The sequence below is a fragment of the Cyprinus carpio genome, chromosome B19 (genome assembly GCF_018340385.1).
Source record: "Cyprinus carpio isolate SPL01 chromosome B19, ASM1834038v1, whole genome shotgun sequence".
Lineage (NCBI taxonomy): Eukaryota > Metazoa > Chordata > Actinopteri > Cypriniformes > Cyprinidae > Cyprinus > Cyprinus carpio.
Window position 1 is genome coordinate 24,209,883 of NC_056615.1, and position 140,526 is coordinate 24,350,408.

The 140,526-nt window shown below is 34.7% G+C and overlaps 2 protein-coding genes and 1 pseudogene across 4 annotated transcripts; all 3 read left to right on the forward strand.

Annotated features, from left to right (window-relative positions):
* Window positions 1–29,218: 29,218 nt before the first annotated feature.
* Window positions 29,219–94,884, forward strand: jupb (junction plakoglobin b). 2 transcript variants are annotated; one of them, XM_042744814.1, is made up of 15 exons: window positions 29,219–29,509; window positions 66,318–66,355; window positions 67,469–67,606; window positions 70,374–70,627; window positions 71,831–72,069; window positions 75,006–75,207; window positions 75,299–75,443; window positions 76,790–76,893; window positions 81,239–81,577; window positions 86,414–86,566; window positions 86,759–86,878; window positions 87,927–88,077; window positions 91,367–91,488; window positions 93,070–93,112; window positions 94,745–94,884. In XM_042744814.1, the coding sequence occupies exons 2-15, from the start codon at window positions 66,343–66,345 to the stop codon at window positions 94,867–94,869; spliced, it is 2,148 nt and encodes a 715-aa protein (XP_042600748.1). In that variant the 5' UTR covers window positions 29,219–29,509; window positions 66,318–66,342; the 3' UTR covers window positions 94,870–94,884. The 2 variants fall into 2 exon arrangements, with proteins under 2 accessions (XP_042600748.1, XP_042600747.1); XM_042744813.1 differs by having other exon boundaries at window positions 29,267–29,509; window positions 94,733–94,884.
* Window positions 94,885–99,103: 4,219 nt separating this feature from the next.
* Window positions 99,104–106,577, forward strand: wipf2b (WAS/WASL interacting protein family, member 2b). 2 transcript variants are annotated; one of them, XM_042744818.1, is made up of 8 exons: window positions 99,104–99,248; window positions 100,526–100,637; window positions 100,782–100,914; window positions 100,999–101,109; window positions 102,097–102,762; window positions 103,680–103,883; window positions 104,860–104,961; window positions 105,810–106,577. In XM_042744818.1, exons 2-8 carry the CDS (start codon window positions 100,593–100,595, stop codon window positions 105,848–105,850), a joined length of 1,302 nt encoding a protein of 433 aa, XP_042600752.1. In that variant the 5' UTR covers window positions 99,104–99,248; window positions 100,526–100,592; the 3' UTR covers window positions 105,851–106,577. The 2 variants fall into 2 exon arrangements, with proteins under 2 accessions (XP_042600752.1, XP_042600751.1); XM_042744817.1 differs by having other exon boundaries at window positions 100,782–101,109.
* A 2,913-nt stretch (window positions 106,578–109,490) lies between these two features.
* LOC122140757 lies at window positions 109,491–118,312 on the forward strand (annotated as a pseudogene).
* Window positions 118,313–140,526: the final 22,214 nt, after the last annotated feature.

Genomic DNA, 140,526 nt, shown 5'->3' on the forward strand with positions numbered 1-140,526 from the left:
GCTTGCTTTGGTTGCAGTGGCAGTCAATCACTGGAAATGTGAATTTTAATTAATGTGATTGTACTTAAAACGTTTTGTTCTTGCTTGTGGATAGCGGGTTTGGCAGAGTCATTTTTATCAATGCTTTACACCGACTTGAATCTTTTATTTAATTTTAGTTTAAATGTAATGGTTACATATTACAAGAAAACTTGTTGGCAAGTTGTGTACATTTTTGTATTTAGAACAAGCTCAGAAGTGCATAAGCCAGAAGACAAGTCATAACATGAAGAAGAAGTGAGACAACATGATCCAAGTTGAGGGTAAGCTGCTGAAAGATACATTTTAGGGCAGTATGAGAATGAATCACATTTTTAATATGAACAAAAGATTTGTTTATACAAGAAACTATGTAAATTTACATTGTGCCATTTTTGAGATTTGTTATCCTGTCCATTATTTACGTTTACGCTATAGAAGATGCTCTTGAGTAACCAGGAAACCATTTAATAATCAAAATGAATATGTATATTAAAAAAGACGCAAGATATTTTAATCTCTTACTCCAGTTCAAACAAAGTCTGGGATAGTTTTTTCAATGTGACTTTGAGAGGAATAGTTTGCTTTTATTTGAACAGTGAATTCTCTTTCTAAGTTCAGACCCCTTCAGTTTAGACCAATGTTAACGGCTAATCTTAGCGGATAACCGTGTTATTCACTCCCTCTACTAACAGATATAATGTGAAAATGCCATAACCACCATTTGTAAGCTGTTTAAAAGTCTGGCTGTTCTCTCTTTAGCACAGCAGAGGGCACAACAGTAGTAAATATTACTCTGATGACATTCAATTATTTTGAATTCACTTCTGTATCTTAAATTGTATAACAGGATGATACATTTCAAATATATGAATTTTGATTAATTTATATAAACATTTGCACCTCAGCATGGATTTAAAGGTTTAAAACAAGTAGGCTAAATACACTAAGTATATTTTTGTAGCTGGCTGTGTGTTCATCTATGACAGCAAGTAAAAAGTCATGCAAGTCTAAATATGAGTGAAACTAATAGTAATGTTCTATTTCTATAAGTAGATGACTAATAAACCAATCCTAAGGGAATCTCCGTCACACAAAGATCTCTCATCCATGCTGTCTTGATGGTGGTATTTAAATACCACATGTCTTTCTTGGCAGATTCAACTGGAGCACTCAGACTAATGACTAAGAGTTAACCGCATGTTACAACTGGAACACGAAGTAAATCACACTTAGACAGTAACCATAGATCAATCCGTCCATTTTCCAAACTGCTTGATGCTGGAGCCCAGTCTCTCTGGCCGAAGGCAGGGAAACACCCAGGATGGACAGCTAGTCCACCACAGTTTCCCATAGAATCAAATAATAAATACAGGTTAAGAATTAAGATGAACTTAGTATTGTGGAGTTGTGGAGCTCCAATAAAATTGGAGTGGTTAGTTATGCATAGTCAAGATATTAGGGTTAGTAATAGTAAGAGTATATTTATTTAACAGTTAATTTAAGGTCTTGAATAGACATCGTAAATCCCAGGTACAGTGATGGTACTAGTCTTTATTTATAGGGTTCTCCTAACTTCTTCAAGAAACATTGTGGTACACTATGGAACTTATGAGCTAAGGTGTCCTTATTTCAAGTCACAGGCCTAATATATAATCACTAACAAAATATTTTAATGTGTTGTGCACAGAAAGGTTTAGTAATCAAGGTTATTGATGGAAAAACAATAAGGATATTGACCTGGCGGCAAAATGCAATCAGCTAGTCCAGTCAATTGTGTGGTTTTAAGCTGTACTGCTATAAAAACTCACTGTAATAGAATCATTATAACCATTTTATTTAATTAAACGGCAAATAAGTCTATAATTAATTCTGTGTGTCTGGATGTAATCAAAAACATTTATGTATGCTTGCACTGTATTAAAAAATGTGCTAGCCTGAGGAATTGGACTCCCTCAGCGGAGTCTTGGTTCCTAATGTCTGCCATCAACGTAAACATCAGGGAGTTTTTCCTTGCCATTGTCGCCTTCGGCTTGATCAGTGGGAGTATATTGTATATTGTAAAGCTGCTTTGGATATGCACTGTGAAAACAATGAACTGGATTATTTGTTATTCACAACAATATATCCAGTTCAAGTGCAATTTTGCAAAGTAGAATGGATTTTAATGGACATTAAAAAGAAAAATTTTAACTCATAAGAATGGAAACTGGATAAAAAGTTTCCAGATTTCCAAACTATTTGGCCTCCACTGATCTACTGTCAGGTATAAATCATGTGGATGTCCTTAAATGTCGTTATAAGCACAGTGGAAACCTAGGACTTCTTACAACTTTAGAGCATCTAGAAGTATCAACTTATATTTATCGAGTGAAATGTTTCTCAATGGCCGTGTCTGATCTTTAGGAAAGGGAACGCAACTGATCGCTCATCCATGACACCGAATTCACGAAAAACAACGAAAACACAAGTTTATACTTGCGCCGTCTATCGTAAACAAAACTAAGTAAAAAAAATTGCATATGGCGTCGGAAGACTTCGGTAGCTATTCATGGTGAACTTGAAACATTTTATAATTGGATGAGCTCAGTCTCTAATTAAAGCTCAAAGGAACAGAAAAGTGGGGTGAGAAAGAAACTTGACTTGGATTGCAGATCTGTTCATGTAACGTTAGCGTATTGCAGAGCTCGTCTTGTCACGATGATGTTTACTTTAGTGGATTTTTTCTTAGCACGAGCTAAACTGAATTTACCTCATAATTGCAGGACAGAGTGGATCCTATTAGACTGAAGATATGTATTTATCGTTTTTGACCGACAGACAGTAGGCTAAATCTGTTTTTTGTGCGTTTGTTTGAAATGGGTAGCCTTAAAATTAAGGTAAAATTACAACACCATTTAAAAGTTGGAGACATTATGCTCAAGAAGTCCATATAAAAAATAAAAAATAAAAAACAGTAGGCCTATATACATTTTTGCTGAAATATTTATTTTATGTACATTATTCCAGTTTTCTGATCCTTTATAAACATTTGAAGTGGATCAAATCAACTTTGATGGACTTTTTTGATCCACGTAATGTTGAACACTGTAATTCTCTTTTGCTGATTTAGGGCTTAAGAACAATTTCATATTATTAGCGGTGTTGAAAACAGTTGTGCTGCTTCATATTTTTAACCATCTTTCTCACTATTTTTTTTTTTTTTTTTTTTAATGAGTAGAAAGTTCAAGAAAACGTAGGTAGGCCTATTTAAATTAGTTTTTTTTAGTTAGAATGTAAAATACTGAACTGTCACATTTGATCAAATGCACCCTTGCTGAATAAATTATTAAAAAATCAAAATGAAATCAATCAATAAATCAGTTTAAGAAGTTTCACACGCTTAATTGAAAAGATTTTAGAGACTAAACCTCAAAAATATTACATATTTTAACAGGAGAAAAAAAATACTGATTACGCATAATTATTTATTTTGCAGTGAAGTGACATTTCGTTAATTCTATTAAGCGATGCTCTTTCATTTGAAAACCGCAACATTATATCTGTTTGCAAAAACAAAAAAAAAACAAAAAAACAACAACAAAAAAAAAAACGTTTACCCCTCAGAGAATTGCCATAATCTGTAAATTGGTGAATACTGTGTATGGAAAATTACAGTTATATAGAGAGCTGCCTCTTGCTAGTGTGTGAATTTCTATGCTGGTGTACTCTTTTCAGGGATCATGATTACAGTATAATGACTGCTATCAACATGGTGCAATTAAACATTTTCTAATTCTGGGATCAAAGAGAGAAGCTTCTCTTGAAGTCTATCTGATTCCTTTCCGTTACACATGAAGAGATGAGACGGGCCTTTCATGTTCATATTGCCTAGTCTCTCAAAATTAAACGGATGTCACTGGAACAAAATGTCTCGAGTGTGGGAAACATCTTGAGTTAAATGTTTGTTGCTTTCAAGCAATGCCATGTTTAGGGCAACATCCAGGAAGCTTCTGTATAATTTTGTCATTGTTCTGAAACTCCCTCCCAGCCGGAGGGCTGGTGCTCGGCACAGATGTCGGATCCATTTTGAATGTTAAAACCACCAGAGGAAAGCCTCTTAGTACCATGGCGGCAAAACGTTGCTGGTTTTGAGATGCAGTGGGCTTTGTTACCGTGTAGATTCATTTTTTTTCTGCTGCATCATGTGGGTTTGCTCAGTAGTTTTAGAAGCTCACATGCAAGTTTGCTTAAATATCGGCATGACCTTTAGGAATAAATGTTGCTTGAAATGAGAAGGTATTGTGAATACAGCATTCAGTTCAAAAAGGTTTGCTAATGAATTTACTCAAATATAGATAGATATGCAGCTCAATAGATTCTTTTTACATGTGGCTGTTGATTATGTGTGCAAATGATGCACAGGATTGTTTTCTTTCAGATGCCTCTATACAGCCATATCTTATTTGACATCTTTATAAAGGAGAGACTTATTCCAGAATATACTGTATATTCCAGTAGTTTTGCATGGAGTTTCTTACGGTCTAATTTATTCCCTTGGGTAGTTATTAAAATATTTGTCTCCCAGCCTTGCAAACACAAGCATGCACAGTATGAGAACTAAAACTGTCATCCTTGACAGTTGGGGCCTCCAAAAGACAGTTCGAAGTACATTTCACAATAGCAATTTGATTTAAGCTATACGTTCTAGTACTGAATATGCAAACATTTCATGTAGAAGCAATAAACCTTAGATAACAGCAACTCTTGAAGTATATCTTGAATTGAGACCGTTTTATGGATAGGGTTAGCTGTCACTGCATCTTGCAGTTGGTAGAAGTAGTAAAAAAGTGGCTTTGAAAAGATTTGACTGTCAATGCATGAAGCTGTTTTTATGTGGAAAGAGTGAATTTGAAACGAGGAACCCCATGGGCTATAGTTGTCATATAAAATGTCTTTATTTCAGTAAATTGTGTGTGTGTGTGTGTGTGTGTGTGTGTGTGTATATACACACTGTCATTCAAAAGGTTGGGATCAGTAAGATTTTTAATAATTTTTACCGAAGTTTCTTGTGCTCATCAAGGCTGTATTTATTTGAACAAAAATACAGAGAAAACACTGTTATTTTGTGAAATATAATAACAATTTAAAATAACTATTTCTATTTTAATATACTTTAAAGTATAATTTATTTCTGTGATGCAAAGCTGAATTTTCAGCATCATTACTGCAGTCTTCAGAGTCACATAATCGTTCAGAAATCATTCTTATTTGCTAATTTATGATCAATGTTGGAAACAGTTAGAAAAAAATTACAATTTTAAATAAATGTTGTTCTTTTTAACTTTTTATTCATTTTAAGAATCCAGAAAAAATATAAGTTTCCCCAAAGAAAAAAAAACAAAAACAAAAAAACAAGCAGCACAACTGTTTCCAGCACTGATAATAAATCAGCATATTAGAATGATTTCTGGAGGATCATGTGACACTGAAGACTGCAGTAATGATGCTGAAAATTCAGCTTCGATCACTGAAAGAAATTACATTTAAAGTATATCAAAACCAATATTAGAAATTGAAATAATATGAAATAAAAGAATATCTCACAATATTAGTTTTCTGTATTTTTGATCAAATAAATACAGCCTTGATGAGCACAAGAGACTCCATTAAAAAAACATTAAAAATCTTACTGATTCCAAACTTTTGAACGGCAGTGTATATATATATACACACACACACACACACACACACACACACACACGCACACACACACACACAACCAACAAACACCACTCTCACACTCACACTCACACTCACACTCACACACACACACACACACACACACACACAGACACACCACTTGTGGTAGATTACTTGTTGTCTGTTAGTGATTACAAAATACATGTTCAAAATTGTAGTCAATAATATGATCAAGATTACTCATTGTAGCTAATGTATCCTATTACATTTGGATTGCGTTCAGATTACTTTTGACAGCTTTTGACAGTTTATAGATTTAAATCGGATTATTGTTATAAAAACTGAAATAAAATGACATCAGTGAACATGTGCATTTGTTAAATTAGACAATTACTAACAACTGGGAAAATCAATAAATTATGAATAATGTACTGCCATTATGTAAATAATTTGTAATAATGTAATCCATGAAAAAGTAACTGCAACCTGATTTTCAGCATTTTAAAACTTAATATATAATATAATCAAATTACAGGTAATACATTTTTGGAATCTGATTACATAATAAAGACTACATGTAATCAGTTACTATCCAGCACTATGTATTACATTTTTGCTGTATCATGAATTGCTCTATTTCATAATTTCCTCTATAAATTCTGTGGAATAGCCCATACTAGGTTGTTTAATGGCAGGTCATTGTGACAACTTAGCCCAGATATACTGGAGCATGTTCTCAAAACGTGTTAAATGAACTGTACTTTAGCTGGTTCAATTACGGAAATGTTCACTAGCCTTTTTTTTTTTTTTTTTTTTTTTTTTTTGCACCAAGACTGAAAAATATTCTGTGGAGTGAAAAGTGTCACAACTCTGAACATTAATGCTAGGAGTTGATGCATAGTTTCCATGCTGTGTACGTATGTGTTAGAGAGTGAAGGCAAGAAATCCATATAAAATGACATTTTATTTTCTCCCAAAGCAAGAGAGCCAAAGTACTTGTTTTCTGACAGCATCATTTGTCATAAACCTTCCCTCCTGCAGGGTTAGAAGAAGATCTCAAACATTTTGTAAAATGGTCCTTCATGCACACTCATTGCAGTCACATGAAAACCTCTCCAGAACAGCATTTGAATTAACAAACAGCATTCACATGCCTCCATAATATTCACATCACAGCATGACACACTGGGACTGCATTGTAAGTGTAGGTGAAATCTCCCCAGCTTCAAAGCATTTATAATTGCAGTGTCAGCCAATCACATATAAGCACCGCTAACAGAGCCAATTATAGCAAACAGAGTTTGAGTGTTCGCCAGAATTAATAGAGCGGTATGGTGCCATTAAGGGCAGAGACCTTTAGTACTTTGATCAGTGTCCTTTACTGTGTCCGTTCAGATAATTGCATGGCTGATATTAAAGTGTATAAGAAGGATGGATTTGACGTAAATTGTTAGTATGCAAAGTTTAGTTTTCTGTTAAAGAGTTAAAAAATAAAATGGACTTAAGTTGCAACCTGGCAGTGGTATTAGTTTACAGTAAATCTAAGTGCATACCCTGTTGGAAAATCCAGCTTAAATGACTAATTGTGACATAACTTCTAACATGTTTCTAACTGGTCTTTAGTTGGTCAGTTAGCTGGTACAAGTTGGTCATTATTATTATTATCAGTCATCATGTTCCAAAAACCATTTTAAAGGGGATTTCAATTTTTCCTTTTTTTTTTGGAGTGTTACAAGCTCTTGGTGCATAAAGAAGATCTGCAAAACTTGCAAAGACTAAAGTCTCAAATCCAAAGAGATATTCTTTATGAAAGTTAAGAGTCAACCACACCCCCCTAAAATGGCTCGTTCTAACACCCCCCACGTGTCTACATCACGATGTGGGAAGATTTGCATAACGCCGCCCAAATGTTCACGCAAAGAAAGAAGGCGTAACTTTTATTCTCGCTGTTGCCGCCGGCACCATGTTGTTGAGACGCGGTTTCATTGTGAAAGCGAAAATACTTTGTTTGGCCTTCCAAAAGAGGACACAACTAGAAATCAGAGGTTAAGTTGTATTTACAACACTGTTCCAGAACAGTTCAACCCAACTATTCAGATGTGTGCAGCGCATTTTGAGGAGAACAAGAACTGTGTCCTGTGAGAGTAGCCTACAATGCCAGTGTCTGTTTCTATAAAGTGGGGCAATTCCAACTTTGCAAGGACAGTCTGGCGCTTCTGACTCACAGCCTGTAAGTAAGTTTTCATATGTAAAGAATTTGCCACTGATGATTCAAACGTGAGTTTTGAACAGAGCAGAGTAGAGCTTGTTGTTTGTCGTTTCTCCGATCACAAATGGAGACATGGTTTTATGTTTATGCGGCGCGACCTTGCAACCATTGCCGTGTTTCTAAAGGGTTTTATTGGTTTTGTCTCATCGCACCGGGACACACGGCATCACATAAGTTAAAGGGGCATAACATTTCTGTCACACACTTGAGGCATTCAGCCAATCACAATGCACTGGATAGCTGACCAATCAGAGCACACCTCGCTTTTCAGAACGATGAGCTTTGTAAAAATTGACGCATTTCAGAAAGGTGGGGCATAGAGGAGTAACAATACAGTATGTGGAAAAAATGTGTTTTTTCAACCTTAACCACATAAACACATTGCATTACACCAAATACACAAAATAATGTTATTTTTAGCAACATCATATGACCCCTTTTAACAACTTAAAATGGTTTAAAGTGGTAGCTAGTCTGTTGCTACTAAATAGTCTACCAACTTTGCTCTATAGACCAGCTAGAAACCAGCAACCATGTTATTATGGATTGTCAGTGGTTGACCAACAGGTAGTTTCACATCAGACTCACATATGTTTTCCCAGTACTTTAAATCTGGATAGTAACAAGTACATAGTTAACAGAGAGTGAATAGGGTTAAAACAAATCTATTTTTGTTACTTTTAGTACACTTGAGGTGTTTGGCAAATATATAATTGTTTTCCTATAATTGGTCATTGGACTGGAAACTCTTAGCTGAACTATAGTGTAATGTACAAACCTCATGCAGCAAATGCTCAGGTGAAAGTGTTAACCTGGCATATACCTTTCTGTCAGCAGCTCTATCTTCTCCCAGAAAAGTGCCCGAGGCTCAGCGAGTGCAGCACTTCACCTGTCCTTATATCCATATCTGCACTGCACGATGGCAACTGAATAATTAAGGGTCTGGGGTGCTAATACTCAACCTGAAGGTTTGATCATATTTAGAGGTGAGCTGATGTCATCAAACTGTCCGCCTCCCATGCAATTTTGCTATATCATACTTTTATGGAAGTCTTAAGAGGCCATGGATTATAACAATATTTGTTTTCTTGTGATCACAACTTAATTTTCTCATGATTTTCTTGTTAGTTTTAATAAGTGTTAAACCGAACGCTATTGCAGTAGTGAAACTGTGATGAGTCATGCTTAAGAACGTAACAATAGATATACTTTCATGCAAAATAATCATATTGATTTAAGCATTTTATATGTTAGTTAATTGCCAGTAACAAACAAAATACTATTATTACTACTATTATTATAGCAATCGTGAAGAATTAAGGTCTTCACTGTCCCAAACACATGGAATATGAACTAACATAGTAAGGAGGATAATACACCATCAGTTTGTATTCAGTTCTGTACTGCCACCTAAACAAAAATTTTCTTGTTGTCATGACTTCATTTCTTTCATAATCTAAGAAATCATGACTTATGTCGAGATCACAAGAAAACAACTAATGTCGTTGAGATCATGAGAACAATGTCATGATAATGAGAAAACAACTTTTGTTATGTTGAGATCATGAGAAAAAATTAAGTTGCGATAAAACAACTTTTATGTCGAGATCACAAGAAAACTTTTTTTACGGGATCACAAGAAAATTAAGTCGTGATAATAAGAAAGCAACTCTTGTTGAGATCATAAAAAACCATAAGAAAAAGTCATGATGGCGAGAAAAGAATTAAAAAAAATAAAAATAAATAAATCTATGGCCTCTTTGGGCTTACGCTTCTAATTTTGACTAATTTTCAAGACACCACTTGATTATTCTGTTGTTTTTTAAACACATTTCAGACACTCCCCTCATCTTCCATTGGTTAGCAAACAGGTATGGGACATTTTTAACATTTTTAACACAATTTACATAATTTAATATATAAGCCAGCGAGAACGATTTTCAAACATTTTTTTATCGTAATCTATTGCCAAACAAACAATAGTAATATTTACAGTAGTGCTGCTTATGCTGCTTAATATTTTTGTGTGAAACTGTGACGGCTTGAAAGGTCATATTTATTTAGCAAACTATTGATCACAAATACTACTGCAGACAGACCGATGATCCCAGAATCTAATCGCAAAGCACAAAGGTTCACATGGGGCTTTTTCTTTAAAGCGGTTTGTTGTGCTCTTTGCGTTTACTCTCAGATTTCTGTCCATGGACTGAATGTTTCATCAAAACTGTGAAAAATAAATTTGCTCTGCCAAGGTTACTGTCTAAAGCCAACTTTTCTGTATAATGTTTTTTTTCTGTGGAAAAACAGCTTAATATAAGTTATGTAAACATTACAGGCTCCAAAGTCTGTTTGTAGACAGCTTGTATACGATCCACAAAGTACAAAGTGCAGTGTCCTTATGAGAGACATTTGCTTTAGTTTTCATTTTAATAGGCCTACATTAAGGGTTTCAAAATGTGAGATTCACCCAAACACTCACTACTGTTTGAGCCAGTGTTGTGGTTTTTTTCAACCCTTTAAACAAACAGACAATTATGTGCAGAATTTACACAGGCTGTTTTGTAGTGTTGCTGAAGAGTTTAGCTTGTTGTGGATAAGCAGATTATCGTTATGCAAGTATTTGTTTCTATAAGCTGTAACTGTAAATCGAGGTAATTTAACAACGCTTTGTCAGAGCAGAATTGGAGTTTATCTGTTGCTTTTCAGACCAGGAAATTGTCCTCACAAGTCTCTCCTCTGCCCAGAACAGGATCATACAAGCAACATTTCCCAGTCCAATCGTTTCATGCCCAACTACCTTCACAGTTGGTTAATTACCTTCTTTAGAGATCAATATTTAATTAGGAAATGTTTTTGCCCATGGGGCAGTTTTAGACAGTCACCAGTCTGAGAGGCCACTCTCTTCACATTAATAGAATCTAAATTCATTCATTAGCTGCGTTCGGCTCCTAATAAATTATGCTTTGATCGACAGAAAGGCCTTCTTTTTCTTGTTAGTTGGGTTTTATGTCCTTTAGGCCAGAAATGACGTATGTATATACATATTTCATGCTGGCATTATTGTTTCTGGTCTATATGAGGCTCTTGAGGATTTGTTTTACAGTAATAAGAGGGGTTTTTAGTGTGATGTTTGGCTTTTTTTCTTCAGGTTCTCTCATCTTTTCTGATTTTAGCTACAGTTGTGTTCCCATATTTTTGTGTGTCATATTTTATTTGCTGTAATGGTTGTCTTTGTCATATTACCCAACACAGTGGTGTTATTTTCAACACATTTGGCTTTGAAATGAAAGTGATAGTTCACCAAAAAATTACATTTGTTACCCATATATCATTCCGAAACCACAACACATCGTTCGTTCTTCTGTGGAGCACAAAAGCAGGTATTTTGAAGAATCACAAATGTCAGTGGGATCCAAAAGACATTGGATCATTTTTCAAAATATTTTCATTTCTGCAGAAGAAGGAACATCTTACAGGTTTGTAACGATGTGAGGACAAATACATTATTATAATTTTCATTTTTGGGTGAACTGTAGCTTTAAACCCTGTCGTTCATTTGCTTACTAGAAATGGATGTAAATAAGGTTCATAGGTTTTACAATAAAATATGATTTTTTTTATGAAGTTATAAATAGAACAGATATTACTGGAGTATGCTTTAGAAGAAATACTGTTTCAGTTTTTTTGCTTTAAAATGTCACATTTAATTGCCTTTTCTTTGTTAATGTTTGAACAGTGAGTGAACATTGCTTCTACACAATTTCTACACAAGTTTAAGGCAACCAGCTTCAGGACATTTCTGAGTTTTCTTAACTTCTTGTATTCAGATTCTACAAAAAAAAAAAAAAAAAAAAAAAAAATACCCTACAAAAACAAGTTGAGAAAACTCAAAAATCCCATGAAGCTGGTTGCCTCAAACTTTGAAGTTTTCTCAACTTTTGATTGATTTATTTATTATTTATTTTGATGGATTTTCATGATGGATTTTCATATTTTGCGAATGAACGTCTGGTGCTGAAATCTGTTAGTTTTAATAAAAAAAAACAACCCCTGGGACACGAAAGCGCTTGTAACTGAAGCTAAAACACTCAGTGACAGATTTGTCAAGTTGGTTTTTCCCTCTGAAACATGGCCATGTGTTTGAATCCTAGGGAAGAGACATGATAAATGATACCCCGAATCAAACGCAAATCTCATCAAAGCAAACCGAGAGCCTCAGACAAAACTAGTGGTCACATAAATTTAAATGCCTCTATGAGGGCACGCTGATATAGTGCCGTATTTTTGGCGTAGTGACAAATCATTTCTCCTGACATTCATTAAAGACTTCAAAGGAAGCCTTTCATCCCCTGAATGCTTCACATGTTCCAACTGGGAGACAAGGCTTCAGCTAAATCTGTGAAATTGCCCTGCTATCTCGGTTTCTGACAGCATGCTAATGTTCAATAATAGATGTGTGAGAACAAGACCCAAACTACATTTGAATGAATTATTCAGCTGCCCCCATTCGCCCCTCGTCTGCTGCTTTTCTCAGCCCCTCCTACCGCTTCCATTATGTCTCTTTTTTTTTTTTTTGTCAGTTATGCAATGGCGACGTAGGCACCGTCTTGCAGAAACCATCCAAATATAAGCTCTCTTATCCAGCTCCGCAGGGAGCTGTCATTATTTTTCCCTTGCCATCTCCTGCTTTCGCCTCCTGCACTTATCTGCGTCCCCACACACATCTAGTTGAAGCCCCCGACAGACTTCTGAAACTTCTCTTATTTCTGTTTTATGTTCCCTGTGTTATTTCTCTCTCCCACTTTTTCTGTCCTTTGTGACACGTGTTATTCATCTGTTCTCCTTCACTGGCAGAATGTACAACTGGCATTCACTTATGCGCTTACTCATGTTTGTCCCCTATAGAAGGCGAGAACACAATTGATAAAGAAGGCATATTTAGTGTATGAAGGTCAGTGGATTGTTTTCAGAAAGGTCATATAAAGTAGCATCTGTAGTGTAAAAACGTGCCATTCCAGACCTATATAAATCCCTTTTGATGAGCACAAAAGAAGATATTTTAAAGAGTGTTGGTAACCAAACAGCAGATGGTAGCCACTGACTTCCATAGTATGGGGGGAAAATACTATGAAGGTTAGTGGCTACCAGAAACTCTTTAAAATAGCATCTTTTATGTTCAGCAGAAGAAAGAAACTCATACAAGTTCGGAACAACTTGAGGGTGAGTAAATTATGACAGAATTTTCATCTTTGGGTGAAATGTAATCTTACAGTTTAGTAAATATACATTTTTCGTACTGCATATTATAATATCTAAATCAACTTTAAAGCATTTAAAACAAATGATTTGTAGTTTTTAGTGGTTTATTTGAAAATAAATAGTTAAGAATTTTAAAACTGTCCATTTATTGGTTAACAGCCATAACATGAAAATTACGTAATGTGTTAACAAACAGTGATTTTTCACTTTTTTTATTACAAATTTTTTTATTACTAGTTTTAATATTTATTCAGTTTCACTTAAATTTCACTTTAAAGTTTAGTCATTTTGTTTATAACAAAAAAAGTACTTTAGCTTTTTTTAGTTAAATTAAAACGTACTCAAACTTTTTTTCAGTTAGTTGCCATTTTTAAGGTTTTTATATAATGTTTATATTTTATTTCATCTTTCAGTTAACAAAAACAGTAACAACACTAGTAACACGATTTTGTTACTCCACTTATTCTACAGAGCAGTTCACACTCAGTGATTACATTTGCAGGTGTTGTTGTTCACTAGTTGTGCTAGACTAGGGGCAGCTGTGGCCTAATGGTTAGAGAAATGGTTAGAGAATTGGACTTGTAACCGGAAGGTTGCAGGTTCGAGTCTCGGTGCTGGCAGGAGTTGTTGGTGGAAGGGAGTGAATGAACAGCGCTCTCTTCCACCCTCAATACCCATGGCTGAAGTGCCCTTGAGCAAGGCACTGAACCCCCAGTTGCTCCCCGGGAGCTGGATATAGCTGCCCACTGCTCCGGGTGTGTGTTCACGGTGTGTTCACTTCTCACTGCTGTGTGTGTGCACTTGGATGAGTTAAATGCAGAGCACCAATTCTGAGTATGGGTTACCATACTTGGCAAAAGTCACGACTTTCACTATTATCTGGCAAGACACGGAGTTAAAGCAAGGTTTTGCAAAACTGACATTGGAACGTAGCCAAATGTTTGGACAGTTTTGATTACATGAAACACTTTTACGTATAGGCTTTTGTTGACCAATGGGAATTTCAGGCAGGTGCAACCAGTTATGCTTTTGGAAATTCTGTTTGATGTATTCCAGCTTCATTTCAGACAGACACCCTCAAATTGCAGCTTATACATCAAACCCTCCATCAGAGCTCTCTCTATGTATATCTGTACCACACATACAGTACAAATGCATGCATCCAGACTGCTACGTGTGAAGCCATACAAAGTGGATTATGATCCATGATAGAGGCCTGATCTGTGGCTAAATTCTCTCTTGGCTTTGTCCTAAGAGCACGTTTTTTTATATGCTCCATGGCCCATTGTTCATCATTGGTAGAACGGTTCTCTAAAAAGAGCAATCAGTATTGGTGGCAGCGATTTCTCCGAGCTCCTTTACCGGGGAAGCATGACATGCAGAGTGACATGTGAAAGACAGCCTCAGCAGGCATAATATCAGCTTAGTCTGCCCATGTCATCCAAATCCAGACTGCGTTTATCTGCACGGTTTTTCCACTGAGAGCCAGAGTTCGGATGAATGTGGGTTTCAGCCATTTGGAGGATCAAAGTAATCTCTAAATACGAGTGTGCGTAAATCACTTTAGTTTTTTATGGGCTTTTGGAAACTCATCTGCCCATTTGTCCTTGCCGGCACGAGAACGGTTATACATTTAGGTGTTGCACCGAGGCTGAAAAAGACCATTGGGAGAGAGAGAAAATGAGAGCTACTGTGTTAAAGTGTAATATCATTTAATTAAAAATGCAGCTAAGCTTCTTCCCCATTAGGCTTGAAGTAAGCTTAGCGTGTAGCAAAGAAACGCGCCTCGAGCTGATACGGGTTTTAGTACATACCGCAGTCTTAAAGCCACAATTATACTATTGAATATTTAAATTTTTAAGCTATGGTAGATGCTTTGGGGTAAAAATTAACAAAATTTAGTCATAGAGCAAATACATTATCAGTTTTACCTTGATTGACTAGGGTAAACCTGCAATATTGATTTATATTTTAAACATCACTCATCCATGCTTTAACTGGTGTTATAGATCAACAAACTAAACTTGCTATTTTTTGTCTCAGCCGCAGATGGCGAGAGAGAGAGAGAGATTTTCAACTGTAAATGCAATTACAATGTTTCGGGAATGATTTGTTGCCCAGATATTTATGCAATGTTTAATTCAAAGATAGGTTAATCTGGGATATTCCTATATGATATCGTAAAGTCTCATTGTAGCTGAATGCTGGATGATTCTATGCAAGCATTTGTTTTGCAGGTGTATGACTTTCATAGTCTTTGCAAACATTTGCTGACTTTTTGGACCTTTTAAAGGGATAGTTCACCCAAAAATGAAAATTCTGTCATTATTTACTCACCCACATGATGTTTGGAACATAAATTAAGATACTTTTTGTGCACAAAGAAAGCAAAAACAAGGACTTCATTCATCGATTTCTTCCTTTACGGGTTAGCCCGCCGCTATTAACGAGAGTTCTTTCTTTGTGCACAAAACACATTCTCGTAGCTTCATAAAATTACGGTTGAACCACTGATTTGACATGGACTATATTCACAATGTGATTACTTCCTTTCTGGGCCTTGAGCTTCTCTTGCTGTCTATGGAGGGTCAGAGAGCTCTTGGATTTCACCAAAAATATTTTTATTTGTGTTCCGAAGATGAATGATGGTCTTTCATCATTGGGTTTGGAATGACATTAACATGATTAATTAATGACAGAATTTTCATTTTGGGGTGAACTATCCCTTTAAATGCACATATGATAGTGTAACACTGTGATTTTACTAAAACCTGAAGATCTATCTGTCCATCCATCTATGTCTGTCTGTTGTTTTCAATGATTTAAATTCCAGATACTGTTTATTGTACAACCAAAATTCCATAGCCAGGGGAAAAAAGATTTTATGTACAACAACAAGGGACTTCTAATAATGACTTATAAACAAACCTGAAACACAGCAGGAGTCCTATTTTGATTTTTTCTTATTTTCTATCTATCTATCTATCTATCTATCTATCTATCTATCTATCTATCTATCTATCTATCTATCTATCTATCTATCTATCTATCTATCTATCTATCTATCTATCTATCTATCTATCTATCTATCCATTCGTCCTTCCGTCTGTCTGCCCATCCATCCATCTATCATAATTATGGATTTCTATAGTATAATAGTATTATCAAAAGGTATTAACCATGAAGGAACTGTTACAGTATTACTGCTTTAAAGTTGTGGCCTCTCTCTATATTCATAAAATGTTGACAGTTTCTCATATGTGAGAAGTTAAGCAGCTGTTAAGGAGGATATTGTATTACCGCTAAGAGTGCCATGAGTACTTTCATTATGTCTGAAGTCATTATCAATCTCTTTACCTTTCCTGTCAATCCGTCAACACTGAAAACTCCATTAGAGACTCGTGAAATGTTTGCTGTTCTGTAAATGTTGTCTATCCCAGAGGATATGAGCATCTCTGCTGTGTGTGCTTAAAGGAAAGAAACTCTCTAAGCCGTCAGCGCTGCTGCGGGAAAGAGCAAAATATGTTTTTCTTTATCATCTGTTGCCTTCCTTTCCTATGAATCCCTGCAGGTTTACTAATGGTGCTATGTTTAGCAAATGCAAATGTTAACTTCTGCATTACCGAAATTGTTTACGAGTTTCGTTTGCTTTGATGCCATTCAAAAATGTAGTCTATCAGGATCAGTACACTTATAAAAAGACCCAGAGGACCTTAGCAACCATATAGTAATGCTTGACAACCACCCACTAGGGCTGGCAATAAACAATATCATATCGAGATCGCATTCAAATTTATATTGCTATAACTATGAAAAACCCTGGACATTTTTACTCTGTATGGATTAATCAACAGCAGAAATAAACATGACAGCAGTCAGTCATTACTTGTTGTGAATAGGCTATGTCTATGTTCAGTGTGTCTCTGTGTGAATGAATGGCACGGTTTCGTCTGATGCGCAAACTCAAACACACATGGCACTGGCAGTGTTTTCAGCATCTGCATCTCAATATATGAGGACATGAACTTCATCTCCAGAGCTGCTCTGAGAGTCACTTCACAAAGCTTTTCACCATTTCATTTCAATAATAATAAAAAAGGACCACTGTCAAATACACACTGAAATTGAAAGTAATGACAACCTGTCAAAATAAAAGTCTTGTTTCACTTGAAAAAAGGATGACAGAAATATATTATTTTTGTATATTAAAATGTAATTCTCAAGTAGTAGTAGTAGTAGTAGTAGTAATAATTATAATATATAGAATAGCATACAATCATTAATTTATACAGTTATGAAGTGCTGTTGTGCAGCATTTTATTTGACAAAAAAATAAGAATGCAATACTTTGTTGTAAATTAATTCTTTATTAATTTTATTACATTTTAGAAGACTGATTAAATGGTTAAAGTTTTAGTAATTTAATATAATTAGCATTTTTTTTAATGATGAATGTGTATTAAATCATAAAACATAGAAACCAAAAAATAAATAAATAAAATCAAATGGCAAACAGAATTTCTGGAAAAATAAAACTGATTTCAATGGGCCCTAAATTAAAAGGAAGCTCTGAAGAGTTTAATTGTGAACAAACAAATTATTTTTACACTCATTCTCAAGATCTAACAAACATGTGGAAAGCATTTCCTTCCACATTAATGGTAAATCAATATTGTGACGAATATCGATATTGTATGATACGGAAAGAAATGTCATGATAGTATTTTTTGCCATATCGTCCAGCCCTACAACACCCTAACATCATGAGTTTTGCACAATTGTACACAACTCGCATATTCTTCAGAAAATGTTAGCATCTTTATTCTGTTATCTTTGAGGATTGTTATTAGAAACAATGCTTGCTTTAAAAGGTCAGAATGTACGCGACTCTGCATTCACGCAAATTACAATACAAACAAAAGCAAAATCCCTGTAGTTCCCACCCTTTATCTGCAGCTATTCTGAATGGGTCTCAAATGATAGTGCCGTATTTATTTTTGTTTCTCTGGTTCACAGTTTTCTCTAAATGCACCATCCATTATTGCCACAATTTGCAGAGAGTGAGCGGTGCGGGCAACAATGACAGAATGCTTTTGAACAATAGCAGCACGCTTGCAACTTCCATAATGGCTGCATGTTTTCAACTACAGAGGCATTTCACTGTGCTGTATGTGTGAATCCAACCTTTTGTGATATGTCATATTGCATTAGAGCCACAGACATACAGTAAGTCATTTCACTCACATTGGACCTGCTCTGATTTTTTCAGGCTCATTGATAGTTTTGAAATATAATGTTTATAAAATCTATTTAAATGTTTCAAAATCCTACTGAAGGAAATATGATTGGTGTTTGCAATGCAAAGCTTAACAACCAAGATGTTACAGTCTTTGCCAGGATGTTGCTATGTTTGCCAGGGTGTTGCTATGTGGTTGCTAAGGTATTTTGAATGGTTGCTAGGTGGTTGCCTACTGGTCCAAGTCTGTTTACATTTTCTGAAGAAAATACAAATGACTTTTGCCAATGGAAAACTTGACTGCCAAAAAGTTTGATGTTATGGGGCTGTTGTTATGTTGTTGCTAAGGTATATTGGGTTGTTGCTAGGTGGTTGCCTATTGGTCAAATTTTGTTTAAATTCTTTGAAGAAAGTGTAATTTGTGTTTGCAATGCAAAACTTGACTAACATGAAATTAGTCTTGTTGCTTTTGCCAGGGTGTTGCTATGTGGTTGCTAAGGTATTTTGGGTGGCTGTTAGGTGGTTGCCTACTGACCCAAGTCTGTTTAAAATATCTTAAGAAAATGTGAGTTGTTGCCATTACAAAACTTGACTCCTACAATGTTAAGTATTTAGGGCATGGTTTCTATGGGGTTGCTAAGGTATTTTGGGTTGTTACCAGGTGGTTGCCAGATGCTGCTTGCTTTCACAATTTCTGAAATAAAAAAACTTGACTGCAGAGATATTAGATTTTGTGGACTGTTGCCAGGGTGTTGCTATGGTATTTTGATGGCGGTTGCTAGGTGCTCGTTTGCTTGCCCAAGTTTGTTTACATTTTCTGACAAAAATGTGATGTGGGTTGTTGGCGGGGTGTTGCTATATGGTTGCCTAGGTATTTTGAATGGTTGCTAGGTGGTTGCCAAAATTAAGGCCCAAGTCTGTTTACATTTTTTGATGGTTATTTCTGCCATTGGAAAACTTGACTGCCTAGATGTTTGGTGATTTGGACTGTTCCTAGGGTGTTGCTATGTGGCAGCTAAGGTAATTTGGGTGGGTTCTTGTTCACCCAAGTTTGTTTAGATTTTCTAAAGAAAATGTGAGTGGTTCCCATCATTGCAATACCTGACTGCCCTGATACTAGGTGTTTTAAACTGTTGCCAGGGTGTTGGGGTCACTAAAATAATTACTTAGAGTTGTTATTCACGGGCTTAGGTCAAAAGAGCCCACCTTTATGATAGTGTATTCTCTAGATATGGCCCTGGTCCATTCTTCAGTGTAAGTCTATGGGACTTAAGCCTATTTTTTTCACCTGTTTAATGTCTGTTGCATAAAAAAATCTAAATATAAAGACAGTTATTTAAACAAACAACCCAAAAACATGCAAAACAATAACAGAAACTTTACACCTCAAAAACCACCAATAATTACAAAAAATTAGTCTTAAATATAATCATAAAACCTCTACTGATGATTTATTCATAATGCCAGTCCTCTGTGAGCTTGACGTCTTTTATGTTGCAAAGATTAGCCGTTTATTGCAAAAAGCACAGCTGAAATGAACTGAATCTGAATAGAAGTAAAACAGTGCAGATCTGCATTCACAATAGCATTAGGTAAGTCATAGAGCAAACCAGGCCAATCCTGCTGTGCTCTCTCTATTTACCCAGAAGCCCCAAGGCTGTAACAGGCCTGCATACTCCATAGCCAGTGCTGCTCTATGGCTACAGCAATCTCTCTCGCCACACCATCCTTTGTGCTTTTTTTTTTTTGCCTCTCTCGTTCTCCCTCCCCACCCCCTCACTGTCATTCTCTCTCACTCTTAACTGATTTCATACAACATGCATTTCCCCCTTTTTGTACACGCACACACATTCTCACTTGTATGCGTGCCACACTTTGCTGCTATACTGACCAAGTTTATTTAATCTTTTTCATGCCCATTCATTTCCGCTTTTCTCTCGTCTGTCTTTGTTTCGTTATCCCTGCCGGGCAGATGAGCCCAGCTGCCACTCTGCAAAGTGTGTGTGTTTGTGTTTACGGACATCCAGTTACCTTCCTTCAGCCATTGTCAGCGATGGCTTTTGAGCGAGAGCAGGCACAATGTACGGATGCATTTATCCCATAATGCCGTGTTCTCCTCTGTGAAGAGCACTCTCACATTCAACCTCATCAAAGCTCAGCTACACTCCACTCGGCTATATTTAAATGCTTTAAGCGTACCGGCGTGGGAAAAAAAATAGCATGGAGAATCAAATCAGGAGCATAATGGAAAAGTCAGAAAGTCCAAGTCCAAAGTCCAATTTTTAAAAGCTGCTTAAAAAGCTGTTTAAAGTTTCCTTACAATTACAACACAAATGCTTAATTGTATATTTATTTGCAGTTTTGCAAGTATGATTGTAGTCATGTTAATGTCATAAATTGGTGGTCGGTCAGTCTCTCTCTCTCTCTCTCTCTCTGTCATTTTATTTTTTTGAAATGTTACATTTTATTTAACATTTCATATTAACAAATTATATTAAATTATTTTTTATTTAATACATTTTATACATATTTATTTTGTCTTTGGTGTCAATAGATTTGTAATTATAAATTGATTTATACATTTTTTAAATAAACATTTATTTGATTTTTTTTATTTTTAAGCATATTTAATTTTGTGTTTTTAATATTACACTTTGTTCATCACTTTATATTAAACAATAAAAACATTAAAATATTATTGAATACATATTAAATAATATATCATTTTAATATAAATGTTTAGTTATTTTATCTTTGAAGTCAATTTATTTTTTTCTGTTTAATTAATTTATAATAATTTTATTTTAATATATTTTGTTGTCTTTTATTTTAGATGTTACATTTTGTTTAGGATTTTATATTAAGTAATATAAATTATTCAATATATTATTATTAAAATATTTATATATTATATATGATATTACAAAATATATAATATAATACTTTATTTTTATTTTATCTTTTCTGTCAATACATTTTTAATTAAAAATAAACAATGAAAAATAAAAATATTTTTTGAATTTTCAATTATAATAATGTTTAATATAATAATGAAAAATGTAACACAAGAAAAAAAAAGTATCTAATTTAACTTGATTTGGAATTGCAGTATTCAGGTTATATTTAATACATATGTCAGGTTCATTGTGTTTTGTTCGTACTGAGCGACGGCTGTTACATCAAGACCTACATTTTAAGCTTGTATTGTTTTATAGTTCCGGTAAGTTAAAAGAACAATGCTCTGTTTTATGTAACATATATAATTGACTTCTCTGTCTGTCTCCCCATTTAGCACTGAGCTCTCTGTGTCCGTGCGGGTAAGTGTTGAGCTGTGGGACATATTCTAGCAGCACTGGAAGCTGTTTTAAAGGGGGAAACTCTGTGAGGAACATTGTCTGACTCATCCGGTTTTACCCACAATCCATCCAAAACTGTCCCTGTCCTTTTGATGGGGGGACAAACAAGGTCTGTTCTGTCCTATCCGCAGTTGCACTGGGAATTTTGTCTCTAATGTTACTGTCATGTTTCTGTCTCCTTAGGATGAATCACTTGCTGCATTTCTCAATTTTGGGTCACTTTGGATAAAAGCATCTGCTAATGTAAATGAAGTGTCAGACAGTGTATTAAAGCTTTGAGACAAAGCCTTTTTTAGTTTATTCACAGCAGTTGAGCATGATAATATTTTGATAACAGAGAATAACATGGGTTTTTCTGTTAAAATTATGTAGTGTACAGTGCCATCCGAAAGTTTGCAACCGTTTCAAAATCATTACTATTTCTTTGTTTTAAATGTGTTGAAGACCAGCAATAATTGTTTTCTTTTCGATGGCATAATGTCAAAATATACACATCAGTGAGGCATATACAATGGAAGTGAATGGAGCCAAATTATAAGCATTAAAATAGTGTTTCAGTAGTATTGCCACAAGATGGAAACAATATTGTGTTAACATGATTTTAGTGTGAAAAATTGCTAACTTTTTCTGTGTAAAGTTATATCCAATTTTACAATAGGTTGACATGAGAACAGGATACTACAAGCCCCAAAACCATAAAACAATGGTAGAAGTGATGATTTAAACAGCTTTGCAGCTCAAATGATAGCCTACATTTTAACAGAAAAGTGCTTTTATAAAATTCTAAGTGTGACTTTAAATCTTTCAGAAAATTGGCCCTGTTTACTTTTTATAAATGTTCAAATTTTCTTTTAGGATGATTTAAAAAAAGAGTTTTTAGTATTAATTTTTTTATATTTTCTGAATTTAATTAAATATGTTTTCACAGTCTGTCTTTTCCTTATCAATGCAAAGTCATCTCAATTTGCTGATATTGTCAGAAAGTCCACGTTTCCTTGAATTTACATTGATTACAAAAAAACAGGTCAGATTTCTGTAATAGTACTAATAAACAATGTATTTTAAATGCACATTAACCAGGTTCAAATATTTATCGTGAATAAATTGTTTCAGTCTCATATATTTTAAATAAATGAATATTGCTTATTCCACCGCTAGCCATATATTAACCATGTTATTTTTTTTAACTGAATACATTGAATTGTTTTCACAGTGAACAGATTGATGCAATTTGAATAAATGCATTTTGAAAATAAGATTATTTAGATAAAATCAAATAGTTGCAAATATGGATAGACTGCCCCAAAATGAAACCTCTATCGTCATTTACTCATCCTCAAGTTGTTTTAAACCTGTATGAGTTTCTTTCAGTTGTTGAACACAAAAGAAGATATTGTTGGTAACTAAACAGTTGACGGGACCCATTGACTTCCATAGTGTGGGGGGAAAAATACCATGGAGGTCAATAGTTACCGTCAATTCAAGTTTGTTAACATAACTTAGTTACCAACATTCTTCAGAATATCTTCTTTTGTGTCCAACAGCTGAAAGAAACTCATACAGGTTTGGAACAAGTGTATGGTGAGTAAATGATGACAAAACTTTAATTTTTAGGTGAGCTGTCACTTTAAATGGATAGTTCACCTAAAATTCTCTCATTAATTACTCACCCTCATGCCGTTCCAAACCCGTAAGACCTTTGTTCATCTTCAGAACATAAATTAAGATAATTTGAATGAAATCCAAGAGCTTTCTGACCCTGCATAGACAGAAATGTAACTACCACGGTCAAGGCCCAGAAAGGTAGTAAGGACATCATTAAAATAGTCCATGTGACATCAGTGATTCAACCTCAATATGAAGCTACAAAAATACTTTTTGTGTGCAAAGAAAACAATTTCTTCTCTTCTGTGTCACTCTTTGATGTGCATGTAATTTTATGTGCAGTTACATTTACATAAATTGTGAATTTGCTGCACTACTGATGACGTCCCGTCCTGTAGACCACAAAGAAGCTCCTCGTTCCTCAGATACCCGAGCAATGTGTACTATATTTCCCATCTGTCTGAAGGCAGTGGATTGAGCAATCTATAACAGAGGCTGAATGCCAGTGTAATGATGAACAGGGTACTTGCTGAATGCTTGGGCTCTGAGGAGTGAATGCACATTTGTTATTTTGCCTGAGTGATGTTTTGGCAGCATTTTCTACAAATTGTTTGTATTATAAATCAAACGCCGGTCTCTGTGGGTCACACAGTAGAGCGGACAGTCGAAAAAAGTGACTAGCGGGTCACGTTATGTAAATATCCACAAATTATTGAATAAATTAGTGGGGGATGTAATAAATCTACTGCTTTGTCTTCTCTGGAAATGTAGAGATAAACAAATAAAGCACATATATGGAGACGCACACAGGCTTTTATGCTCAAATAGAGAGATAGCTGAATGCATGTGCTTTATTTATCCCTGAGGGGCAATATTCACGTCCACAGTCAGTCAGACGCATTTCCATTTCAACATATCACTCTCTTTCATCTACAATCAAACGTTCTCACATCCCCCTGGAAGCTAATTTCCTGAAACAAGGCTTCGCAATTTTCTTTCAAGCTGACATAACACAAGATGAAATGTCACTGCCTCACCTTGTGTTTGCCGCTAATGATCTTTTGCACTAAACACATCGTTTAGTAATTATAAAAGAGCATTACATGCTCCCAAACTGAAAGAGATGTGAACAGACAGCCAAAACAAAGTTGGTTTTTCTCCCGCTGGAATGCTGCTACATTATTTTGCGGATGAGGGAAGGTTCTCTGATATTTTCTATCTTGTTGTTTTTGTTAGTCATACTCGGCCACTGCAAAACTACTCTGCCCAGTATATATTTATCTATAAATATTCTGGTTAATTTGATATAGTTTCAGTTACTGATAAGAATGTAGTACTTTAAGTGCTATTAAACACACTTTACCATGTTGAAATCTATTCTGCAAAATTACTCTGCAAATTGAATTTTTATTTTCTTGGGGGGAAAAAGTCTTCAAATTTTGATCTAGGCTTGTATAATTTATTTTCAGCCTATAACTTCTGCTTGTAACTCATCCCACACAGTTTGTGTTGTTGCTGAACTTATGATTTTCACCTGGTATCTGGTATAATAACTTTGATTTAAAGAAAACATATCATATAGACTTGTTTATAATATCTGGTAATCAAAATACCATAAAATACACTGTTGAAATGTTTGGGTCAATTTTTTTTTAAAGAAACTGTTTAGTCAGCATTAACATGTTATTTAAGTGAAATTGATTACAAACTATAAATTAAGTATTAACTATTATTATAGTTGTTATTAATATTTTGAATACATTTTTACTTTATATTTTCAGCTTTTTTAGTTATTATTGTACCTAATTTTTTAGTAATTTCTATTTTATATATATATTTTTTAATTAAGTTCAAATTAAACTAAATAAAAATGAGAAATTAGTAAGTTTTATGTATTTTTTTTTATTTCCAATAGTGAAAATATTTCATTTTTCAAATGAAACATTTTTCAACATTGTTTCTTTTTTTTAATTTTTAGTTTTTAAATAATTTTTGTAATTTGATATTTTAATATATATTTTTTAAGAGTTTTATTTTTTAACAGTTTTCAACAAAAAATATTAACCCGCATAACATTTTTAACAACAACAACAACACCAATAATAAAAATAATGATAATAATAACAATGTTACTTCATCAAATTATTTTTGAACGATCATGTGACAAGACTGACGTAATGATGCTGAAAAATCAGCTTTACATCACAGGAATAAATTAAATTTTTAAAATGCATTAAAACAGAAAACAGTTATTTTAAATTGCAATAATATTTCACTATATACTGTCTTTTTTGACCAAATAATTAAACCTTGGCCATCATAGTCTTATGATGGAATAAAAATCTAAATCTTACCAGCCACAAAACTTTAAACAGTAGTGTAAAAGGTTTTTTTTTTTTTTTTTTTCAGATAATACACAATTCGCCACCTAGAAACGACCTTACCAACTGCCTAGCAACACCTTGACAACCACTTTCTTTATATAATAGTCTCCACTATATCCTTAATAGATCTTCTTGTGTAAATGCCTGACAACGTGAGACAAACAAAGAGCTACAATGTATATAAAACTGTCCATGTAATGGTACAATGCAGATTATCTCTGCGAGCCTGCTGAGATGAATGGGTTATGAAAGCAGCTCTGTGAATAGTGATGACAATTGTCTCAATAAGGGCAACTGGTAATTGGAGAAATGTATTAATCATGGAAAGCACCAGGGACGTTTGCAGCGCATGCAGCATGTGGAGGAAACTTCTCCTTGGCAACACGAGGCTATGTTTAGGCAGTGTGTGTCAGCGATTGTTCTGGTGATGGTCGATTGATTTGGGTCTCACTGGAAGGAGGCAAGACAACAGTTTTTGTCCAGAATATTGTTTATGATGGATCATTAAGTGCTTGTTTTGGTGTCTTTGGAGGATATACTGTATCAACTAGACTTCAAGACCACATAAATGAAATTCTTTCTCAGAACTCTTTTGGAAATTCTTACACTCTTAAAGGGATAGTTGCCCAAAAATTAAAATTTGCTGTTAATTTACTCCATCCGAGATGCAGGTGACCTTTCCATCAATAGAACATTAAAGAAGGTTTTCAGATGAAACTGTGATTCTTTGAGATTCATAAAATGCAAGTCAGCAGCTGCTGGTTTTTGAGAGTAAATAAAAGTATATCAAGGAACACATAATTAATACCTGTGGCTCGTGGTGAAATGTTTGTGGTCTTATGAAGTGAAACAATCGGTCTGCGCAAGAAACTGAACATTATTTTCAACAGGTTCTTTATTTATTGATGGTTCCATGAAGAACCTTTAACATACATAGAACCTTTACATTCCACAGAAGGTTCTTTATAATGGAAAAAGTGGTTCTTTTAAGCAATGTTCAATAGAGGTTCTTTGGGGAACCAAAAATGTTTGTCTTTTTCTTCTTCTATGGTGTTTCTGCAAAAACCCACTTGTGGGTCTTTATTTTTAATAGTTTAATTGATCTGCTGTCTGCATTAAAGTAAAAAAAAAATTTAAAAAAGGATAGAAACAGTACTAATGCAAAGATCTCTGGCAGAAACATACATCCACTTGTGCGAGGGAGAAAATTGAGTTGCAAAAAGTGCAATTACTGTAAGAATTCCAGCTGATTGGCTTCGGACCAAAATTTTGTAACTTTCAAGTGCAGGAAAGGGTTTTTAAAGCCTCCGATATCAAAAGTGGCAGGAATTATGGGTTTCACCATGGCAACAAAAGTGAAGAGCTTTCATTATGCCCCAGACAGCTGAGGGAGTTACTTAAAAAAGAGAAAATGTGCATTTGTCTCTCAGTAATCATGGAGAAAACGAAGCACCTCAAAACTGTGGCTGTGGGTTTCAAGCAGTGGTGATTAGAATAACCTTTAGCAGGCTCTCCGACAGAAACTCTTGATATAATGAGCTTTATTACTGTAATATCCTGGTGCTCTAAAGCCTGGATCTCAGATTCTCTTCGTCTTTTTAAGCAGCTGAAATCTTGATGCTCAATATGCTTTTTAATAACCTGTTTGTTTTTCTGTGTTGAAGTGATGATAACCACAGCTGCTGAGGGTTAAAAACAAGACATAAAGAAAATTCTTCCTCAGCAACAAAAACTCAAAGCCACAGAGCTGCTGGATTTTTGCTTCTTCCAAAATGTGGCATGTTGCTCAATCTTGTAATTGCATTGGTTTCAACTAAAGTGAAGCCGAGTGAAGAGACAACGTCTGTCTGATTTGGTAAACATGGGGTCTTGAGATGGGATGCGCTGAATCTGCTCATCCATCCATTTGCCCCCCAGTTCAGAGGAAGAGGTAAAAATAAATCGGGCTTTGATTTATTGGACGTCATTTATTCTGCTAAATGATTTCTTTCCTACTATTTTAATTATGTGGCAAAGGCGAGATATATCAGATGTCTTCCTCTGAGAACAGATCAGACACGTTTAACATAATTAGATATTAGATAAGAGTATTCATAAGGTCATCTTTCACTCCTGCAGTGATGTTTGTGCATAATTTAGACATTGAATATCTTTATAATTAATTGGAATATTTACCCTTATAGTAATAAATATGTATTATTTTAAAATGCAACCAAGCATTTTGTCATGTTCCCGTTGGATGTTAGTGCATATGAAACTAATAAAAATGTGCACGCAATCAGTTTTGTCCCTCGGTCTACATTGAACCCCGTTGTCTTTGACCATAAAAATTTGGGGTCCACCCTTATGAGACATCAGTAACCAGAAGTGACATCATTCAGCTGTTTAAACAATGAGGTGCAGAACCAGGCAAACAATATCATTATTTTATATTTTGCAATGTTTATTGGAACAGATGACTTTTGAGCTTGTAACAGCTGAACAATATATACATTAAAGTCCCTCTGCGGTGACTAATTTTATTCCAAAGACTCATCTATAATAATCAAAATGACATTTTTAGCTTTTATTTTTCTTGTAAAAATAATTTCCTAAGGCCTTAAACTTTTTAACTATTAAATGCTACACAGTGGCAAGTGGCAATAGGCTATTGGATTAATTCAGCCATGTGTTTGAACAAGAAATCAAAGAAGAAGAGGAAAAACAAGGTTGTATATATGTAGTGTGTGTGTGTGTGTGTGTGTGTGTGTGTGTGTGTGTGTGTGTGTGTGTGTGTATGTATGTATGTATGTATGTATATGTATATATATATATATATATATATATATATATATATATATATATATATATATATATATAAATTTTAGATGATGGCAGGCTGGAGGCAAAGAGCCTTGATATAAATTCAGACATCAGTGCAGGCTGGTGGCAAAGAGCCATGATATAAATTCAGACATCGGTGAAACAAATACATTAGTAAAGCCGTTCTTTTGTCAGTTTGCAAATATCTGACTTAAGTTTAAAATAAATGACAAAGACTTTTATGTATTTTTTGTTATGTAGGCAAATTAGGCTATGCAACGCGGACATAAGCAATAGATGGCTGTACATTTTAAACGTGTTCTTTTACATTTGTTAATAATAAGATTATGATTAAATATAAGCTAAATAAGCAAATAATAATTAAAAAAAACTATTATAGACTTTTAATGCATTAAGTGGAAAAAATGTGTTTTGTTGAAGGTAAATAGCCTATAGGCTATATGTTGTGGGGTATTCAGAAAATTCATTGAATTAATAAAAATATATATAGTTGAAATATTACCCAAAAAATCGTAGGCAACAAGAAAGCATAGTAACAGCAGCACGAGACATATGGCGGCAAGAACATGAACCTTAAATCGCACACGATTCTCGTGATGTGTCTATAAACGAGCATTTATGGCCATCGGTCGTAATAGATGCACCAGAATCCTCAAATAATTACCGCTGGTGTAGAAACTGAACCGCTAGAGGTCCCGCCCACTCGCTTGCTCGTGCAACCGGAGACTTCACGGAGGGTTCCGCATCTGTCAGACTCTATTGCTCAACGTTTGCCAGACTTGGATAAGAGTGGACAGAGGGACTTGGGGCCGGAGAAGGGATTCGCGAGCTGATTTTTGTGGAGACACTCGCCAGTGGATTGTGATCATTCTGTAAGGTAAATAAGTGTGCTGATGCATGAGCGCTCATTTAAATGATGACTTTGCCCCGGCGACCGTGGAAGACACCCTTCTCCCGTTAGATGAACCTTAACGTGCAGAACGCATGCACATTAAGCATCATTGGAGTTTGGTGTTGTCATGTAGGTTATCAGGGTGTGCAAGTGTGTATTGCTTTATTTGTTCTTTTCGTGCTCGCGTTCTATAACAGAGCACTTCTGTATCAAACATGACACGGGGACGCTGGTTTAAAGCCCACCGGAGTTCGTCACACTCGATAGATGCGAAACATCAGGCGATGTTGGGTCATTTCATTCCCCAAATTATTGCTTTTATTTGCAATGTAGTATTATATTGTATTGATAGGCAATACTGTTATCGATTTTTGCATGTTCAGCCTCTGACTGAGGAATCTAAACTTTAAGCTCACATTAGTTTAGTGCGGATACACATGTCGAGCATAAGATCATTCCGTTTGCATGACCAAATTCCGAGTTTATCCAATATGAATCGTGTCTGGCGAAACCGGTTTTATGCGCGCATGATCGTGAACTCTATTGGATGCCCGTAGAAATATTGCGTGAAATCGTAATCGCGTTTGAAATGTGTGTGAGGTCTTCGGGTCTTGATTAACTAACAAATCTGCTCAACTAATGGCAGATATTAAAAACCTCAAGTGACTTCTTCGCATGTAATGCGCAGCTTGACATTCAATTTCTACGATTAATTGTCAATTTTTTTATATAGCTATAGTTTTAGTAAATAGAGGCTAATAATTGTAAAATTGCAATCTGGGTTTGTATATATTTATTGTTTGATTCTATTTTAATTAGTAAATATACTTTATTCATTAACGTAACTCAAAGGCAGTGATTAAGTCGATTTCTGTGGGAGCAAAGATGAAAATCTCCGATACAGCTCTCGATTTTTTCGCGTATACCGAAAATCGCTAATGAAAGTAGCCTAGTTTCTGATTTTTCTTATAATTAAACTAAACTAAACCAAATGCCTCCTCATGCAACGTTTTAAAAATTATTAATAATTTCGAGCTACCACACTTAACAAAGACTTACTGAAATTGTGAATGTAGCCTAGATGTTGTGAGTGAGGTAGGCTACTGTTTGTGTTGTATGTGAATGTTGAAATGAAAGTTGTTTAAATTATGTCCAACTGAATTCAAGTTTCTTGTGTGCAACTGTATCCAACCAAATAGGTCGTTTTTATGAATAATTGTGACTGTTTAAAAAGTGTGTTCTATATAGTATGAATGTGTGAATAATTCTGATGCACTGTATTCGCCATGTTGTTGTCATGTGGCTACTCTTGTCATTCACATATTCTTTCCTGTGGTTTCATGGGATGGTAAAGTGTCCATTAAATGCACACTTCGTAATCTCTACGAAGGTCATCTGGTACTATTTTGCCTACTGTTTCATGAATACTGTGAATTTGTACAAAGCCAACAACTCCTTCACATACCGTTTTTCATCTACTATATAGTAGGGAAGTACACATATTCAGATGCTGCCAATGAAGTCTAAACTCTTTGCCACTTTGTTGCTCTAGTAACTGTAATGAGCATCGGTACTCTTAAAATGTAGTTACTTGTCAGATTGCATTGAGTTCAGGTCACTATGTTGCTGCAAGTCATTGATAGTGTAACCAGGATTTAGAGATCTGGTTTGTATCAAGACTATAACCTTTCAGTGCATGCTTTGGTAATGTGCAGTTATTTATTATCAGCAACGTTTGAACATGAATTTCTTTACGGCGCAGTTTCGAGCCAAGTTCACATAATTGATGGGTGGGTTTTATGGCATTTGGATTGACACAAAGCTTAATGGTATCTACTCGCTGCAAGTGAACAGACATCCCAGATGCCAGTATTGCTTTCCAAGCTTGGTTTTCTTTTTAGGGGGAACATTTGCCATAGGTATCCTTAGAAATTCAGACTGGTCGATTGATACTTCTGGCTAAGCTTGAGGTTAGATCCAACTTACTAGATGGCTTCTTCATATAAAATGGTATCAGCTTAATGTGTAAAAAAAACATTTTGTTTTTCTAGGTTTCCAACAGAGTGAATGCAGGAAATTAAGAAACGGCCAACAATTACAAATCACAATTTGGTTAATATCCAAAACAGCCAGTCAAGATGCTGATTAAATTTAAACATTGATGCAGTGGGCTGTATTTCTGATTACATGATGATTTACAATTATAGGGGTGAATGCAAATTTACAAAAATGGTCATTTAATCAGTGCTGTTTCATTAAATAGTTATGTAATGATGAGCCCGGATGACAAATGAATTTATGGATGGAGCAAAGATGGAGACAAAAAGTCAAACTTTGCATATAATCATGTTCATGCAGCATTAACCAGAAAACAACAGGACACTCTATCATGTCAATAATTCCAGTGCTTTGGGCCACATAGGCGACCCATCATTGATTTCTCACAGCAGTTGTTTTTGAGGCTGGCTATATCCCTCTTTCCATTGCTTCCAGACTGATGTTAAGGATTTTTGCATATTGAGATTGATGAACAGTTTCTTAAAGGAATAGTTCACCCAAATTGAAAATTTGCTGAAAATGTACTCACCCTCAGGCTATCAAAGATATAGATGAGTTTGTTTGTTCATGAGAGCAGATTTGAAGAAATTTAGCATCACATCACTTGCTCACCAATGGATCCTCTGCAGTGAATGGGTGCCATCAGAATGAGAATTCAAACAGCTGATAAAAACATCACAATAATCCACACCACTCCAGTCCATCAGTTAAAATCTGAAGAGAAAAGCTGTCTGTTCATAAGAAACATATACTGTATATCATTAAGACATTTTTAATTCTTTGCTTCCGACAAAAATACGAGTTCCCTCTCCATAATATTGATTTAGGAAGCATTATTATGCATTATCTTGGCAAGAAGTGATGGTTTAAAGTTAATCACCTTACTGATGGATTTGTTTCTTATACACACATGCAGCTTTTCACTTCACAAGATGTTAATTGATTTCGTGTGGATTATTGTGATGTTTTTATCACCAGTTTGGAATCACATGCTGACGGCACCCATTCACTGCAGAGGATACATTGGTGAGCAAGTGTCGTAATGCTAAATTTCTCCAAATCGAAATGTTTATCTACATCCAAGACATAAATTCTCAGCAGATATTTATTTTTAGGTAAACTATTCCTTTAATAGTAATACACGTAGTATTTTACATCTGCATTATCACTATGCATGCAAATCTCTCTAATCCAACAGGAAAACTAATGTAGGCTGCATACAGTTAGTTGGTTTATCATAGACATTTAAACCACAACGAATCCATTCTCAGAATCGTGTTAAACTGATCCATATTAATGATGAAAGGGTTATGTTGTGCTCTAATGAATGCATGCACAGAGAGCTGCAGACAGTGAGCTATATTATCACGTTGTTCGCCCTCTGAATTCACCTTTATGGCCTCCGTCATAGCTAACATCTGGCGTGATGGAAATATAGCAATGCCCCTTCAGCCCTCCACTGAGACACCTGCTGCTCTTTACAGCCGGAGCTTGACAGAGTCTTGTGCCGTGGCATCCCTTTGGCACTGGTGTCAGTGGAAACCTGCCCTGCTGCTCTGGTCCTGTGTGCATTCATTTTCTTTCCAAGACTCAGATGGCAGAAAATAGCAATTAGAATCATTCTCTGACAGAAAATAAACCTCTGAACTGTCCCTTTTCTGTCAAAGAATGCACTGTTTTCTCTTTTAAAAGAAACACAGCCTTTGTTTCACTTGTCTGTTGTTCTAGACAGCAAGAAACGGTTGTGAACGTCGCAACTTTGCAGTTACATAATCAAAAACAGAGTATTCAGTGGGAAGTAATGTAGAGTGGGACTTATTCCAACCCTCTACGTTGCGAGTAAATGTCTTTCTTTCTTTCTTTCTTTCTTTCTTTCTTTCTTTCTTTCTTTCTTTCTTTCTTTCTTTCTTTCTTTCAAATTTTTTTTTTTCTTCTTCTTTTCCCCATTCCCCCCCCCCCCCCCCGCCGTTTTTCCCCCCCCGTCCCCCCCCCTTTTCTTTTCTTTCTTTCTTTCTTTCTTTCTTTCTTTCTTTCTTTCTTTCTTTCTTTCTTTCTTTCTTTCAAATTCACATGATGAAATAGAAAGTGAGAGTTTTAATTTCTTATTTATTCCTGTCTAAATGATTTAATTCTTATTTAATTCTTAATTAACAAAAACTACAACCATGCAAATGTTCCATACAAAACAGAAATGTTAACAGAAATAACAGAAAATTATTATAAATTTTTTTTTTTTTTAATGTACACACACCAGATATTTGGCTGTGATATTAGGGAAATTTATTATGAAAATGAGTATAGCTCATTTTGAACAAAAACTGTAAGTCAACAGGACAGTGCACAATAGTGAATGTCCTGCTGTAGAATCATTTGGTTTACACATTTAAATTTATGCTTCCTATATCTGAAAGTGTCATTGAGAGTTGTAGTTTATTGTGTTTGAGCTGATAGGAGTGGAAGGAAAGAGAAGGTTGGCATGCTACATTAGACATAATGTCAGTGCTCAGAGATTGCTGCCTCTTTATTTAGTGCCCTTAGCTCCTCTTCTTATTCCATTGACCTCTTGTATTTATTGCATGAGTGCATGTGTATATAGCAGTTATAAGCATTGCACATTCATAGCTAATTCTATGTGTGTTCATCACACAACAGTCTAGCCTATGACATTTACTGATACTGTTTTCCCCTCTTTTCCATTTGATTTCTTGTCTCTCTGTGCTTTGCTATCAGGTGGAAATGTTTTCAGTATTAAGCACATCACACAGAGTGTACATTTGTTGCTCGCAAATGCTGTTATTTATTTGCTAAATTTGTGGTTTGTTTGTATTATGGACAACTGGCTGTTACTGTCCATCATAATCCAAGCACTGACACACTGATGAATATTTTGCTCTAGTTTTCTGGCAGACACCCAGCACCAGCAGAGAATCAGTCTGGCCCATAGAATCCACTCATTTCGGACATGTCTGTTCATATTCACATACTACCATACTGCTCAGACCATTTTGCAGTGTGCAGTATTATACAACCAGAGCATATTGCATATATGTTTATATATATGTATATAATGAATATAAATAAATAATACCCACCTCTCCTTTTTATGCATGCAAATGGGTTTGAATGAATATATAATGGTGTTCCTGGGAAGACTAATTAAAAAGAAAGTAAACAACTCACCCACATAGATATCATGCTTTATGTCATGTTAAAATCAAACCTGAAATGACTTGAAAACACAATCTCTGAGGGGTTTTTTTGTGAGCAATTGCAACACCTTGTTAAATTTAAGCTACACCTTCGTGTCTTCAACCATCAGGACATGCAGTGTTTACTGAGCTTTGATTATTATTATAAAAACAGCTAAACATCAGTTCACAAAGTAAATATAGACGTAATTTAAAATATACTTGGTTTTATGAAATGGTACATTACGTTGTTAATGTAAAAATACAAAATAAAATAATTGTCTTTTTTTATTTTTTGTTAGTAAGGTTTAACCTGGAAAATGTCAACATTAAGTGTAAACATGAATTTACAATGTTTAAAAAAAAGTGAGTACTTTGCCTCTTATTTTATCAACATTATATATAGATAGATAGATAGATAGATAGATAGATAGATAGATAGATAGATAGATAGACTGCTAAATAAAATAAAACAATAGTTTCCAGCACTGATAATAAATCAGCATATTAGAATGATTTCTGAGGGATCATGTGACACTGAAGACTGGAGTAATGATGCTGAAAATTCAGCTTTGCATCAAAGGAATAAATTACATTTTAATGTATATTAAAATAGAAAAACTTTATTTTTACATCATTATATTTCACAATATTTATTTTCATGTATTTTTAATTAAACAAATGAAACCTTGATGAGCGTAAGAAATTTCTTTAAAAACTGATGATTCTGATTCTGATCATAAAAATCGTTCTGATCCCCAACTTTTGACCGGTAGTGTAGATAGAAAAATTTTATATATATATATATATACACACACACACACACACACACACACACACACTGTACCGGAGCGACTGAGAGAGGTGTATGGATACATCTGCAAAGCTTTATTCAAAGACATGGTCATAAAACAGGCGTGGGTCGACAACAACAACCGGTATAGCTCAGGCAAGATGAAAGGGTAATACAAAAACAGGCATTGGTCAATTGACGGCAAACATAATCCAGAGGACGAGGCACATAGGTAATCCACAAATAGGAAATAGTCCAGGCGAGGTGCAAACAAAGTCCAAAACAGCAAGGCAAAAGGATAATCCAAGACAGGCTAAAGTCCAAGGCAGACAGGAAAAAATAAACAGGCTAGGTTCAAGACAAAGATAAATCAGGCAATGCACAGGATTAGACTAGATTTGTACTCAGACTCAGGAAAACTCGGAATGGCTCTGTAATTTTTCTATCGCTAACATAGGGATAAATGCTAACAATACTAAGCCCTGAATGGTGGTTAGGGTTTAGTATTTAAAGTGTGTGTGTGATTGGCTGCAGGTGAGTGCGTAATCAGTGCAATGAAACATGGGAAATGTATTCCAGGGTGACATGTAACAGTCTGTGTGATGTGAGAGTCAATACAATGCAAAGGCAACCTCTGGTGGCGAGCAGATTAAAGACCACAGACAGTATTATGACATACACACTTCAACTTTTTTATAAAAACACTTTTTTATTTTTTACTTTTTTATTTATGTATTTATTTTTTACTTTTTGTTTTCATAATTTAAGAAACACAAAATATATATATAGATATTAATATATACAAAACATTAAAAATATATAGGTTATATAGAAAAGTGTAAACACTGCTTTATTTTTTTAAGCATCCCGACTAGCCCAACACAGTCAACCAATGGCGTGAGTTTTGAGCAGAGCCAATTATTTTTCCAACCAATGGAAACCTGGTAATATGCCGTTCATATGATTCTTCATCCGACTGTAACTCATCATGCATTTATACAACTATATTCTCATTGCAGTTTTTTCTGTTTGTTTTCCCTCTTCCAATCTTGTGTTCCTACTTCGAAAACTATTTTTATCAGTTTAATGTCTTTCCTGTTTCTTTGCTCAGAATGCATTACTGTTGTGCTTGAAAACAGAGCGTCTCTTATTCAGAATATGTTTGTGAGGGGATTTGAGCAAAGCGGACGGACAGATCTAGAGAACACAGAGGATAAAGGATAAAGTATTTGTGACAGAAAGAGAGAGAGGAGCACAAGACAGGGACCGTATGGCTGATGATCATCTGACCATATGTACAAGTTGCATTTTGTAAGTGCCACAGAAACCAAGCTATTTATACTATGCTGGTGGTCTCAAACAGACAGCGACATTTACATAATGTAAAAATCTGTTCAGCTTTGGTTCGTGTCCTCCTTGATGGCTGACCCAGTTTTATGTTTGATGGTGTGGCAAAACATGTCATTATGTGTGAAAGAATTACATTCTGACCACGTTATATATTCTTGTAGAGAGACTCCAGCTGATTTCATGTGTGGATGGTGCGGTTTCACGGCTTACACACGTATGCAGACTGACACACACACACACACACACACACACTTACACAAGCGTACATGCACGGTTCCTGTTATCTCAGGCAATAATTCGGCCCCATTTCTTTTACAATCTCGATTGCCAGGAACAGAAAGGCCGCCCCACAGAAGCAATGGATGGGAAAAAATAGAGAAAGATAACCACAATGGATGGAAAAAGGTGTAAAAAGATGATGATTATTGAGAATGCTAGGCAAGGTGGAGGGAAAGAAGGAGAGAGAGGTAGATAGCAGCACATATGAGAGAACAGAAGTACTGAATAAATCACTCAGAAACAGGAACCAGAGATTCACGACAGCTACTGTATGTATTGGCAGGAAATATATGGTGGCTTGTGTGTTTATGTGTTATTGACAGTTATGACAATTGCGATCCAACAATAAACATATTCATAAATCACGCAATAGTAACTTCCTTAGAAATCGACTTAATATCTTACAGTTGCAACTTTAGTTTTTGTAATTAGAAAATATATACATATAAATCTCAAACGCAAATTGTAACTATTTCTTGAAATTTTGTTTTGCATTAATTTTTTTATTTCTCGTAATTGTAACTATTTCTCATAATTTGACAGTTAACTATTTCTTCAAATTGCAATTATAATTTTTATATCTCACAATTCGACAACACAAGTTTGACTACCTTCTAGGCAAAAATAATCACAAGTTTTGTAAATTTATTTTACCTATATTTCTTGAAATTGTGATTGTTTTTGTTTTATGTCTCACAACTATAACTGAATTTCTCACAATTTAACCTAATATCTCGCTGTTGCAGCTTTATTTCTTGCAATAATAAATGATCACTATCACAAATTTTAATTATTTCTTGAAATTGCATTTCTTGTGTATTTTTTGTTTTGTCACTATTGTAACTACTTCTCGTAATTTGACATAGTTAACTATTTCTTCAAATTGTGATTTATTATCTAACAATTGTAACAATATCTCATAATTTGACATACGGTTGCAACTTTATTTCTTGTAGTTAATTAGGTAAAAATAGTAAATTTTTGTGTGAAAATTGCAACTATTTATTCAAATTGCATTTAGTTTTTTTTTTTGTGTCTCACAATTGTAGGTAACACTTTACTTTAAGGTGTCCTTGTTACACGTTTCATGTACTAACTATTATATTAACAATACATTATGCATAATTACATGCAAGCCAAACCCTAATCCTAACCCTAACCATATAGTTAGTACGTTGTAGTATTACTCAGTACTTAAATGTATAATTACACTGTAACAAGGACACCTTAAAATAAAGTGTAACACAATTGTATCTTTATTTCTTACAATTTGACTTAATATCTCACAGTTGCAACTTATAATAACTTATAATAACTGCAATTTTTGTGAAATGTTTTTTAAAATTGTGATTCTGTAGTTTTATATATAACAATTCACCGTCCCACCTGTGGGACGCTTGGCGCTCTTTTTTTTGTTGTCCTTTTTCTCTATAAAATCTTTTAGTAATCATCATAAATTATATATCATTTGAAAGCTTAGAAGCCCAAGATTCATCCTGTGAAAACCATTTTGAAATCGGACATTGCGGTACCATGGACATGGTGCTTTAAAATCTTATGGCGGTCTCCTCCCCCTTAGTGGGCAGTGTCAAGTGTCATATTACAAAATGCACTACGGTCTTTTAGAATCAAAACTTTTTATAATCTTGGCAACAAACATATCATTGGAAAGGTCTGAGTCTCAGGATTCCATATTTGGTGGTTATTTTGAGTATTGAAGTAAAATTGACAGAGAAATCTAGAGAAAAATTCATTAAACAAAATTCAAAGGAGTTTTGATGGCTCCCAGTGGCTGTTTGTGGTATGACGCCCTAAATACAATCTCACAGGAACCCTCTATTTTTTTCATATCAACTTCAAATTTGGAACATAACTCATTTAGATGCAAGGCTTTAATTTTATACCATTTTAGGGGTAAAACCTGTTATGTAAAATATTTATAATAAATAAAATAAAATAAAAATAATATAGCGCATTTTATTTACAGTACATTTAAACTTCTATAACTTTTTGATACTTTTAATTTTTTGAAAAAATTCCACTTAAAAAATTTGCCAAAATCTGCTAATTTTCTTCTTTAAAAAGAGACCAACCTTAGGTCTATATTCCAAAGTGTTCATAAAATACAACAATTTAAGTTTGGATAGTGCACTTTAATGCCTACTTTAAAAAATGGGGGGTGACAGTTAAGGGGTTAATTTCTTACACTTTGGCTTAACAACTCACAGTTGCAACTTTACTTGTGTATTTGTTGTATCACTCTGAAATATGCAAAACGAAATCCATTTTTATTTAAATCGATCTCCAATTAAAGCCTAGATCACGGCACAAACTATTATTCAATGCACAAAACTGACTATAATTATATAAATTCCAATGAATGTGAGTTAGTGCTATGAGACTCATCATTTGAAGGTTTTCATGTTTTAAAGTCTTCTCTGATATGCCTTGAGTAAAATAAAAAAAAACCTGAGTGCGGCAGCGTGTTCGGCGATGATTAGCTTTAACCAGAGGGCGTCTGTTTGCTATAATCTCTTAATGGCCAGTGCACTGGCGTGTGGAATAATTCCATATGCAAAATACTTGAGAATCATTGAACGTGCACTCAGTGTGTTTTGCTGTACATTTGCACGTTTCCAGGAGAGTGATCTGCATAAAAATGTGGTAGTAGTTACTGTGTTCAGATTCGTGTCTTTGAGGAAGATACCCAAATAGCTGTCTGTTCAAATGATCATCTCTGTCGGTTCCTGTCACCGTCTCTCCATCTTCTCTTCTAAATCTTAACATGCATTTATGCATTTCTTCCTCATTGCATTCTAATGTATTATCTTGTGGAAACTAGGGGTGAATGTATATGTCTTTTACACTTAAATGGTTGTGCATTCTGTGCTATTTTTTTAGACGTTGGATGGTTTATATGCACGTGCAGACGGCATGTCAAGTTAAAAACAGTTCCACTTTCAACTAGTCCATTTTGAAAATGTGTAGTTTTGCTCATCCCTAGTGGAAACTCTCTACCTCTCTCATGACATGTTTATTTTTTCTTTTAGTGTCTCTCCATTCCAAAACTCACTCCAGCGTTGTTGCATGCACTCCCCCTTCCTCTACTTTTCTGTCTCAGTGCATCAAAAGAGCCAATTTGAAGTGCCTTTTTCGGTATGGCAGCCGCTGCCTCGGTGTCTGTGAAGCTGGCAAGACCAGCGCAGTCAGACAACATGGCTGGCACCGTATGCCAACAGACGAGAGCAGCATGCTCTGCAGAAGGACAGATAATGAATGTTATTGTCCAGCATGGTGTGTTGTGTTCTTACTAGCTTTCATTTAAGCAAATGAAATACATCATCCATCCGGTGATTAAAGCGATGCCAAAAAATAGTAACTTAATTGTTCTCATCATGGGGAACGCATAATGATAATTGTACCATTGACCTGTTTTATGTTAACAACAAGCTTCAAAAATTAAAGATGTGGTTAAGAACATTCAATATAAGTTAAACTGTTTTGAATTTGATGTTGGTTACCAAAGAAAGAGATTTTAGTCTCATGCTTCAGTAGGTTTGTTTACATGCACTAATTTTCAGAATTCTAAATTCGAATTCAGATTCTAAAAGTTTTGTTTATAAGAATCCTAAAATACTCAATTCAATTCAGATATTTGTTTACTTGTGCGTTTTATACAGTATATTCAAACAAATCTTAAAGGGATAGTTCACCCAAAAATGATAGGCTTACTCACCGTCAAGTTCCAAACTTATATGAGTTTCTTTCTTCTGTTGAGCATAAAGGTAGATATTTTGAAGAATGTTTGGGTAGCACTTTATTTAAGGTGTCCTTGTTACACATGTTGCATGTACTTACTATTATAATAACAATAGATTATGCATAATTACATGCAAGTAACCCTAATCCTAACCCTAACCATATAGTAAGTACATTAATATTACTCAGTACTTAAATGTATAATTACACTGTAACAAGGACACCTTAAAATGAAGTGTAACCAATGTTTGTAACCAAACAGTTGACGGTAGCCATTGACTTCCATAGTATGGAAAAAAAAAAATACTGTAGAAGATGTCAATGGCTACCTTTAACTGTTTAGGATATAAATAAGTGAATGGTGCATAAATTATGTACCACTTTTGGGTGAACTATCCCTTTAACCGCATCCGTACGCTAAAAAAAATGTGATCAAATTTACTTTGAAACATTTTCGAGCAGAATGAAAGAAATGGCAAGTAACACATTGAATTAAACATTACATTTTGAAGTAGAATTTTTTTTATTTTTTTTTAAACTGCACTCCTATAATCTTTCTTTTATTTACAACTTTGAAAATGGACAAGGACATTGGAAGTAATTACATATACAGATGAGTCCTACTGTAAAAAGCACTGTTAATTTCAGCTAACTGCATTTATGATACATTTTTATTTAACTGCAGTGAACATGCAATGTGCGTCTGAAAACATTACAATTACTTCAAACTTAAGTATAGGCCTATTATTTCTGTAATAATTAATTAAGGGAAAGTACTGTAAGTGTGCTAGTTAACATGTTTGAGGTCTTGTGACTAAAAAGATGTGCGTTTTAGTGTTTATTGCCTGCCTCCTCACTTCTATTGTAAGTGCCTTACTATAACTGCGACTGTTGCTTTTTTTCTAAACAATTGAGAGACAAGTCAAAATAATTTTTCTTGTCACAGATGCTGTCAATGTAGCTTAACTGCTGGTGAACCCGTAACGTTCCTTTTAATGGGTTAACAGAGGCATTTTATGATGATCATGAACACCATCATCTCCCCAGGCAGTGTTGTCTCAGATGAGCAATGAGTAAATATTGCTTTGAATGAAATCTGTCATGTTACTTAGAGCTGCTCATTTAGGAACAAACCCTGGAACAAACATGATTTTGAAATATTTTGGGGGTTTTCTGTCACTTTAATAACTCTTTGTCACCTGTTTTCTTTCTATATAATGAAATACTTAATGAAAGACTGTGTTTGGAATTCAATACTAGCTTGCTGCTTATTAAATACTGCACAGTATATAATGTATAAAGTCTACTATTTATTAAAAAAAGTGGATTTTATCACAGTAAACATTGTCTTTGAGTACGCTGAAAAACAATTTTCACTCAGAAATTGCTGGTGAATTTCACAAACGATCACACATTAAATTAAAACAAAATTTTGAAGTAGAAAAACTGAAATAATATATTTTTATTCTGTAAAACATACTCCAACAATCTTTGCTTCATTTCTCAGTTTTTACAGTGAAATATGGTACACAAAAATAAATAAATAAATAATGATATAGAAACAATTTTCACCCAGAATATTTTTTTTTTAATATAGAAACAATTTGCTAGTAAATTTCACAAATAATTACAATGAAACAAATAGCACACTGAATGAAACTTTGGAAGGAGAAAAACTGAAATGGCATTTTCTTGTTAAGCATGCTACTATATATATATATATATATATATATATATATATATTTATTTATTTATTTTACATTGATTGTCACATTATGTTGCTTCTGAGTTGAAGGGCTGTTTTGCATTTTGATAACATTTTGTGTAAAAATATCTTCACATTTGGTAGCCTGATCAAATACTGAGTCAAGAAAAAGCTGTTAAAGAGATATTACTTTCATTTTTCACAATGGTAATGAGAAGGTCAAGTTAAGAGTGTTGCATTGTGGGATATAGTATTATGCTACTGCATATTGTGATCTGAAGTATATAGTTTACATACTGCAGATGTAGGATGGTAGTATGCAGTTGCAAACACTGGCAATTACAGCACAGACTGCGCAGACTTTCCAACTGAGCTCCTAGGTAACTGATGGATCCGCTGGTTTCATGTTTCTGTTTCTTAATAAATAGCCTCATTCTCTTTTGAGGACGTCTCTGTTGTTCACGGCTCAATAACTCTTCGCCTGCTTCCTCTGTACCTTCCCCTCTTTGTCATTTTGTTTCATTATATGTGAACGTTTCTATCTTCTCTTCTCCCTCTGCCCTAAATCTTTTTAATTCCAAATCTTGCCAAGAAACCCGCAGCCAAATTTCATTAGCGGCAGCATTTGCATTTTCCGTCAGCGTGTTACCATAATGCTGATTTTTAGCTAATTTAATCCCGTCCGATATGATACATTTCAAAACTAAACCCCCTCACTAAACGACGAAGTGTTATCTGTCAAATGTTTTTGCTGGGCTCAATTTGGAGATTGTCCTTGCGGCATTAGCGCGGTAGCACGCTAATGTAGTGGAGTGAGGGAAGATAGCGCTAGCGAGAGAGAAGAAGTAACCTCTACATCAGCAGAGATCCTCGGCGAGAGATACCGTAAAATTGCCCTTGGCCTTGTAGCTCCAGCAGAAGACCGTGGTGTTTTATAGAAAGCCTTTGAAGGTGATAAGAAGACTGGCACCTGGAAGACGATATGTATCTGTTAGTGAACTCTTCAAGTGCAGAATTTAAGTGAGAGATTACACTTCACCTGACTGGGCAGAATTAAATCTGAAATTGATGCCTAATGCATTTTAAGTGTTTGCTCAGTTTTCACTGCCTTAATATATAAGTTGAAGTCAGTACAGTAATATGTTCTCCAGTTTAGGAAATGTGCAAAAAGGCATTTTCAAAACAGACTAGCTCATAAAGTGAGATGCGGAAAAAAGCAGTGAGACGTGATTCATAGATTTAGTAATACTGTGAATTTTTTTTTTCTATTTGAATATATTTTGATATTTATGACGCACGGCTGATTTTTCAGCAGGCATTAATCCTGTTATGCTGATTTGATCCTCATTATTATTATTATCAGTGCTTTTAAATGGTTTTATCTACTTAAATTTCCATTTTATTCAACTAAAATAACCCAACTCTGTGTGTGTGTGTGTGTGTGTGTGTGTGTGTGTGTGTGTATATATATATATACATACTGTACATACTGTACATACATACATATACACATATTTATATATAGGGTTATTTTAGTTGAATAAAACAGAAATTAAAGTTACATTTATTAATCACGATTAATCATATTCAAAGTAAAAGCTTTTATAAAGTATGTGTGTGTACTGTGTATATTTGCATACATATTCAACAAAATAAGAAAAATTTGGCAATCTTCATTGTGTTCAAAAGTTTTCACCCCCCAGCTCTTAATGCATCTTGTTTCCTTCTGGAGCATCAGTGAATGTTTGAACCTTTTTTAATAGTTGTGTTTGAGTGCCTCAATTGTCCAAATTTTTTTGTATTGTGGACTAAATGTAAACATCTTTTATGTACAATGTCTTACTCAGGACAGTACTAAATAAAAAAATAACATGCATTTAGTATGATCTCTCTTATTTTTTGAAAATTATTCACATTTTCACAGATTCTGCAAGGGGTGGCCAAACTTTCGAGCCCCGCTGTATATGTGTGTGTGTGTGTGTGTGTGTGTGTGTGTGTGTGTATATATATATATATATATATATATATATATATATATATATATATATATATGTATATATGTACGTATGCATATATATATAGTTGATCTTCATAAATTAAAATATCATTTTAATGGATATAAAAATACTATTTATAGAATAGACACACCCAAAATCAATAAAATTAACAAAATTACTAAAAGTTTAAATTGAAAATGGAAAATATAAAAATGAAAAACAAAATTTTTCAAAATATTAAAAAAAAAGTAGAATAATATCAAAATGATAATACAATAACACTGGTGTATCTACATCAACCAGTCAGTTTTTAGATGAACCATTACTAGTTTTATATCCCCTTCTTATTGGTACATTGAAATGCAGTTGATATTTTATCCACATAAGCATGCAAATATATAAGCAGAACTATTAATTCATATTTTAATTTTATACACTGAATTTCATAGCAGAAGTAGCTTCATGACTTCAAGACCTTGGTATACTGCAGTGCAGTAAAATCAGTGAGAGATGACATTGCTTGGGATTTAATTACAGATAAATTATTTCTTTTCTTATAATGATTCGGCCTTGTGTGCTTTTTTGACATTCCTTTTTTAATTAGTACTTGTTTATTCATTTATATTCTCCTCCGAGTAGCGCATAAGCTCAGATTTCTGGTAATTGCAGGTCAGTGGATGTTGTGTAGTGAAAACTGTGATTTCTTCTAAGCACAATGAATTGCACAAATCCCTCAAAGTGGCAAAGAGAGCAGTAGTCAGAGCCGTAGCGCAAGATCAAGACATACTGACGGATATTTTCCGCTGTTTACAGTAGCTTGGCTTGTCCAATATTATCTGCTTCACAGTCCACAGTCTAAGCACACATTCTCACAAATATAATCAAGCTAAATCAATCATTTTCACACCTTGCAGTCATATGCACATCCGCTGCTCTCTTTATCAGCCTGTGGTTTCTTCACTATCTGCTCCTGTCCTGCATGATATCTGCAGCTGCTGAATTTTCAGAATTCTGTTTTAAATTTCAAAAAGGATATAGATTTGAAAGACCTTCATATAACTGTAATCGCCTATAGGCTGCATTTATTTGTTCAAAAATACAGTAAAAACAGTAAAAATTATTACAGTTTAAAATAACTCATGTATATTTGAATATATTTTAAAATGTAATTTATTCCTGTGATAAAAAGCCTAATTTTCTGCATCATTACTCCAGTCTTCAGTGTCACATGATCCTTCAGAAATCATCATAATATGCTTCTCAAGAAACATTTTTTATGATTATCAGTGTTGACAACTGCTTAATATTCTTACGGAAACAGTGACAATTTTTTATTTTTCCAGGATTCTATTAATCGAAAGCTCAAATGAACAGCATTTATTTCAAATAGAAATATTTTGTGACATTATAAATGTTTCTTTTGAGTAATTTAATGCATACTTGCTGAAATATTACCATATCCAAAAAAATAGATGGTAGTGTAGATAGAGTAAAATCCACTTCCTGTATATATATAGATAGATAGATAGATAGATAGATAGATAGATAGATAGATAGATAGATAGATAGATAGATAGATAGATAGATAGATAGATAGATAGATAGATAGATCATGTTCTAGGAAGTTATAGGTTTCAGTGGGTTTAGTTTGTGAATCAAGCAGTGTTTTCTGTTAAATATCCTTGTTTGGTGTAATGAGTTAGCACTAGGACATTTTGCTTATTAGCGTGTTTCATTAAGATGAATGAGAGCACTGAGGGTTAGCTTTCTCAGTGTTTTATAGACCTCATTGGTCGAGCTGCTCGAACAAACATAATGTTGTAAGCACAACAAAGCCACAGCGTTTGTGCTTTTCCGAGACACATTTTACCTTCAAATAAAGCAGTTCTGATAAACTGCATCCCAAAATGAGGTAAAAATAACACTTTAAGCAGTTTTTTTGTATTCTTTTGGTGTACCTAAGTGGTTGAAAATAGGCACTGACACATCATCTGTACACTGTAAAAAATGAGCTTTTACCTGAAAATACTACTGAAAAAAAAAATCTCCTAACATCTAATTTTTAACTTAAATCATATTAAACTGCATTAGAAATCAAGCTAATTTTTGCATAGAATTTTTCATATTAATTCATATAAATTGTCATTTGAAAAAGTTGAAATTCCTCAACTTATTTTGAATTATTTTGAGTTAATGTAAAAAACAATTTTATCATCTCATATTCATTTTTCTACTTCAAAATGTCATGTTTAATTCAATGTCAAGTGCCATTTTTTATTTGTTAATTGAATCATTTTCTACTATTAAGCGAAATGTGCTATAAATTTTAAGGTGAAAATAGTTTCTACACCAATGCAGATGGAAGAAGCCTCTTCTCTGAGAGATTTTAGCTGTTCTGCATGTCTTTCGATGTTAGTCCTGTTTTTGAGCAAACAATCCCTTCAATCTCCAGACTTTGTCAGATTGCCCAATTAGTCTTTAAAAATGAACGAAGGAAAAACCTGCTCAGATGTTGTTTACCATCCTTCTTGGAAATTTTATGATGGCTCTACGCCCGGGTTTTCCTTTTCCGCGTCTCCGGAGCAGCAGGAGGAATCCCTTTTAAATCCTCATTAAGCTGTTTTCCCTATAACTATGGCACAGCTGATTGAGAATTAATTTGCTTCATCTTCAATTTACTTGATCGCGGTTGGCTGCTCACCTGGCTCGATTTTCCTCACTGATCTCTGTGGTAAGAGGCTGGAAGGACGTGCGGTGCAGGGTAATTACCATATAGGTTAAGAGCAAGGAGACACCTTTATTTTGAAAGGTTGTTTTCATGAGAAACTTTGTGGACTGGCCCAATAGGCCTATATTAATATCTATTATTTTCCATCATTACTATTATTATCTGTTTTCACTGGTGGCCGATGCTCATTAAAACCACTCTGGCATCACAAATTCATTTGTTTGGTCAACAATCCCGGCATCTTCACAGGTAAAAGGTGCAGGTAATTTCACCGTCTGCAAAGCTCCCTCTGAAATGTAGCTGTTACGGGCAAAATGAGACAAACACTGTCTGGAAACCTAGGCAACATGCTTTCATAGCCCTGTCAAACCAATCAAATGCCTCGCGCAGCGCTGTAGAAAATGGCAAGAGAAGTGCTGATGATTTGAGAGCTCCTGGTGTGATCATTCAGCGTAGACCTGGTTTCGACAGATTCACAGTGATGGTGTACTGTGTGCTTGCCAAACTGGTCTTACCTGGGCTAAGAGAAGCTAGAGGCGAGATTGATCAGGAATCAGTACTAGACCAGTTGTGCTCTTATTTTGGTTTTGTAGAGCTAGGCTCAACAGTAAATGCTTTTTCCAAACATAAATAGTTGACTTTTATGTTGTACTAAAACCAAAACAACAGTATCTGGAAGGCATTTCTTATTTTTAGTTGACAACATATTATTCTCTGCTTGCTTTTAGAGTAATGTTAGCTGCATAATCCTGAATACTAACATTTCCAGTTTGGTTCGGCTTTATTGCAAATGTTTTTAATAGTTTTTTTATTGAGTCTTTACAAGAATTAGCAAGTAATTTTAAATATATTGAGTCATCTCCTGAAGAATTTGACAATGCTCATACCTTTTATATTAAAGAGGTATCTCGTGATAAAGTTAAAATGGTGATCACAAACATGAGTAACTCCAAGTCTAAGGACATTTATAACATTCATGCTGCATTAATTAAGAGATATGAAAGCTGTCTGTTGGAGCCAATTACTTTTTGTCAATACAAACAAAAATATTCCCAGAGTGCTGGAAAGCAGCAATAATTACACTGGTCTATAAATCGGGAGATAAGGATAGTGCAAGTAACTATAGGCCTAGTTCTATCTTTCCTGTAGTCTCAAAAGTTCTGGAGAAGATTGTTGCAGAGCAATTAGTGGAACATTTAGAGTCTAACCAGTTGCTTTATCGACAGCGATTCAGATTTAGAGACAAATATTCCACTGAAACTGCTAACTGCTATTTGCTTGAAAAAATAAAAGCTTCATTGGATAAAGGGAATGTTGTCAGAGCAGTGTTCTTGGACCTAAAAAAGGCCTTTGACACTGTTAATCACAGTATTTTAATAAATTAATTAAATCAATTCAAAATGTCATCAGAAGCCATTCAGTGGTTTAGGTCCTATTTGGGTGGAAGACAGCAGTGTGTCAGGGTCAATGGGGTAATTCACCTCTGCAGACAAACAACATAGGAGTACCGCAAGGTTCTGTACTTGGCCCTCTGTTGTTTACAATGTACATAAATGACTTACCAAATTGCTGTCCAGGTGTAGGCTGCCAGATGTATGCTGATGTCGTCCATGTGTCCACTACAACACCCAGCCTGGCAGGTGAGCACCTGACTCAGGCATTACATAGCATGTCTAAATGGCTCAAGTTGTCTCATTTAGCTCTTAATGTTAAAAAAAAAAAAAAACAGTTTCCATGTGCTTCTCCACAAGAAATAGGCCTGCAAGGGATGTGTTTGAGGTGCGGATTAAAAATGAAGTAATTGAAGCAGTGAATGAAGTCAAGTATCTAGGGATTATTCTAGATAAGCATTTAAAATTTGACAGTCACATTGAGTACATCTGTAAGAAGGTCAAACCAAACCTAAATTGTTTTCATGTTATTAGAAGGGACTTGTCATGTCAAACTACAAAACTTTACATGGATACAATGATATTTTCACATTTATCATATTGTGTCACATCATGGTCACAAGTCTCGCCAAATAAATTAAAGCCTATTATTTCAAAATACAAACAGGCAATAAAAGTTATGGACCAGAAACCCATGAAATGGCATCATGGTGATGTTTTAAGAAAGCATAACCTTCTTAGCTTCGATAGTTTCGTTGATTTTAATTATCTCAAATTTGTTTTTAAATGTCTGAAGAATCATGTTTCACCACTGTTTTCTGAATTGGTCAGTAGGCGTCAGAACTCTCAAACACAAACACACGAGCCACTATTAGTGGTGACTGTCTTGCTCCAAAGTATAAGACCTCTTTTGGCCAATCTGCTTTCTCGGCAAAGGGGCCAAAACTCTGGAATGCTTTACCTACTAATTTACAGCTAGAGACCAATGGTAATGCTTTTAACAGAGGACTTAAACAATGGTTAAAAACCAAACAACAGTGCTCACATGAACAGTTCTTCATACCAAATTACTATTGCCTAATTTCCTTTATAGTTTATGTATGTAAATAATTCTGAATGTTGTCCCTTCTTTTCTTTTTTTTCCCTTTCATTTTAGTTTATATTTTTTCTTTTTCACTTTTTCTTTATAAGTACCGTTATTATTACTTTTATTGTTAACATTGTTACTAATATTTATTATTATTAGCATTGTTATTGGTTTTTTATTTATTTTATTTTTATTTTTTGTTCTCTGAAAAGCCTCCCATGGACTGGTGTTGAAAATTAGCATGTGTGCTTAAACACTTATGCAAGTGCATATGGTATATTATTGTGCCTTTCATAAAATAAAACAAAGAAAGAATGTCTAGGACCAAGGGAAAGGCATGGTTTTCCACTAGTTTTATTTATTTAATTTTTTTATTTTAGAAAGCAGAATGGAACCATAATAATATAATACAATTATTATGTTAAATATAACATTTTGGGTCACTAAAAATTATTAGTATTTTTTTTCCCATTAAGTTAATCAAAAATGCAAGTAAAAGCTTTTACTGTATAAAAAGTAAAAGCTTTTACTGTATAAGCTTTTACTGTCACAAAATATTTCCATTTCAAATTAAATTATAGCAGCACAACTTTGTTTTTTTTATTTATTTTTTTTTGACAATAATAGATGTGTTTCTTAAGCAGCAAATCAGCATATTAGAATGTTTTCTGAAGGCTCATGTGACACTGAAGACTAGAGTGATGATGCTGAAAATTCAGCTTTGCATCACAGAATGAAATTACATTTCATAATATATCAAAATAGAAAATAGTCCTTTTAAATTGTAGAAATATATAGCAATTATACTGTATTATTGATCAAATAAATGCAGCCTAGCTGAGCATAAGAGACTATATCCTCAAAAACATCTTACTCCACTCCAAACTTTTGAATGGTATAGTGAATATTTAATTAACATGTTAATGTAAGCTTTGACAGCCTTTAAAAATATAATTAGCTTCAGTCAGAAACTAAGTGAGCAGGCTGCGAAGACAACCTCATCTGACCTCAATTGTTTTTATTGGCACAGTAGGGTTCATCCTTAACAGCCGTCCTGTCTTGGCGCTCGACTGTGTCGTATCATTTCACCCTCGCTAGGGTTGAAAAAGCACCAAGTGAGAGCTTACTCCGCATGATTATGAGGGACTTATGGCAGTCTTTTACGCGTGTACATAGACGCTGCCTCAAGGGAGGCCCGCTCTTGCGTTTGCTGGTTATATTCCCATCTAATGTTTGTTTGTTTCCTTAATACATCGTCGGAGGCAGACTGGGGGTGCGGCTGATAAGGAAGAACGGCAAATCTCACCAGGCTCATGCAAGGTTTGCTTTAATTAGCATGTGTCTCTGGCTGTATGCAGACACTGAGGGTCCCTGGTGTGTGTGCGATGATGATGGAAAAGTGAGGAATTGTTTTTTTGTACATCCACGGTTCAGTGTTTCACAAGCAGCAGCGACGCATCTCCTTCATCCGCGTGTCCGCCCTCTGCTTTCGCTCAGTGCCGCTAATGAGAGAGGATTATGGGGATGTGAGATGAAAGGCCTGTCATTTCTCTTCTGATGAGAGAACTTGCGTGTGTGTGTTGAAGGTTTAATAGGTGATCCCGGTGCACCCAAACTGTTTTATGTTTACAGGAGCAAAGGGAAAGCCGATAGCTTCAACCTATTTGCAGGTAACACCATTAAACATGCCCTCGCCCCCTGATTAGGGCTCGACTTTGTATGGATGTGATGCACAGGGTTTTTCATAGGATCTTCAGTACGGTAAATCATCCCTGTGGCTTTTTCCACGGTTGGGAATCTTTTTTCTTTGAAGTGAAGAAACAAGGCAACGCTGTCGGCAGATGCACGTCTGTCTGAGCGCCAGCCTCCAGCTCTATGGGATTTTATTTTGTGTTTCAATAGTCTTTAAATAGCATTCAGAATACATTTTCACAGTTTCGCTTAAGCAGCCCAGAAGAGATGAAACCTGTTTTGTGGTGAAAGTGAAGAAAGAGACTTTTAGATCCTCATTAAAGACTGTTACAAACTTCTTTTGGAGAGGAAGTAGTGTAGAAAGGAAAATAATTTTTTGTCCATGTGTTTTTGCCAGTTTTTCCAAGAACAAGATCTAAACAGCCTTAAAACAAGATAAATTGAAAAGTAAAATAGAATAGTACATTAAAACTTGTTTTTGTTTTTAAATAGTTGTTTTTCTTGCTCCTTTGGCAAACTGTGTTTCTCTTGTTTTAAGCATCTACTGAACCAAACATGAGTGAGGTTTATGAAGAAGAAAACAGTTTGCCACTGGGATGAGAAAAATAAACTTAATTCAAGATGCATTTTATGAAAACATCCTCATAACTTATGCAGTTTTCCTTACCAACTAATTTTATCTTGCTTAAAGGTTGTCTAGTTATTGTTACTGGAAAACACAACAGCAATCCAAAAAAAAAAGAAAAAAAAAAAAAGAAAATATTTTCTGTGTGTGTATCTGATTATTTACTTTTATGGCTCACTGAAAAGGACTTTTTAAAATTCTGCTTTGCGGATGTATTTCTGTTTGTTTTGTGGATTCTTGTTACTTAAAATAAAATGTAATTTATATATATATATAAATATATATATAAATATATATACATACATATATATATATATATATATATATACACATACATACATATACATATATATATATATATATATATATATATATATATATATATATATATATATATATATATATATATATATATATATATAAGTGCTGTCAAATGATTACATAATATATGTGTGTGTAGGGCCTACTCTGTATATTTATTATGTATATATATATATATATAAACACATACAGTATATATTTAGAAAATGTTTACATGTATATATTTAAATTCATATAATTTATATATAAATATATTTAATATACAAACATAACATATTTTTCTGAAATGTATACATGCATGTGTGTATTTATATATACATAATAAATATACACATATAAACACACATATTATGTAAATGAAAACATGTTTTTCAGATGTGATTTATTGCGATTATCCCGTATAAATATATATACCTGTATATATATATATATATATATATATATATATATATATATATATATATATATATATATATATATATATATATATATATATATATATATATATATATATTAGGGTTGGGGAAGTTAACATGTTAATGCATTAATTAATTAATATAGACCATAAAAAATTATAAAAATTATCTAGACATTAAAAAACACACACAAAACAAATAGACTAAAATTGTTAATAAAATCAAAGTAAAAACAAAAAATATAAAAATGAATTAAAACAGCCCGTCTTCTGAGCTGCTGGCTCTTTCTGTGGGTCTTTAACCTTGAGCTGTCCTCAGGAGAGCTTCACTTCCTGTGCTATTTGCACAAATCTCATTGAGGCCAGACTGTGAGATGGCATCTGAGTCCACGCTCGAGGGTCACACCCCGTGATTCCTTCCCTGTGAACTTTATTGCCATGCTTAGATTTCCAGATATCTCCACCTTCTGGCTTCGGAACAGGAAGCTGCGAGCTCTAGTTCCCCTGATGATGTGAGTTATACTCAGATGCTTGATAAAGTCCCCAGAGCCGGATGGATGTCACAAAGATCTGTCAACATGAGTGACGGTACAGAACCACAAGATATTATATTCTTAAAATGTGCCAGCGCTACAAGACCAAATGCAATTTCATGATATATTTTTCTGAAAAGTTGTTTCTTCTTGGTTTTAATGATTTTTAAGGTATTTTTACCAGAAAACAAGGCAATTTTTTTTTTTTTTCAGATTTTTTTAATACAGGTAGTTTACAATTATATAATTGCGTCAGCTTAATTCACACCTTATATAATATGCAATTTCTGAATTAGCATTCAAAGTATAAAAATTATATAACTGTTCTAATACCGGAAACCTTTTGCATACTTTTGTACAGTATATGTATTATTATTATTAAATTTTTTTTTTGTAATATAATCCACTATATAACCTATAAGTATCTGTGTACATGAGAATGGAGTGAAATTAGTGTTCAAATCCCTAGTGCTTAAATTTAGCATTCATCAGAGTTGCAACTAGACCCGGATAGACCCCTACCCTCAAATCCATTTTAATTAACACGCAATATGTTTACAGCTTCCGTTAGAGATATTAAGCTTTTTATAAACCAGGCTCTTCTGAATTATGCAAATGAGCCTTCAGTGGAATCATCTCCAATTAGAGGAAGCTACTTTACATGCTTTTAAAGAAATATTTGTACATCATTTGACACTCAGCAATTATGGGCCAATCTTACATCCTTTTTAAGAAAAATTACTGAGAAAATAGAAGAGTGTTTTTCTTTTTCTTGTTTTAGAAAGTAAACTCTCCTGAAGTGCTCTTTTCACACTGAGATGAGATGAGAAATAACATTTGTTGGTCCAGAAAAAAAATGACTGATTTTTCATAAAAATGCATGTATTTCCTCTAATAATAATGTTCAAGATATGCATTTTCCTTAAACTACTATTAAAAAATTGTTTTGGGGAAACAAATATAATTTTTGTCTCATTTTAAATAATGCATTGTTTTAAATAGCATTTTAAACATTTTTTAAAATAAAATGGCTTCTTTGTTTTGATGAGGATTTTGGTGTATATAATACAGAAAAATAAACAATATTTTTTTGTTGTATAATTTGACAATTATAGCTTTATTAGAAACAATGTACTATATAAATATATTTGCCTTATATTTATCTTAATTATTTTTTTCTAACTTCTCTTGCCAAAAAAGTATACTAACTTTTATAAAACTTTTTTTAAAAAATATTTATTTATTTATTTTTGCTAATTGTTTATTGTAGTAGGAATGATGCCGCAACTATTGTACAAGTTAGATTTTGCAGATGTGAACATTTATTTTATTTTTTTTGTAATGACTTTGTTTTTATTTATTTTAAGTTATAAATAATGAAAGCATGATAAGCACGGTTTCCAAGACAGGTTTAATGTGCCTTTCAATTTAAAAAAAAAATAATAATAATTGTGTTATACTGTATAAACATCCCTATAGCTGAAGTAATAGCTGCAAGTTTAATTTGGACTTTTACTCTCTATTTAAAATAAAATAAATACATGTACATGTGGTCTCTGTTGAAGATCTGAGATTATCAACATCACAGCACTGAAATGGCCCTAATTAAAGCTGTTAATGATCTCAGATCTATAGAAGTGGACTGGCCTCTCAGGCACACAGTTTTTAATTGGTTTAGATCCTATCAGTCCAGCAGAAAGTTCTTTGTTACCTCATAAGAGCCCTGACTAATTAAAACTGATATAGCATGTGAAGTCCCTCAAGCAGTGTTTAGCATTTTTACAACATTTAACGAAAATAAAGAGAAATAAAAGCCATCAATATAAACCTTTAAAGTTTGAATGTTAGGCTACGTTATGTAATGTCAGAATCTCTTGCATTACCTAAAACTGTTTGAATATACAAGCAATATAATGTTTAAAGGAATATTTCATCTATAAATCAAAATTAGTTGAAACCTTCAGGCCATCCAAGATGTAGATGAGTTTGTTTCTTCACCAAAACAGATTTAAAGAAATTTAGCATTACATTCCTCTGCAGTGAATGGGTGCCGTCAGTATGAGAGTCCAAACAGCTGATAAAAACATCACAATAATCCACATCCAATATGTCAGTTACTTCTAATGAAGTGAAAAGCTGTGTGTTTGGAAGAAACAAATCCATCATTAAGGCATTTTAATTTTAAACCGTCACTTCTGGCCAAAATACCAGTCCATAATGCATTATAACACTTCCACTAGTAAAAAAAAAGCCCATCTCCTGTTGTCCTCTCACATCAAAATCCACCCACATATTTGTTTAGAATTGTTTTGGACTGTTTAGACTCTCATTCTGACGGCACCTATTCACTGCAGAAGATCCATTGGTGAGCAAGTGATGCAGTGCTACATTACTTCAAATCTGTAGAAACAAACTCATCTACACCTTGAATGGCCTGAGGATGCGTACGTTTTCAGACAATTTTTGGGTGAACTACTCCATTAACTTGTAGAAATAATATGTGACGTGGAAGTACTGATCATTTGTACTCACAGACAGATGGATCAGTAGGTTCCTTAGTCTGAGAAAATGTTTATAATGTGCATAAATGATATATTCTGCTTCAGTTAATGTTGAACTATATTTTTATGAACCTTTTCTTGTACCTCGACCATGGCAAATCAAATGCCATCCTGCAGAGCATATTTCACAACTAAATTGGATTCATATCCAGAACCCAGTATCCCAATTTAATGTTTTAGTTCAGCAAAGTACATTTCTGCAGTTAATATCAGAGAAACCCTGAACATGAGAGAGTTGAAAATGACTAGATATTGAAGCAGCAAGAAAAGAGAATGAACTCTAACAGGGAACACTGAACTGTGATTAATGCCGCTCAAAGGCTTCGAGTTCTTCCTGTGAAATTCAGTAGATAATCATTGAGATGATCCAGTATGTCTTGTATTTAAGAACAAGGAACATCCCTTGACGTTTTTTTAGTGTCTCTTTCATGCTACTGAATTACGGTGATGTTGTATTTCCCCCCTGCTGGAAATGTAATGCTCCCGCTGCGGGTCAGTCGCTGCTCACTAAAAGGTTTTAAGGTCCTGTTACATCCATGTGGTGGAAACGTGAGTAATAATCTTTATGCGACACTTTGTACTGGCTTCTCTGCTGAAAGCCATAGAGGTTATATTCTGCACTTTTGTATTATTTCATTTCATGCAATTGGTCTTGTAATGGGTCTCACTTGCTAAAATTGCAAATAGTGTAGGATTCAAATTTGCTCTTATTTTTGTTCAGTCTAAGAAAAGTCTGTAAAAATAGGACCCTATGAAGGAATTTCATTATTCATAGGTGTTTTGAGCTTTTTTGAAATAAATGCATGTTTTATTCAAACATTAAATTGATAAAAAAGTGACAGTAAAGACATTTATAATATTACAAAAAAATTATATTTCAAATAAATGTTGTTACTCTGAACTGTCTAACCATCAAAGAATTTTGACGGTTTTCACAAAAATATTAAACATTATTAATAATCAGAAATGTTTCTTGAGCAGCAAATGAGCGTATTAGGATGATTTTTGAAGGATCGTGTGACACTGAAGAAATTCAGCTTTAAAACTGAAATTAATTACATTTTAAAATATATTAAAAGAGAAAACATTTATTTTAAACTGTAACAGTATTTCACAATATTACTATTTTCGGTATTTTTGATCAAAGATCAAAGCATGTATAAATTCACACTTGTATAAAGTATATGAAATATAAAGAAATTGCAATTCTCTAGGTGGGAATATGTTAATGAGCTTATTATGTGTGACATGGCTATGTTGTGAATAGAATACTAGTTTTTAACTTACTGTATACTCCATACTCTTTTAAAAATATCTTGTATGCATATTTACATTAGAGTGGTGTCCAGTTCAGTGCTGAAAATAAATACAATTAAAATTACTATTTTGCATTTGTAATTCAATACATTTGAGTCTAAAATCATATAATGAGTTGAAGTTGATATTTCTTCCATTAGAAATGGAAGGGCAGGTTGAGCACATTGCATTGTGGGATACAGGATTTTACACATTTATACTACACAAGAAAATGTACTATTACATATTAAGTAAGATATTCACCATTCTCTAGCTCATACTGACATATTGACAGTGTCACAACCTGTTTGCACATTTGCCTCTTGTACATTCCTGTGTATCTTAATATTTAAGACTACAGTATACTTTCATGAACATTTTATTTTCTATTCTATATTTAATTCTACAGTATACTTTTATATATATATATTTTATTGTTATAATTTTATTGTTTACTTTTATTTAATTCTTTTATACCTATATTTATGTATATTTTCCTCTGTGTTGTATTCTATAATAATTGCACTGTCCATGGAGCGGACCTGACTCACATTTCACTGCTGGTTATATATCTCTATATAATCATGTGTTGAATGTTGAATCTTGAATCTTAAGTTTCCAAAAGGGGGTTTCCATAGTGATGCCATAGAAGAACCATTTTTGGCTCGCCCAAAAACCTTTCAGTGAACAGTTTTTAAATTAGCCATTTTCTGTTAGTGTGAAGAGCATTTAAACATCAATTAAAATAAAGATTCTATATATTTAAAAGATTAATAATCTTTATTTTTAAGACAGCAAAGAATCTTTATTTAAATGAGTTTAGTAAGACATCCAGGTTTTCTTACTGTGCATAAATACTATAGTATGCACTGTAAATTTTTAAAGTTGTAAATAGAACAACAAATATTGTAGCACCTTTTACAAGAAAATCCAATTTCAGTCTTCCCACTTGAAAATAAAATAGTACTGTCAGGGTTTAGTAAAGAAGCACAGTAAAGAATAAGCGCTGAAAAGTTGTGTACACAGTTGGCGCATTTGTAGGAGTTTCCCTCTCAGACCTGAAATTTATTGGATGAAAGTATTAAAATGAATCAAGCAATGTGATTTACTAACATTTGCGCTCGTCATATTACTGCTATTTATGCCATTATTTAACTGTGAAAAAAAGCATGTCTTAAACCAGTGTTTCCCAACATTTTTTCTGCTACGGCACAGTTTTAACAAGTGAAAAAATCCCACAGCACACCACTAAGCACTAAAAAAAAAGAAAAATATATTTCCCCCAATATTTTAACAATGCATTATCAGAGTTGGCATTTTGGCTTTATATATGATCAGATACTTGCACTTAAAATTATCTATCTATCTATCTATCTATCTATCTATCTATCTATCTATCTATCTATCTATCTATCTATCTATCTATCTATCTATCTATCTATCTATCTATCTATCTATCTATCTATCTATCATGAAACTCTTCTGAGCAGCTGATTGGTTTACTTAAATCCAGTTGCTTCATCCAATCATTTGTTTGTTTCTATCTATGTAACCTACTTATTCCTGACTTGTATCAAATCAGTTCATTGCAGCGTGCCATGGGATTTCGCTAACCCTCCACCTTCCCCAGCACCACCTGCCTACAGTAGATTTGCTCGGGGGGTTCTCGCTATTTTCCTTGCAGCAGTCTGAATTCAAGTCACTGTTTCATGTGCATAGTCCAAGCCTATGTAAATTCCATGCTTACTAATAAATGCTGGTAAAATTCATTCCGAGAGTTGTCATGATTGAACTACGATTAGATAGACATACAGTACGTTTTTGTCAGTTTACATCTAACAAGCTGTGCCTAAGTCGTAAGAAGAACACACGCACCTGTTGAGCATCCTCTCTGCTTATTTGCAATTACACTAATTTGCACTGCACTTGGTAGCCTACATTGTGTTGGTTGATATGTATATGAGTTGTTGCATCTGTGTTCTTTAATTTACATGTAGTCAGTAAATCACCCACAGAAATTTCCACGCCCATCGGTGCTGTTTCGTAATTGCGGTCTCGTGCTAATTTGCCCTGTTTAGTAAACCTAGCCTATAGTATGATATGAGAGCCCCATGGCTGTTGTTGAATGACCTGATAATGTAGATTTATTTCAGTAAATGTTCTGTGTGAACTGTGAAGCCAGGTTTCCGCTGCGCATACTAGAATATGTCTCCATATTGAGCAAAAGAGCAAAGAAAATTGAGTTTTTCTATCATATGTTCCCTTAAAACTGGTTTAGAATCTAATATGAGCGAATGTTCTTTATCATGCTTATATAATGCTTTCTAATGGCTGGTATAACCACATTAGTGTGTGGATGTTTTCTTAGGTGTCCTATAACTCTATCAGAATGTTTTCTACTGTAACTCTAGACCAAAACCTCAATGCATTTACGCAGAGTTTTTATCCCAACAGATGTTCAATCACACCTCTAGACAACTCAGCTCTTGGAATAAATTTACACGTAACCGTGTATCCGTCACTGCATCTTTTGTCGTAACAGTCAGTCATGGTTGCCGTTTCTCTCCACTTCCTGTCTAAGTGTTGAAGCGCGGAGTGCAGGTGACTTTGTAATTCAAGTCCTGGCGTGAGGTGACTCACGGTATCATCAGCTGCGCTCCAGGAGTCTAGCAAAACCTCGCTTGCTCCTGCAGATCCTCCTGCCAAGCTCCTGTCGTGAATTCAATTTTCTCAGTCCTGCTGAGAAGCTGAAAATATGTCAACGTGTACAGATGTTTCTATCTACACGGCTCTGTCAAACTGAGAGGCTCTTGAACACAAACCTGCATTTAATTATCATTTAACATGGGCTTTTCTTCTAAAGCAACTTGCTATGCACTAATTGAAAGGACAGTTTGTTTAGCCTCTGTCTTTGCAATCAGCATGAAAACAAAATTGACCTTATTTGCTTTCTTAATACTTTCTTAATACATGCAGTCGTTTATCAAAATGCATTAATAACATCATGAATGCATGTTGTTTTTCAGAAACCTCTTTTCATGATCCAATCAATTAATGATGGATAATATCAAGCCCCATCACACATTTTTTTTTTACTCATTCATGCATTGATACAAGTGGGTTGTGAACACCATTTCTGCTGATTTAATTTTTTACGTTTTGAAGTTGAAATAATTTTTTCTATACAGCTCAGTGTCTTGTTAGTTATATATTATTAGAGTATTTATTCATATTTTAAATTAGCTTTATTTTTATATTTTCAGTTTTTATTTTAATGTTAGTTTTAGTTATTTTGTTATACGCTTTTGTAATTTTTATTTTTCAAAAATATTTATATTTAGCTTTATTTTTATTTCAATACTTTTTTTTGTAATTTTAGTACTCAAGCTTAAAGTTGTTGTTTTTTTCAATTGTTACCAAGGCAGTGCGTATTTATTCATTTATTTATTTACTAATGGATATTTTCTACCACAATGTACAAACAAAGAACAGATACCTTTATGGATATTGCAAGTATCAATATGACATATTAACACCATAATGGTAATATTGTGAAATATTATTACAATCTTGTTTTTTCATTACAGTGTTTATATTTTGTTTCACTTTAGCTTCATTTAAATTGCCGAAAATTAATATTAATAATTACATTTTTAGTTAACAACAACGGCGCTGATTCAGTTGATGTTTAAGCAGTCCCAGACATCTACTTCTGGTCTGCTAGTCATCCAGCAACTGACAAGCCAATTATATTATTTATATATTTTTTTATTCTTAGGAGTAGTCCACTAGTCATTTTGGCAACCGAATGATTTGTTGCTTTTGAAAATGTGTAGTTTTGCGCAACATTAGATCATGCATTATAGTTTGACATTTGCTGCTACATGTAATGAATTTTATCTTTATGTTTATCTTATCTTTTATCTAAATCCTCACACACACACACATTCACATGACATACTCTCGCTGGCGGACTCTCAAATACAAATCTGCCTTGACACTCGCATAGTAAACACGAAGTACAGCAGTGTGTCTCCGGAAGTCATACAGCAGCTGACAGGTCTGCTGGTTCTGCAGTGTTCAGTGTCAAGTGTCCTAAATACAGCAAAGCCCCTTAGGTTCATCTGCTGTGTGTGCATGCGTGCGTGTGTGTGTGTGTGTGTGTGTGTGTGCGCATGCGTGCGTGTGTGTGTGTGTGTGTGTGTGTGTGTGTGTGTGTGTGTGTGTGTGTGTGTGTGTGTGTGTGTGTCGATCACAGGTAGCTATTGTAACACCAGAACAATGGCGACAGTGTAAACAGGTAGTGTCTGATGAACAAAACAGACTGAGATCTTCTCGAAACATTAATCATCATCAGAGATGTTGTCTTCTGCAGGAAATGAGTCATGGAGAAAGAGATATATTACATTGACTCGGACAGACCTTGGCCTTCTTCAGGACAATGGTCAAAAAATAGAGACTTCCTGTCTTTTCGTCACAGCTCTTTATTTTAGACCTTTCCGCTGCAGTTTGTCCCTCACATCCAGAGAAAACAATGTCTTATAATCTCTTTAAAGCCTACCTTCTATATTTATCCTTTTTAAAATATTAATTTATTTAATTTTGTTAAAAATACTAAAAATGCAGAGACAATCCATTTATATTTAGTAATCAGGCATGTGATCTGCCAAATACAAAAAGAAGCCCTCTATAATAATAATCATATAACAATAACAATAATAACAGTAATAATAATGTATTATTATTAGGGGTTCAAGCATGTTATGCTGAAACCGTATTGTAATTGTAGAGATTATTATTATTATTATTTAAAATAATAAATTAAATGTGTAAAATATATTATTATTACATAATAAAGTATACATAAATTATATTATTATTACAATTTTTATTATCAACAACAATAATAATGATTCTTTTAATTTTACAGTAATAATATATTATTATTGCAACAGTAATTTATTTAGTTATTAGTTTTGCTTTTAAAATGTAAAGATTAATTATTTAAAAATGATTATTATTAGTCTTATTTCTAATTATAAAATAAATCAATAAAAATATAGTATTTAATAATAATAATAATTTTTATTATAATTTTATTTTACAGAAAATTTTACAGATTTTGTTTTTTATCACTGGCTTAAGTTTGGGGGACTGCCTGTTTGTTCAGCCGATAGCAGGCATGTTCGAGAAATCTGTTTGCAATCATTTTTATAACATTTTTTTGTTTTTTTTTCTTCCCATTTCCAAAAACGTTACACACTTCTCCTTTAAACTGGTTATTTTTCTTCAAGATTTGATGTCAGGAATTTGTCCAGTCCATGTCATTTTTAACGAAGTCAGCACTCATGTAAATTACTCTGCTGTCACTAATAAATTACTGTACAGCAGCGCTTCTGAATGATTTTTATTAGATAAGCTGCGAATTTACTCTCGACAAAGACATGGCTATAAATTCACTCTGTATGCATATTCACTAAATATGCGTCACTTAACTCTAAATTAAAAGTTTCAGCCTGGCCGAGAGCCTTTAGAAATGAAATGTCAGTATGTTCTGATTAGTATGGTTTTGAAGAGTTGAAGAGCATTTTTGTTCATATCCCTGAATTTTAAACCAATAGTTGGGACCCTGTGTGCAACATCCCATTTTTGAGATGAAAGCACTCAAGTGTAATTTTCTTCTTCATCGCTGCCATCCTGATCACATGTGCAAAGCTCAGTATTCAGGGTCTGCATTCATCAGTAAGATATTATAGGAAACGTTTCAGTCGATTTTGTCATCATTTACTCACCCAAACAGTTTCTTTTTTCTTTTTATTTTGTGGAGTACAAAAATTGAACGTTCATGCAGCTTTATTATAGAGTAGTCCACCCCAAAATGAAAACTTGCTGAAGATGTACTCAGCCTTAGACCATCCAAGGTGTAGATGAGTTTGTTTCTTCATCAGAACAGATTTGAAGTCATGTAGCATTGCATCACTTGCTCACCAATGGATCCTCTGCAGTGAATGGGTGCCGTCAGAATGAGAGTCCAAACAGCTGATAAAAACATCACAGCAATCCACACCACTCCAGTCCATCAGTGAATGTCTTGTGAAGCAAAAAGCTGTGTGTTTGTAAGAAACAACAACATTAAACGAGTCACCTATACATAAATACACAAGTCATCCCATTTGAATCAGTGGTAGAAATAGCACAGATCAAGCACCATTTACACGCAAAAACAAATATGTTGGTGGATTTTCACTAGAGGAAGTGTTATTATGCATTCTAGACTCATTTGTGCCCAGAACCTAAAGTTAAAATGCCTTATTGATGGATTTATTTCTTACAAACACACAGCTTATACTTGGATTGCTTGTGGATTATTGTGATGTTTTTAACAGCTGTCTGGACTCTCATTCTGACGGCACCCATTCACTCCAGAGGATCCATTAGTGAGCAAGTGATGCAATGCTACATTCTCCAAATCTGTTCAGATGAAGAAACAAACTCATCTACATCTTAGATGGCCTGAGAATGAGTTCATTTTCATTTTTTGGGTGAACTATTCCTTTAAAGTCTTCTGAAACATTTTTTTTTTAGGAAGCTTAAGTCATGTAACTTTCATATCAAACTGGCACATGTTGATATCAACGATGTACAACCTTCACATCAACCTTTTAATTTTGGGGTGAACTGTGCCTATTATGTATGGTAATTTGATGTAAAATTCAGTGGAATAAAAAAGGCACAATACACACATCGTCTTAAGCCTTGTTAACCCAGAAAACTTTTTTTAATTAATCAGTGCATGCATAATTAATGGGTATTTAATGCCTACTAGGCTAAATGTTTTTTCCAGTGTCGTGGCTGCTCATTATTTGAGGACATCTTCCCATTTTCATCAGTTTTAAGGTGTTTTTTGACTGCTGGCGTGTCGTGTCTGACTTCATTTGACCAGGCGGACTCGATGTGTGTGTGGTTTTGTGTGTTGGTGTCTAACTGTATGTTGATGTGATTAATGAGTGTGGAAAATGCAGGGCACGTGGTGTCATAACAGCAGTTATATGCACCCATATGCTGTATGGAACTGAGGGACAGCAGCAAACTGTACTCATACTTGAATGTTTTATAAAGAGAAGCTGAAGACAAGAAAAGGGCAGGAGCAAGATATAGGAGAGAATACTAAACAGAGGCTCCTTTTTAAGCTGGATTCCATTTAAATCGAAATAGAAGGAAACAAAAAAAGAACAAATAAGATCTTGTAAGATGTGGAACCGTAAGGAAGTAGTTCAAAGAGGTAAAACGGATTAGTCACTGCTTTTATGAAAGAAATTGTGTCTTTTCTTGTTTCATTTTTGATGATACGCTCTTGCAAGTGTTTTTATATTCTTATTAAAATTCAGCTGCTTGTCTTTGTTTCCGCATCACAAATACAGGAGAGAGCATCTGATTTTACTTTGAGTTATTTTTGTGCATTAGGATATGAAGATATTGGCAGTCGGAAATCGAAATGTTCTTTCTATCACACTGTTTTTTTTGTTGTTGTTGTTTTTTAAATAAAGGTCAAGAAGTCATCATAAAAGTCAATGAATTGTAACTCCTGGAAAAAGTATATAATGCCTTCTATAATGCATTATGTTTGGTGTTATTTTATGTGGGGATTGAAAGAAAACTGCTATGAATGACAGGTAATTTTATTCATTCATAATTGTTATAAATTTTTAATTATATTGTCGCTGTTAATCTTGGTGTTGTTGCTGTAGAAACAATATCTGATTTAATAGAAAATATTATAATTAAACAATGCATTTTATTTTAATATTTTTATTTTTTATTAATAATCATTATATATTTTTAATCATTTATCACGGTTGTTTCCAGTGTTATTAATGTAAAATTATATGCTTTAATAAATATTATAACTAAATAATAAATGTAATAATTTAATTTTACTACATCATATTATTGAAATATTTTTATTTAGTAAATAAAATACATTTATTATTTTTTTATAGATATTTTTAAATTATATGATGAGTTATATTCAGTGTTATTAATACAAAAGCTATATGCTGTAATAGTAAATATCATTATTATGATATTATGGTGTTATTAATGTAAAAATTTTAAGCTTTAATAGTAAATGTTGTAATTAATAAATTTTATTTTAATAAATAAATCCTTTTTTTAATCGTTAGTTATTTTCAGTGTTATTAACATAAAATGTATGCTTTAATAATTATAATTTTTTTTAAATATATTTATTTAAATAAATAAAATTCATAATTTATTAATAATCACTATTATCGTGCTATTATATTAATGTAAGAATTGTATCCTTTAAATAATAATTAAAATATTGTATTTTATTTTCATAAATATTAATTTGATTTAATTCAACATCACATTGTTGGAGATGGATTCCAGCTTTAAATGAGGCTCCTGGTTTAAGGTTCAGATTTGTTAAAGTTAATATTGTAAAAGCATGAATACAGAACTTCTCCTCACTATTTGTTTGCAAGGCTGGTGACATTCTTGTGAATGTGTCATTCATTATTTTTCTTTCTGAAATGTCAAGTTCACGGCTCAGAGGCGTTTTTGCTTCTGAAGTGGGGTCAGATGAAGGTGTCGTCTTTATCCATCATGCCTCTCACCTCCAGTCATATCTCTGCCTGTGCTATTTATAGTCATGAAGGATGCAGACATTAAAAACAGAAACCTTCATTGAAAACACTCTTGAGACTCTCAGTCCTTGGGAATATAAACTGTAAACTGTAGGTCCCATCGACCTGCTCAGAACTACAAATGAAGCTTTGAAATTCCACTTTGGGGAAGCTACTATGATTTGTGCGATCGTTCTATGCAGTAGTTTTATAAATAGCATTGCCTGCTCACTATTTTTAAGTCCCAGTGGTGCTTTTCGCTCTAAACTGGTGCATGCTGTCACTTCACGTTGCAGATCACTGCATTCATACTGCATCTCTCCTGTTCTCTATGCAGTCTAAGACTTTTCTCTGTGTTTGACCACAGGTTGAATTAAGGCTGGACAGTGGTGATGTCACTGCAAAGTAAGTCTAATCTTCTAAGAATCGCTAAGTTTCATGTTTTCATCTATTTTCTTAAACTGACCTTTTTTGTTATACGGGACATGCTATACAGATGTAAAGTGCCATGTAGATACAATAAAATCCAAACGTCTGAGACCAGTTTTGCAATTTAATGTGGAACCATATTAGTACAAATTAATAAATGATAAATTACCAGCATAAAAAATGAAGTGAATAAAATTAGCATAAATCTCAGTGTCACAGTATTTCATCCTTTCCTCCTTTATTTTTTAATAAGAGCAACACATGAGCTGCATGTAAAAACATTGATTTCACAAGGTCAATGTCAATAATTAGCTTATTAGTGACTCAAAAATAGTAAAGAATTTAAGAATTTACTTAATAATAATATAATATAATAATATAATATAAATATCAATTTTTTATAGTTGTATGCATGTATATATGCAGTCTCCAGATATATATATATATGCACAGTGTATATATACACACACTATAAATTAAAACCATTTGATTTAACAATAATATGTGAGTGAATAATAATAATAATAATAATAATAATAATAATAATAATAATAATAATAATAATAATAATGTTGTTATTGTTATTGTTATCATCATTATAATTATTAACAGTTCATGTAGCCTTTAATTGCATATTTTAGTAATATATTTGATAATTATATCAAAATTTCAAGTATTTATATCATAATAATATAATATATTGATAATATATTTGACAATTATATATAAAAAATACAAGCATTATATATAATTTAATATGTCTATATATATATATATATATATATATATATATATATATGTATATATGTATGTGTATATATATATATATATCTATATATATAGATATATATATATATATATATAATATATATATATATATATATATATATATATATATAATTACATCGAATAGAAAATATTCTATAGAAAGATATTCTTTCTGTTCCATAGAAAATTTGTGATGCTAACATCCCACAAATTTTTAATTAGCGAATTATTTCCTATGAAAACACATCTGCCTACTCTATTTGAAATGAAGCTCTAAGCCTTTGTCAAATATTTACTAATATTCCTGCTCATCTCCTGCAGTGAGTGAAGCAGAGGGTGCTGTGAAGGTGGAGGAGTGGCAGCAGACGTTTTACGCCCCAGACTCGGGCATTCAGTCAGGAGCCACCACCATTCGAGATGAGGACAGCGTCAGTGCCAGGGCTGGCGAGAGCGCCACAGGTAATGCGTGCTCTCCAAAGGTCTCCATTCGCCTTTCCGGAACATTGTGATGAATTATATGATCAGAGGATCTCCGAGATTTCACATTAGAGTCAGTGGCATGGAGCCCTTCCACGAAGGCTGTGTCGTTTCACTGGACTTGTGCAACATTTAGAATTTTTTTTTTTTTTGTCATTTTGGGATTTTGCTTTCTTGACATAAAAAGTGCACAGTCTATGTAAGGATATGTATTAAAGGGATAGTCACCCAAAAATGAAAATTTGTTGTTAATTTGTTCACCCTCAGGCCTTCCGAGATGTAGGTGACTTTCTTTCTGCTTTAGAACAGTACAGAAGATTTTTAGTTGAAACTGTGGTCCTTGGTGATTCATAAAATTTAAGTTAGCAGATACCGGCACGTTGAGAGTCAAACATATACAGGCAACACAAAATGAATACCCGTGGCTCCTGATGATAAATTGAGGTCTTATGAAGCGAAACGATCAGTCTGTGCAAGAAACTGAACAATATTTACAACATTATCACCTGTAATCCAGAGCCTCAGGCAAACAGTCTGGAGTCATTTCACAAACAAATCATTCTTTTGAATCGGTTCTTTGAACCAGTTCAACAAATCGGACTGAAGCACGTGAAACAGTTCGCAGCTTGAGCAGCACAGATCTGCAAGTTACTTGATCAAAACTCACTTTCGGACGCCTGACAGTAACTTGAAATGAGCCAAAATACCAGTGTATATGATCCTATGATGCTGTTTTTTGCGCTCCAGTTCCTCCAACAGTCTGAACTGAGGAAACAGTTCCGGTTTGTTCACTTTATGTGCTTTAGACATGCAAAACATCCGCTTTTCACATCATTATTGGTTGCTTTAATGATATAATTGCACATATGTGATGCCATTGCATGATTACATAAACAAACTATTGAATTGAACAAGTTCATAGAAGTGAAGTGTCTGAAAGAACCAGTTCACGAAAAAGAATTTCCCAATTTGCCTGTGGCTCTGGATTACAGGTAATAATGCTGTGAATAATGTACAGTTTCTTGCTTCATAAGACCTCTGTATATATCGTCTGGAGCCACGAGTTTTAATTTGGTGTTCCCTGATATACCGTTTTTTGTTTTGTTTTTTTTTATGATTCACTATATGAATCATCAAGAACCACAGTTACAGCTAAAAACTTCTTTACTGTTCAACTCCAGAAAAGAGTAATCTACATCTTTGGTGGTCTGATGGTGAGTAAACGAACAGCAAAATAATTTTTTTGGGTGAACTATCCCTTTAACCACTGAGACACGGCTCAGAGAATATTATTGCTTTATCTCTACGAGATGCGTATTAAATGTACCTGTGGTTTTCTCATTATTCTTTGTTGTCACGGTGCATGCCGTCAATTTTTTTAAATAGATTCTTCACTATGGCAGCATATGTGCTTGCATAGTTTGGAAGAAAGCTGCAAATTTATTGTCCTCCCAGAGCCAGTGACATTTAGAAACTCATCCAAACACTCAGTTCAGTAGGTTCACTTTTTATGGTTTGAACATTATTGCTATCACAACAGAACCTCCGACGACCCCTTTCAGACGCTCGCGAAGCTTCCAGCATGGATTGCACTTTATTCGGAGAGTCACAGGCGCGCTCCCATTATTCCCACCTCTGGTTCTCTGGTGTCAATCTATTCTGTTATTAAATGTGCCCTGAACCACGTCTGTACTGCATCACTCTGCAAAATATAGTGTGATGCAGCGTGGGTTATAAAATAATGGCGTCCAAAATCTAATTGGACAAGCCACGTTTGAGCTCCTATAGATGGTAAAATAGCCTATAAGTGCACACCTGTGACTGCACATTGATTCTATATTAATTCATCATGTCTACACATCTGCAATATTAGGTACAGTCAGTTATTGTTAGAAGAAGCAATTAATAATAATAATAATATATTAACTGGTGGAAGAAGTGATAAATGTAATATTTTAATAAAAATAATAGCATTATTATTATTATTATTTATTATTATTATTTTATGTGAAGCTGAAGTATGATACAGAAAGTCCCAAAAAGTGTAGCACTGACTCGGAAACATCACTTTAATAATAATAATAACAGTAATAATAATAATAAATTGATTGGTGGAAGAAGTGATTAATGTAATATTTTTAATACAATTATAACATGATTATTATTATTATTTTTTTTTTTTTTAAATATTATTATTTTTATTATTATTATTATTATATGAAGCTGGAGCGTATTTCTGAGCCACACGGTTTTACTTATTGTCATAGAAATAGCACACTTCACATTTAATATATTTTACAAATATTTTACATTTTTATTTATAAAGTTAATTATTTAACATTTTGTCTGTTTACAGTTTGTTTTCTTTTCATAGCAAATCAGTACGTTACTTACAGTGATTTAAAAAAATACAAACACCTCATAACAGTCATGTTGCCATTATTTATATAGCACTTTATACAGTAGAGATTGCTTTAAAGCAGCTTCACAGTGTTAAATAAGAAAGTAAAAGAATCAGTGATGCAGACTTTATTATAAAGATTTGTTTCATTAAACAGTTTCAGTTTGCCTCAGCTATAAAGCAGCTCTGCAGATAGTACTTGTGTCATTCAGTTCAAGTTGTTTCTCGATAGTATCAGTACTGTCGAATCAATGATATTACTGAGTAATAAGTGTTAAAATGACTGTAATGCATCACCTTGAGGGGCTTGTTGGTTTAATACGCCTCTTTCTCTTCATCTGTGCTCAGATATGGAGGCTCAGTACAGTCTAACTCGAGCTCAGCGAGTACGTGCAGCCATGTTCCCCGAGACGCTGGTGGAGGGAGAGACGGCACTCACCGCACACAGCAATCCAGACCAGCCCACCAATGTGCAGAGACTGGCTGAGCCCTCGCAGCTCCTCAAAACAGCCATCGTCCATCTCATCAACTATCAGGATGATGCTGAGCTGGCCACTCGCGCCGTTCCAGAGCTCACCAAACTGCTGGCCGACGAGGACCAGGTACAATGACAGATGGGGGAATGAAAATATACATACAGTTATCCCACTGAGCCAAGAACCGTGATAAAACAGTACAGTTTTGCAATAAGCAACAGCTTTTGTTCTGTTGGTATCCCACTTGAGCTGATATCTTAAATGATCTGGAGTAAAAGTACAAACGTTTTGAATTACTAGCTGTCATTCTCAAAGAATTAAATGGGGAGTGCATGTGATAATATGAGATGAATCTTTCCATAATCTTTCCAAATGATCTCACAGGATGAACTAGAAATGTAGAAGGGGAAAGAGGGAATACGGGGAAATAAAGGACTGAAATGTGCTATGATATGATGTGAAAAACAACTTTAGGATATGATCTATTTTCCAAGTTAAATTACTGGCTGCCGAGAGCATGCAACCATTGAAAGTCTAAAAACATTTAGAAACCATATTCTTCTCATCACGCCTTAATAAAATAACATATCATATCATTTCATTTCATATTAACATTAACTACAGTTTCTTATTCCGAGAACACACTTTCCAATTTTATATACATTGAGCAATTTTAATACTGTGATGAGTCACCAGTCGTGGAATATGGTTCCTTAAAGGAATAGTTCACCCAAACAATGATTATTTGCTGAACATTTACTCACCCTCAGGCCATCCAAGATGGAGATGAGTTTGTTTCTCAGAGAGATTTGGAGAAATGTAGCATTCCATCACTTACTCACCAATGGCTCCTCTGGAGTGAATGGGTGACGTCAGAATGAGAGTCCAAACAACTGATAAAAACATTGCAGTAACCACACCACTCCAGTCCATCAGTTCACATCTTTTGAAGCAAATATATGTAAGAAACAAATCCATCATTATGACTTTTTTTTTTTTAAATTCAAACTGTTTCTTGCAAGCTAAAATATGAGTCCTCTATTCATAATATTGCTTTCTCGACTCTCATTCCAATGGCACCCATTCACTGCAGAGGATCCGTTGCTGAGCAAGTGATGTATTGCTAAATTTCTCCAAATCTGTTCCCAAAAAGAAACTCATTTACCTAATGGATGGCCTGAAGCTAAGTACATTTTCAGCAAATGTAAAATTGTAGGTGAACTGTTCCTTTAAATAAACTGCATATGATTAGACAGATACATCCGAATACCAGACTTGCTGCACATAAAAGTTTTCTTTGACATGCAAGATTTTCTTTTACCATTGCAGGTGGTGGTAAACAAGGCAGCACTGATTGTGAACCAGCTTACGCGGAAGGAGGCGTCTCGCCGTGTGCTCATGCAGTCTCCTCAGATGGTGTCGGCTGTGGTGAGGGCCATGCAGAACACCGGAGACCTGGAGACGGCGCGCTGCGCTGCCAGCGTCCTGCACAGCCTCTCCCACCAGCGTGAGGGCCTGCTAGCCATCTTCAAATCGGGCGGCATCCCTGCACTAGTGCGCATGCTCAGGTCAGTGTATGCCTGAGGAGTTTGCGCATAGTGTTTTACTTCTGTAATCTGATCAATTTCCATGCAAGCCAGAATATAAGAAAACATGTGTGGATTTGATCGGCATGTGGGCATGTGGGTGTTACATACCAAAATGTCTCTCATAAGCTGCCATAGTTATTATCATTAACTAAAACTATAAGATAAAACATTACTTAATAAAACGTTACTTTAAAAAAATAAAAATAAAATATATAAAAGAATAAAAAATAATAAAAATAAACGTTAACTGAAATTTAACAAAAATTTATTTTATTTCAGCTAGTTGGGAAGACATAATTTTATAAATTATTTATTAAAACTAAAACTGAAATAAAAATGAATAAAACTAAATAGAAATAAATTGAAAAAAAAAAAAAATAACTGAAACTGTAACTAAATTTAAAATGAAAAAAAAAGACAATAATATAATAGCAAATACCAAATGTGTGTGTGTTTTTTTTTCTTGGTAAATATTTATATGTGCTTGTTTCATGTGTATTATTTTAGATTTGATTGACTGTATAATATTATGTAAAGACATAATAATATAATTGTTTTTAATGTATATATATAAAATCAATATCAAATATATAATCAATTTAAGTAATATAACAAATATATTAAATCAATTATATTTGTTTATTTATTTATTTAAAATTGAAAGTAATTTTACTAACATGTAATAAATACATAAAATAAAAAATGTATAGAAATAAATTAGAAATGATACAAAAATAAAAAAGATATATATGTAATGCAATTACAGATTCACAAATACATAATTTGTATATTGTTCCATATTGATAAATGATTAAATAAATATTCTTATGAGAAAACAGTGATTGTTAAACATGAAATTGACTATTTCAACTAGATCTGTGCATTAAATATCTACTTTATAAAAATATGTTTTTATGTAAAATGAAAAAAGCCATCTCAGAGAATTGAATATCAAAGGCTAATAAATATCACATTTTTAATTCTGAAAATGCAGATACCCAGTGTTGACTTATGTATCTGTGATATTAGATAAATGATGAATGACAGATACCTTGCTGGTCTAATGCTTTCATGTTTTAATTAGTCCCTTGACTGTACATGGACAGACAAATGGTTTCGGTTGAATAGTGGCAAACGTTTGATGGACGCTCGCAGATCCTATGAGAGCCCTTAGACGGACCATGCTAGATCATCACCAAACCAGCTCTAACCAGCTTGGACCGGCATGGAAATTCACGCTGGTTTTAAGACGGTCAGCAGGGAAGCCGTAATCCTTCCGTTTCTGGTCTGGTCAACCTGTCGTTTTCTTTCCTCGTCGCGTATTAAGCTTGGTGAGCGTGTTTAGATCTTCTCTGGTTGCGGTGCACATTAATTTGCACTGACTTCATCTCCTAACCTCTGGTGCATTTTGATGAATGCTGTGACTGAGCAATGCTGAAGCAGGACAGTGTGTCCATTTTCTGTATATGAAACTAAGCGTCCACTACACTGCAATGAGGGCTATAGCAGAGCTGTATTTTAGAGATATATTTAGACTCTGATGGGAAATTTGCTCTGTCAGAAAGCCCATTTGCAGCAGATGTTGAGATAATAGAGTAGAGCAGGATCTTTATGACCATGCATCCAGGGCTGCAATTCTGACACGGTCTTACCATATTAAGTTACAGGGACAGTGTGCTCGCTGCAGTCTGTAGTTAAATGTCTTGCTCAAGGATGATATCTTAAAGATTGCTGCATGCAACTGCTTTGATAGCAGTCTAGATGTTTAAAGGTGGTGTGTGTGATTTTTCTGGTGTGAAGACACTCTTTTATGTTCTAGTTTAATATGCACAGACGACTGGAAGCAAGCCATTTGTAGGCTGGTTTTTCTGTAGCTCTGTGAAAACATTGCTGTTTGTTTGTGCATCCTGATAACTGATGACAGGACTGTGTGTTTTTCTGCTAGTTCTCTAATCGAGAACAGTCTGATTTGAGCTTTAACTGTAAAAGTAAAAGTAAATGTAAACAATAAATAATATAGTACTTTTGAGATTGTTTATTCAGTTTTCAAACTGAGATCTGGGATACTGTGGAAAATGCTGTGCAAAGAATATTAACAAATGCATTTTAACGGTATGAAATCAAAAGCAAAAATTAAATTATTGAAAATGATTATATTCTAATATCTTTAATAACAATATATAATTGTATATAAGTATATATGACAATATAGTTATTATTTATTTGAATGATAAATAGTATTTTATTTATTTTATGTAATATTTAATCATTAATAATAATCAAAATTCTATTTATAATAATATTCATGAAAATGAAAATTGTTAATTTGTGTTTTATTATATAATCTATAATAATATCTTTAATAAAAATGTCTAATTAAGATATTTCATTTTAAATAATAATCAGCATAATTAATAGTATTAATAATAATGTTTATCTCTCCTTCGCCTCAATGCAAAAATTCTATGCTATTCTATTCTATTCTGTTCTCTGTAATATAATAATTTTGATAATTTATTTATTTTAATCGGAAATAGGAAGTTTAGATGTGTAATGTATTACTAATAATGTATTATTAGTCATTTTCTTCTTTTGTTCCTTCCATGTTTTAAAAAATTGTATTTGTGTTGTATCATTTCAACTTTTTTTGCTTTTCACCTTTTTTTTTTTAGCAAAAAATACGTTATTCACTTTTTCAACCTTTTTTAAGCAAACGATACTTAGTTAACTTAGAAGACAGTAAATATTTTTCAGATCAGATTTTAATAACTTGTTTTTCAGCAACATATGATATGAAAGCTAATGAAAGCTTCTATTTTAGAAATCGTGTCTCTCACACAGGGATCATCATATATGGTGGTTCCCGGGTTTAAAATCTGTCGAATTTAGAAAATGTTATAATACTCTTTCTTCAGTTCCCCTATGGAGTCAGTGTTGTTCTACGCCATTACCACGTTACACAACCTGTTACTGCACCAGGAGGGAGCCAAGATGGCGGTGCGTCTGGCCGATGGACTACAAAGGATGGTCCCTCTTCTGAAAAAGACCAACCCCAAGTTCCTGGCCATCACCACAGACTGCCTGCAGCTGCTGTCTTACGGCAATCAGGAGAGCAAGGTGTCATATCATCACTAGCCTTAGAGACTTACAGAGTGCTTGCATAGAGAATCTTTTAGCCTTAATCTGTGTGCTTTTTCTCTCTTCACAGTTGATCATCCTGGCAAATGGTGGGCCAGAAAGTTTGGTGTTCATTATGAGAAACCACAACTATGAGAAGCTCCTGTGGACCACCAGCAGAGTCCTGAAGGTGCTTTCTGTCTGTCCAAGCAACAAGCCGGCTATTGTTGATGCTGGTGAGTGAATGCGTGCATTACATTCTTCATTTAACGCTCTTTTCCCCTTTTGTTTCACTTTTATGATTTTTTTTTATTCTTAGACCCTGGAGGAATATTCTTATCTCGTTTTCTTTCATTCCCAAGTACTGTTCTCTTGGGCGTTTTTGTATAATTTCGCAATCTCCTTCTCATTTTGTCTGGGTTCTTTGTCTGAGGATGTCGGGGGCTTTTTGCATATTTTTCCCCACTTCTGATGAATGAATTTACGTGACTTTAACAGTCATTCATGATTATTACATTATGAAGTATTTCTGAGATTGCTACCGATGTTTTCCATTTGTTTGTCATGTAATAATTCTATAAAAAAATATTTGAAACAATCTAATATGATCTTTTGTATCATTATAAATGTCTTGCCACTTTTGAGCTTGCTAAATAAAAGCATTATTTGAAAAAATAAAACAAAACAACAACAACATAGTTTTGAAAAAACTTTGAGATTTGAATGCAAATCGATGGATGATTCAGCTTTTTAAGCTTCTTTGTGCAGCATGGCCAGAAATCGCTGTAACTTTTCTTTTTATTACTGCTCCATGACTAATATTTTCAGTTTTTTATGACCATGAAAGACAGTTGAGAGTGCCAAATTTTTTTGGAGGAGAGAAGGGAAATGGGATTGGGACACATTACAAGCTAAAATTCAATCTGCATCATTCATGAACACCATGACTCGACATAACAGCAGCATGTGTGTTAAACCAAACAATACATGATTTAGCCATTGAACTCAACTCAAGTAGATTTTCCATTAAAACTAATATTACAGGTTCTGTAATGTAAAAACCCAGATTTATTAAACCCGCCTGTCAGCACCGCTTCACGGCAGGCATGCCGTGGCTGTATGGATGTTACTTTATTAACGCTGACCTTTCAGCGAATTAATACTTCGATATACAACGACAAAGGTTGCAGGACTAAAATATCTCACTCTTTCATGCCTGCCAGAGCTGATCTCAGAAAAGTCTTCACAGTTATGGCGTCTTCCCATATGAGGTTTCGACGCTCGTCTTGAGAAAGCGCTCAGGATCGGGTAGTTACAACACTGGATGAGAGGCAGTTTTCAAGGATGTCTCCTAATCTCCTTCCCTCTTTTATCTTCCTAAGCCATGTGGCTTTTAGTTTATCTGCACAGACTCCAAAAGACATTTCTCTCCCTTTGGCAGACAATGGCTAATCCATGGAGAAATACAGCCTTCTTCTTTTTAGAGCAGGTTGTGTAGCTGGATAGTTTTGTCCTTTCTTCTTTTTTTTGTGGCTGTGTCCGATAAATATGGACTCTAAGCCTTTTTCTCTCCATTTGGCAGGAGGTATGCAGGCTCTCGGCCAACATCTCACAGGTTCGAGTCAGCGTCTGACACAGAACTGCCTGTGGACCCTGAGGAACCTCTCTGACGCTGCAACCAAGCAGGTAAAACGGGCTGTTTCAGTCTGCAGACCATATGTTTGTTACAATGGTGCACTGTACTTAAAGGGACAGTTCACCCAAAAAATTTAATTTAATGTTTGTTTACTCACCCTCAGGCCATCCAAGATGTAGGTGTCTTTTTTCCTTCAGTAGAACAGTAAGGGGCTGTTCACATATCGTGTATTTTGTGTGCTCAAGTTCGTTATTTCAAATGAAGATGTGCTTAGGGTTATTTGCATATAATTATGCATAATTTATTGTTGTTATAATAGCAAGTACATGTAACTTATAACAAGGACTCCTTAAAATAAACTGTTACCGCATATTTTTAGCTGAAACCCTGGTCCTTGGTGCTTCATAAAATGCAAGTGGTTGGTTTTTTAGAATAAAAAAACATGTCAAGGAGCACAAAATGAATACCCATGGCTCCTGATGATATATTGAGGTCTTATGAAGTGAAATGATCAGTCTGTGCAAGAAACTGGGCCCGGTTCCCCGATAATGCTCACTCTTATCGCACTAAGAAGACTCAAAAGATATATCTTACCAAAGTTGTTTATGTTCCTAAGTGTGTTCCCCGAAATGTGTCTTAGGAAGCTTCTTATCACGCTGCCTCTTACGTTCGACGTTACAAAGGCGCTGTCCCAAGTGAAGGTGCTGAATTAGTTGGCATCGATTGCTCAGGAATCGATTTTCCACTTCACGCGAAGGTGCATTACGGCGTTAAGAAAGACAACAAGTTCTATGCAAATGAAACATTCCTCAAATTATTGCAGTAACATTTATTTTAACATAGTTTAAGTTATCCGTAAAATATCGACTATTAATCAAATTATCAAATTGTCAGTAATATGCTCACACTATATGTTGTGACGCGTAGACGAGCCTGGTATCCCTCGCTAATCATCCACCCTCCTTATCCCGTTGTGCCACTTGTGCCGCTTCTTGACATGGGTTTAACGACTTCTAAAAATTATGTAATACACTTTTATATTAATGGTAAGGTACTTTACAAAGCAGAATTCCCTGGTTGTAATCCCCGGCATGGCGCAGAAGGGCGTTGGTGACAGTGTGGACGCACCTCCACACCGAGGTCTTGCTTAGGCCGTAGCCCTCTCCCACGACCTCGATGAAGCTCCCTGTAGCAAAAAACCTTAGTGCTGCAAGCAGCTGGACTTCAGGGCTTAAAGCAAAATTCCGCCGCGTTAGCCTGGCAAGCGCAGGTCTGAGAAGGTCTGCTCCATAATGAGTTGTCTTGGGAGGCGAAATTTTTTTAATATAGCCACGTCAGGCAAAATGTAAAAAGGGCTTAAGTTTTGCCAAATAAAAATATCGACATGGACTAAACGGCGCTGTCTTTGATTCAATCCAAGGACACGTTGGATCGCTGCCATAGTTGGTCGCTTACTGGACACCACCATGCTTACCCATTTATAGATCTTAGCCATTTAGAGCTAAATTGTTTGCCAGATTTTAATTATCAAAAGTGATTGCCAATTTAAACACTTTAATGACATTACGAAATAGCCTAGGCTAATTACCACCATATTAGTTCTGATACCAAATAAAGTCAACTTCATAAATAGGCACTGTATCCATTGCGAACATATTTTATTATTAGTCTTAAAATGTCCATAACATAAAATCATTGTTGACCCACAACATTGTCAACATACCATAGTTTGACTTGTACTGCGCTGCGCTGATTTCTAAATACTGCTACAGTGGCGGCGACTAGCGTATTGAGCTCAAACAACGCTAAGAGAGAGCTTACGAATGGTCCAGACAAACCTTACGAAAGTGTGACTTACAGAAGATATACTTAGCGTACGAACGTGTCGGGAATCGTGCCATAACATTAAGAGAGAGGTTAAGGAATAGGTTAAGAACTACTTAGTGATAAGAACGTTTTGGGGAACCGGGCCCTGAACGTTATTTACAACATTATGACCTGTAATCCAGAGCCTCAGGCAAACAGTCCAGAGTGATGTTAGGTTTGCAGAAGAATCATTCTGTTGAACAGGTTCTTTTTGATGAACCGTTTGAACCAGTTCACCAAACTTAACCAACTAAAACAGTTCGTGGCTCGAGCAGCACAGATCTACAAGTTACTCAATCAAAACTCACTCATTACCAAAACAAACTGGAGAATCAGCTATTTGAACCAGAAATGAACTGTCCGAAATGGTTTATTCTTCAAAACCAGCAGCCGCTGACTTTGCATTTTATGAATGACCAAGGACCACGGTTACAGCTAAAAATCCTCTTTACTGTTCTTCTAATGAAAAAAGTCACCTTCATCTTGGATGGCCTGAGGGATAGTTCACCCAAAAATGAAAATTATTTCATTAACAACTCACCCTCATGTCGTTCCAAACCAGTAAGACCTTCGTTCATTTTAGCAATACAAATTAAGATATATTTGATGAAATCCAAGAGCTTTCTGAACTTGCATAGACAGCAATGCAACTGACATGTTTAAGACGAAAAAAGGTAGTAAGGACATCATTAAAATAGCCCATGTGACATCAGTGGTTCAACCTTAATTTTGAGCGCAATGAAAATAAAAATAACTTTATACAACAATTCATATCTTCAGTTTTATTCTTCGACGTGTGTTCACAAGAGTACCACAAGGTCTTACGGGTTTGAAAAAACACAAAGGGGAACTATTAATGACAGAATTTTCATTTTTGGGTGAACTAATCTAGCATCCACCAAGAAAAACCTAGCAAACACCCAGAACATCCCATTTACTGCCTAGCAACTGCCCATAACATCCTAGCAACCACTCAAAAGTTGCTGTTGAAAGAAAAAGCTGTTTTGTATTCTGCCTTGTTAGTGTTTTTTAAGCAAAATTGCCCAAATTGTCCTCGAGAGAAAATTAATCAATCATTATTCAATACTGAATGTGATTGTGAAATGGCTTTATAAAGCAGATAATTAGAATATTTGCTTACAGATGAAATAACAATAGCATTTTCAATATTGCATTCAGTTATTAAATGTGCAGAGTGCAGTCAGAGCTTGAAAGCCACCGAACAGCTTTCATGTAGACTGACAGTTTTTCCTCTGTACTTTCTAATGCGTTTATAGTTCAGGCGACTTGTGGTTTTCATAATTGTTCCTCACCTCCACACAATTTGTCCCTCATCACTGCTACTCAGAATTCAGTGGCCCAGAAAATGCACAATTAATGATATACAGGTTATCATTTTCGCCCTTATTATTAAATTCGAGGAACAAAAGCAACTATTAGCAGCCGCGTCTCCTTCTGCTGCCACCGAAAGCGAGTAGAATTTAAATGTGTGTTGAGCGTCTGTCTGTCTCTAATCTTTCACAAACTCGCGCTCGGTCTTATCTCGTTCTTTCACTGCCTTTCCTCTTTCATTTGTTCCTTATCTCAGTCTCCTCCTCTTCTATCATGTCTTTCATTTGTGATAATTAGCAGTTATGACTGTTTGATTCTTGAAATATTGTGTTTTTATGTAAATCTTGTGCACTGTCACTGATCATTAATGATGTATTAAAAAGATGAATGATAAAGGAATATTCTGGGTTCAGAATAAGTTTAACTCAGACGACTCATAACCTCAAAAATTATTCCACTTGTCCCTCTTTTTCTTAAAAAAAGGCTAAAATCTGGCTCATGGTGTGGCTCTTGCAATGGATGTGAATGAAGCTGTAAACATTGAAACCTTCAGTGTTTTAATATTATACAGTAGCCACAAGATGTAAACAAAACGGATGTTAACAGAGAAAGAAATTAATACTTTTATTCAGCAATGATGCATTAAATTGATCCAAAGTGAAGACATGTATAATGTTACAAAATATTTATATTTCTAAATAAATGCTGTTCTTTCAAATTTTCAAATCATGTGACACTGAAGGCTGGAGTAATGAAGCTGAAAATTCAGCTTTGCATCACAGGAATAAATTACATCTTAAATTATATTCAAATAGAAAACTATTATTTTAAATTATAATAAAATTTCACAGTATAAAAAAAAAAAATTTTACTTCATAAATATTAACTGAAATAAAATAAAATCTAAGAAACACAAACTTTGTTTTCAACTAGTTGCCAAAGCAGAATTTCTTATTTTCATTTAGTACTAAAATAACTAAAATGAAGCTGAAATAAAAATATATATATCAAAAATGAAAATGGATAATACAATAATATACCAAACTTAATTATAAAAAATAAAATTATTATTATTAATATACAAAACTTACTAACTTATTAATTTATAACGAACTAATAAAATTGTCAAAAACAAAATATTACAAAAAAAATGAACAATAATGACCCCTGACCCCTTCTTATTTTCTCTCCACACAGGAAGGTCTGGACGGTCTCCTGCAGATCTTAGTGAGTCAGCTGGGCTCAGATGACGTGAACATGCTGACCTGCGCTACTGGCATCCTGTCAAACCTCACCTGCAACAACGCACGCAACAAGGCCCTGGTCACCCAGAGCGGCGGGGTGGAGGCGCTCATTCACGCCGTGCTCCGGGCCGGAGAGAAGGAAGACGTGGCCGAGCCGGCCGTCTGCGCACTGCGTCACCTCACGAGCCGCCACCCTGACGCAGAGCTGGCCCAGAATGCAGTGCGTCTGCACTACGGCATCCCTGCCATCACCAAGCTCTTGGGCCAGCCGCACTATTGGCCTGTGGTAAAGGTCTGTATATGTTATTTTTTGTGTGTGTGTCTGAAGAGCTGCCAATTTGAAAGTCCTTTCCGCCGTTTAAATGTAAAGGTCAGATTTGAATCGTCAGGGGGCAGTTCTTGCGCGCCTTTGATGTGGAAGTACGCTGAGAATTGCCTCTCGCGTTAAACTGATTTGCTGCCGGATCTTAGTCATTGAGCAGCACTCCTACGCTCCTCTGGGGCTTCGGCTTAATTTTGAGGACACTAGCTGGAACAATAAAAGAGCCCTCGAGCATCATATGCGAGAAGCCACTGCCATACACAGACTGAGAGCTGTAAATCCTTGTATCAGGATGCCTGAAATCATTTGTTATGCAATAAAGTTTAGTAGAACTTAACATTATGCAAATATTATGGCTCTACCAATGGTGTGCTATATATATATATATATTCGGCTTCCAATTCCAATTAACAAAAATGTTTAATTAATGATAATAACCCTGGTTTGGTGTTGCAAGAGGTCCAGAAATTACCAGTTTTAGCTTTATATCAGTTAGTTAGTTTATTTTTGTTAATTCAGCAAGGATGCATTAGAATTAAAGTCCTTAAAAGTGACAGTAAAGACATTTATAATGTTGGAAAAGATTTCCATTTTTAATCAAATCAGTTCTTTTGAACTTTCTGTAGAATCCGGAAAACATGATTACAGTTTTCCCAAAAATATGAAGCAGCACAACTGATTTCAAGATTGGTAATAATAAGAAATGTTTCTTGAGTATCAAATCAGCAGATTAGAATGATTTCTGAAGGATCATGTGACACTAAAGACTGGAGTAATGATGCTAAAAATTCAGCTTTGCACCACAGGCATAAATTACATTTGAAAATATATTCAAATAGAAAACAGTTATTTTAATTTGTAATAATATTTCACAATATTACTGTTTATACTGTAGTTATGATCAAATAAATGCAGCCTTCGTGAGCATAAGAGATTTCTTTGAAAAACATTTAAAAATCTTACCAACCTCAAACTTTTGAACAGTAGTGTATCACATTCCAAACATTTGCCCTTAATATTTGTATAAAAACATTTGAAAATAAAAATTAAGCATTGCAGATGTTTTCCTTTGCACTTCAGAAATAACTGTCCCATGCAGTAACCAACCAATTTTTTTAATCTTGTTGATGCCTCTATGCTAGTCAAAGCCCTTGAAGCTTGGGGAAATCAGGAAGGTCGTAGTGGATGTAATTGGCTGTCCTCGGCTCTCTGATTTGTGGTGGGCCGGACTCTGATTGTCTCTCTCTGGGCACGGGCTCCTGGCACGCATGATCTCCTGCTTAATCGTATCAGACTGCTGGAGCAGAAACCTGTGTGTATGTGAGTGTGTGTGTGTGTGTGTGTGTGTGTGTGTGTGTGTGTGTGTGTGTGTGTGTGTGTGTGTGTGTGTGTGTGTGTGTGTGTGTGTGTGTGTGTGTGTGCTGTGATCTGTTCGGCACGTGTGTATCGATCCAGAAGAACGAGAATGCCAGGCTTTTATTTTCGCTCACAGTCTGTATGCGGCGATTCCTAACAAAATCAACCTGGCTGAATAGGAGATCTTGAAAATATAAGCGTTTGCATTGATTATGTACTCAGGTGTTTTGTGTGTTGCTCTCCGCTGTGGTGCATTCAGTGATTTGTTTGTGTAGATGTTGAGCTGACCAATATAGTGGTGCTTTTAGACTTATATAGACAGCATCACACCACCATGTTCTCTGTCATTGCCGTTGTTGAAATCCAGTCAGGCATTAATGTATTGCTTAAATGAAAGTGTCAATAAAAGGTATATTAACAAGATGATGTGAGAAGTATTAAGCTGCTAATTTGATCTCAACAGGTCTGTCCCAAAATCTAATTAGGCTACTGATATAACTTCGCCTCATATGCATTTACATAATTTGAAACATTTTTCAAAAGCACTATTAAACTTTTTTAGCTGTAAAACATTTTAAACGTGGAAAATTACTAAGTGCACCTTTAAATAATGCAGTAAACCACGAGAGACAGATTCTACTAAGATACAAAAGACTGAAGTCAAAAGTCACGTCAAAATGAAATCAAACATTTTCATTGAATTCTTATAAAACCAAATTATCTGAGCTATTCTATTCAAATTAATTGTATTTATTGCTTTTTTTTTGTACTTTAATGGTCATTTTCTTTAAAGGCATTATAAGAAAATATCAAATAATGATAATATTTAAATGAAACCGAGAGAAAAAAAATGTTTTGAAAGCAATAGGACAGTTTTTTTTAATTATTTTATCCTTTTTTTTTATCTTTTTATACCTTGCTTCTCATTTATTTTATTTTATTTTATTTTCAAATGAAACAAAGCAAACTTTTTTATTCAGAGTAGTGCTGTCAAACGATTAATCACATACAAAATAAAAGTTCTTGTTTGCATAATACATGTATGTGTTCTGTGTATATTGATTATGTATATATAAATACAAACACTAAATACAAACACATACAGTATATATTTTTGAAAATATTTACATGTATTAACATGTCTATATTTATATTCATATAATTTATGTTTTTAAAAATATATTTAATATGTAAACAACATATATTTCTGAAATATATACGTGTGTGTGTGTATTTATACACATAACAAATATACACAGCAAACCTACATATATTATTAAATAAAAACTTTTATTTTGGATGCGATTAATCACGATTAATCATTTGACAGCACTAATTTAGAGTATTTTTTATTTTTATTTATTTATTTATTCATTCTGTTTTCATTACTTTGGAAACCATTGCATTAATCCATTAGTGAGCATAATAAAGCAATAGCGATACATAAAAAATACATTAACAAATAGGTCTATGAAAATTTTATGAACAGTAGTTAAATATATGCATTTTTGGCACTTTTTATACATGGTTTCTCATATTTTCTCTCAACAATATCTCAGACTGTGCTCAGATTTGCTGAAAAGCCCAAAACTGCAATTAAAAGTCAAGTATCCTAATATGAACTTTCTCTTGAAATTCTTCTAAAACCAAATTAATGAATTAATTTTTCCCAGTAATATAGTTGTAGCCTAAGTATTGTAGTAGTACGGCCGAATGTTATGCATTTTATAACTGATCTGGTTCATTCTGGTTAGAACCAGAACTAATTATTTTATAATGGCTCTTATGCAGAAACCAGAAAATAGTTTAACAGTTTTAGAAATGGAATTCATAGACCGTACTGTAGCTAGACCGTCCCAGTTTGGCTGATGGCTTTAGTTGCACCCAGGACGAGAGAACAGAGCACTAATGCAACACACATGAGATCCCAGTGTGTGGAATGCATTGCATCATGGTTATTTGGAGGCGTTTTCGGGCGCTTGACATGGCTTGTCATCCCACCCTGCAGAGATTTGCTCTATCAGCCAGCTTTCTCTAATCAGCACAGGAACATTGTTGACTAATGATGCGTTATGAAAGAGGCCGTATGAAATTAAGCGTTTACACAGCACTCTTGGTGCACAGATGGTTAGGCAGAAGTAAAATGACAAAAAAATTGACTTCACATCAGTGCATGACATTTCTCTGAACTGTATCGTGAAATGATATACAGGTGATACAATGCGCATTGGTGCATCCATAAACATTTGAGGCTGTGTTCAGTCTCACATCAATCATCTCAATATAAACTTTGTATTCAGCTCAAATTTTAATTAAAAAAGCATTATTGCTGTAAGTAACATCGCTCGGTTGCCATCATGTTGATGCCGGTGCCTGGGTTTGAGTCGACAGTCAGCACTTTGGGCTTTACAAGAGTGAGTCACTTGTTAAAGATGATGAAAGCTTTGAGGAATGGACTTACAATGAGCTGCACAATGATGAATTCACAACAATTGAGTTTAGATTCAGATTTGAAAAGGTACGGTGCTACAAAAGTGGGGCACGGTTCATTGTGTTTAAGAGATTTTAGCTAAACCCATCTCAAAGAAAAATCACAAAGGAGATCTTTTTCTAATTATTTTTTCATTGGCCGCAATAAGATTCATAGGCCAGCAAGTGTTTGAATTTGGAGAGACATTTACTTGCTCTTCATACCTTGCTTCTCAGATTTTTCTCTAGAACTGTGCTCAGCTTTGCCAAAATACAAAGACAATCAAAGGCACACATCAATATAATCTCAATATAAATTTCTCGTTACATTCTTCAAAATTATCTGAGTGATTTCAATGTATTTATTTACTTAATTTCGTTTCAGGCATTTTTTAGAAAAATCATCAGCTAAAGGTGATATTTATATGATAATCATTATATAAACTCAATTAATTTAAATATAAACTCATCAGATTTCACATCAGATTCTCCCAGAACCAAATTATCTTATTTATTGATTGACTGGTTTTGCTGATATTTAAATTATATTCAAATTAAAGAGATCAAACTTTTATTTAGAGCAATTTTTCTTTTATTAATTTTGCGATCAAAATAGTGTATTTCAGTATTAACTTATTGAATTTCACATGAGATTCATTCAGAACCAAATTATGAGCTATTTTATCTCATTTATTGTTTGCTCATATGTTTGTATATTTAAACTGATGTTTTTTATTTAAATTTAGATTTATTTAAATTTTGATTTGATTTATTTTCTGTTAAGCATGTTAGGAAAAAAAACATCAGCTAAAAGTGATATTTAAATGATATGTATATCAATATAAATTCAAATTTCACATTCAAATTCTTCCAAAACCTATTTATTTATTTAATTGATATACAATTGAAACAGAGCAAAGGTTTATATATATATAAAATACAGTAAACAAGAGTTAATCATATGACTTTTTCTCACTGTAGGCCACAGTGGGTTTGATTCGTAACTTGGCCTTGTGTCCAGCCAATCAGGCGCCTCTGAGAGAATCAGGGACAATCCCTCGACTGGTCAACCTGCTATTGAAAGCTCATCAGGAAACTCAAAGACATGGCTCAGGGGCCCAGCAGACCTATCAGGTGCGTTTGGAGCTTTTTATAACTGTGCATGGATTTTTCATATATCCTCTTTATTCACCCTCACATATAGCCCTCAAAGGGAGGTCAAAATACAATCCAATTAGCATCAAGGTTCCAGTATTTGGCATAGACCAGGTCCCTTTAGCATTAGAGTTAATGTTTTCTTCACACTTTCACTCTTTTTTTTCACAGGATGGCGTGCGAATGGAGGAGATCGTGGAAGGCTGTACAGGCGCTTTGCATATACTGGCCAGAGATCCCATCAATCGAGGGGAGATCGCCAGCATGCAGACCATTCCTCTGTTTGTGCAAGTACTGAACCAACTTATGGCAGTCTTGGCAGTGAAAGCGTTTCATCTTTGTGTGTTGTGATGTGTGGGTGTTGCGGGCGATGACTTCGGGGCGTCTGGCCGCTGTTTGCATGTGTGTGTGTGTGTTTGTCTGTGTTTATATAGTCCGCTACCAGTGTCAGAGAAGCTACATTTACTTTTTTTTTTAAAGTACAGTCAAGCTTCTCATTTGAAAAAGTAGTGAGCTATACATCAAAAAAAAAAGAAAAGAAAAGGAAAACCCTTAAGGGTGGCATATATTTTCTAAATACTTAACTATCAGATTATAACTTTAATTGTTAGAGACACATTTTTCTAGCACAACAACAAGCAATTTGAGTGGGGTCATAGTATTAAATTTGAAGAAATGCATACTAATTAATAAAAGCAAATTTACATTATTTATATAGAATGAAACATGGTGATAAATAATAGTATTTAACAAAATATGATTAAGCCTAAATGTCACAAGGACTGATGTGCAGTGTTATAGTGTTTATTTATTTTGAATATTACATTTATTTTTTATTTATGTGCTGTATTTACTATTTACTTTTTATGCACACATACACACACACACACTCACATATGTGGATATACATATGTTTATAATTTTCCGTCTATTATAATATTTCATCTAATTTTTGATGTAATATGTATATTATATTGTATTATATTATAATTTGTGAAATAATTCAATCAATGAAAAAGATTAATAATTGTTTTAGCTTTATACAACACTGATTATTAATGAAAAAGTGACGTTTTGAATGCCACAATACTGAAAAATACTGTTAATATTGTCACTAATTTAAGTTGCTTCCCAAAACACTGTGCATTATTTTGTTACTTTAGTGCATGCTTTTGTCCAAAGTAACTTAAAAAATAGCAAACAGTTACATAAGAAGTGCAAGATTGTTTAGAAAAGTACAACCTTGTAATAAGATGTAGGTGTTGATAAAGCAGTAGTGAAACAACAGAGATGAGTTTTTTTGTGTATAACCCCTCTCATTCTTCCTCTTTCCTGTTAGCTTCTGTACTCCTACGTGGAGAACATAAAGCGTGTGTCTGCTGGTGTTTTGTGTGAACTGGCTCTGGATAAGCAGTGTGCCGAGATGATTGACGCAGAAGGAGCATCTGCACCTCTAATGGAGCTTCTGCACTCTCCCAATGAGGGGATTGGTGAGTGATGTGCATCGAGACAAAGTTTGATGCCACACCTCATTATGGCAAGCTGTTTTCACATTCAATGTATAAAACATACTATCATCTAGTTTCATGTTACTAGTACTTATTTTTTTTTACTAGTACTTATCTATTAAATATTAATACCTATAATACCTATTAAATCGATTCTGAATGCATCGCGATTCTCTCTGGAATCTCTCTGGAAAGCTTATCAGTATTACCGTCCCAAGCCCTCTTTTTTTTCCCCTTCTCCCAAAACAGCTTATACTACTGTTTCTGCTATTAAAATAGTTCCGTTTTTTGTAGGCTATGTAATGACAATGTGATTATGTTTCGTTTCATTTTTTTATTAAGTTAATTTAGAAAAACATATGGAGCATTTTTTGTTCATTAAATATAAGTTTTTGTTTTTTAAAGTTACGACCAAGCGGCCAGCAGCAGACAGTGAGCCTATGTTTGATCAATTTAGCCTTCTCAAATCATCACAAATTGCCTAAAATAAAATCTATAGATATAAAACAGTTCAAGCATAAACCAATGTTTAAATGTTAAACCTAAGCGCCAGCGCGATCACTTGCTTTTTTTCAGTGGATACGCCATCATTTTTGCTCATAAAGGTAAGAGTAATACATCATTCGTAACTGTAAAGGGTCTACTTTTATTTGTGTGCACTCACAATATCAACAAAACGTTGTGCTTTTATAAAATAAAGAAAACAAACATGATGCGCTTTCTGCCATCTCGTCTTTAACAGGAGCGCTTAACAAAAATTAACCGAAACTCAGCGAATACATGCCACACAGACATGATCAATATATCTTTAGAAAGCTTTAAAAATTACATTATTTTAAATTACTATTTAACAAAATAAAACAAAAACTCTTTCATTATAATCATAATCTGTAAAGATGCTCTTCTCTCTAAAGGCATGTCTAATGAGGAGATGGCGAGTCAGGATCGGCAACTTCATCCTTGCGACACGACACAAAAAAAACTTGTTTATTAGTAAATAATTCAAACATCTCCTTACTATTTCCTCCTGACACATTCATGGTATTTACTTTTGCCGGTGCTTTGCGGCAAGCTTCATAATAAACACCGTCAACCCTCTTGAATGTCGCGGTAGCACAGTCTCATGTTGTTTCCACCAGCACGGCAATTTTTTTCATCACTAATTGATGGATGTCTAAAATATAAAAATAAGGAGAAGCCTAAAACATCTGAACTATGATGTGAAAATTGGCCCGAAGCCTAGCCCGAGGGGCGTAAAAAAGTTGGGGCCCATCGGGCTCAGGTTGAAATGCAGGGTTCTACGCTGAAGAGTGCTTGTGAGTTCAGCTGAGTCATGTAATTACACCTCAGCTTAGAATGCTTTAATGACACAAGATTAATGTAAACACAGCTCACTGTGAACCCCCTTGTAATTCGCTTTAAACTTTTCAAACTTTATGAATGATTATTTTAGGTGTGTAAAGAACAGGAAGCAAGCGGAGTACAATTGTTTCTAAAGCATGCAGTGACATCTGCTGTTCACAAAACTAAGCTCAGAATCAATTCGAAAGAGAATCACGATGCAGAATCATTACTCAATTCGCGATACATTGATTTATTTCCCCAGTCCTAACAAGTACTTATTAATAGATGCTAATTTTTATTATTGGATACCAGTACTTATGCTATATACTAGTACTTATAGATACTAGAAGTTATTTTTGGAGTACTACTAGTAGCTATTAATAGATTCTAGTACTTATTCATTATACACTAATACATTTTTCAACAGTGAAATAGATTAAATAGATGCTAGTAGTTACTTACAACTAGTATTTTTTCATTAGATACTAGTTCTTATTATTAGATACTAGTACCTATTAAATAGTTACTTGTATGTATTGATTAGTTTCTAGTTCTTCTTGAATAGATATTAGCACACATTTATTAGATACTAGTACTTACTGATCCTTTTTATTATAAGTTTTTTTTTTAATTATCTCACTAGTGAGGCTTTTAATTGAACTCTTCAATGGCCGATCTGACTAGTCGTAAGACAAGTTAAAAAAGCAGGTATGACTAGTATAATAAGATTTGTTACTAGTAACAATTACAAAAGGTACTAATACCTAATTAATACTTACAAGTATCTGTTAAATATGAGCTAGTATCTAATGGAAAGTGATAGTATTTAATAAACAAGTACTAGTATCTAATGAACACTTACTAGTAATATTGAAAAAGATAATAGTCACTATTGTAATACATACTAGTCAGAACTGAATGACAGCTCGTCATGATTGAATATGTACAAGTATTTAATCGAATAAATAAAAAATATTTAAAATTTAAAAATATTTAAAAATACGTTTTAAGGATTAAATGTTAAAACAGCGTGCCATATCTCATGACTAATTATGTAAGTGTCACTCCATGTTGTTAAAACACAGGAAAGAGCCATGTGCCATTGGACAGATCATAGTTTATACATCTATTTGAAACTGTGCAAACCATTCCTCTGATTTTGCATCACACACCCAGTGGAAATACTGTAAGCTGATACAGAAAACTGGCATCCCTGAGTTCTTCTGTTTACAGTATCACACCAGCAGCTTTCATAAACCACCAACACTGACAATAACAGTCTGTGGTAGACAAATACTGTCAGAGATGCAACATGGCGTTATGTTGACTTTGGTGCCACACTTCAATATAGAAAAGGAGCCAAATACATGAGAGACCACAAGTTCGCAACTGAATCCTCAGCTCGACACTTGCTTTCTCACGTAACGTGTAAAATGGCTTTTAGTCTCACAAGCTGAAATTTTCACTTTCAGGAATACATTTGGATAATAGTATAGCCTAATCTGGGCAAGAACAGTCTTTTTATATATATAAGAAGGCCATCTGACTGACATGTGACACAACACATCATTTGATTACACTTCATTTGATTTGGTGTGACATTTAAGGACAGGCAATTTGTGTGTTGCATTATGAAATGCAATTTTTTCAAAATTCTTTGATGAAAATAAAATTCTGTTAAACAGCATTTATTTAAAATTCAAGACAAAGTCTTTACTGTCATTTTTGACTTTAATTGTCTTATAGAATTATTATCAATGTATTCATGAATGGATTTTCTTTCCACATTTATTAAGTAAATATATTTGGTGCATTATATAAATTACATAAAAATAAAATAATATGAATCCATAATAATATGGAAATAATTATGATGTTTCATATCATATATCAATTAATCTGGTTGTAATCATTCTCTCTTCCTCAGCCACCTATGCTGCGGCCGTTCTCTTCCGCATCTCTGAGGACAAGAGTTCAGACTACAGGAAGCGTGTGTCAGTGGAGCTCACTCATTCCCTCTTCAAACATGACCCTGCGGCCTGGGAAATGGTGAATATATTTATTCAGGAGTCACACAGCCCTCTAGCACACTCTCAGATTAGTGCACATTATTATTAATGAGATCATTTGTGACCCTGGACCACAAAACCAGTCTTAAGTGTCAATTTTTCAAAATTTAGATTTATACATCATCTGAAAGCCGAATAAATAAGCTTTCAATTGATGTATGGTTTGTTAGGATTGGACAATATTTGGTTGAGATACAACTATTTGAAATTCTGGAATCTGAGGGTGCAAAAAAATCTAAATACTGAGAAAATCGCCTTTAAAGTTGACTAAATGAAGTTCTTAGCAATGCATATTACTAATTAAAAATTACATTTTGATATATTTAATGTAGGAAATTTACCAAATATCTTCATGGAACATGATCTTTACTTAATATCCTAATGATTTTTGGCATAAAAAAAAAATCAATCATTTTGACCCATACAATATATTTTGGCTATTGCTACAAATATACCCCAGCGACTTAAGACTGGTTTTGTGCTCCAGGGTCACATTTCAAATTATGTATGCCGTGTCAATTTTTAGCAATCGTAATGAAATAATTACATTGATATGGCATAACTGACGATAGACCTTTCAGTTATTGAAAGTTAATGCAAACCAAGCTAGTAATTCAACCTGATGTGAAACAGAGTGTGCATTTGTTTTCAATAATTCAATGTTTCAGTGTCAATTTAATTTCTTATACAGCTATCGGTTGTATGATTGTCAAATGCAACTTGGTTTGATATTTTTTTTAATGCAATGACATTTAAATGTTCTTGTGTTCTTAAAATATTTGAAGTACTTTTTTTGGGTCCATTGTGTAATACTTTAAATAATTGTAAATGAGACAGATAGTAGACGTACACGTAAAGGAGGCATATATGTCCAAATGAAAGTGAATGGTGACCACAGCAGTCAGGCAAGATTTTCTGTGAATAACAACTTAAATTTCAGTCTGATTCTCACGCAAAACTTCAGAAGGCTTGAAATATAGTGTCAGTATAGAGTCATATGAACCACGTTTATGCTTCTTTTTTGGCTCACTTGGAGCTTGATAGGCCCAGTCCTCATTCACTTTCATTGTATGGACCAGAGCAACTCAGACATTCTGTTAAATTTCTCCTTCGGTGTTCGAAAGAAGAAAGAAAGTCATATAGGTTTAAAATGGCAAGAGTAAATTAAAGAGTAAGTCTACAGTAAACCAATTTGCTTTTAAGAAAGCCACTGAAGCAAACACACAATGACACAAGATTTTTGCTCACCAAGGCTGCATTTATTTGATCAAAAATACATTAAAATCAGTAATATTGTGAAATGTGATCACCATTTAAAATAGCTGTTTTCTAATTGAATATGTTTTAAAGTATAATTTATTCCCGTGATCAAAGCTGAATTTTCAGCATCATTTCTCCAGTCTTCAGTGTCACATGATCCCTCAGAAATCATTCTAATAAGCTGATTTGATGCTCGTTACATATATTTTGTTATGTCCTGATATGTGAAAAGTATCTTTCATATCTTTGTTCTATATGAAAGAAACTTTTAATGAAAATGTTTGCATTCATATTCTTTCAGGCACACGCCGCCATGCCACTCGACCCTGGATATATACCAGATGGTGAGTTGAGAGCCCTGCACATTCACTCTCTATCCTTCTGCTTAAGTACGCAACACCACCACAAATTGCCTATTTATCCGGCACATCTCGCTGCATTAGAGCGAAGAGCATTCAAATAAAATGCCACATGACAAATGAGTTATGGCGTGCGTATGCGTGTGAGAGAGGGGTCAAAGACGAAAAGATAAAGAGAGACAGTCATTGAATTCGCATTTATCAAGCACAAGAGCGGTTTGATTGTGTTGTTGTCAGTCCGTCCCGTGAACTGAAAGAATGCTGTATTCCTCAGAGAGGGAACATTAAGTATGCGATGTGCTGTTCACTCGTTCGTCGAACTTGGAAAAAAAACAACCCACTGAAACCAGATCACCCTGTTTGATCCTGTTATGCGAATATTTCAGTTCAGCCATATAATATCTGAAGAACATCCCACAGTTTGTAAAAATAAGAAGAAAAAAAAGGACTAGCAATGAAAGTCTACAATAAATACAACTTACTCCTTAGCAATAGACTAATTCAGAATGAGAATGTAAGAATGATTCTGTTCAATTAATTATTGTTTTATGATGAATAATGAACAGACTGTGTCATGGAATGATTAACTTATAAATTATAGTACACATTAAATTAAATAATAAAAAACAGCAACAGCTCATCACCTTAAGTATTACTTTGCAACATTTTTCACTTCACGAATTGTTCCCTGCAGATCTTAGACGGACTACAAAAAATCTACTGAAAATAATACAGCTGTAATATATTGTCTTGCACAAAACAAACATAATTTTTTATGTACGGTTGGTTACAAATATGGCGTGTGAAGTCTGAGGATGAGCATGTTTTTTTTTCCTGATTCTTCAGGCGTTTCTGCTCTGGTCTCAGGGGTGTGTGTGTGTTTCTGTCTGAATGTTGGTGTATTAACAAGTGTGACAGTTGGATTCATTGAATTTATTCATCTGAAATCCCCCTCAGTCACCAGCCCTCCATCAGTGTCAAGGGTCCTCCATCATGTGAAATTGCTGGAAGTATTTTGCATGTTTTTATTCTTTTTTTCCTTGCTCAAAGTTGTATCCATCAGTGAAGTGATTAATTAAGGCAATGATGTTAAATTATATAATTATATAAATTATATAATTATGTATAATCTAATTTATTAAAACATATGAAAATTTGTAATTTATTAAATATACAATATATATAATAAATTACAAAATATATAATTATATATAAATTATATAATTATATATAATCTGTAATTTATTAAAAGTTATTAAAATTTGTAATTTATTAAACATACAAAATATTACATCAATATATATAAATATTACATCATATATATATATATATATATATATATATATATATAAATATATATGATGTAATATTTCACCAATCTTTATATACATTTATTTTTATTTTTATTTTTTTAACAATGCAACAAATAATTATTATTAAATAATTAAAAAATGCAACAAAGACAAAAACAATTGAAATATTTTGTTTGCACATAATTACTGTAACTTTAATCTCTCTCTCTCTCTCTCTCCCTCTCTTTCTCTCTTTCTCTCTGTCTTTCTCTTTGTCTCTCTCTCTGTCTCTCTCTCTCTCTCTCTATGTAAGATCTGGATGCAGTTTACCCTCCATATGGTTACTCTGATTTACCCATGGATGGCCTCCCGCTGGACGCTGAGCTACATGAGCAATACATGCCAGAAATGACCTATGACCCTCGACAGGTGTACCCAAATCCTCTTTAACAACACTGCCAGCAGGTTAGCTTGCACACGCTTCCCCGACGTCCATTTCAGAGTCTCTAGTGGTGGATTATCTTGTTCTTAAGATGTTTATTTTCTCAACAATTGATTCCGGAATAAAGAAAAAAATCCCAACAAAGATGTTCCTCTCAGTCTTCAGGTCAAATGAAGTGGATGATGAAGATGGAGACTACAAACCAGTTTGTTCCCTGCAAAAAAAAAACACGGAGCAGGGCTTGAACTGTGCAGTGCTCGAATGAAAGAAGAACAAAACACACAACTTGCTTTAGTTCACCACCGGTCTGTTTGTGATGTGAACTCTAAGCACTGCCTAACTCATCTTGTTATCTTGTGCTACTAACAGAGTGACAAAGCCTAAAAGTGTGGTGACGCGATAAGCATGTGATCATAACATGTACATTTTGTACTTTCCATTGTTTGTCCAAAGATGTCCAGACAACTTCGTCCTAGAAATGTAGCATAGCTAGCTAGCGGCTCAGCCACACGGGGGTTCGTTTTCCTTTGCGTTCTGTGTATTTGAGGCATTGATACAAGTAGAAAATAAACAAAAGCAACAACAAAACCTACATCTCAAAACAGAAACTCATTTGTATTTTCATAATCTCACTGTTATAAGATGACATTTCTTGACATTGATATGTTGTCCTGCCTTTTTTCTGGCACTGCAAACCTCTTCTAACAGGTCAAGGGCAGGATTTCTTCTGTTGTTTTATTTTTTATTTTATTGCATTTAAGAGACAAACTGATATTCAGTTGGAAGAGAAGGTTTGTGGCGTATGATTTCATGTAAAGACATTCTAGCAGGCATTGATGGATGACAGATCTGTAAACACTACTCACAGCTATAATATACAAAAGTATTTGGACACAGATTCCTAATAAACCAATAAAATATTAATGCCAGTGGTTTTGAAATTAACTTCTCAACAAGCACATACAAGAGTTCAAATACAGTTGGCTATAGGTCAATTTATTTTCTATTATAAATTAGCTGTATTTTTTAATGACACTGCTATCATGCAACAACATTGCAAATCCAAAATTAATTGTAGGATTCATTCATTTGCATGCACGTTGCTAAATTAAATAAGTACAATGTATGGCCACTTTTGTAGAATATTTTAGAGAAATCCAATATACAATGAGTCTATAAAATGACCGTTTGTTTTTCTTTCAGTGCTATTACTGTAACAGGGAACATTTCATAAGGACCATGATGTCATTATCCTGAATGAGATTTCTTTATTTTGCACAATAATCAGTTAGTTTTGTTATTTTGATTATGCTCTAGAATGATGGTATATTGATGTTCATTAAGACTGACCACAGTGTACTGTTTTACAAAGGAATGATTAGCATTATAGTGATTGCTTTTCACCCCTAAATAGTTTCCAGCTAGACTTTCAATACAAAATAACCCCATTATTATTATTACACAGCTCTCCGGAACACGTTATTCTGATTGGTCAAATTATTGTATGATTATGACTGGTCGACTACTTTAACCCTTACTTGTTTACTCCAGAGTATTCACTCTCTTATGCCCTCTTTATACAACATCCCTTAAACTTTAAATATTTTTTATACAAAAACTATATTGTTTTACATCATTGTATATAGACAGATATAAATGTGCTAATCTTGTTTTGAATGACATGCTGAATTTTGTGGTCATATGACTGATTATGATGCAAGGGATCTTACACATGCATTTGAAAGGCTTTGCAGTCAGTGTGACGTGATTGCTGATTGATGAAATTGCAGTAATTGTCAAGCATCATTCATTAACTAACTATAGTGGAGAATTTAGCTTCATGATTACAAATCTGCCTGCCATCTGTTGGTATATAAGGAACATGTATGTGCCAAAAGTAATAGTAGTTATATTCATGAAGAGTATTCTGGTACGGTTGCCCCTGTTATGCTTAAATCTTTTACAGCAGAGGTGTTAGTATCAATCATGTTAAAGGAATAATTCACACAAAAATAAACATTTGCTGAATATTTATTCACCCTCAGGCCAAAAGTTTGTTTGTTCGTCTGAACAGATTTGGAGAACTGCAGCATTGCATCACTTGCTCACCAACTGATCCTCTGCAGTGAATGGGTGCCGTCAGAATGAGAATCCAAAACATCTCAATAATTAATCCACACCACTCCAGTCCAGCAATTAATGTCTTGTGAAGTGAAAACCTGCAAGTTTGTAAGAAACAAATCCATCAAGACATTAACTTAAGTCCATTGCTTCCAGCTAAAATATGAATCTATGATCCAAAATATTGTTTTCTCCAGTAAAAAAAAAAGTCTGAATCAGGAGATAAATATGCACAGATCAAGCACTGGTTACAAGCAAAAACAGTTCTAAACAAATGTTTTGGTGGATTTTGATGTGAGAGGGCAACAAGGGATAGTCACTGGAGGAAGTGTTATTATGGATTATGGACTCCTAATTTGGCCAGAAGCGACGGTTTAAAGTTAAAAATGCCTAATTGATGGATTTGTTTCTTACAAACAGGTTTTCGCTTCACAAGAGATAGCATGGATTGGATTTATGTGGATTACTTGTGGATTATTGTGATGTTTTTATCAGCTGTTTGGACTCTCATTCTGACGGCACCCATTCACTCATTGGTGAGCAAGTGATATAATGCTGAATTTCTCCAAATCTGTTCTGATGAAGAAACAAGCTCATCTACATCTTAGATGGCCGGAGGGCATGTAAATATTTGTCAAATATTTATTTTTGGGTCAACTATTCCTTTAACTTTTAAGCAAATATGTTGCAGTTGTCCTATTGATTGGCAGCTCAGTCTGAGAAACTGGATAATTTGGCTAGTTACGTGGGATCTTTCATGCCATGAAGAGATTTGTGATTTTTCTGCATATTCACTGATGATGCTGTCATCATAGAGTAAATTATTTCAACATGCCCACCTGCAAGAAAAAACAAACAAACAAAAAAAACATGCAAGGAATGTCAACGGGAAATCACAGTGAATATGCATTTTTACTGAACATTTTAGTTTGACAGTGTTTTTTGTTTGTTTTCAAATAAATAAACTGAATTATATTAACTGTCTCAGCTCCTTGACTTTTATTCAAGGTGAAGCGCCTACAGTCATACATTTACTAGCACTGTATATAAAAAGTTCTTGTGTCATAATTTAATTGACTCATTGAATGAGCATCTGTTAAGCACATTTGAGTTTTAGACGTTGAAACACTGAGAGACATTTATGGATACCATCTTCATACAATAAATGAGCCACTTATCCAGGCTTGCATTTACTCTTTCGTTGAAGCAGTTGTAATATATAAAAGTCAGTTCAAAAAGTAAATTATTTGCAAAGATTACCAAATAATCTACTGACACTCCAGCCTAAGCCCTATCTGGCATATTTTACTTGATGACCCCCTTTATCACACACATCATGAATCTAAGTTTGATGTTGTGGAAGTTGTTTTTCATAGTCGAGCCTAAATGCTGAGAAAGCATTTGTGACACATAGTAAGTTGAACATAATTTTCTTCTGACAGTAGGCCGGTGTAATACCACAGAGAATTTGGGGTTGTGCTTCCTTGCAGTTAAAGCACATATGACTGTAATAAGTCATGCAACTCAAAATAGTTCATCTTATAGCACCACCACGTGTCAGCATTGGGCATTCCTGTGCGGTTTTCTTCCTCAGTATCATAAAATAGCATTGCTTGAATGAAATATGCACGAGAATCTGCATTTGAGAATCAGTTTTATTGGGGATATTTTAGTACTATTTCAATAAGCGCACGCATTTTGAATGGAAACATCAGTTTCAGTGACATGACGTTGGGAAGGTGATAATATGGCTACATTTAATTATCTGCGAATGATCTGTCAGCTTGACTTTGACGCATTTGAAACAAAACATTCTCACAAAATCATTAAGAAATAAAGGAGGGCTTACATTTTTTTTTTTCGCATTATGTGTAAATGTTCACAAGGTCAGAGAACTGGGAGTTCAATATAATCGTATATAAAATAAAAATAGATAGAATTATAAAAAGGGATATAATATAAATCTACTATATATTTAAGCGAAAATATTTAGCAAAAAAAAAAAAAAAATAAAAAAATAACAGGGCTATAATAGAAACCCTAACAGGATAATCCCAATCAGTCAGAATTTTGCATCTTTGCGTGCAATTATTTAATAAAGCTAGCTCTTTTAAAATCAATAATAAAAGTGTTCACGACAAGACGTACAGTGACGTAATTTCCGGTTTGAACGGAGGCGCAGCAGTAGCAAATCAGGGCGATTGACGCGCGAGATCATGTATGAGAGAGCCCGGTTTACGAAAACATCGGACACTGTGGGGAAAAAGTAGGCACAAACATTGTATTACTTCATTACATAAACACGTTGTGTCAAGTTTAACCGACGGAACATTTTCTTCACGAAACGTCTTGATGTGATGGACGCACCTGCCAAGCGCGCGGCCAAGCTAAGCTAAGGCTAAAGTTGAGCTAATTCACAATAAATAAATATGCAAATAAAACACGAGACATGCATTTCAGTGTCACTTGATGAGCGATATTTAATGATTTTGTCGTCAACGAAATGAGCTGAAAAGAGTAACGTTATACGAGTTAAATGGTCGTAGCCTGCAGGCCGTGTTGTTTACATACTACTGTATATAATCTAGTTTCATCTGAATCACTATTCCTAAATTTTTTTTTTTTTTTTTTTTTTTTTTTTTTTACAATAAACTTCTGATTCTAGCCATCATGGGCATCAAAAATGCGGATGTCCCATATACGTTTATATATTTTACAGTAATAATAATTATAGTTAATATGGTTTCCATTCTGTTTTTTAAAACAGCAAAATGTTATCGAAAGAAATAAAAGTCATGAGCTGTCAGATGTACTTTACTGTGTGGTTGTCAACTTGTTAACTTATTAAAAAAGAGGTTTATGATTAAATGCAGAAGAATATGGATCAGGGTCTGCCTGTTTGTAATGACAAACATCTGGCTTGTCTGTTTTGCACCATAAACTTGGAAAATATATGTGCACCACTTTCCAGCAGTTATGAATCGTGAAGCACTTACGAATCACTGATTTCTGAATGTCAGATTTAGGAAATCGGATATATATTCTGTATATCTACCACAGTTTTATAAGTTTTTTTTGTGGAAATTAATACTTTTATTCAGCAAGGATGCATTACATTTATCAAAAGTGACAGTAAAGGCATTTATAATGTTACGAAAGATTGCCGTTTCAAATAAATGCTTTTCTTTTTAACCGTCTTTGAATCAGAAAAATTATCAGTTTCCACAAAATATGAAGCAGCACAACTGTTTTCAACATTGATGATATTAAGAAAGTTTGTTGAGCAGAAACATCACATTAATTCATTGCATTTTGAAATATATTCAATTCAATTATTAAATTCTGTAATAATATTTTAGAATTTTACTGTTCATATTTCATGGGGAAAAATGGCCTAGTTCTTCCGAGTTAACCCCATATATGCAAACACACGTTTTATATATATATATATATATAATATATATATATATATATATATATATATATATATAGTGTGTTAAAGTTACAATCCGTTTGATTGACAATTATTTTCTGTTTCTATAGGTAGCTGTCTTCATGAAGTTTTAATTGTCACATACTCTCAGCTGTAAACACCGGACAGAAATCCAAGATGCCCATTCCTCCCCCTCCCCCTCCTCCCCCCACCCTTATCCAGGTAAGTTCTCTCTATTTGGCATGTAACTTTATTGGGAACTGCAAAACCTTACCTCAAAAATATTCACAGCATGCGCAATGCGTACTTCAGCTGCCTCTGTGAAGACTTGACTTGAACAGAAAGAAACGCTCGGTTTTTCCACAGGCAAACACAACCCCTCCCAAGCTGAGCCGAGATGAAACGAAGGGCAGAGGGGCATTGCTCTCTGATATCTGCAAAGGGACCAAGCTGAAGAAAGTTGGCGTTGTCAATGACAGGAGTGCACCTATGATTGAGAGTAAGTGGAAGACACCTGAGAATAGCATGAATTTGATAGGTCAGCAAACGTGGGACATCACTGAATTCTTTTGTGGTTTTCCAGAGCCGAAAGGAAGTGGCGGAGGTGTGTCCAGCAGTGGAGGGTCTTCTGCACCGGTCCAGCCGGTGGGAGGGCTGTTTCAGGGTGGCGTCCCGAAATTACGATCTGTAGGAGGTGTGATGATTGTTAAAAATGTTTGGTTTTGTTCTATTTAAAGGAATAGTTAATCAAACAATTGAATCGTTTTATGTTGTGCTCAATATGCTATTGTTGGTGCTAACATGAGAATTTGAAAAATATTCAAATCATTTACAGTTGACACCAGTGATAACAGCTACACTCTTGAAAATAAAGGTTCCAAAAAGGTGTTTTTGCAGCAGTGCCATAGAAGAACTATTTTTGGTTTCCGAAAGAATCTTTCTGTGAACAGTTCTTAGAAGAACCATTTTTTTCTTAGTGAGGAACATTTTAAAAATCTAAAGATCCTTTTTCCACTATGGATTGTTTCATCCGGCACACACGCCTGGCCCGAAGTTAACTTCCAGTCTGTATTTGTTTATCAGTCTTATCAGATATGTAAAGGTGGTTTTTCCTCAAACTAAACTCACACCTTGTAATAACGGTTGGCAAATTTTCCTAAAAATTTGCTTATTCATTCTGCATTGTTCATTGTCTAAAAATATGGTTGATATTTAAATATTGTGCCAGTGTTTCTCAGATATGCAAAGGTAGTTACTCACACCTTGTAATTATGGTTGATTCTCCTGCTGAACCGGTTGTGTTGCAGATGGTTCTGAGGGTTGTCTGCACCCTTCTGGCACTCGTTCTGCTGCACCTTGCACCCCCGACTATAAACAGTCTGTAAAGAACCTTTTGCAGAATGGAAAGATACCACAGATGTTAAAGGTTCTTCTTCGAGCCATAGATGCCAAAAAATAACCTTTACTTTTAAGAATGTGTAGATTTTCTACTTTGTTTTTTTTTTTTTTTTTTTTGCTTTCTTTTTTAATTTGTTTATTCATTCTGCAGTGTTAGTTTTCTAAAAATATGATTGATGTTTGATTATTGTGCCAGTGTTTCTCAGATATGCAAAGGTAGTTTCCTCAAACCAAACTCCTTGTAATTATTGTTGATTCTCCTGCTGAACCGGTTGTGTTGCAGATGGTTCTGCAGGTAGGTCTGCATTGCACCCTCCTGGCACTCGTTCTGCTGCTCCTCGCCTCCCCGGCAGCCTCGATGAACCCAACAGTCCCTCTCAGCAGGCCTCTCCTCCAGAGTCTGGCCGTTCCCAGAGACCGTCCCTGCCTGATCTCTCCCGTTCCCCCGGTGGAGGCAGCAGCCCGTCTACAGGCATGAAGCACAGCTCTTCTGCCCCACCTCCACCACCCCCCATGTCTCGGCGTGGAAATGCTCCTCCTGCCCCACCGCAGAAAGCCACAGCGCCCTTGTACAATCGTGAAAAGCCACTTCCGCCGACTCCAGGGCAGCGAGGACCTTCTCCAGCACCGGTGCGTGAAAATGCACCCCCTCCACCAGTGAAACCTCCTCCGTCACCTGCGAGCAGCCGCTCGTCTTCATCCTCTTCTTCCTCCCTGGCTCCGCCGCCGCCCCCTTACCGTCAGCAGTCTGGGGTTTCCAATGGCCCCTCCAGTCCTGTGAATGAGGCAGCCCCCGAACTGCCCCAGAGACACAACTCACTCAGCAAGAAGCCTTCTGCAGGTGGACACACACCGACACGTGGACATGCGCCGCCTCCACCATCGTCACCCACCCCACAGGCCGCCAGACCCCCTCCTCCAGCACGAGAGCCCCCGGGACGAGGCGCAGGTGAGCTCTTGTTGTCTGTGACATTTATCTAATTTACTAAAATGAGTTATTTTTGTTTTAGACTACACTACTAACAGAAATACAGTAATAAAAACAGTAATATTATGAAATAATAACCGTTTAACCGTTTTCTACTTTAATATATTTTAAAATGTAATTTATTCCTGTGATTATAAAGCTGAATTTTCAGCATCATTATTCTAGTTGTCAGTGTCACATGATCTTTCAGAAATTATTATAGTATGCTGATTTGCTGCTCTTACTATTAATGTTAAAAATGGTTTAAAAAATGCTTTACATCTGTCATTGTAATCACATCTCTCAGTTTCCTTATAGGATATCACAATATCACTATAGATATAGTTTATAAGATTAAAGGGGTGGTCACACTAGACTTTTGAACATATAAAATAGGACACTGCGCTACGGCTAAAATTAGCGCTTACTCCATTTTTTTAATTTCTGTACAGAGAGGTCACACAGTGACGTATCGATATTGTACTGGTCACACGTCTTCACGTGATGCGAATTCGCAGGTCAGAGTTCACCAAACGTGAACTTTGGAACGCAGCGAAATGCGAATTTTTTTGCATGAGCTTATGTTTCCAATCTGATGCATTTGCATGAGTATGAATGGAAGTCAATGGAAGGAAAAGTGCAGCGTGACAGCCCCTTAAGGCCCTTTATTCTGAGACATGATCATATTTGTGTGAGGAATAGATCGATCACATAGCTTCATCATAACATCAAAAAATTGGATGGGGCATGTCAACCCCAGATCAAACCTCACACAAAGCTGTCATATAACTGAGTTGAACTATGGTGCATGAGAAATATAATTTTAAATGATTCGTCTGTTGGTGTTTGTCTTTTAGTTATTTCCTGGTTGTTTCAACGTGACTTCTTTCTTTTACTAGCTCCTCCAGTTCCTGGGCAGTCGTCACGAAATGGCCGGGATGCTCCTCCGCCCCCTCCACCTCCTTACCGGACTCATGGCACTACCTCGGATGTCCCAAGCCGAGGCAAGCCCCCTCCTCCCCCGTCCCGCACACCAGCTGGACCCCCGCCCCCTCCCCCACCCATCCGCAATGGACACACTTCCATTTCCCGTTCCTTTGTAGGTGAGTCCTTCAAGCTAACTCTTACCCTGCACCTGTCCTCACATCCTCATTTCATCATCCTCCGTTCATATAGAGAGGGTGATGTTTTGTCCAAATTTAAACATTGACGCTGCGCTCATCTCATAGGGCAAGGGATGGTTCTGTCATGTGAATTATAGAAACACACTCACAGTGGCCTGTCTTTATTCTTGGGCCTTGGTATTGTGCAAAATAAGTCGGCATGTGTTAAACCAAATCTAAATATATTCAGATTGATTTTCATATAAAAACAAGTTACTCATTTAATGAGTTCAAAGGCATCCGCAGTTGCAGCTGTTACTGGGTCATTGAATATTCAGTGTATGACGATCCTAACAAGATAATTGCATCAAATAATTAGACTTAATAGCCACAATCCAGTGGCATTATTAGGCATGTGCTCATTCTCTCTAAGATCATCGATAATGTAATTTTGTGGTTTGTCAAGCCCCTTTGAAACTTTCATATAATCTCTGTATTGGTGGTGTTGCCAAATATTGGCATTTTATACATTTTTACGCATTTAGCAGACATTCTTATCCAGAGTGACCAGCAAAACTGCTTTCTAAGGCTGCATGTATTTGATTAAAAATACAGTAAAAACAGTAATATTGTGAACTTATTTTAATTTAAACCTTGAGTGTTACATTATCCTTCAGAAATCATTCTGATATGCTGATTTGCTGCTCAAGAAACATTTTTTTATCAATGTTGAAAACAGTCAATGCTGTTTAATATTTTTTGTAGAAACTGATAGATTTTGTTCAGAATTCCATTCAAACATCATGATAAACGTCTTTGCTGTCACTTTTGATCAATTTAACGTGTCCTTGCTGAATAAAAGTTAAAAAAATAAATAATAATCATACTGACCCCAAACTTTGCATGGTAGTATACATTATGATATAAAAAAAAAATGCTATACAATGTTTTAATTTTTATTTGTCTCTTCCAACAGATGATTTTGAGTCCAAGTATTCTTTTCATCCTCTGGATGACTTTCCTCCTCCAGAAGAGTACAGACACTTCACTAAGATATACCCAAGCAAAGCTAACAGAGGTAAGTCCCAAGAAATTAACAGGTCAATCTAGCAGTTTTGTTCAGAAACGCAACAAGCTTCAACAAATACATGCAATTCATCTCACAGTGAGCACAACGCCTCCTTTGATCACTCGTATTCTCTCATGAGCTTTTTTACTTTAGATATGCTTTAATGTCTGCTGTTTGGAATGCAGTACGTATTAGATGCACAAAACTCACATAGTGACTTTCACTTCGCTTTGTGTTTGTTTGTCCTGAGGCTTGCGGCTGTGTTTAAATGCACTTGCTTCTCTGAATACTTTTATGCTTTGAAATTGGTGTGTAGTCAGTCAGTTATGTATTCAGAACAGGACAAAACATCTGAGATCTGTGCATTAGTGTGAATGCAGCCTATTAAAGCTGACACTGTCTATGAACTCATCAGTAATAATCAAAATGCTGAGGAAAAAAAAAACAATAACTATGTTTGTCTGTAAACTTTTTTTAAGCTTAGAGCACTATTATACTGAAAGTGCTTTTTGTTTATCCCTTGGTAATCGTCTTTTTCCCCCTTTATTACTTTATATTTGCTTGTATGTTTCAAAGCTATGTTTACTTTGTATAATTCTTAACAGTAATTATTAATATATAATTATATTTATTTTAAAAAGTAGCCTGCTTATATAATTTAATAAAAATGCACAAAATAAATTAGATATAATCGCATCGATGCATCGTGATATGGAATTGAATTGAATCACACCCCTAGTAGCTTTATCACATGCCTCTGCTGAATGCTTTTGTCTGATGGCTATGATTTGGACCTGGTACCATTTCAACAGGGATTTTTGATCTTGTACTCATATGTGTCTCTGTTTGTTTGGCAGTAATGAGAGGAGCCCCTCCTTTGCCGCCTGTTGGGAGGTAAACACTGTGACCAGTTGCTCGGGCTGCATCGGCGACGAGGGTTCCTCATACAGACCCATGCGCTCATAAACAGACAATCTCACATGCACATCTAAAGACACAAAGCCTGCACCTTATTAACAGCCATTCCCCCATCGGATAACATTCCTCTACATTCCAGCAAGCTCCATTGTATCACCTTAGTCTGGTGCGGAAGGTCGTCTTCGCTCAGAAAAGAGTGAGATGAAGGAAAGTATTGCATTCCATCATCAATAACAGCTAACTTGATTGTTTTCTCTTGTACCTAGGTAGCACTGCACATTTGGTTGGATGTGCACAGAGCTAGACGTGGCCGTCAGAGCCTGTATGTAGGTAAAGCGTAGCACTTGAGATGGGAAGCGGAAAGCATGTCCCTGGAAAATGTCTTAACTACTACGTCAGGCAACATGTTCAATGTTTTGTTGTTGGTTTTTCCTCTCATCCGCTACCCCATGTTATGCACTGTGAATAATCACTCAGAGCAGAAAGCGTCTGAGTGTGAGCTGAACTGTAAAAACTGTAAGCGTTAGATGTTTTTGTCTTTTGTCCTGGTCGTGTCCCTTTCAGGGACAAGCCATTATCTTTAAGTTCTCTCAGGGGGTTTGTTGGACTTCATTACCCTCCGGTAAGTTTGTGAACGTAAGGTCCAGAAGTGCCAACAGATGCTCTGCCATTAATAAATCAGCATGGCTCCTTCAGTCGTAACACAACCTTCTTTTGGGAAACCGGTAGGTCGATTGCCTTTTATCATTTATTCTAAAGATGGACCATGGGATTTGTTTCAAGTTTAGAGTTGTCGTCCTCCAATAATCCTCGCACTTTGTGGCGCATTGTTAATGCTGGCTTTTCTGTGATTTTCCCATTACAGGACGGCACGGCTATGCTGCTTGCATTTTTTTTGTGATCTGGTTGAAAGCAGGCCTTGTCCACATGCTGCCTACGGACTGGTTTTGTAGGATAGCGTTGTGTCAAAGACAGCCTTTGATGGTGCATTTTAACAGTGTATGAACTTGTTCTATAATATAAACGTTGGCTAAATTTGCCTGTAAAGCCGCAAAATTGCTTTCGTTTTCTTCTGTTTTTAAACAGTGCATCTGCTGTTCAGATGACAGGACCGTAACCAACGGTTCTGGAACGGTTGTCTTATACTATATAGTATTGCTGCAGAAATGTGGTAACTAGTCATTTCGTTATCAGTCATGTTCATATAGTGATGTTTGCAGTCAGCCTAGCCATGCAGGTTGGCACTGATAACAGTTTATCCACAGCTTGTTCAGTGTCATATTGTTAGATCTTCCTGTTTGTACGTTTGTGTTTATTCTCCAGAGAATAGACTGCATTTCAGATCTGCAGAAGAGCTCAATTTTTCATAAATGGAGTGTGGATTAGATGGACAGTTGTGAACTTTTTCCCCCCTCTTTGTTGTTCTGCCTTACATTTACTGATTAACATGTCGGTACGGGATTTGTAAAAAAAAAAAAAAGAATGTTGTATTTACAAGTACATAGATATGGTAGTGATAGTTATTAATCTATTTTTAAGTTGTAAAAAGCTTGTAATATAGTAATTGATTTCAGGCAAACAGGATTCAAATAAAGTTTTTGACTAATCGTTACTTGACGGAATGTCCTCGCACATGAATATGGCTGAGGACGTTTTCTTAGACTAATACTTGTCTTTAATCGCCTACTGTCTGCTACTGCAGGTGTCAGTGAACATGTCTTCTGAGGAGCATAACTTACTCACATTGAGAGAGAGGACAGTCATTGTCACCATTCCATGCTTAACTAAAGCCTGTCCACACCTGTTGAAATAAAGCTGAGGAAAAAACAAAGCCTGAGAATGTCTGTCAGACATGACAAGACCATAACTTAACATAATATAAGCCAATCCAAAAAAAAAACTAGATTAAAAACAAAAAAAAAAACGGTTTGACTGTGATCCAGGTAATCTCAACCCTGGTTGCACCTCCAACAGATTCATCATCTGCTGTCAACCTGTATGTTTGGGTGAGTGAAATGAAAAGTTTGGTAAATTACTAAACATTCCAGCTAGGGGAAAAAAAAAAAGTAGTGGTTTTAATGAGAATTGTATTGGATTTAATTGAAACTGTAAAGGTCCCTGTTGGTTGTTGCCTTCTATTGGTGACGTTAAAACTGAGTCCTAATGGAATATGGGCCAAAACATACTACTGTTAATAATTTTGATAGTTAACAGTTGATAGTTTGTAATGGTATTTATTTATTTACAGCGGGAACGTGTCGGTTCAGTATTGTGGAGAAAAAACCTACAACAATTAATAAGTGCCCACATTATTTTCCTTGAATGCGCGAGACTACAGCCGCTAAATAAATAACAGTGCGGTAAACAAAAATACTTGCGATACAAATAAATGTGTTTATGATTGATGCATTAAAATGATTTGATATCAAATATTAGTTTGCAGTATTAAGCGGCATAACGAAATGTTTTGTATATCTAAAATAACTGAAGTGGACGACACCTCACATAGTTGCAATTGAATGCTCCCGCCATTTGTAACAAATAAGGTAGTCTAGTCTATGTCAGAAACACCTCAGTCGCACACAGCGCAAACGTTTGATTCGATTTTTTTTACAAAGGAAATATTCCAGAAATGCGGCGTTAAACTGGGTGGTGCGCGCTTAATTGTTTCAAGAGCACAAGAATAGAACAAAAAGCATAATTAAGTAACTGACGAGGTTATAATTATATGAAGTTAAAATTATGCCTGTGGTTTTTCATAAGAGGTTTGTCTTCTACATTCGTTTAGACCTACATTACTCGGCTTAATTCTTACTACAGATTGCTTGTGATGTAGGGTGGGTACAGTTGGTACACTTTTTGCTTTTTCCTTTTACCACACCAAAACCTGCGACAGAAAATAAGTGATTTTTCATATGACAGTTCCTTTACTTGTCTACTAATATATTAATAATTATTAACATCCACAAACAGGTCATATTTGCCACAATAAGCTCATAAACACAAGAAGTTTTTTGTACCATGTTGGGTACAGTTGGAACAGTACCCGAGTACAGTTGAGACACCCATCCGTAATGCTATAAAGCTGCCTAACCAAGTCATTGCAAATGTAAAATACCTTTAAAAAATAGAATTCGACCGTTTTTTATTTCCATTCTGTGTTTTATTTGATTATTTGTTAAGTTAAAAGTAGTTCATTTGTAAAACATTTTACAGTAATGACAAACAGCAATAAATTATTTAATTTCAGTTCATCATTTTATAATTAACAGTTGTAAAGTTGAGTAGCAGTAAAAAAAAAAAAAATTGCAAACAGCAATAATAAAACAGATGAAATGCAAACAAAAACATAATAAACATAATAACACAATAATGTAGTGCAACTAAATTGCATGTTCCGGATTATGCGGGTACATTTAATACATTCAGTCTCAACTGTACCCCGCTGACCACCTCGAACATTTCTCTAGATTTTACGATGACCTTTCATGACACAAAGTCATGAAATATGTCAGTTTTTAGAGCACAGATTAAGGTTTACGAAAATGCAAGTTACCCTTAACAGTCATGTAAGGATGACAAGCTATTCAATGAAGAAATGATGTGAAAAAAAAAAAAACCTACCAAAAAAAAAAAACTTTCGCCGATATCTTCGTATTGGAGAAGGCGCTAATACGCATGTGCGAAGCAAATATCACAGATCAGACTGGTTGTGCACGCAAGTTATTTAAGGTGTTTCAATTGTACCCCTGTACCAACTGTACCTGTTCTACCCTACGTCACTGAATAAATAAAAGGCTCCGCTAAATGCATGAATGCAATTTAGTCCGGGGAGCACATCGTCTTTAATAAAGACTTAAGTGTCTGATCAACACATTTTAATATACAATAATATTATGCAAAATATGCAACGCGTCATCTGCAGCGCCATACCTGACAAGTGCGTCAAACATACATGCACTATATAAGGATTGGATTCTCAGGACGCGACGCACCCAAGACTACTACATTTTGATGCTCTCGACTCTTACGATAGAGGTAAGTCAACGTATTTTTATTTATTTTTTATTTATTTTTATTTTATTATTATTATTTTTTTTTTCAGTTGAAATAGAAAATACATAGAAAAAAATGATAATTTGTTTAATAAACAGATATAGCCTACATGTAACCAGAGTTGTGTTTTTATTAAAAGAGAAACGAAAGGCCAGCTGATATTTGGACATCAGACGGAACATTTAGTGGGGGTAAGACGAAATAAATATATTTTTCAAACTATTCATGTAAATTGACGTGTAATAGTAGTCTACCCTTGCTGTCATTTTAAATTTAAAAAAGTAGTTTAAATAGCTTTCATCCAGTGCGAACAAATAAGAAAAATCCAATTAAATGTAGGCAAACTGTATTATAATTGTAAATATATATTCATATTCACGGCCTTCTAATTATGTTTTTAACTGTTTGTTTTACTATAGTTATGTTTTATTAGCGGCTGGCAAATCAAATTAAAGCCATTAAAAAAAAAATCATCATTCGCTTATAGTATTTATATATATTCATGTCCTTCTATTTAAGTTTTCACCGTTTATTTTACTATAATTATGTTTTTATTTTATTTATCTTTTTGGGTTTAAAGCTGTATACTTTTTCCTGTTTTCGTGTGGAATGCTGCTAAATTAATGCATAATTTGGATTATGTTTTGTACAACAGTTTTCTTTTATACTTACAGTTAACATTATTCAATATCAGTTGGATCCAAGGTTTTTTTTTTTTTTTTTTTTTTTTTTTTAAGAATGACGGAATTCATTCACGTTTTGAGCGTTACAAGTGCATATGTTATCATTAAATCTGTACCAGCTATTGTATGGTGTATCCTGCTTATGTGGAAAGAATCTAAATAAAGTGAGGGGAAAAATATTAAAAAGGACAAAACCAAACTGCCATGGCATTGTTTCATTCTTTAATAATGGCATGCCATAATCAGGAAAAAAAAAAAAAAAAAACAATCATAAAAAATGAAAATCAACTTGTTTTCTGCAAACTCCCCCAGACTGTTGTTGTACATGACCCCACATACCACTGTGGTGATTTTCATATCATTTTACTGTATCATTCTTTAATAATTGCATGCCAAAATCATGAAAAATGCTATCTTTTTCACTACTTTGTCAGATTTGAAAATTCATAAAAAATTAAAATCAAATTGTTTTCTGCAAACTCCACCAGAATCTTATTCTGCATGTACCCATTGTACCACTGTGGTGATTTTTATATCATTTTACTGTATCATTATTTAATAATTGCATGCCAAAACATGACAAATGCTATCTTTCTCACTATACATGCATATTTGAAAAAGAATTAAAATCTAATTGTTTTCTGCAAACTCCACCAGACTCTTATTCTACATGTCCCCAAGTACCACTGTGGTGATTTTCATATTATTTTACTGTATCATTCTTTAATAATTGCATGCCAAAAACATGACAAATGCTATCTTTCTCACTATACACTCAGATTTGAAAATGAATTTAGAATTAAAATCTAATTGTTTTCTGCAAACTCCACCAGACTCTTATTCTATATGTGCCCATGTACCACTGTGGTGATTTTCATATCATTTTACTGTATTCTTTAATAATTGCATGCCAAAAACGACAAATGCTTTCTTTCTCACTATACACGCATATTTGAAAATTCATTAAAAATTAAAATCTAATTGTTTTCTGCAAACTCTACCAGACTCTTATTCTACATGTCCCCAAGTACCACTGTGGGGATATTCATATAATTTTACTGTATCATTCTTTAATATTTGGATGCCGAATTCATGAAAAATGCTATCTTTCTCACTATACATTCAGATTTGAAAATTCATAAAAAATTAAAATCAAATAGTTTTTTGCAATCTCCACCAGACTCTTGTTCTACATGTGCCCATGTCCCACTGTGGTGATTTTCATATCATTTTACTGTATCATTCTTTAATAATTGCATGCCAAAAATATGACAAATGCTATCTTTCTCATTATTCACGCATATTTGAAAATTCATAAAAAATAAAAATCAATTTTTTTTTGCCAACTCTACCAGACTCTTATTCTACATGTCCCCAAGTACCACTGTGGGGATATTCATATCATTTTACTGTATCATTCTTTAATATTTGCATGCCGAATTCATGAAAAATGCTATCTTTCTCACTATACACTCAGATTTGAAAATTCATAAAAAATTAAAATCAAATAGTTTTTCGCAATCTCCACCAGACTCTTGTTCTACATGTGCCCATGTCCCACTGTGGTGATTTTCATATCATTTTACTGTATCATTCTTTAATAATTGCATGCCAAAAATATGACAAATGCTATCTTTCTCATTATACACGCATATTTGAAAATTCATAAAAAATTTAAATCTAATTGTTTTCTGCAAACTCCACCAGACTCTTATTCAACATGTCCCCAAGTACCACTGTGGGGATTTTCATATCATTTTACTGTATCATTCTTTAATAATTGCATGTCAAAATCATGAAGAATGCTATCTTTCTCATTATACACTCACATTTGAAAATTCATAAAAAATTTAAATCAAATAGTTTTTTGCAAACTCCACCAGACTCTTGCTCTACATGTCCCCAAGTACCAGTGTGGGGTTCGTCATTTTACTTTACAGTATAATTGTTTAATAATTGCTTACCAAATCATGACCAATGCTATCTTCTTCCTCACTGTAAATACATTTTAAAAATCCATAAAAAGGTAAAATCTAATTGTTTTCTGCAAGCTCCACCAGATTCTTTTTCTACATCTCCCCAGGTACCAGTGTGGTGATTGTCATCTTTACAGTATAATTGTTTAATAATTGCTTACCAAATCATTACCAATATGGTTATAGTACTAATTTGTATATTGTGGCACATATCTTCATTATATAAGTCATCCAAAATGTTCTATGGCATCATTCTCATTTCAGAAGGATTTTCTTTATATTTTTCAGTGCAAATGTATTGAATATTAACCCAGCATGACATTTTTTAAAAGTAATGAAAATTTATTGTACAAATTAAGTTTAAAAACATGAAGTTGGAACTGAATGTGGCAGGACTATTCAGATGCATATGCAAGGCTTCTCGCAACACGTTATTGGACAAAAAAATTCAAGTGGAAATATATATACAACAGCATGTAGAAGTACCAGTACAATATATATACTGTAAATATAATATTAGAATAAACACCTTTTTAGCATCTTTTCAAGATAACAGGATTCAGAGAACTTAAATAAGTAAAAAATAATTACAACACTAGAATTTTTACTAGCAAAAATGCCTTTATGTCAATTATTTCTTTTGCTGTAGTGTGTCAGTAGGAAATAGCAGTATACATTTCCAAACATTTATTTTGACATTAATTGTAATAATCCACTGAGATTTTAGATTTTTGTCTGACAACAGTCAGTGCTTTACACAGAGATCTGATCTGATCATCATCATTCTGTCTGGAATGACATGAAGAAACAGAACAAACTGAGACAGACTCAATCCAGAAGAACTGTGGCAACGTCTCCAAGATACCACAAGAAACATACTTGCCAAGCGACCTGAAACACTATTTCCAAGTGGACAGAGGGGAAAAGCTGCTTTAAATGTAAAGGATGCTCACATCCAATGCTGATTTAATGTAGTTTTTAGAATTTAATTATATATATATATATATATATATATATATATATATATATATATATATATATATATATATATATATATATATATATATATAATATATATATATATATATATAGCACAATTTTTTACAGCATTTTACACAAGTGCCTAAAATGGTTAACAGTACTGTAGCTTTGCAGGTGGGTTTCTTGAAGCATCTTGGAGACACTGGAGACCATTCACCATAATGAAAATATGTGCCACAATATACAAATTAGTGCTACAAGCACTATACTAACAGTACAAAATTAGTAACAATATAGCCAAATAGATACAAAGATAGATAGATGATTTGGTAAGCAATTATTAAACAATTAGACATTTTATAGTACATCACAACACTGAAAGTTGTATCTGGAAGACAAGATAAAATATTAAATCGGAATAGGCTACATAAATGTTTATTCAAATTAACATAAATATTTGTTAACATTCACCCATAAGTTATGACATGTTCATGTTGTGGGTCAAGACAGAGAAACCGCACACACAAGGCAGGAAGAGAATTACCAAAACCTTCATTAAGCCAAACATAATGTCAAATACACTTATTATTAAAAATTTTTTTTAAAAATTATACAGTAAAGTAAGATGACAATCCCCACACTGGTATATGGAGAGATGTAGAAAAAGAAACTGGTTGGAGTTTGCAGAAAACAATTAGATTTTACCTTTTTATGGATTTTTTAAATGTATTTACAGTAAGGAAGATGATAGCATTGGTAATGATTTGATAAGCAATTATTAAACAATTATACTGTAAAGTAAGATGACAATCAACACACTGGTACCTGGGGAGATATAGAAAAAGAATCTGGTGGAGTTGGCAGAAAACTATTAGATTTTAATTTTTAATGAATTTTCAAATATGAGTGAATACTGAAAAAGATAGCATGTTGCATGATTTCGGCATGCAATTATTAAAGAATGATACAGTAAAATTATATGTAAATGACCACAGTGGTACTTGGGGACATGTAGAACAAGATTCTGGTGGAGTTTGCAGAAAACTATTTGATTTTAATTAATGAATTTTCAAATATGCGTGAAAGATAGCATTTTTTATGATTTTGGCATGCAATTATTAAAGAATGATACAGTAAAATGATATGAAAATCACCACAGTCGTACTTGGGGTCATGTAGAACAAGAGTCTGTTGGAGTTTGCAGAAAACAATTTGATTTTCATTTTTTATGAATTTTCAAAATTTGACTGTATAGTGAAAAAGCTAGCATTTTCCATGATTTTGGACTGCAATCATTAAAGAATGATACAGTAAAATTATTTGAAAATCACCACAGTGGTATGTATGGACATATACAACAAAAACAATTTATTTATTTAATTTTTTTGTTGTTGTTGTTGTTGTTGTTGTTGTTTTATTTTGTTCTTTATTCTTTCATGCAATTATTAAATAATGAAACAGTGAAAGGACATGAAAACAGTTTGGTCACTTTTAATAATTTTTTATTATTAAAATAATTCTTTATATTGATTTTCTCCACATAAGCAGGAGACACCATACAATAGCAAGTACAGATTAAATGATAACATGCACGTATAACACTTAAAACGTGAATAAATTCCGTTATTCTTAAAATAATAATAATAATAATAATAATAATAAAATCCATGTATCCAACTGATATAGAATAATGTTAACTGTAAGTAGAAAGACAGTTGTCCAAAACATAATCCAAATTATGCATTAATTTAGCAGCATTCCACATAAAAAAAGGAAAAAAGTATACAGCTTTGAACCCAAAAATACAAAAATACATAAATAAATAAAAACGCATAATTATAGTAAAATAAATTGTGAAAACTTAAGTAGAAGGCCGTGAATATGAATACGAATATGAATAAATATGACAACCGAAGGAGGATTTACTAAAGAAGACGAAGGTAGCGACTTTAACACGCTCGCACCTTAATCTACCACGCACAGCCGATTAGACGCGCAATGAACTTCAAACGCAGATGGCGTGACTGCATTATTAAAGCTCTTTCACGCGAGCGCAGCATGCGGTAAACCCGCGTGGTTTAAAACAAATCTAGAACTCACACCTGCCCTTTGAACACAAGACTCTCCAGATGTAGAGCTGAATGGGAAAGTCATCAATGAGTCTGTCCTATAACTAATGATGAAGGCACAAACTGTCTGACTTAAAGGGATAGTTCACCCAAAAATGTTATCATCGTTTACACACCCACAGGTTGTTGCAAACCTGTAATAATTTCTTTCTTCTGTTAAACATGAAAGATACTTTGAAGAATGTGGGTAACCAAACAGTTTCTGGTCCCCATTGATTCTGATAATATTTTTTTCTCTACTGTGGAAGTTGCTAAGGCCCAGAAACTGTTTAGTTACCCACATTCTTCGAAATTTATTCTTTTGTGTTCAACAAAAGAAAGGGCAGGGCTGTGAATGGGTGTCCCTTATTTTGCCTTGCTGAAGGTGGAAACCCTAGTCATGAGCCCCGTGTCTCACACTGTTGCCCGTTGACGCCAACATTAGCCAAAGTTGCTTGGCAACATTGCCCAAAAAGTTGCCACGTGTATCACCAGCCTAAGCAAAATTAGAAGAACCGCATCGCGAGAGTAGATGCAGGAAAGAAAAGAGACAAGGCATAATCATTTTAAACCACAATGATGTGCAGACGTCTCATATATAATGCTGTAAATTTACAGTTACGATATGAAACATATAGGCTATGCAAAATAAGATTCAGGCATATGAGGAACAGTAAAAATATCCCTTCATTCAACATTACAATATGCATAGGAAGATCTTGCAAATATTTTGTCTGTAAGCTATACAAACATTTATATTTCCTTAGACTTACACTTTAAGGTGACATTTTCCAGTATAATTATATATTAAAGTACTGCGGGTAATAAGTACTCATAGGCTTAGGGTTTGGTTTAGGATTAGTTAAGCATAACTTACTGTTATTACAGTAATAACAATATTTAACAAGGACTCTGTAAAATAAAATGTTATTAAATATTTTCCAATACAACTCAAGATGATCATTTATATATTTTAAAGCCCATTTTATAATATGTGTATATTTGTAGCAATAGCCAACAATGCATTATATGGGTTCAAATGATAAATTTTTATTTTATGCCAAAAATCATTAGGATATTAAGTAAAGATCATGTTCAGTGAAGATATTTTGTAAATTTCCTACCATAAATGTGTCAAAACTTAATTTTTGATTAGTAATATGCATTGCTAAGGACTTCATTTGGACAACTTTAAAGGTGATTTTCTCAACTTTTGGATTTTTTTGCACCCTCAGATTCCAGATTTTCAAATATTTATATCTCGGCCAAATATTGTCCTATCCTAACAAACCAATAGAAAGCTTATTTATTCAAAAAATTGACCCTTATGACTGGTTTTGTTGTCCAGGGTTTTAAGCCAGATATTGATCCATTTTACATCTTTTTCTCTACATTAGTGATGGACAAAACAACTATTTCAAAAACCACTAAGACCATTGCAATCGCCATATTTCTGATGGCATGTTTTACAATCTACATGTACTACGACTCAACCAAAAACTTGTTCAGCTAATTCACTGGTGCTCACGTCCAGATAAATAACATCAGCACAAAAAATTGCCTCAGTGTTCTTAAGATGCATAACTACGAGTGCACCTCGAACATCACCTTGGACAAACATCTGATAGCAACATCTAAAGAGAAAGAAGAACCAGACACCATTCTGTTAATCTGGATGTGGCCTTTTGGCACCAGTTTTGAATTAAGACCCTGCAGTTCGGCTTTCAAAATCCATGGCTGTCATTTAACGGATGACAGAGGTCTGTTTAACCAAGCACATGGGGTAATGTTTCATCATAGAGATATTAGTGGGGATTTATCCAACATGCCACAACTCCCACGACCAGCTTTACAAAAGTGGGTATGGTGGAATATGGAGTCTCCAACTAATACAAATCCAATTCCCTTGCTAAATGATCTATTTAATCTGACTTCAAGCTACCGCCGGGATTCGGATATTCCAGTACCTTACGGTAGGATCACAGAAAGAACAGAGGAAGAGAAAAAATATACTATCCCAAAGAAGGACAAATTAGTTTGTTGGATAGTAAGTCACTATAACTCACACTTTAAGCGATCACATTATTATACTGAGTTAGTGAATTTCATAAAGGTGTCAACTTATGGCAGGCACTTCAACAACCCAGTTAATGATAAGGAGTATTCCGATATAGTGTCCAGTTGCAAATTCTACCTGTCTTTTGAGAATTCCATTCATAGAGACTATGTGACAGAGAAGCTGTTCAATGCTCTAGCGCTTGGTGCCGTTCCTGTTGTTATTGGCCCGCCCAGAGAAAACTATGAGCTGTTCATACCAAGTAAAGCCTTCATCCATGTGGATGACTTTCCATCCCCAAAAGAACTGGCCGATCATCTGACACTCCTCGACCAAAACGAGGACCTGTATCATACTTCACCTGGAGAGAACGTTTTGTTTCAAAGGCAACATACTTTGGTCTTGAACATGCCTGTTGGATTTGTGATCATATTAGAAGGAATAAGCACTACAAAGTGGTCAAAGATCTCCGCAGCTGGTTCTGGGGTTGATGGCACTTTAACAGACGCAGAGTGAATGGTGAGGTAAGTCATGAGCAGGGGCGTAGCAGCCATGTTAAAAGACTGTGTGTGTGTGTGTGTGTGTGTGTGTGTGTGTGCGTGTGTGTGTGTGTTGGGGGGGGGATGGGGGGGGTGATGAGACCCTGCTGTCAGGTGTCAGGTGATAAGACCCTAAACGCCCAAACAAATTATGTACATAATGTACAAAGCAAGTACATACGTGTTCATATAATAAATTCTATATAGAATACCAATTGTCGTGTTTAGAGCACCCTAATGGCAATTTTGGGAACATGCCATGATAGCTTTACAGGAAGTAAGACAGCTAACAGGGACCTATTTTTTGTGATATCATACTCAAAAACCATAACTCTAACCCTAATTTAAAAATAACTTCAGGACTTGGGACTTTGAGACCACTGTGGACATCTATACTTTATTTTTATGAAATAAAGATATTTTATGCACAATATTTCAGTTACACGACACTTAAACAATAACTTTTATCCTAATTCTTAACAGCTGGCCAAAAAGGTGTCTTTAAAAACTATTGGAACACACTGCCTTAACCAATATAACTAATTATTTATATTATAACAATTTTAACATAAAATGACAAAAATATATATTAATGTTTAATTCATTAAAACATTGCCAAGTAGTCCCTATATTAAAAAAAAAAAAAAACACACTGCCTTAAAATGGACACTTCTCTTCTTTCAACAAATCTCAACTGTATTCTGTAGAGGTCGAGCAACTGTCCTTCCCGCTCTCTGTCAGTCACGTGACAGAATATCCAGCGCGAGGTCACATGCCTCGATCTTAACGGGTTCTTTTGTCGAGTCTCATGATCGCATAGCTCGCATCCTTGTAGATGCCCCGTTAGGTCAAATAATAACGTAGAAATTTGATCGTGTGATTTGTCTCATCATTACACAAACACATACAGTGTTTGAAAAAGGACGTAATGGTCCTCTGCTTTTTTCTGGGGTACATTTTACCCTCAGACCCCAGAATCACCTTTTTTTAAAAAAAAGCGGCTGCTACGCCCCTGGTCATGGGTAATGAAACTTTTCACCTCCTTTGGTTTTAAAATGGGCATTAACCAACAACCACAGCCAAGATATAGCTGTGGGCCACCTCAACCTGTTTTTTTTTTTTATTGAACTGTTTTACTGTATAGTGCGATTATGTTGTCAACAGAGCAAATTCATCATAATAACTTGTAATGTCATAACCTGTAAATAACTACATTAAAGGGATACTCCACCCCAAAATGAAAATTTTGTCATTAATCACTTACCCCCATGTCGTTTCAAACCCGTAAAAGCTCTGTTCGTCTTCGGAACACAATTTAAGATGTTTTGGATGAAAACCTGGAGGCTTGAGACTGTCTCATAAATAAATAACAGTGTCAAGGTAATTCAATAATTCCTTTGTCAACGATCTCCTCTGTTTCTCTTCATATCACTGTATGCTGCGTATGCTTTTCTGTATCAGCTGCGCCACAATGATGCGCTGTTTCTAGGTGTGTTTAGCTTTGATTGAAATAAAACAGCACATCCTTGTGGTGCGGATGACATAGAAGAGCATACACAGCATACGGTGATATGGAGAGACACAGAGGAGACCATTTTCTTCGCTTACAAAAAGGGTTCCCGTCTCTTCATATAACCCAGATTGCATGTCTGATGGCAGATGGAGTATTCTAACGACGACTTTCATACCTTTATGGACCTTGAGACTGTTATTTACTTGACTATGAGACAGTCTCAAGCCTCCAGGTTTTATCCAAAATATCCTAAATTGGGTTCCGAAGACAAACAAAGCTTTTACAGGTTTGGAACAGCATGGGGGTAAGTGATAAATGACAAAACATTCATTTTGGGGTGGAGTACCCCTTTAATGTTTACTGTTCCAATGTAAGAGCATTATTGTCAACAACCTTTGTTATTTTCTGCAGACTGCAGGATAAACTGAAATTATTATTATTATTTTGATGTAATTGACATTATACCACAGATAAAGAATAAAACACATCAATAAAGTGTAAATTGTTTTGTAAGTTCACCTGCCAATCATCCACTTCAACAGGGGATTTAAACATATGATTTGATTTGATGTTACAGGCATTGACAACATTATTATTATCATGTCAGGGGGGCAAGAGAAAAAAAATATAGCTATATATATATATATATGCACTTAAAAACTGTGGCGCTTTCAGTGTGAGTGAATCCTGACAAAAACGTTTTGATTAGCCATTGTGTTTAAGAAATCAACAGATATGTCTGTGATTGGTTACAATATTCAACGCTGAAAAAACACATTGAGGGTAGCGATTGGCTAAGCGCTCCAATTGCAGCGGGGCCAACATCAGGGATTCCATGACTAACAGTTTAGGGGGGCAATTTATTCATTTATTTTAAATTTTTTGTTAAATGACAGAAATAAGGTCTGTGGTTAAAACAAACTTCAGATATTTTCACATCTTATTGAATGTAAACATGAAAACTGATGTTTAGAACTGCTGTTGGAGTTATGAGATCATCATTGATGTATATGTATGTTTTGTTTGTGTATTTTGTTGATTTGGTTGTATGGATCATTTGGGATGATTTATAAATGTGTTTGGTGTATTTTGTTATAGATTTGAGATATATGTGCATTTATTTAAAGATCTTTGTGATACTGGGGTTTTACGGTAATACATGTTTTAATGAGCGCAGGTGTTACTTGGTAACACATGGCACTGAGGAAGGGTTAATACCCGAAAACGTTTTGCACTTGTACCTGTGCACTTCTTTTCACAATTTTTGTGACCTCGAAACAATAAGTGTTATATAGCTTTTTGAGCTGCATTTTGGACGAGTGTGGATCTCTTTCATCTTTGTATCCTTGTATATTTTGGATCTACGCACCATATGTTTTTTGCCTTCTAGATATTTGGATGTTTGAAGTTTGCCGCTACCACCCTTTTTTTGCACATCTTATTCTATGACATAAAATCATCAGTAATAACCCTTGTGATTTTTGACCTACTTGTCTTCAAAAGGCTGTTGCTAACAGGGTGGTTAAATGGGACAACAGAGGTAAACTCACTAGTCCACTTTTATAGCCTCATTTGTAATCACACTTGCAAACTATTCCAACTCAACCTTTCAGGAAATGTTTTTTAAACATCGACTGAAAGAGCTGTCAGAAGCTTAACGGTGGCAGCGTTGAAGTCATGACTGTTGTGTAGTTTGTTTATAGCGTACATTTATTTTTTACTTTTTTATTAAGGCCTTTAAAATTCATAAAAGTTGCATTCATTTGTGAATGATCATGATGGACAAAACATGTAAGAATCATAAACCTGGTCACAGATCTTATTTTCTACAATAATCCAAAAGCCAATGGAAACATCCTGTTTGGTTTTTGTGGATGAAACCATATATGGATGCCATCTTACCATGATGCAATCTTCCGGGATGGCCTAGAAAAATACCTCATCACTGCAGCACTCTATTTAGACTGGAGCATTTGTCTTCTCTAAGAGGAAATACAGTTCACATAAGTGGTTAAAGGTGCAGTAGGAGATCTTGGAAAATGCTAATTTTAGCCTGATAGCACTGAAAGTGAACATCCCACCCTCCCTGCAATCACTGTCCAAAGCCACGCCCCCTGAACGCATATGTTACAACCTGATAAAGGGGGAAAATAGAAATTAATAAATGAAAACAGGGACTCGTGCTGTTTTCTCTGCGTCAGTCTGTAGCACACATCGCGTCAGCCACAACCTGCAGCTTTCGATCTCCCCCTAGTGGACACTCCAAAAGTACACTTAAATCATATTGATTTTTAACCTGTTTTTTTTCTTCTCTTTTTTTCAATTGAATCACATTGATTCCATCATTTATATGATCATTTTGATCTTTAAAGGGTTAGTTCAGCCAAAAATGAAAATTATGTCATTAATGAATCACCCTCATGTCGTTCCAAACCCGTAAGACCTCCGTTCATCTTCGGAACACAGTTTAAGATATTTTAGATCTAGTCCGAGAGTTTTCTGTCCCTCCATTGAAAATGTATGTACGGTATACTGTCCACGTCCAGAAAGGTAATAAAAACATCATCAAAGTAGTCCATGTGACATCAGAGGGTCCGTTAGAATTTACTGAAGCATTGAAAATACATTTTGCTCCAAAAATAACAAAAATTACGACTTTATTCATCATTGTCTTCTCTTCCGGGTCTGTTGTGAACGCGACTGCTGTGACTGTTGACATACGACGCTGCTGACGTGTTTTCTTTGTTATTGGGCACACCAGAGAACACGTCAGCAGCGTCGTACGTCAACAGTCAAAGCAGTAATCGTTTAAAACAGACCCGGAAGAGAAGACAATGATGAATAAAGTCGTAATTTTTATCAAAATTTAATCAAAATGCATCAACAAATCCCAAAGGACCCTCTGAATGTCATCTCATGTAAGATAAACTTATGAGGAGTCTTAAGTTAAAAATTATTCAACATCCTTGCTCACCGTCACTATCCACCAAATCCACCTCACCTAACAATTTACTTCTGACTGTGAAGGTGTCTAACTGACAGTGGGTAATAGTATCTTCTACGTGCTTGTGTTAATGGCTTTACAACATCCACCTCATATCATGCGCACAGAATCATACTTTAGTTCAGTTCATAAAGCACAATTAAACAACAATGGCTGACTATGGTGCTGAACAATATTGCTTAAAAGAAATCAAAGTACATAACATAACATGATAGGACAAGACAAAACAACGATATGTGAATTGTCTCATCTGCTATCTGAACAAGATGACTAAATCTAGTGGAATAATAAAAATATCATTAACAAATCTGCATTTAAAGACTTTCACAATTGTTTATGGAACAGATTTTCTGAATTCTATATGCATTTTAAACATTTGTTTTCTTCCTATGCTCTCTTTTTTAGTGATTTAGTCGCTTGAATACAGTACACGAAAGGTTATGGATAAAATGAATCTACACAAGAGTGTGGAAACTTTAACATGTTCAAACTTAAATGAGTGTGCAGCTTTCAGTGGAACCATTTGATTTGTTTCAGTTGTAATAGTTTTAAGGGTAAAACAGCTAGACTTAATTTTTGTGTTGCTGCTTCATGTGATCACACATCGTGGACAGACACAAAGTTGCACTAAAAGAAATATCTCAAAGAGAAAAACAGTAACTTAATTTCTTAATTTTTATTTATTCCTATTATGATGACAGCTCACAAAGAGATGTCTTCACCTGAAAACTTACAAAGTCCAACAAACAAATTGTGAACGGCTATCCAAAATCTTGATATGGCTAAAATAAGTGGTGTAAGAAAATTGTAATTTACAAAACATTGTGATTCTTAGATATGACACATCCTTGACATAATCTGTTGGCATACAAAAATAGTCATAAATGTTTTAGCACAACTATTTGCACACATAGTATGAGAACTGTATATCGTGTCACTTGCATAGAAAATCCATTACCAGTTTATCAGGGTCAAAAGGAAATGATGATAATAGTTGAAACATCCTTAGCTTGTACATTTCTTTCATTTTGAAAATCACAGATTCTAGTGTGTTTAATCTTTTAGCGAATAATTAAAAAATAGCATGATGCCTACAAGATAGTGTTTTCTGTTCTAGGTAAGAACATTTACACCAAGTGTTATAGGCCGGGTAAATAATTTGAAAAAAGTAGTTCTGTCGAATGAGAAAAGTTCAGTCATACATTTAAAAAGTTTTCTGAAGTAAAAATTATTTGTGTCACAAACACATCCAAAGAGTTTTCTACTCACGTAAGAAAAGCACTTGGGTGCATAAATGATCTAAAGAAACAATGCTGGTCATCAGGTTATTTAAAAAAAAAAAAAAAAAGACAATAGACAGTGTGCCTTGCTTTAGTGACACACAATGTGTTTTACCTTTTAAATATGTTTAAAATTGTAGGTGTAATTTACTGAGTTTAAGCAATTAGATTAAAATGAAAACACTTCTTAAATAACAACAAAAAGTAAAAACAACAAATATAATGTTGCTCATACTTTAAATTTAGTATACTCAGATTGAGTGTGTGTGTGTGTGTGTGGGTGGGTGTGGATCGGGTATATCCCGTGAAGAAACAAGCTTATAAATCATACAGAATAAAGTATTTTTTGAAAATCTTAAAATGAACAAAGTTTTCTGTCAGGGGTAGGTTTATGTGTAAGGTTGTTGTTTGGTTTATACAGTATAAAAAACCATTACGTCTATGGGATGTCCCATAAAACATAGAAACCCAACGTGTGTGTGTGTGTGTGTGTGTGTGAGTGAGAGAGAGAGAGAGAGAGAGAGAGAGAGAGAGAGAGAGCCCAAAGAATTAGCTAAAGTGTTGATTCGGTGTCTAAACCACAGCTTATTTAAAATTTGTTTTGTCTTGTCCTATCATGTTATGTTATGTACTTTGATTTCTTTTAAGCAATATTGTTCAGCACCATAGTCAGCCATTGTTGTTTAATTGTGCTTTATGAACTGAACTAAAGTATGATTCTGTGCGCATGATATGAGGTGGATGTTGTAAAGCCCATTAACACAAGCACGTAGAAGATACTATTACCCACTGTCAGTTAGACACCTTCACAGTCAGAAGTAAATTGTTAGGTGAGGTGGATTTGGTGGATAGTGACGGTGAGCAAGGATGTTGAATAATTTTTAACTTAAGACTCCTCATAAGTTTATCTATTCAACCTACAGATTAGGTTGTACTGATCCAACAGAGGTGTTAGCATACACACATACAGATGAGGTAGAAAGAACATGCCCACACATAACACCTTTTCAGAAGCATATAAAAAGTGTGATGGGTAATGTTCTTGGTGAACTCTTTAATTCTATGTTTCAGTTTGAAATTTTTAGGTGCTTTATTGACATGAAAAAATATGTTTGTACATTTCGTATTGCCAGAGCATTCCAGTATTGTTGCAAACAATCAAAACAGTGATGGCTTAGCTATCAATATTGAGCCTATAGATCAAGCAGAACTGAACTGTTTAGAGGTTTGAGATGGTCACGTGTCTGGATATCCTCCAACCTAAAACACAAACACGGAATCCGGAGGCCCAGACAACCTCCTTGCTTAGGGCTAGATGTAGACCAGTCGGTAGCCACACTGTTGGTGTCTAGGTATTAATATATACCATATAGATCAAACAAACATTGATCCTGTCAAGGTGTCAATATTTTGCTCAGCCATTTTATTCCAGGAAGAACCCAAACACCTCCTCCTGACTGGATGTGAGTAACTGCTCAGGAAGGAAGTCCAAAGAAACCCCCCCACAGCTCTGGTTAGAGATACAACCATCATATATCCAGTAATAAATACATCAAAAGTCAAATCTGACATCTGTTTGATCTTTTGATTTACACACACCTCTGTCATGTCAATCAAGGGTGACAGGACCCAGTGACATGACAGTCACTGTGACAGACAGCTCATATAGCCATAAATCAACTCATAAATCTGACCATGTACACATTGCACATATGACAACCTGTCAATCAACGCTGACTGGACCCTCCATAACAGGCCATAAATCAGGGTCATAAATCAAAGTGACTCAAAGTAGTAATACTACTGAGGTAATACAAGTAATACATATAATTTTCGGTGGGGGGATTGATTGTTCTTTTTCTACAATTTATCTGGGCAATTTAGCAGCTCATTTGATGAAGATAGATACCTTTTAAAGATATTATTAGCAGCCAGCAAGAAAGTTGTAACAAGAAAGTGGCTACAATTAGATCCTCAAACAAAGACTGAATGGCTGGAAATTGTGAACGGTGTCCAAAATATGGAAAGGATAACGTTCGCATTAAACTTAAGGATGTATAAATAGTTACAGTTGTAAGAGTGGTTTCCCTACAGTGGTTCAGGCTGTAGGATTGCCAAAGGACTAAAGAAACATTATCAGCATGATTTTACGAAACTGTACATTTCTTGTCTATTACCACCCACTGCCACTTATACCAACAACACAAATAAGTGCAGTTAGAATAGCTAAATATGTGGGAGAGCGTTGCTATTAAGTGACTGTATTGTATTGCAATAAGTAGCACGTTAATATTAACCTTGAATCAAGACTAGTTAGCACATAATTAATAATTAAAATGGTTTAATAACAATATTTTGCTATGGTTACACTTGACTTGGTAACAAAATAGATGAAGGTTGTTAAAACATAGACAGTTAACTTTACCCAGCATGTATGTAAAATATTACCTGAGAGAGAAAGAGAGAGGGGGAGATGGAGAAAGGGAGAAAAGAGAGAGAGAGGGCAGAGCCCCGAGAAGAGAGCTCCAGCAAAGAAAAGAGCCAGCAAAGAGAAAGAGACAACAAAGAGAATCCTGTTGTGAGAAAAGCATTTTCATTAAGACAGTTGTGAAATCACACTGTGGCCACATGGCAATTCTAGGCTCCTGTACATGGCTTAACTGCAGCTATATGTCAAATATGTAAAATAGCAGAGTGTGCCACTCAGGAGACAAACAAACTCAACATAGACATACATTCAACCTGAAACTGCTATACAATTCCAGTATTACAGTTATTCCAATTTCAAACAAGACACATGGTCTAGATTCATAGCATCTACAACCTTAAACCTAAGTGTTTCACACACTTACAGTAAAGCAGTCATGTTTTAAAAGAATACACTCAAATAGTCTGTGTACATGTAGTTACACAAACAACTATCCTGTGCTCTATTATGGAATTACATTTGGTTCAATAAAAATGAACGTAACTTTATGGAACTGAACGTAACTTTTTCAGAAACTATCAAAAATATGCCATTACATAAGAAGAAAAACACAATGAAAATGAAAAAAAATGAACTCAGTCGCACAAATTTAACAGGCTCTTCAAATATGAAACATTACATACAAATATTTTATCAAAGATTCTTTCTATATAATTGTGAAGTCTCAAATAAGACCCAAACAAAACTTTAAATCTAAATACTTTTTTATGAGCACAAAAAAAACATCAAAACAAAAAAAACACTATGAATACATTTATAAAACAAGTGCATATACACCTATACATTACTCACATATACATGCATACTACTGGATGTTCACAAATACATATATTAAATACACACGCACACTAATATGAAATCGATACCAATACATACAATGTTAACAATGAATGCATACACACTTGTGAATAACTTGCGTATACATATAAACTTGACGCGTGCATACACCAAAAGACACTCGCATATATGTATAAGCTCGATCCATGCATATACACCTACACACACTCGCGCATACATATAAACTCGCTGCATACAAACACAACTGCACATACTCGCATATACATATAAACTTGATCCGTGCATATACAGCTATTAAACACTCGCACATAAATGTAAACTTGATGCGCGCATACACATCCATAAAACACTCGCGCATACATAAAAAAATAACATTTACTAACGTATACATTTCAGATAAGAAAGACACGTGCTTTATTTGTGTACATATATATATGCAAGTGATTTCATATGTAGATGTGCGTGAAGTTTTCAGTTTAAAACGGAAGGCATTTCAGTGTAAACGAAGGCATTTCAGTGTAAAAGGAAGGCATTTCAGTGTAAACGGAAGGCATTTCAGTGTAAAAGGAAGTCGTTTAAGCGTGAACGGAAGTAACCTGTCTATATACCGGACGCATTTGCAATCATGGATAGGGATCGTTCTACAACTGAAGCAATTAGCATTTTGCGAAATGTTCTTTCTTCGCCCACTATTATAATAACACGCAAACCATGCCAACATCATCCGCCGGTTGAGTCTCACGGACCATGATATCACACTCGCCAGCAGTAATTGGCAGTCTCGATCTAGAAAAAGGTGAGAATTTAACTTTTATGCAATCTTCATGAAACGCATCCAAACGCTATGCAAATTACACACACACACAGAGAGTAAAATGTCCTGCCTCTATAGTTAAAAAATATAAAATGTGTTTCCCAACTAAGTCCCAGTTTCAATAGTGAGCTTAGCCATTTTCAGAATTAAGGATGTCAAGAAATTTTAAATGTGATTAATTAAAGTTTGCTTTTTGTTAAGCTGTATTTGTTTTTACAGGCCAAAGACACAATACCATCGGGCTTTTAATAAGGATGTTATACTGTTGACCTCTCCTGACGATAATGTAGTAGTAAAGCAAAAGAAAAAACAGCACTTGCATGAGATTGGACACATATTAAATGCGTTTGAATTTGACAAAGCATGGGATAGAAATCATAGAAAAAGTGCCACATGATTTAAGGTAAACAATATATATTTTTAAGATGTTATAGTTATTGTAAATGGTTTTACTGTGTGATGTATTATTTAAGGGTTTATTAGGGGTTTATTTATGAAGGGTATTACAGTAAACTTTTGAATGGGGTCGTTTTTATAAATTCAGTTATTATTTTGTCTTGTAGAGTATATGTAAACATCTCATGTGAAATAGCTTATTCTGGGCAGAACTAAATAAAAAAAATAACATGCAATTTTCATGATCCCTCAAATTTGGTTTCAACTATTAATATTTTGCACATTCTGCAAAGGGTATGTAAACTTATGAGGGAGGTTGTGGCCTAATGGTTAGAGAATCCAAAAGGTTGTGAGTTCGAGTCTCGGGCCGGCAGGGATTGTAGGTAGGAGGAGTGAATGTACAGCGCTCTCTCCACCTTCAATACCACGACTGAGGTACCCTTGAGCAAGGCACCGAACCCCCAACTGCTCCCCGGGTGGCGCAGCATAAATGGCTGCCCACTGCTCCGGGTGTGTTTTCATGTTGTGTGTGTGTTCACTGCTGTGTGTGTGCACTTTGGATGGGTTAAATGCAGAGCACGAATTCCAAGTATGGGGTCACCATACTTGGCTGTATGTCACGTCACTTATTAGTACAACTGTATATGGCCTAAAATAACCCTAACCCTATAAGGAAGCCCATATGGGAAAGAAAAAAAGTAAATCAATTAAACTTCATAACAAAAAAAAAACAAAACAAAAAAACCACACACTCCAGTCTTACCAAGAGTAGTGGTCTTAAGGGATTTACGTACAAGGCCTTCAGCTTTGAACACCTTTAAAATCAAGCTGCTGTCCAGTTCCTGACCTTCACTTAAGGTGTAATGAGCTTGTATGGGATACATCCCATAAGTATTTCCAAACTGCACACAATTAAAACCAGTGGTACTAATAAACCCTTAAATAATACATCACGCAGTAAAACATTTACAATAACTAACATCTTTAAAAAAAAAAAAACCATTTACCTTAAATCATGTGGCACTTTTTCTTTGATTTTTCTTAAAACCGTTCTATCCCATGCTTTGGGGGGGGGGGGGGGTTGGGGGTCAGAGGCATGTTAAATACACATAAGTAAATACATAATACATAATTATTTCTAAGAATTATTGTGATAATAATGAGACTTATTCATGTTTCTTTTTTTTCTTTATCTTTATTATAACAAAATTTTTATATTACATAAAAGGAAACAATGTGTGGCATGTGGAACATGTAACAAGAAATTTCATGTACTTGAAGTACATGGAAACACCTTCATGTTAAATACTTGAGGCAAGTGTGCCTTTGGGATTTATTGTGCTGCATTAACGTCGTTTTTCCCACCGTGTCCGATACTGAAATGAGTGCGACATACTTTGCAAAAAGCGTGGGAATTGTCGATGCTGCTTCGTGATAAGAAATTAAATTCCTCCGACCAGCTGTTGTTACATTTGCAGCTATATTAAGTTTTTTTCGCCGTAGCACCACCTGAGCTTTCTAATGCCATTTTTAGTGACGCTTGATTCAAATTCCCCCGTCTACCTGCGCAACAGAGCTGTAGGTTGCCAGGTTGAGGTCACAAATGGGTTCAAAAATTGTATGATGGGGACTATATCTATGTGTGTGAGAAGGATGCGTTTCATACAAGGTCTGGCAACTGGACAACCTTGAAATAATGTATTGATGTGTGATTATTCATATAACGAGGTAGGGCCTTTCAAATTACGGGAGTTTTTCCCGGGAGAAATAACAAAACGGGAGGTGGGCGGGAGATGGGCGTGTGAAAATACGGGAGGACTCCCGGGAAAAAAACGGAGTGTTGACAGGTATGCTGGCAAGTGTGATATGGTCCGTGAACTTTGCCGGCGGATAATGTTGACATCGTTTGCGTGTTATTGATGCTTTTGTATACCAGGGGTAGAAGGCCGAAACAAAGTGCGCGATTCAGATTGTGTTTCTGCACATCTACATATGAAATCACTTGCATATATATTATTTACACAAATAAAGCATGTGTCTTTCTTATCTGAACTGTATACGTTAAATGTTATTTTTTATGTATGCGCGAGTGTTTTATGGATGTGTATGCGCGCATCGAGTTTACATTTATGTGCGAGTGTTTAATAGGTGTATATGCACGGATCAAGTTTATATGTATATGCGAGTATGTGCAGTTGTGTTTTGTATGCAGCGAGTTTATATGTATGCGCGAGTGTGTGTAGGTGTATATGCATGGATCAAGTTTATATGTATATGCGAGTATGTGCAGTTGTGCAGCGAGTTTATATGTATGCGCGAGTGTGTGTAGGTGTATGCATGGATCGAGCTTATACATATATGCGAGTGTCTTTTGGTGTATGCACGCGTCAAGTTTATATGTATACGCAAGTTATTCACAAGTGTGTATGCATTCATTGTTAACATTATATGTATTGGTATCGATTTCATATTAGTGTGCATGTGTATTTAATATATGTATTTGTGAACATCCAGTAGTATGCATGTATATGTGAGTAATGTATAGGTGTATATGCACGTGTTTTATACATGTATTCATAAGCGAAGTTTGATTTAAATCCTACGCGGCGCCTCATAGTTTTTCGTTTGGTGTTTTGACACAAACTTCTCGTGGGGGCGGGCTTAACAGTGATCTACTCTGATTGGATAGTGAGCTATTGATGGACAGGTGCTCTCTGACCGGGAAGTACAGACGTCACTCGGTGGCGCGCATATTGGAAAGCTCTCGCTGTGATTTGTATTACTAAATATGTAAATAATATTTGCCCTTCAATCGTCTCAGTCTGTAAAGATGAGCTCTTGTCCTTCAAGGCAGGTTGAAGTAAGCTTGTGTTACTGAATGACAATAATAACCCGCAACAAACTGCTGCACACTGTAACATGAATAAAACTTGTATCGATGTTATTGGTTACTTCAGTAACACAAGCTTACTTCAAGCTGCCTTGAAGGACAAGAGCTCATCTTTACAGACTGAGACGATCGAAGGTCAAATATTATTTACATATTTAGTAATACAAGGCATGACGTATTGCATACAAATCACTGTGAGAGCTTTTTTTTCTTTTCTTTTTTTATTAATGCAGAGAACAAAAACATAAAAAGTATAAACAAACACAAAACAAAATCAACCACAAAAAAAACAAAACAATAAAGAATAAAATAGAACTAAAGAAAAAGAGGGCCAAAATCTAAACAAAATTACACAAGGAGATCAAAGGCAGAGCAAATTCTAACAGTCCTTATATCTTTCTTATTAGTAGATACTGAGATTACATTCAAATAGTTTTCCATTTCTTTTAGGAAAACAGAGAAGACAGGTTTACAGTTGGAGAATTTGCAGTGACATGACCAAAATAGTGTAGTGACATGACCATAATAAGTGTACAGTTTCTTCAGAACTCGAACAAAAAGAGCTTGTAAAATCAATGTCAGATTTAAATCTTTGTATAAACTAATTTACAGGGTAGAACCTGTGTATGAGCTTAAAATAAATTTCTTTCATTTTGTCTGCGAAAAAGAATTTTTGCGGTAGAGACCAGATTTAATCACCGCGAGAGCTTTCCAATACGCGCGCCACCGAGTGACATCTGTACTTCCCGGTCAGAGAGCACCTGTCCATCAATAGCTCACTATCCAATCAGACATTAACATTAACAAAGAATGAAGCATATTTGAAGAACCTGTTAAATTTGTGTGACTGAGTTAATTTTTTTTTTCATTTTCATTGTGTTTTTCCTCTTTTTGTAATGGCATATTTTTGATAGTTTCTGAAAAAGTTACGTACAGTTTTATAAAGTTACGTTCATTTTTATTGAAGCAAATGTAATTCCATACTCTATGCGCATAATGTGTTTAACACAATTACAAATTTGAAAATACAAACAGCATAACTGAATTTGGATGTTTACATATCAAACTTGTTGCTATTAAGCTGCTAAGCCACTAGCAAGTGAATTCAGTAACTGGAGGCCTTGCATGAACAATGCAGTCAACTCACTAAGAGTTTTACCTGTAAATGAACACTGATATCTGCCTTTAGAAAGTGGTTTCCTATCTTTCTGAAAATGAGGTGGAGGTCTACCCCTTCCCAGTGATCAGCATTTTTCCTCTGTATGGCCTATTTTGTGACAGGAACTACAAAACCTGCTATCTTTGCCACAGGTTTGTTTGCTGTGTTCTCCTGAAGTTTGAGGACTTTCATGACTCTCTAATGCTTCCTTTACACCATGCGTTCTGGTCCACGACTCTGTGCTATTACGGTGCTATTCCTCTGAACTAAAAGTTCTAGAATCATCACATCAAGTCACCTATTCCAAGAAGTGAACTTGCTTTTCAGCCCCATCGCTGTTAGGTGTTTTGGGAGACATGAACCTGTGTGCATTTAGCTTACCCTTGAGAACTGCAATGGTGCCCTTGTGATTTTTACACTTCTCAGTTAGGATTAACTACTCAGCTAGTAAGTTATCTAACTGCAATTGAAGATCTTGAATCCTAGCTTCTGACTTTTGTGCCTCTCACTTTTTAGAATGCAGTTAGCACTGTTAAAACATAGACAGTTAACTTTACCCAGCATGTATGTAAAATATTACCTGAGAGAGAAAGAGAGAGGGGGAGATGGAGAAAGTGAGAGAAAAGAGAGAGAGAGGGCAGAGCCCCGAGAAGAGAGCTCCAGCAAAGAGAAAGAGACAAAGAGAAAGAGTCAGAGCAACAGTTACAGTTACAGTCTTCTTTTATCCCTTCCTTGACCATGTGACTATAAACCAAATGCGAGACATTCAAACTGACCAATCAGCAGATTAAAGCTTCACCCACTGTGCAAAAGGTGTGACAGTTAGAAGACCCCCGGTGTATACACATGTTGCCCAACAGGCCTTGATCGATATCAACACTTCTGTGCCTTCAGGAATGCCAAATGGCCCTTTTGTTACTCAAGATATGTTTGGGAGAGGAAAACGGAAGTCTTTGATTATTTTTGACCCTACACAGTATTGTGAAAAATGGATTGTGTTTATGATTCTATGACATGGTTATTGTCTGCTGTATCATTTGAGATATACTTCCATCAGTATGTTTATGTAAGAATGTATAGGTGACCAAATGACTGTTCTGTTGTTTAGATGTGATTGTATGTTTATGTTGTTGTTGTTTTTTTCTAAAAGATTAAAAAAATAAAGAAAGTTTATTTTCATTTTGGGGTGGAGTATCCCTTTAATTCTATGCAGTTAAAGTAATAGTAAAATAAAAAAATTACTGTACCCACTGTAAATTTCACTATGGCTAATACAGTCATGAAGTATGGAGGTAAATTACTTGCGTTGCTTGTGTAAAGGGGGTTCCCTTTGTTGTCGTTGAAAAGGGGGTTTCCTGAAGTTGCTGATTGGCTGGAAGTTCAGTAGTCGTTGAAGTGACGTCTTGGGAAGCCCGTGGTTGGGCGTTGGCTGACGATGCGAGTTGTGGGCTAGTTGTAGTTTTAGACGGGCACTCGAGATCAGACTCGGAGACAAAACTTAACTCAGATCATGAAACTCTCAACGAAAAAGAAAAGAAACTAAAGTAAAAGAACAGAAGTAAAGTTTGACGAGACTAGGTGGTGTTTCTTCTCATCGTGGCTAAGTAGCAGCAGGCGTGCAAGCCGAAGCACGCTGGAACGGCGCTCAAAGAACGCTAAAAGTGATGACAAAGCATAAATAAAAGCAAACGCTAAAAGTCAAAACTAAAAGCAAAATTTGATGGTGTCCTGAGTATTTAAACTGGCCTTTTGGCCACACCTCAAATGTTGTCTTGACCAATTAGATATTGTCTTTGCTCGGGGTGGTGCGCTGTTTGTCCTACCCATTCATAAATCATATGTTATCTTATCAATCACATGGTCCGAATTTTCCCGCTCTTGCAGGGTATAATTTTGGACATGATTCCTATGATAAGAATATGATACATTTGACAAATAACTGATGGTCAGAAACGTTTCAAGCAAGAAGATTTGAACACACACATACTAAACATGAGTATGAATACTTAAGCTATTCAATAGTTATTAAAAAGACATACACAATAAGTAATTAGAAACATGATAGTCAAATGTGTGGGTTTCATATCTGATATGGAGTTAAGCAATGGACTGTAGCAATATTCCTTTATAAGTCTTTGAGTTCATTTTGGTGCACCTACATCTGTAAAAGACAGTTTTTGTGCCATTCTCTGACATAAGGATGTTCTGTGGAAACCAGAGGTTAAAAGGTCCCCTTAAAGGAATTTCAGTCCGGTTCTTGTCTAGGTGGGGGAAGTCAATCCGTGTGAACATGATTACTATCATGGGTTTACATGTGATGGTCAGGCTGTGCATCTCTTTGACCATCAATCTGGATTACTTGCCACAAATTTGACAATCTCTTCTCTGAATTGAAGTTGTCAATAATTGTTCTAATGGTGTTAATGTTGAAAGTTGTTCTGTGAAAGAGCTGGTTGGTTATCTTGCTTCAGACTGTGGTGCTAGGAGTTGATTTACAACATCCTGTTGCCTTTCTGTGGAATTCGGCTCATGTTTCAACCATGCTCCCGATCGAATCTTTAATTTGTCTGGTTCGGGTCTGATACGCTACAACACAATTCTGAGAAAAGGGATCAAATTTGCGAGATATAAACTTGCAATCGTGAGAAAAAGTAAGAATTGCGTATTATAAACTCATTAATGAAAAATTGTGAGGTATAAATTCCCAGTGGTTTTATTTTAATTTTTTAAATATAATTACGCAGTATCGCGTCTGGTAAGGATGTGGTGTTAATCCAATGTACATGTTAATGATATGTGAAATGTGATCATTACTTACTTGTGTTGGCATCTGTAATGGATTGTGTTGAATCAACATTGATATGAACGGGAACCTGCACTTCCCCAGCCATACACCAATACCAGCCTTCATCTGTCTTCTTCAGTCCTGTCAGTGTCACTGTATAAATGCCATCATTTGTATCATTTATCTGTAGCGCTGCACCAAGGGATGGCTCTATATCCTGAGCCGTTTGACAGGAGTGCAGATCTCCACTTCTGCACCATTTTCTCTCAGTATCTTTAAATTTGTCACTGTAGAAACACTGTACAGTAACATTGCCGCCCTCTTCACCTGACACCACGTTGCTGGCTGCTGACAGATCTGGAGTACCTGAGAATAACATCAAAATCAACAAGTGAGTTAACTGATGAACTATCATATGTCTTAGTGGTACTAAAGTAGCTACATCAAAATCATTTACCCTCAGTGACGGTAAGTTCTAGAGATGTTCTGACAAAGGATCCTTGTGTTTTGACTGCACACCAGTAGCGGTTCGAATCACTGCTGCGCAGATTTGTCGTCATCATGGTTGTAACCAGTTCATCTGGGCTGTTGTAAAAGCTGATGCCTGGTCCCTTCCCTTGGTTGGTAGGTTGCAGTCTCAAGCAGGTAAGCCAGTTCTTGCCTTTGTACCAGAACTTTGGCAAGTCCTTGTGTAGCCGATGGTTGTGACAGGGAATGGTGACAGATCCTCCACTTGGAGCTGTTATCTTGCTTACTGTCCATAGAGAGTTAGTTCCTGTGAGTCACACAATTAAAATATTATCTAGAAAGATTTTCTTTGGAAATCTCACTCAGAATTTTTTACAGAAAAAAATATCAGCAATATGAAATGATATAAGGGTGAAACTATTCAAGGGCATCATATGACCTACAGCCAGGTCACCAAATCTGACAAGGCAGTATTGAAGGTTACCAAACTCGGTTGCCCTCTCTACTTCACACACAATAGCTTTACTGTTAGCCAAATCCACACTGGGGATGTCTAGCATTCTCCGTTTCATAAAAAAAAAAAAAAAAAAAAAAAAAAAAAAAAAAACATTTTTGTTCAGTGTAAACAGCAGCAGAAATAGGGTCGCCAATATGACAAGGCAGCACAAGACACTTTCGAAATCTGTTACCCACTTATACTTCACAAAGAATCGCTTTAATGCTACCCAAATTCACGATGATATCTAAACTTATTTAATTTTATGTCCCAAAAAGCATTCCAGTCTGGTGTGAACAACTGCACATATACAGCAGGGTCACCAAATCTGGTAAAGCCACAAAAGACATTAACAAAATCGTTTACCTTCTTCTTTTTCACTCTGGTGATATATGGACTTATTTATTTTATATCCCAGAAAGTATATTTCTCTGATGAGAACACACTCTTTAAAAAATAAAAAATAAAGGTGCTTAAAAGGTTCTTCACAGCGATGCCACTGAAAAACCATTCAGGCAAATGTTCTTTAAAGAACCATGTCTTTCTTACCTTTTTATAATCTGAAGACCCTTCTTTTGCCACAAAGAACCTTTTGTCAAACAGAAAGGTTCTTCAGATATTAAAGGTTCTTTATGGAACCATTTAGACAAAAAGGTTCTTCTATGGCACCTTTATTTTTAAGAGTGCAGCTGCAGATACACAATAAGATCACAAAATCATAAGGAAACATAACATTACGTTATCGTAATGCGTTGCACCAATCTCTTTCGCACACAAATTCTACAGCGACCTCTAGGTCACTGATTTCGGCATCGACAGTATTTTTTATATAGCCTGTTCTTTAACAGTCCGGCCAGTAGATTTGACTGATTTAATTGAAACTGTAATGGTCCCTGTTGGTCGTTGCCTTTTATTGGTGACGTTAAAACTGAGTCCTAATGGAATATGGCCAAAAAAATACTACTGGTAATAATTTTGATAGTTAATAGTTTGTAATGGTATTTAATTATTTACAGCAGGAACGTGTTTGTTCAGTACAGGTTGTACCAGTGAATAGTGGAGAAAAACCTATAATTAATAAGTGCCCACCTTATTTTCCTTGAATGCGCGAGACTACAGAGTCATCAGCCACTAAGGCAAGGCAAGTTTATTTATATAGCACATTTCATACACAATGGTAATTCAAAGTGCTTAACATAAAATAAAGTAAAATAATTAAGAAAAATAATAACAAAAATAAAACAAGCAATTTTAAAACTTTGGAAATTATTTCAAAAATGACATTTAAAATGAATTTAAAACAGTTAAAAATAGAAAATTATTTTACATAATATACAGTGAATACGTAAAATACAGTGCAATCAGTTCAGACATCGCACAGTGCTCATTCAATAAATGTACAGCTAAACATATGAGTTTTGAGTCTAGATTTAAATGTGACTAATGTTTTAGCACATCTGATCTCTTCTGGAAGCTGATTCCAACTGCGGGCGGCATAATAACTGAAAGTAGACTCCCCTTGTTTTGTGTGAACCCCTTGGTATTTCTAACTGACTCGATCCTAATGATCTGAGTGGTCCCTTAGGTTTATATTCAGTAAGCATATCTGCAATATATATTGGTACTAGGTCATTGAGTGATTTACAAACGAGTAAAAGTACTTTAAAATCAATCCTAAATATAACTGGAAGCCAGTGTAAGGACCTGAGGACTGGTGTGATATGCTCAGATTTTCTGGTTCTAGTCAGAATTCTAGCAGCAGTGTTCTGGATGAGCTGCAGCTGTCTAATGGTCTTCTTGGGAAAGCTGGTGAGGAGACCATTACAATAGTCCACCCTGCTGGTGATAAAGGCATGAACAAGTTTCTCCAAGTCTTGACTGGAAACAAAACATCTAATTCTTGCAATGTTTTTGAGATGAAAGTATGCTGATTTATTTAATGCTTTGCTGCTAAGTAAATAACAGTGCAGTAAACAATAAAAATAATTGCGATACGAATAAATGTTTATGATTGATACATTAAAATTATTTGATATCAAATACTAGTTTGCAGTATTAAACGGCAAAACGAAATGTTTTGTATATCAAAAATAACTGAAGTGGACGACACCTCACATAGTTGCAATTGAATGCTCCCGTCATTTGTAACAAATAAGGTAGGCTAGGGTAGGCTATGTCAGAGGGACAGGGTATATTCTGGCAAACTGTTTACCAATCCCATCACATTTCTCAATCGGCAAAGCAAACTGTGGTACACACTGTAAAAAAAAAAAAAAAAAAAAAAAAAAAAAAAACTCTGACATTTACGGTAAAATACCGACAGCTGTGGTTGCCAGAATTTCACCGTTAAAAATATGGTAGCAACATTTTAGACTTTACAGACTTAACTTAATTTCACAATAAAAAACGTATTTCATTAACTGATGTAATGTTAATAAAACAGCATATTGAAGTACTAATATGTTTTGAACCATTGTAACTTTTCATTGTCACTTTTCACTTTCACTTTAATACTGATAACCACCAAAAGAAGGTGGTGATGAGAAAGTCACATGATGAATCAAAACTCATCACAAACAGCTCTTCCACAAGCTGAGAAGGGATATACTAAGATATATATATATATATAGAGAGAGAGAGAGAGAGAGAGAGAGAAAGGCGCACAGTGTCATTCACACAAACACTACACACCATCATGGTAACACACATGATACTGAAATAATGCAATAAACATTAATTTAACAACATTAGATGTAAGATAAAACCCCAGTGTACACAACTAATAAGAAAAAACTAAGAAGAAACGAAAAAAAAAAAAAAACATAAAATATGAGGTGTCATGCAGGGAATTCTGGGAGTGTCAATTACAGTTTTTCACTGTAAATTGTACAATGACTTTTTCTTTTTCACTTCCAAAACCCATAATTTTTAACAGAATTTTACTGTAAAATTACATTTAATGTAATTACAGTTATTCACTGTATATAGAATGGAAACTTACTGATAACGAATTAATAGGTTTTTACTGTAGCATTTTTACAGTCTTTTACTGTTAAAATCACAATCATGTTTTACAGTGCAAGCCACTAACCACACGCGATGGGTAACTCGCAAAGCACAATGTTCCTCCGTGTTTTCCCAGCACTAGACCATAAAGTATGAATTTTTAGAAGTAGAAGGTGGGGCAACAGTTAAAACATTTCAAAGTTAAAGTTCAAGCAAACAGATATTAATAGACAAATTTCAGTCAAATATTTATGGTTTAGGCCTATAACAAAACCCAGTGTTAAAGCAGAGCACAAACAATTATATTTGGAACATTAGAATATTGTAGACTATCCAATCTGCATAGTTATGTCCAATAACAATATAACACGATATAAGAAAAATCAGAGATGGTTCAAACGTCCTTTGAAATAATGCTAACCACTTGTTTTTGTCAGGGTTCAGGTAGAGGGATGGGGCGAGGACTCAATGATGCAGAGAGAAGGGCTCTTTAATAATAATAAAATAAAATGAACAAACTAAAACTACCCTGTAGTGGAAACAGACAAAAACTTAACTGGCAGGGCAGGGCACGAGGAGCACAGACAAACATTTGACAACAAACTAGCAACCAGACTGCAAACAGAAGGAGAATAAATAGGGAGCTAATGAGGAGGGTAACGAGGGAACACATGTGGGGCAAATTAAATCAATAATCAGGTAACGAGATGGGTGGGGTCAAGACAATTGACGAGCACATGGCACACAGAAACGAAGACAAAAGCCATGCGCCCACACAAAACAAAAACACAAGCACATGGCCAGCAAACCAATCACAAGCCAACAATACACGAACACTCAGCTAATGAGCAAATTCATAAGCCGCGTGTTCACACAAGACAAGACAGCACGCAGCCAGCGAAAACCAAGCTGCGTGCTACAATACAAGACAAGAAAAGCACGCGGCCGAACACAAACCACGTGCTACACAACACACGTGGACAGAAGAGCGCACGGACGAGCGAACTCGAGATCGCACGCTACCACAAGACAGATCATGGAGCGCGAGTGTCCAGACCTCGACACAAAACCGAAACTCAGCAAGACATGAGTGCCGGGATCCGAACACCACAGTCCAACACGAAACAGGACACACATACGAGAGCACAGCACACGGCTCG

Bases quoted from the DNA above. Each gene is read 5' to 3' on its own strand.
- wipf2b (XM_042744817.1), top strand. From the start codon at position 100,593: ATGCCCATTCCTCCCCCTCCCCCTCCTCCCCCCACCCTTATCCAG. The intron at 101,110-102,096 runs GTGTGATGATTG...GTTGTGTTGCAG, and splicing joins GAAATTACGATCTGTAGGAG to ATGGTTCTGCAGGTAGGTCT. The intron at 102,763-103,679 runs GTGAGCTCTTGT...TTCTTTTACTAG, and splicing joins GCCCCCGGGACGAGGCGCAG to CTCCTCCAGTTCCTGGGCAG.
- jupb (XM_042744813.1), top strand. The intron at 72,070-75,005 runs GTCAGTGTATGC...CTCTTTCTTCAG, and splicing joins GCACTAGTGCGCATGCTCAG to TTCCCCTATGGAGTCAGTGT. The intron at 91,489-93,069 runs GTGAATATATTT...ATATTCTTTCAG, and splicing joins ACCCTGCGGCCTGGGAAATG to GCACACGCCGCCATGCCACT.